This window comes from Martes martes (assembly GCF_963455335.1).
Source record: "Martes martes genome assembly, chromosome: 16".
NCBI classification, from domain to species: Eukaryota; Metazoa; Chordata; class Mammalia; order Carnivora; family Mustelidae; genus Martes; species Martes martes.
The window spans coordinates 41889883-42015017 of NC_137904.1; the positions used below are offsets into that span (position 1 = coordinate 41889883).

The 125135-nt window shown below is 40.1% G+C and overlaps 1 protein-coding gene across 2 annotated transcripts; it reads right to left on the bottom strand.

Moving 5' to 3' along the window:
• Positions 1-17664: 17664 nt before the first annotated feature.
• On the bottom strand, positions 17665-100751 carry NPEPPS (aminopeptidase puromycin sensitive). Of its 2 annotated transcripts, none has more exons than XM_080826059.1 (23): positions 100359-100751; positions 90709-90793; positions 60675-60752; positions 51547-51668; positions 47279-47386; positions 45870-46070; positions 45325-45421; positions 45182-45215; positions 44218-44332; positions 41949-42113; positions 41011-41115; positions 40516-40576; positions 38006-38115; positions 36848-36911; positions 35019-35158; positions 33338-33472; positions 31729-31948; positions 27098-27240; positions 26593-26649; positions 22713-22820; positions 22051-22206; positions 21689-21736; positions 17665-19333 (listed from the first exon to the last, which is right to left on the bottom strand). In XM_080826059.1, exons 1-23 carry the CDS (start codon positions 100617-100619, stop codon positions 19181-19183), a joined length of 2766 nt encoding a protein of 921 aa, XP_080682185.1. In that variant the 5' UTR covers positions 100620-100751; the 3' UTR covers positions 17665-19180. The 2 variants fall into 2 exon arrangements, with proteins under 2 accessions (XP_080682185.1, XP_080682186.1); XM_080826060.1 differs by lacking the exon at positions 100359-100751 and adding an exon at positions 94552-94623.
• Positions 100752-125135: the final 24384 nt, after the last annotated feature.

The following is a 125135-nucleotide window of genomic DNA, read 5'->3' on the forward strand; positions in this document are numbered from 1 at the left end:
AGAAAAGCTTATGATCTCTAAGAATTGGCTAGCCTGGGAGGGGCAGTCTTTCCAAAAATCAGCAAGATGTCAAAGCATCAGGAAATACATAAAGTTAAAAAAAAAACCACCTTGGGGCACCTGGGTGGCTCAGTGGATTAAGCCTCTGCCTTTGGCTCAGGTCATGATCTCAGGGTCCTGGGATCGAGCCCCACATCGGGCTCTCTGCTCTGCAGGGAGCCTGCTATCCCCCCCCCACCTCTCTCTGCCTACTCTCTCTGTCAAATAAATAAATAAAATCTTTAAAAAAAAAAAACACCTTCTTGAAAGGTTAATCTAGAAAAACTCTGAACTCTGGATGACAAAGCATTGTATCATACTGAAAAGAAAGCAATTTAGGTAAAGACATCATAATACCAAATGGTGAGACCTCCTGGCCCCCTGGCCCCTTGGCCCTAAGATTCTCCCAACCGAGCTAATACCCCACAACAAGTAGATTGGAGGATTTTTCTTTGGGAAAACTGACAAGCCCAGGAGAAAACACCCACGGATACTGCATTTGTTTCCTAGGGCTTCTCTAGAAAATTACCAAGAACTTGGTGGCTTAAAATGAAAGAAACTTATCCTTTCCCAGTTCTGGAGGCCAGAAGTTTGAAAGCAAGGTAGCAAGCAGAGCCGTGTTCCCTCTGGAGGCTTGAGGGCCTGTTCCGTCCTTGTCTCTTCCAGCCTCTGGCTCCAGATGTTCCTTAGTGTGTAAATGCATCCATCATCACGTGCCTTTCTCCTCTTGGGGTCTCTCATAGATATCTCTTTTTTTTTTTTAATTTTTTTTTTAAATTTATTTATTTGTTAGAGAGAGAGCGAGCGAGCACAGGCAGACAGAGTGGTAGGCAGAGGCAGAGAGAGAAGCAGGCTCCCCGCTGAGCAAGGAGCCCGATGTGGGACTCGATCCCAGGATGCTGGGATCATGACCCGAGCCGAAGGCAGTCACTTAACCAACTGAGCCACCCAGGCGTCCTGATATCTCTCTCTTTTTTTTAAGACTTTATTTATTTATTTGACAGACAGAGATCACAAGTAGGCAGAGAGGCAGGCAGAGAGAGAGGAAGGGAAGCAGGCTCCCCGCTGAGCAGAGAGCCCGATGCAGGGCTCGATCCCAGGACCCTGGGATCATGACCTGAGCCGAAGGCAGAGGCTTTAACCCACTGAGCCACCTAGGTGCCCCTCTCATAGATATTTCTTATGGGACTTAGGGCCCACCCTGATAATCCAGGATGGAAATCTTTAACTTATATTTGCAAAAATTGTTTTTCCAAACAAGGTCATATTCTCAGGTTGTAGGGATTAGGATGTAGATGTGTCTTTTGGGGGCCACCATTCAACCCGATACAGATGCTAGGAGCTTAGAGTCCCCTGTGAAAATCAGCTCACTGTGGGAATGTTCACCAACCAAGAAGCCCTGTTTCATGAACACCGAACTTCCAGACAATTTTAGTACCTCAGTCTCAATCATGAATGGACTGGCAAGAACCATTAGGTAATTGTAGAAACTCTCTGACATGAAAGAAAAAAACCAAACAAAGAAATAAGATAAGGGGAAATTGGAGAATACAGTAATGGCACAGAGAACAGAACAAAACAAAATCTAAAATAAAAAAAGAAAAGATAGGGCACCTGGGTAACTCAGTAGGTTAAGTGTCTGCCTTCGGCTCAGGTCATCATCTCTGGGTCCTAGGATCAAGTCTCAGCAGGGAGTCCTCTTCTCCTTCATCCCTCCTGATGCGGGGCTTGATCCCAGGACCCTGAGATCATGACCTGAGCTGAAGGCAAAGGCTCAACCCACTGAGCTACCCAGGTGCCCCAAATAAATAAAATCTTTTTTTTAAAGATTTTATTTATTTATTTGACAGACAGACAAAGATTATAAGGAGGCAAAGAGGCAGTCAGAGAGAGAGGGGGAAGCAGGCTCCCTGATGAGCAGAGAGCCCGATGTGGGGCTTGATCCCAGGACCCTGGGATTATGACCCGAGCTGAAGGCAGAGGCTTTAACCCACTGAGCCACTGAGGCGCCCCCCAAATAAATAAAATTTAAAAAAAAAGATAAATATTCTCAGATAAGGAGATGTTGCATCCATGAAACAAGAACAGAAGGTTATTTAAAAAGAACATAAGGGAATAAAACAGATCTAAAAATATGAAAACCAGTAACTTCAATCAAAGTGTTGGAAGATAAAATTTAGGAAATAACCTAAAAAAAAAAAGTCAGAAAATAGGCATGAGGGGTGCCTGGGTGGCTCAGTCAGTTAAGCATCCCACTCTTGATCTCAGCTCAGGTCTTGATCTCAGGGTCATGGGTTCAAGTCGCATGTTGGGCTCCATGCTGGGCACATAGCCTACTTAAGGAAAGAAAGTAAAAAGAAAATGGGCATGAAAGAATTTTTTAAAAGCTAGAGGTAGCCCAGGAGGACTAATACGCAACTCAGAACAGTTACGGAGAACAATGGAGGGAAAGCATGGAAGGAATAATTCAAGAAATGATTGCAGAACTGAATGGCCTAGATATCCAGAATGAGAGGCCCACTGAGTGCCCAACATAATGGAGGAATAGAAATCATGACAATTCAGATCAGTGAGAAAACAGAGGAAGGTTATCCAAACCTACCAGAGATAAAAACCACGTTATGTTTGAAGGAACAGCCATGGGAATGGCGCCATGCTTCTCCTCAGCCATGCTGGAAGCCAGTAGAGGAAAACTTGCATATTATTTGCTACCTGTAGTTTTACAAATTAGTCACATTCTGAATTCAGGAAAGTAAGCACATTTTCAGACATGTGAAATCTTAAAAACTTTACTTCCTACCCATGGATGCTTTCTCAAGAAACCTCTTGGAGGATGTGGTACACCAAAATGAGAGAAAAAAAAAAACAAAAACAACAAGAAACAGGAAGGCGTGTGATCCTGGAAACAGACAATTCAACATAGGTGAGTCATGAAGAGAATCCCCAAGATGATGAAGGAGGGACATCCCAGGGTGACAGATGGATAGGCAGCAGGCCTAGCGAGTAATCAGTTAAGACTGGGACAAGAAGGGGTACCTGGGTGGCTCAGTGGGTTAAAGCCTCTGCCTTTGGCTCAGGTCATGATCCCAGAGTCCTGGGATCGAACCCCATGTCAGGCTCTCTGCTCAGGGAGAGCTTGCTTCCCCCTCTTTCTCTCTACCTGCTTCTCTGCCTACTTGTGATCTCTGCTTGTCAGATAAATAAATAAAATCTTAAAAAAAAAAAAAAAAGACTGGGACAAGAAGACAGAAGGGCCCGGAAAGGATGTCTCCAAGAAATAAGATGAAACGAATAGAAGAAAAATTTATACCTTTAGTGACGGTGGAGGATGAATTCATTACAAGGACATGGAACACTGAGCAAATAAAAATGAATTTGTTTTTATTAATAATTAACTCCAAGAAAGTTAAAAAAAATGGGGGGGGCCTGAAAAAGAAACAAAGCTTAATTATAGTAGACTGGAGAGCTTGGCTGTGAATAGTATTTGTGGCAGCATAATTATGTAAACAGAGTATATTGATCTCCACCAACCCCAGCCCGCACAGGGGACTGCCTGCCCGCCAGCAGGAACTCTCTTTGTCCCAGGTAATTAGCAAATGAATACATTCACAAATTAAATTGTTGAATCAAAATGGCTATCAGAAAATTGGGTCTAAGGAAAAGGCTGTGGACAAAAGTATACACACACTTTTTTTTTTCTTTTTTAAAACTAAACACTTGGAAAAGATTGTCTGAAGCTTTAAATGTACATGCTGCTAACCCATTTAAGAACTGTTTTTCGTTTTGTTTTGTTTTTGAGTAAGCTCGATGCCCAGCATGAGGCTTGACCTCACACTCCGGAAAGTCGGGAAGAGTATCTCCAGCTCTATCCAATGAGCCAGCCAGAGACACACCTAATGTAAGACCTTTGGATTTATCCAAACAACACATCTCTGTTTATACCCAACGTTCATCCCATTATAGGGAAGGTAAATCATATATATTTGCCTTCAGCATACGTTAGACTGACCCTTAACACATTATATTGCAAATGTTTTTCTAGTTTTGTATTTCATTTTTCCACTAGACTGTGAGGGATTTGAGGACAGCCTCTTGTTCTTTCCTACGTAACGTCCTGGCCCCTAACGCAGACTTTGGCTTTCTTGCTTTATTTCCTTTTTTTTTTTTTTAAAGATTTTATTTATTCATTTGACAGAGATCACAAGTAGGCAGAGAAGCAGGCAGAGAGAGAGAAGGAAGCAGGCTCCCCACTGAGCAGAGAGCCCGATGCGGGTCTCAATCCCAGGACCTTGGGATCATGACCTGAGCTGAAGGCAGAGGCTTTAACCCACTGAGCCACCCAGGCGCCCTGCTTTATTTCTTTTAAAAAAAAATCTAAGATTTATTGAGTCTCTACAGAGAACAGTTTGAGATGGTGACCATTTATATCCAGAACGATCAATTAGTCACACAGCGCTGTCCGCTGTCCACATCAGCCTGCCCCGCGCAGGCTGGTATTTTTATTACCATCTCTTCTACCCTCTCGGTTTGCACAAAAGGGTCTGAGTTCCAGAGAGTGCCTTTTGCTCAAGGTCATAGAAGTCAGCATTGAAGCCTCTAGTGGAACCTATGTCTCCTGACACCCAGTGGTGCACTTTAAGTATTAATTAATTAATTAATTTTAATAGATTGATCTTTATTTTTTATCGTTTTATGTAATTTAAAAAAAATTGTAACTGACACACAATGTTGCAGTAGTTTCTGGTGTAACAAGTATAGTGATTCCACAGGTCTGTACGTTAGGGGCTGTGCTGACCACAAGTGCCACCATCATCTGTCCCCAACACCACGCTATTACAATACCACTGACTGTGTTCCCTGTGCTGTACCTTTCGGTCCCAGCGGTGACTTATTCTTTAACAGGAAGCCTGTATCTCTCATTCCCCTTCACCCATTTGGCTCATCCTCCCAGTGATGCATTTTTCATCCCAGATTTTATTTATTTGCGGGAGGAGGGGCCGAGGGAGAAGGAGAGAGAAAATCCCAAGCAGGCTCCATCCCCAGCACAGGGCCCCATGTGGGACTCGAGCTCACCACCCTGAGATCATGACCTGAGCTAAAATCGAGAGTCAGAGGCTTAACCAACTGAGCCTCCCAGGTGGCCCATCCAGGGATGCATTTTTAAAAATTTAATCGTGGTTAAAAAAATTATCATCTTATCCATTTTCAAGAATGTAGCTCAGTCATGTTAAAAAACATTCGCACTGGGGCGCCTGGGTGGCTCATGGGTTAAGCCTCTGCCTTCGGCTCAGGTCATGGTCTCAGGGTCCTGGGATTGAGCCCCATATCCAGCCCCGCATCGAGCCCCAGCCCCGCATCGAGCCCGAGCCCCACATTGGGCTCTGTGCTCAGCAGGGAGCCTGCTTCCCCCTCTTTCTCTGCCTGCCTCTCTGCCTACTTGTGATCTCTGTCAAATAAGTAAAAAAAATCTCAAAAAAAAAAAAAAAACATTCGCACTGTCGTGCAACAGCTCTTCAGAACTTTCCTCCTTTTTTTTCTTCAGAACTTTTTAATCTTGCAAAACTGAAATTCTGTATCTGCTGAACAACCACTCCCCATTTTCCCCTCGCCCCAGCCCCTTTCTGTCGCTAGATTCCTGATGTGAATGGAATCATACAGTATATGTTTCTTTTGTGTGATTGGCCGGTTTCACTTAGCATAATGTCCTCCAGGTTCATGTATGCTGTTGTCTGTGTCAGAATTTCCTTCTTTTTTTTTTTTTTTAAAGATTTTATTTATTTATTTGACAGAGATCACAAGTAGGCAGAGAGGCAGGCAGAGAGAGAGGGAGAAGCAGGCGTCCCACTGAGCAGAGAGCCCGATACGGGGCTCGATCCCAGGACCCTGAGATCATGACCTGAGCCGAAGGCGGAGGCTTAACCCACTGAGCCACCCAGGCACCCCAGAATTTCCTTCATTTTTAAAGCTGAATAACATTCTGTTGTTACATATATACCACATTTTATGTTTTTTTTTAAAGATTTTATTTATTTATTTGACAGAGAGATCACAAGCAGGCAGAGAGGCAGGCAGAGAGAGAAGGAGGAAGCAGGCTCCCTGCTGAGCAGAAAGCCCGTCAAGGGGCTCGATCCCAGGACCCTGAGATCATGACCCGAGCTGAAGGCAGAGGCTTAACCCACTGAGCCACCCAGGCGCCCCCGCATTTTATGTTTATCCATCTATCCTCAGTAGACACTGGACTATTGGGAATAACGCTGCCAGGAATGACCGTGGGTGTGCATGTATCTCATTCAATTCTTTTGGGTATGTACCCCAAAGTGCAATTCCAGTAATGCATAATTAATTAATTAGCTAATTAATTAATCTATCCCATGCTGAGTTATTTTTATTAAAGCAAGTGTGTATTATTTCCCTTGTGGAACTTATTTCCCTTGCCAGCGTGTCTGACTGGTGAGGTGTCTTCCTCTCCGTGGACATGGGCCGCCCCCGGGGCCTGGTCACCATGTGCCACCACAAGTGGGGTGAATCCCCTTCCTTCCGGGCGGGGGCAGGAGGTGGGGACACAGCCGCAGGGTTGGGACCACCAGGCGGCCGCTTAACCTCCCGCTGCTAGCTCTCCCTCTGTAGCTTCTTCCACTGCTCGCTCTGGGCAAAGTAGTCAGGACACCTCGCCGTCTTGGAGGGCTACCAGTCCCCTAAGCATGAGGCACCTGTCTCCTCCAGCAGCCATGGGGACTCCCAGTAATGCATTTTTTTAAAAAATTCTCCATCTAAAAATGATTTGAGAACACTACCTTACCACCTTCGTAAGTATTACCAAAAAAAAAAAAAAAAGTTCTGAGTCTTAAATGAAGGAATGAACGAATGAACGAATGAACAAAGGAACAGATGAGCCAGAATGGAAAAGGAGAGCCAATAGAGTGACCTAACCTAAGTTAGGAAGCTTTTCATCCTTACCCTCCAGAAGTAGCTGCAAATAATCACCTAAGAGCCATCAGAGATGGCCTGGAGGGGCCAAAGCTTGTTTTGTCACCTACACATTCCTTAAGTTATAATTGGAGTAGGCTCTTTACGTATGAAAGGGTCACAAAGGAGAGATAATGAAGCTCATAATACTTGGTCCAAATGGGAGTGGGTGCACAAGCTCAGAAATTCTGGGCCCGTCTCTCCACCTTCCTGAGGCATGGAGGCAGACTGGGGACTGTGGTCTAACAGGCTGGTCATAACTCAGTACTCAGCCCCCGACAGCTTGCCAGATCTGATTATCTTGATAAGATGGAAAGCTGGATTTTTATGTAAAACGTTGTGATATTTATTTATTTATTTATAAAGATTTTACTTATTTGAGAGAGAGAGAGAGAGAGCTGGGGTCGGGGGAGAGCAAAGGGAGAGGGAGAAGCAGACTCCCTGCTAGGCAGGGAGCCCCACGCAGGGCTCATCCCAGGACCCCAAGATCGTGACCTGACTTGAAGGCAAACACCCAATCAACTGAGCCACTCAGGCACCCCAAATATTGTGATTTTTAAAAACTGGCATTTACATTTTCAAAAAGATTTTAAAGGCATTATATCGGTCAAAGAGAAAATACAAGTTTGCAACCTCTGAGTGTGTAGGACTGTGGAGCACTTATGGTCATCAGTTACTCTGGGGAAGAATTGTGTCTAGTTTGTTCAACCAGAGCTGGGAAGCAGGTTGTGGTAAGGGGTCCTCAATCACCTACCGAAACTGTCCTTCCTCACTGGGGTAATAGTTAAGATGTTGCCCTTCTGTACCTGCATAATAGTTGATCAATTTCAGGCAGAGAGGAAATGGCACTACAGGAACCAGTAAGTCCTCCATGGTGGTCAGTGCTGGTCATGCTGGAGAGGCGAACCCCACGTTTTGCATCTGTCCCGAGGTTCTGTTGTACCTAGTTCACAGAAGCATGGTAGGAATAAAACGTCCCAGATTTGGAAAGGTGTTGAAATTTTCCTAAAATGTTATCCGTGTGCTAAGTGGGATCACTATTATGCCATGAACAGCTCAGAGGAGTGTAATGTTTTTGAACGAGGGTAGTTTCTACAAAAGCTGACCTAAGCAGATGCTGGGCCCAAGTCCTGACGGGAAGAAATCAAGAAGAAAGGATGTCCGAGTGGTTCTCTGGTGGGCATGAGGAGGTGGCATGCCGATCCTTTCTGGGAGTGGTGCTGGGGAGTTGGTATGGAGTTGGGGAATACACATGGCCATAAATGGTGTGATCTGCTCCAAACAACTGAGCTCATCCCTGGGCTTCTGGAACCTCATACTGGAAATTTCAACCAAAATAAACTTCTGACCTTTCCATCAGTTCCCTTTTTAATTTTTTAAAAGATTTTATTTATTTATTTGACAGAGAGAGAAAGCACAAGCATGGGGAAGAGCAGGCAGAGGGAGAGGGAGAAGCAGGCTCCTGGCTGAGCAGGGAGCCCGATGCAGGGTTCGATGCCAGGACTCCAGGATCATGACCTGAGCCGAAGGGAGACGCCTAACCTACTGAGCCACCCAGGCGCCCCGCCATCAGTTCCCTTTAGTAAGTCAGGGTTTTATGGACTATTTCCTATTCCCATTTAGAAGGGGACTTGAACTATTACTTCTATCACTCAAGAAGGCGGCACAGCATATTATTACCACTAACGATATCCTATCAGTTTTCCTACAGCACTAAAGACCATTCACTTGTATTCTCATTTTGTTCCCTGGTGACTCCAGGAGTATTTTTTTTTTTTGAAGATTTTATTTATTTATTTACATCCCAAGTAGGCAGAGAAGCAGGCAAACAGAGAGGAGGAAGCAGGCTCCCTGCTGAGCAGAGAGCCTGAGGCGGGGCTCGATCCCAGGACCCTGGGATCATGACCTGAGCTGAAGGAAGAAGCTTTAACCCACTGAGCCACCCAGGCGCCCCGACTCCAGAGTATTATCATTCTCATTGCACAGATGCAGAAACTCATGGTTTCCCATTAACCTTTACTTAAAGTATAGAATCTTCCTCCTCCTCCTCCTCCTCCTCCTCCTTCTTTTTTTAAAAAGTAATCTGTGTGCCCAATGTGGGGCTGGAACTCATGACTCAGAGATCAAGAGCCACACCTTCTACTGACGGAGCCGACCAGGCACCCTGGGGTGGGGTCTTTAATGTGGCCGGAGTCCCTCTCTAGTCTGGCCCTGGCCTGCCCCTCCAGGCTTCTCTTCCACCACTTTTCCAAGAGTTCTCTTTGTTCCAGCTATTCTGGATTTCCTTTGGTTCCTGAAATAGGTCAGGTTCTTTTTATTTTTTCTTTTTTTTAAAAAGATTTTATTTATTTATTTGACACAGAGAGAGAGATCACAAGTAGGCAGAGAGGCAGGCAGAGAGAGGGGGAAGCAGGCTCCCTGCTGAGCAGGGAGCCGGATGCGGGGCTCGATCCCAGGACCCTGAGACCATGACGCAAGCCGAAGGCAGAGGCTTAACCCACTGAGCCACCCAGGCGCCCCAAATAGGTCAGGTTCTTTCCATGCCCATCGCACATGCTATTTCTTCTGCCTAGAACATTTTTCCCTCTCCTCTTTGCCTGGCCAGCACATACTCATCTTCCAGGCATCTGTTTAACCTCATTTCTTCATGGGAGCCTTTCTTGGACATCCAGGTGACGTGGGATTCCCTAGTAACGGCCTCTTATACTGCCCTGCTCTTCCTGTTCCGAGGACTCATCACCCTTAGGAGTACGCACGCACTATTTCTTTTTCTTTTGTTTTCTTTTTTTAAGATTTTATTTTATTTGGCCGAGCGAGAGAACACAAGCAGGGGGAGCACCAGAGGCAGAGGGAGAAGCAGGTCCCCACTGAGCAGGTGGGACTCGATCCCAGGACCCTGGGCTCATGACCTGAGCTGAAGGCAGACGCTTAACTGACTGAGCCACCCAGGTGCCCCTCATTCACTGTTTCTTGCTCTTGCTAGACTGTAAGCTCTATGAGGCAGAGACCAAATTTGCCTTTTTAAGATTCTGTAGCCTCAGTGCCTAGTACCATACCCTTTCATACCCAAAAGCTTTTGTAACTGCGGCCTGATGTCTGGATTCCACAGCCAGGGAAAGAATGCATCAGAATCTTGCCTTGATTACCGCCCATCAGCCCAGTCCTCTCGGGCTTTTCTGACAGGCTTCTTCTGATATTCCCGTAACCAATTTCACTAATATTTCAGGGGATTTCATTGATCCTTTGATTAGTGATCAAAATGCACACCTCCCTTGGGATGCCTGAGTGGTTCAGTGAGTTGAGCGTCTGACTCTTGATCTCAGCACCATGGGTTCAAGCCCCACGTTGGGCTCAGTGCTGGGTGTGGAGCCTGCTTAAAAAAAAAAAAAGAAAAGAAAAAAAAAGCACACCTCCCATATCACAGAGCAGGTTGTGAGGTTAGAACACGGTGTCACTGTATTATTTGATAATTACTAGAAAAGGCTGGTGCTGGGTGCCTGGGAGGCTCAGTCCGTTGGGCATCTGCCTTCAGCTCAGGTCATGATCCCAGGGTCTTCGGATGGAGTCCCATGTCAGGTTCCTTGCTCAGCAGGGAGCCTGCTTCTCCCTCTGCCTGCCGCTCCCCCTGCTTGTGCACTATCTCTCCCTGACAAATAAAATCAACAGAAAGAAAGGAAGGAAAGGAGGAAGGAAGGAAGGGCAGGCTGGTGCTGTTCTCACCTTGTGTGTTCTTTCCCTGACGCTCACACACCGATGAGAACCTCTGTCCACCATCGTATTCAGGGTGGTCCAGTGTTGATCACAAATGGCAGGGCCATTTGAAGGTGCCCAGACTAGTCCCCTCTCAGGGGTCACCTTGGCTTCGGTGCACACGTGGGTTGTTTCTAGGTGGACGGCACATGTATTTGCTGGAAGCAGGACCGTATAGCTTGCGGGTTGCAAACTGTGAGAAAGGGCACTTTTTTCTTCTTTTCCTCCCCCGTCCCCCTTACCTCCCCAAGCCAGCGCCATCTCTCCTCACCCAAGTCCTTGTGACATCAATCACCGTAAAACATCCAAAATCCAGTTCATGGTGATCACCACCACAATTTGGAACCAAACATGCGGGTTGCAAATGTTACTCCCCAGCACAGTGCCGTTCACATCTCCGGCGAGGAAGGCACACTGAGTGAATTTATTATAAAACTAACTGAGTGAGGAGTTTAAAGCCACATTCCTTAAAGGTGTATGCTCCACCAAATGGGCATTTCCCGCCAGGCAGGTGGGCTGGAAAACATGCATGAATTGGTGAATCTAAACAAAGAAGAAATGCTTCTCAAGGTAGCGTTTGCCAACTGTGTATTTGTTCTCAAGTCATCTCCTCAGGACTGAGAGCATGACATCAGGGGTCACAGGTCAGAGCTTGGCACACTTAGCTTCCTAAGGCAAAGACTGAAAATTCATGGCATCTGTTACAAAGGGGAACAAGCAAAAGGGGCACGACCCGTCTTCATTACTAAAAATAACGAAGTGCAAAAACTAGAGTGTAAAAACATAACTGGAAGAATATTTCCCAAACTCATATGTAATCAGGACTGTCTTTGGGAGGCAGGTTTATAAGAAGAGATAGTCACTTTCTTTTCCCCTCCAAAATTTAAAAAATGATTATGTAATACATTTGTATTTTTTAAAGATTTTATTTATTTATTTGACAGAGATCACAAGTAGGCAGAGAGGCAGGCAGAGAGAGGGGGAAGCAGGCTCCCTGCTGAGCAGAGAGCCCGATGCGGGGCTCGATCCCAGGACCCTGAGACCATGACCTGAACTGAAGGCAGAGGCTTAACCCACTGAGCCACCCAGGCGCCCATAATTTTTAATTTTTTTTTTAATTTTTAAATTTTTAAAAAGATTTTTACTCATTCATTTGAGAGAGGGAGGGAGGGAGAACACGAGTGGGGAGGGCAAGGGGCAGAGGGAGAGGGAGAAGCAGACTCCCTGCTAAGCAGGGAGGCCCAACACAGAGCTCAATCCCAGGACCCTGGAATCACGACCTGAGCCAAAGGCAGACTCTTGACCAACTGAGCCATCCAAGCATCCCCAAGTGGACAGGGGTTACTGATACAATGTTCCTAGACGAAGAGCAATGTTACAATGAGGCTGGTAAAGAAGAACATATATCATGTAACTATTTTCTACCATAAACAAAAAGTACACTTGCACACCCTTGGTGTTGAACAGAGTGGTCCAACAGAACTTTCTTCAATGATGGACTAGGATGTGTACCTGGTGTTGCCCAGTATAGTGGCCACTAGCCGTATGTGGCTAATGAGCACTTGAAATGCAGAATTTAATTTTTAATAAATTTGAATTTAAACTTAAATAGCTACATATGGTTAGAGGCTACTGTACTTGGACACACAGCTCTAGAAGCTTCCATTTCCTGAGAAGAAGAGTGTCAGCAGGGGCAGGGAGAGCAGACCAGATTTGGCAGCTGTGTTGTCTTAGGTAAGTCATGTACTGTTCTGTTGGCTATACAGAAATCGCCTGTATATTCTATTACTGTTCGGGGGATGAAGTGAGAAAGCCTGAATGGCCAAAGCCATCTTGAGAAAGAACAACAAAGCTAGAGGCATCATACTCCCTGATTTCAAACTATATTACAAAGCTCTGATAATTAAAACAACATGGTATTGGCATAAAAACAGACACACAGATCAATGAAACAGAATAGAGAGCCCAGAAATAAACCTATTTATATACGGTCAATTAATTTATGACAAAGGAGTTAAGAATATATAACAGGGAATAAACTGTGTTGGGAAAATGGTAAGCCACATACAAAAGAATGAAATGTGACCACTATCTTTCACCATAAAAGTAGACTAAAGACTTGAATATAACCATAAAACTCCTAGAAGAAAACAGTTTGGCATAGGTCCTGGCAATGTTTTTTTAACCTGACACCAAAAGTAAAAGCAACAAAAGCAAAAAGAAATGAGACTACATCATATTAAAAAGCTTCTGGGGGCACCTGGGTGGCTCAGTCGCTAAATGGCTGCCTTCAGCTCACGTCATGATCCCAGGGCGCTCAATCTAGCCCCGGGTCAGGCTCGCTGCTCTGCAGGAAGCCTGCTTCTCCCTCTCCTTCTGCCTGCTGCTCCCCCTGCTTGTGTTCCCTCTCTTGCTGTCTCTCAGTTAAATAAATAAATAAAATCTTTAAAAAAAAAAGTCTTGGGGTGCCTAGGTGGCTCAGTGGGTTACAGCCTCTGCCTTCAGCTTGGGTCATGATCTCAGGATCCTGGGATCGAGCCCTGCATGGGGCTCTCTGCTCAGCTGGGAGCCTGCTTCCCTTCCTCTCTCTCTGCCTGCTTGTGATCTCTGTCTGTCAAATAAATAAAATCTTAAAAAAAAAAGTCTTAAAAAAAAAGATATGCAGATGACCAACAGGCACATGAAGTGATGTTCAACATCATCAATCACCAATGAAATACATATCAAAACCATAATTAGCTTTCATTTTACGCCTGTCAGGATGGCTAGCATCAAAAAGACAAGAAATAACAAGTGTTAGGGAGGATGTGGGGAAAATTGAACCCTTGTGTACTATTGGTGGGAATGCAGGTTCACCAAAAAATTAGAAATAAAACTACCATATGATCTAACAATTCTTCTTTTGGGTATTTATCTGAAGAAAATGAAAACACTAACTCAAAAAGATGTATGTACTCCCTTGTTCATTGCAGCATTATTTACAATAACCAAGACATGAAAACAACCTGCGTCCATCGATGGATGGATGAATAAAGAAACTATAGCATGTAGACACACACACACACACACACACGAATATGACTCAACTATAAAAAAGGATGAAATCTTGCCATTTGCAACAACATGGATGGACCTCAAGGACATTATGCTAAGTGAAACAAACCAGATTGAGAAAGACAAACAGTGATTTCTCTTAAACGTGAAATCTTAAAAAACAAAAAACAAAAAAACAAGCTCATTGAAACAGAACAGATTGGTGGTTGCCAGAAGCCCCAAAGAGTGGTGGTGAAGGGGGTAGAAAATAAGAAAAAAAGAACAAAGTGAGAGAAGGTACTTCTTTATACTCTTAAAGGCCACGGTATTTTTTTTTTTATATTTTATTTATTTATTTGACAGACAGAGATCACAAGTAGGCAGAGAGGCAGGCAGGGAAGAGAGCCAGGGAAATAGGCTCCTTGCTGAGCAGAGAGCCCGATGTGGGGCTCGATCCCAGGACCCTGGGATCATGACCTGAGCTGAAGGCAGAGGCTTTAACCCACTGAGCCACCTAGGTGCCCCAAGGCCACGGTATTAACTTTTCTGCTTGAGGAACTCTCTCCTCCCTCTGCCCCTTCCACTCATGCTTTCTCTGTCTTAAGGGGAGCCCAAGCAGCTCAGTTGGTTAAGTGTCTGCCTTCTTTGGCTCAGATCATGATCCCAGGGTCTTGGGATTGAGCCCCAGGGAGTCTGCTTCACCTTCTCCCTCTCTCTCAAAGCAATAAATAAAATCTTTAAAAAAAATCTTAAGAAAACAATAGTCATCTCATCCACGCTCATTCATGTCAACTACTCTAAATGTTTTGTACTTGTTCTTATAAACTGTTTCTCCATCTCCCCTTCATTATCTTGCCTTCTGTGTTCTTGAGATTCTATTAAGTCATTATCCATTCAATATTTAGTTTTCTTCTTCTTAACTTCCTTAGTAGAAGTCTAAATAGTAGCGATAACACTGAGAATATCCACAAGATTAGCATATATAATACAAAGTAGATGATCAGCCCCCTAATAGAGTGGGCTGAAACTGTAGTCTGATGTAATATACCTACACAATTTGTCAAATTAATGATAAAGGTTAGAGTTGGTTGGGGGTGGAGGGGAGGCAGGTATCTCAGAGGACCATACTGGTATGGTCAAACTATGGTTAAGATTAAATGATTTTTTTTCTTCCTGGTAGTCATCGTAATTGGTGTATAGCGTGTCTACTGTCAGCTGCTGGCCACTTCCTGGAGAAAGCACAGATTAACAGTAAGCTATGTTTCTCCTCTGTTGCTAATTCTAGCCCAATGTTGGAACCAGAAATTCAATGGTGAAAGCTACAGCCACCGGATGCCACCAAGAGAACTACAGGGGCAACCAGACCTTTTTCCAAGTAGCACTAACAACCCAGTCGACTCTCCTTCCCCTGACCCTGCCCTCCATCCCATTTGCCATCACATGTACCGGTGGAACCACCCATCTTCTAGTTTGGTTTCTGAGGGAAAACAGTTGCTTGGCCTCATGTGTTAGTAATACCGGGGTCTCCTATCGCTTATGCTTGTGTTTGAAAACAAACACCTTGACCAGTCTGTGTCAACTGGCGGTGGTAAGAAGGCACAGTCCATCTTGGGTTGAGTTTTTGTACCATCACAAGAGAAGATAGTGTTATAAAAAATTAACAACAACAACACTGAGAGCCTAAAACCAGTACATAGCAAGACTGAGATTCACTTCTCCCCAAGTAATCTATTATTCGGTCAGAAACGAGGTTGTCTGTAAGTACAGATTCAGTGCTATAAATAAATGATCAGAAGCTTGTTTTTATTTTCTGCCCTAAGAAGAACAATCACTCACCCTACAGAGGTGTCTCCAAGTCTTTCTGATAACATTCTAGGACCTGTTTGGCTACTAGAACTGAAAGAACTCTTTTAAAGCTACAGAACTCCTCTCATACCCTCTAAATTGCATATTACAGAGATACATTCTTTACAAATAATTTCAAAGGGTTCCTTGCATCCTAAAACCCATCCTGGAAACTGGAAATTTAAGAATTCACCCACCACCATGTAATATTCCAAAAAGCTTTACTGCTTCCCATTAAGAAAAAATAACATAAAATTCTCTATAGGAAATATCAACCCATTCATGTGCCCCCTTTTTTGAAAATACTTTTTTTTTTTTTTTTTTTTTTTTAAAGCAAGCTCTATAAGGAGCTTGAACTCATGACCCTGAGATCAAGAGTTGCATGCTCGACTGAACCAGCCAGGTGCCCCACATTTTTCTTCTTTTCCAACTTTCTGATTTCTACTAAATCTTTTTTTTTTTTTTAAGATTTTATTTATTTATTTGACACAGAGAGAGAGATCACAAGTAGGCAGAGAGGCAGGCAGAGAGAGGAGGAAGCAGGCTCCCTGCTAAGCAGAGAGCCCGATGCGGGGCTTGATCCCAGGACCCTGGGATCATGACCTGAGCTGAAGGCAGAGGCTTTAGCCCACTGAGCCACCCAGGTGCCCCTGATTTCTACTAAATCTTTAACCAAGAAGTCTTAGGGTTAAAGAAAATTCATTCAATATATTTAAAACTGTTGCCTGGATCCAGTCTGACTGCATGATCTTCTGTGGAGACATGACAATTAGCAAGAACAACACAGGTTTTTAGAGACCAGTGAGCTTGGGCTAACTACTTGTTCAAAGCTATTTGTTGTATAACTACTTTACCTAATTTTTTTGAGCCTCCCTTCTCACCTGTAAAATGAGTATATTACCTGATAGGGAGCTACTTGGAAGACAAACAATAAAGTAAAACATCTGACACCAAAAAGGCTGAATTAAGACCTTTAGAGACCCAAATCATCAGGACTCCAGAGCCAGAATCATTAAGATATTAGTGGAAAATAGAGAACACACTTGAACTGGGTAACTTGACCATTTACAAAGACATGGCAAAGTTCAGGGGAACCAACAAGGAATAATGGAGTAATCTAGAGCTAGTTAAGGGACTAGTTCTTTCTATCCCTAGATTTGAAGGGGCAAAGTGAAGGAGCTAGAAGCTCAAAAGGGCTGCCTAATCGGCATCATGGTCTTTGGTAGAGTGACAGACAACTTCTGGGACCTGGGGAATAAATACCCTGACCATCCTTGATCTTGAAGGTATTACAAACTGGATCAATACAACCCAAAGTCAGAGGGCAAGGGAGGCTGTGAATGCAGTCCATACGGGCCAGGCCCTCCTGGGGCACAGACAGAACAGGATGGAGAGCAGCTCTGAAGGGGACATGGAAGATCTCCTGCACCACTTCTGCCCCAGCAAAATTCCAACTACTAAACTATTGAACACAAAACTTGCATGTATGCTGAAACTGAAATACCTTCTTTCTAGAACTTTCAGTTACAAACTTTTGAATTTTTTGTTTTTGTTTTAAGTAGGCTCCAAACCCAACAGGGGGCTTGAACGCACAACCTAGAGACCAAGAGCCACACCATCTACTGAGCCAGCAAGGCGCCCCTTGAGTTATTATGAAAAGCAGATTTCTTTTCTCAGACTTTCTGGTGTCCCTGCTCTCCTGGTGCCTTAAGCACATGCCTAGATGGCCTCCAGTGCAGCTATGAGTGTGGCCCCTAGACAGGAAAGCCTCGATAAACGGGAACTGGTAAGTCTCCAGTTAACTCCTGAATGCTAACTCTAAGGATCTCCACAAGATTTCTGAGCATCCAGAACGAATTCAGAAGGAATCTTAGGATTTTTCTCTTTAGGTATCACTCATTAAGCAATTCAGAAATTGGATTTTCTTAGGCTCAGAAAATCCTCTGGTTGTAAAACTTCTTATAATCCTAGTGAATGACAGGAAAGTTTATAGTTTCTTATGAAAGAGAATAAAAGAAATCAGGACATCAATTTCACATTGACATTTTTATTAACGCCAACTGTTTTTTAATTATTATTTTTTTAAAACAATAGCACAAAAATGTTTCAAGGAAGCAGTCTCACAATCTGATGACCTTCTGAAATACAGTCAAGCCACACCAAATATGAAATTCCTGTTAACAACACAAAACAAATATTTTTAAAAAGGAAAAAAAAAGAGGAAAAAGAAAGAAAAGGAAAAAAGGTAAGGGCAGAGGAAAGCAATGAGATGTAGTTAAAACTCACTGGATCAGGCAGGTGAGGCTTATTAGTAGAATACACTGTTAAAGCAAAGAGTGGCACACACAGGCTTACGGTCTTTGCTGTTCTACCCAGTCACCACTAATACACGGCCCTTGGCAGCAGCGGCCACTGACTTCTTCCACATCCACGGTGAACCGGGAGAAGCCAGTGTTGATACTGTCATGAAGAGGTTTAACCGTTGGCCTGTCGGACAACTACGACCATTTTGTTTGTTTGTTTTTTAGCAGAATAACTCCTTCAGGACGGTCTGGCTGAAAACCCTTTCTTTTCTATGTGTCACCTATATGCATCTCAGGGCTCTTAAAAGTTGTCTTAAAAAAGAAAGAAAAAAAAATCATGTATATCAGTTTCTCTTATTTAATGTGGCTATAAAAGATGTTTCCTTATTATTTCTTTATCTCTAAGAAGGACACCGGGGATGGAGGTTGGGGGTGGAACTAAGAGGAAGAAAAAACCCAGACCAGGTTAGGTTTGGGTTTTTGGTTTTTTTTTTTTAACTTTTTTCTTTTTTTTTCCTTCTGGCCAGGGGTGGGGTCACACAGAAGGGAAGGCATGGAGGAAAATTATGATCCTTGGTTTAGATTGAGTTATGCAGGAAAATGTATCTTCCCGATCAGTCCCCATGCCAAAAAAAACAAAAAACAAAACAAAAACAAAAACAAAAAAACCCAAAACAAACCAAACAAAAAAAGCCTAACAAACCCCAAAAATCAAAAGAACACTTGGAATTATGCACAGATTCTATGTTATACCAGCTATCAGCCTTTCACGTTTAACCATTCCCAGCAATGGACACTACCCTCGGCTTGTAGGCTGCTTGCAGAACCCACTTCACAAAAAATCTTCTTCACCCAGAAGCCTCTAGTTTCCTTTTGGTAGGTTATAAAAACAGAACATCTGTCATTAAGAGGAGAGTGTTAAATACTTTTAACCACTGACAAGGCTTCAGGAAGTTTCACAGTTTCGTTATGCTCTATTTTATTACTATCATATTTACATTTTTATTTTTTATTTTTATTTTTTTATTTTTTTGCTGAATTGCTGATTTTCCTTTTTCAATAGAATTTAATTCTGGAGTGTGAGCAGGAACCAGTTAACTACATTCATTGTCCAACCCCCACTGGTTTGAAAGAAGACTCCAAATTCTCTGCATGTGAATCAGCTGTTCAGTAGCCCCACCACCCCCCACCCCCGCCCCCCCACAGCCAAGCAGCAGGACCGCAGCAGCGGTGGCGCGCCGGGCTCACGCTGTAGGAGGCGAGGACTTTCGCTGAAGGAGGTATTGGTGAATGCTCTCAGCATCTCGCTTTAGCCAAGCAGCATTCAGCAGGATATTCTCACAACACTGCTGGATGGTACGCTCAGCTGACGGAGCCGGGTGACTCTCGAAGAAAGCCTGGCGTAAAACAACCCAGAGTGTAGGATCAGTACCGGCAACAGTAAGAAGGTAACAGTATCACAGCTCAGGAAAAAATACCACTCTTCTGTAAAGGATTCAAAAGCTTCAATCATGAAAATTTACCACTGCCACTCCCAGGCTAAAAGAAAACAAGCAGCTCCTTAGACTTGCATACAGTAATTCTTCTCCAAATACACACTTAAAATCGAATCGAAAGTTAACGAAGAGATAGAACCTATGGCCTTTCTTTTAGTGTAGGCACTAGAATTAGGCTTGGGACTCAAATCAAGGCTGAATCATGTATTAACCTATGACTTTTAGTTAAATTAACTCTTCTGTTTTCTCATTTATGAGAAAATATTTACTCCAGAAGATTCAAGAAAACCCCATATAACTGTTAACATAATAGTTGGCAGGCAGGGTCCTTAAGGACTCAAAACACATTGTGGCTGCTTCTAATAGAGATTAAACTGCGAAGGATGATAAAACCATGGAGCTTTGATAGACTCACATTTTTCATACAAGACTATTTCCGAGTTTGTTGTAATTTATTACAAAGCTTATTGATTAAAGATGCAATAAACTATTTTCTAATCAAGTATGCCAAGATTCACAGAAAACAAAGCAACTCTTGGGGCGCCTGGGTGGCTCAGTCAGTTAAGTGTCTGACTCTTGATTACAGCTCAGGTCATCATGATCTCAGGGTCCTGGGTTCAAGCCCCGTTGTCAGGCTCCACGCTCAGTGGGGCGTCTGCTTGGGATTCTCTCTCTTCCTCTGCCCCTCCTCCACTCTCTCTCACTCTCACTCACTCTGTCTCTCTCTCTGAGATAAATAAAAACTTTTTAAGAAAATGAAAACAAAGCACCTCTTAAATACCAACCAGTGAAAGGATGGGGGTCTTTACTTTGAACTTGTCATCACAGGTGTGTAAGGGAGAATGACTAATTCATCAGATTAAGTCCAGAACTTTTAGAAATAAATAACCTTATTTTGCTTACATACATGACAATGGCTCCTGCTCCAAGGCTCTTTAGGGCCTGGGTAAGATATAAGACTTCCCTTCATTCCATCTCCACAAGCAGCACTACCATTTACATATTAGAAACCTGGGAATTATCCTCGACTCTTCCTTCTTTCTCTGCCAGGTATGTCCACAACACAGAGAAGCCACTCAGTAAATATTTGTTGAACCAAAGATTAACAAAATCAAGCCCCCATGAATTTCATTACTCCATCTCCCCCAAGCTACTTTATTATTCTTGCTTGGACAGTTAGCATCCCGACATCTTCTCTTCCCCAACACACTTTCTCCGCACTGCAGCCAGGCTGAAATTTTTATCACACAAATCACATCAACTCACTCTGTTTACAGGCAATTCAAGGGCTTCCCCGCTTTTAGGAAAATTTTCATTCAGCCTATAGGGCTCTCCACGGTCTGGCCTCTACCTATCTTACCAGCCTCAGAGCAGCCACTCACTGTCCTTCCCCTCCAAACCCAGTGTATGTACCTCTCCTTCAGAGTACTTATATCCTTTACAATAAGAGAACTATTTGCACAATATACAATGTAAACTAAACGAAGGCAGAGATCAAGTCTCTCACTGTTTTCTCAAGCTCTGAATTCTTAAAATCTTATTCCTAAAATGGTTCGCAGAATGAATGAAACAACACTACAGTTCTCAGAACTTCTAAGTTTACATCTCATAACCCCATTGCCTTCAACAAGAGGAAGGTGAAAATGACATTTCAAAAGTACTTCACAATTAAAAGCAATGGAAGGCTTAAAGTTAAGATTTTCCTCATCAGTGTAGATTTGTTCCCCAAACGCTAAACTTTACCACTTAACTGATTATTATCCTTCATAAAGGCTAAGAGGAGAGTTCCTACGTAGCCATCTTCTCTCCCTGTGCATATGACAGATTACAAAGGTTATTAGAAAAGAAAAAATTATCAAGGACCTACTACTCCATTCTAGTCTGTTACTGGTGATGTTAGTTACGCTAAATAACAATCTTATTATCACCCCATTTTATGGATGAGGAAACACAGGGAGATCATAGGGTTAAAAACATGCTTGAAATCACATAGCTAAATAGGGCAAGGGATGGTTTTCTACTCAGACTGACTGATTCCAAGTTCCATGTTTTTTCAACCATATTTCAATGCCCTCAAAGATGATTCCAACCCCAAATTCTTCAAGCATTAAAGACACAAGCCAAGCGGTCTTTTTCCAAGCAAAAACAAGGATAAATACAGCATTACCCCATTACCTGCACTATATGATTATAATGTAGCTTATTAGTTTTTACTTACTACCTTGAAAAGTAAAAAGTAAACAGCACTTTGCTTACCTTAACCTCTCCAGCCATTTTGTCAACTGCAAATCCCTCAACTGACAGCTGAAAAAACAACGGGTTAAACAGTAAATGCAACTAAAAGAGGCTAGGAACAAAATTCCATTTATCCTAAAAATGAGCCATTCTATTCTCTCCCAACTTCAGAATATTCTAGAGGATGCACGATGGGTGAAGGACAAGCCCTTTAATAAAGCTAATAACTATTTAAAAAAACTCTTTCTTTTCTTTTCTTTTTCTTTTTTTTTAAAGAAACTCTTAAACAGCAAAGACCATCATCTACAGACCTAGTGCATCATGGATGTCCTTAAATAACATCTATGATGAACAAGGTACTCAAAATAAAAATCTTCACATACCTTTATTAGTCTGGATATTAAGAATCCTCCCTGGTATCGATTATAAAGTTCTTCCCAGTTGTCTTTTATAAACTTCCAAGCAGCCTTCCTTCCATGCTTGCTGCCTCCAGCCACTCCACCAATTACTGATACCGTGTCCTGTGGACGTACCTCTTCCTAAAAATAGAAAGGGAACTAAAAATCTACTGTATTCAAAACATCTTCTGGTGCTAGAAAGGGCAGATACTTTTGAGGTACCCAAGCAATCACACTGAAGACCCTCATTCCTTGTTTTAGGGATAACTGGCACCAGAAGCTTCTAGCAAAGAGAAGAATGTTTAACCTAAAGATGAGCCAAATTGAGAATGAGGCATTGAGACAGGTACAGACAGGCTGCTCAAAAGATACTTGCTTGGGTTCCTCCAGGGTAAAGAAAGGAAGATACAGAAGGTAGGTAGTGGGATAATTATGCTTTCCAGTTTATTTCTGCCTCCAACTATTCTGATTCTCACCATTATGGGGTGATATACAGGTCAGGAGCAAAAGCCCATTCCATTTTCCCCAGACTAAGAGGAACCCTCAGTTTAGGGTTAAAGCAGATCAAGAGGATACTGAATCAAAGACACTTGCCACAGATCAGTGGGTTACAATTCCCTCTGTAGGCAGTTTTTGTTTTAACTTACTGAAAGTGCAAACGTGAGGACTTTTTGAATCAATTCAGGTGAAAGAGTAGCCCCAAGGACCCTTTCAATTCGGTTTTTCTCTTCCTGCATATCTGCTTGTTTGTGAAGCTACAATGAAAAAATAAAGATATAGTTAACTCTCCCCTAGAAGTTATGCATATGCTTGTGTGAGCTTCTCCCCCAAACTTTTGCTCTATATTCTCGCTGGCTGAGACTGCACAGTATTAAATTAACAAAAGGAAATACTTTTCAAGATGTCCAGGCACTACATTTTTCATATGCTTTCTTTTTTTTAATATGCTTTTCTTTTTTTCATATGCTTTAGTTTCTTTAAATTTTTAATACTTACTGTATTGCAAGTCACTATGTAAGTCTGTACTATGTGAATGGCTTGTCATCAGTTCTGAGCAGTTTATATGTGCTGCCGAAGCGAGCACAGTTCTGAGCAGTTTAACATCAAGGTCTGAGGGATATATGTCTGACTAATGTTCTATGTTAGATGAATAAACTAATCATTACTAATACCACTGAAGGTTATCAATTTAATTTCTAATAGGAAAAAGAAAATGTTAATTAAAAAAATATTTTATTTACTTATTTATTTGAGAGAGAGAGAATGAGAGAGAGAGCATGAGAGCGGGGAAGGTCAGAGGGAGAAGCAGACTCCCCACTGAGCAGGGAGCCCGATTCGGGACTCGATCCTGGGACTCCAGGATCATGACCCGAGCCGAAGGCAGTCACTTCACCAACTGAGCAACCCAGGCGCCCCAATAAATGTTAATATTAATTCATGAGTCTCTGATCAGTGGGATTCTGTATCATCACATTTTTAAACTGCAAAATCAGCACATGCCGAACACAGAAAATTGGGAAAACAGAGAGGCATAAAAAACAAATTAAACTATCAGGGCACCTGGGTGGCTCAGTGGGTTGAATGCCTGCCTTCAGCTCAGATCATAATATCAGGCTCCCTGCTCAGCGGGAAGTCTGCTTCTCTCTCTCCTTCTGCCCCTCACCCTCACTCATATTCTCTCTTTCTCTCTCAAATAAGTGAATAAAATCTTTAGGAAAAAAGAAAGGGGGGCGCCTGGGTGGCTCAGTAGGTTAAAGCCTCTGCCTTCGGCTCAGGTCATGGTCCCGGGGTCCTAGGATCAAGCCCTGCATTGGGCTCTCTGCTCAGCGGGGAGCCTGCTTCCTCCCCTCTCTCTCTGCCTACTTGTGATCTCTGTCAAGTAAATGAATAAAATCTTTAAAAAAAAAGAGACAAAAAAGTAAAGTATTGATATGTACATTACCAATCAGAAATAAGACCCCCTTATAGCTGCTATTTTGTGACCTTTAAAAAATATTTAAATTACAGGTAATTTTATTTTTTTTATACTTTTATAGCCTCTAAATCTTCCACAGTGAATATACCAAATCTTTTTTTAATCATCAGAAGCAAAACATTATACATGTAAATAATCAGAATTATAAAGGTATATGAGATACCTCTCCAAGACAACTTAATTTATAGATTCTGCTGATCATCTCTCCCACTGAAGATTCTATACTGACCAGTGTCTGCAGACTCCATCACAGGTCCCAGTTTCCCCTTCCTTTCCTTTGGAATCTTAAGCAGCAATGTGGTAAAATAAATAGGAAGTCGGGAGATCTGGATTCTAGTCCTAGTTTTGCCTCTAACTAGCTGTGTGATCTTGACTAAGTCCTTAACCCTTCTGGATCTCAGTTTCCCCAGCTGTAAAATGAGTGGGATGGACAGATAATTTCTAAAGGTCCTTTTCAGCTCCAATACTCAAAGTCTGAACTCTGGCTTTCAGGAAGCATTGTTTTCCCCAAGGAGAACCTGTTACACTTGACCACTAGATGGCACCATAACACCACATTCCAAATGCACTTTGAAATAAAAGTTTGGTTTTGTTTTTTTTAATCCTGCCTCATTATTCCTAAATTACCAACAGAAAACAATCCTCCTCATCTCCCATCAACTGGTTCCTTGAAGAAACTTAATTTGGTCTTCATTAGAGCTCTGCTTATAGTAAAGCAGAACTACAGTCAGCTCCCTTGTATTAACAGATGAAAACACTTACTAAAATATACATAGTAGTGTAAATTCTTTAAAGTATGCCAGGACATGAAAATGCCCAGGTTATCTGTCACGAGAATTCCAGAACCCCTATTTTTGTTCCATACTTTTATGGAAAAGACAAAACCCACAAATACCTGACTTCATCTACAAAGAAATACATGATTTATAGTGCATAGGTTCACAGAATATTAAGAATGAGAAACGACCAACCCAAAGTATAATTTTTCTATTATTAGAAGGGAAACTCTTGCACAAGATCAGTAAAGTGGCACATTTTGAGTTTCTTAAAGTTTCTATTTTTCAAAATATTTTAGTCATTTAAATAGGATTTGTTTAAAACTAAATACTAGAAATTAGATTTGCAATTCTGATCCACTTGAGATCAGAAATGTTCTTAATCCATTAAGGATGGAAGTAATAAAGCACATTTCATTCCTGTTCTGGTTGTTCCCCTCCTTAAGTGCGGGTCTTTAAATGAATGGGCTTTACAGGTCTGACAGGTAATTTGGGTATTTACACACACTTTGCACATTTTATTTGATGGTAATAGATTCAGCTCCCTCCACCCCTGATGCAATCAGAATAGTCCAGTTATTTCTTAGATTGATTACTACATGGACAGGGACTTAGGCAGCACTTGTTCCACAGTATTAGTATTTGAGTTTAATTATATGCCAACCACCCTGGGAAAACTACAGAGGCAATGCAGGCAGGTCAGAATTTCCTGTCCATTCATAAATGGAGCACTGGAATAGCTCAAATCCTTGAGATATGTGATCATCTATCCACTTTCTTTTTTTAAAGGATTTTATTATTTACTTTTTATTTACTTGACAGGAGAGAGAGAGAGCACAAGCAGGGGGAGCAGCAGGGAGAAGGAGAAGCAGACTCCCCGCTGAGCAGGGAGCTTGATGCAGCACTTGATCTCAGGACCCTGGGATCATGACCTGAGCCGAAGGCAGACACTTAGCTGACTGAGCCACCCAGGCGCCCCCATCTATCCCCTTTCCAAGCACAGACACAAACCTCGGGAAGTACCCTAGTAACTTTACACTGAAGGGAAAATTTTTTTTTTTTTTTAAAGATTTTATTTATTTATTTGTCAGAGAGAGAGAGAGAGCGAGAGCGAGCACTGGCAGACGGAGGCAGAGGGAGAAGCAGGCTTCCTGCCGAGCAAGGAGCCCGATGTGGGACTCGATCCCAGGACACTGGGATCATGACCTGAGCCGAAGGCAGCTGCTTAACCAACTGAGCCACCCAGGCGTCCCTGAAGGGAAAATTTTTAAGAACCTGACATGTTAATCAAAATGAACATTTCAATTTTTATATTTAAGGTGCATAAACTTATGAATAAAAAAAGAGAAGTGAAATTAGATGACTTTTGGCATTGTATTGGTAGTATACATGAACAGACATTATGTATTTCTCCCAAGGTTTCTTTTCTTTTTGAGAGAGAGAGAGAGAGAGAGAGCGTATGTGCACATGCATGTGGGGGGTGGTGCTGAAGGAGAGAGAGAATCCTAAGCAGACTCCCTGCCAAATGCACAGCCCAACATGGAGCTCCATCTAATGACCCTGAGATCATGACCTGAGCTGCAATCAAGAGTTGACTAACCACCCAGGTGCTCCTCCCGTAGTTTCTTAGTATCTTAGTATGCATATGCATATGCAATATGCATATCTGCGCGTATGTCTTTTGCCCAGACTTTTAACCACCTGACAGCGCGCATAGTCTCTGTGTCAATCCGTATTCAAGAGCAGAAAATGGGAGCCCTTCCCAAATTTACTCACCTTTAGCATAATGTCTAAGGTAGTGCCATCACCATGCTTCAGAACAGTCAGATAGACCTACAGAGAACACAGGAACAAAAAAGAAGGCATCTGATTAAATGTATCTTCTTCCAAATAGTCCAATGTTAAGAAAAGACATAAGGCGAATCAAACAATTTATAAATAGCTGTGTGTGGATGTTACATACAAATTGTGGCAAAGAGCTTAGAGCCCACACTGAAAAGCGGCAAGGCAGACAGTGCGTGGTGAGTAACAGCGGCACACACCGGCTCTCTCAGGGAAATGTGCGCTGATCATCACCTTTCAGCACCAGAGTCTGGCCTGAGAAACGTTAGACAAAGGACACGCAGGCTACAGAACACTGAATGCACCTATTAAATCAGAATCAGACATGATTTGTGGGTCAGTACTTAGGTCATTTTTGGTTCCCATTAAACACATTCCACAGTATACACAGAATGATGCAGTCACTTAGAGATCAAGGTTATTCATCATGAAAACATACAGGACTCCTCAGATCAGCGGAGAGAATCTGTTTCCCTTCTACGTGGTCCTTAAACCGACGACGGGCTTCTTCTAACGTTGCCTTATGTCCTGCTTTTCCTAGTTTGCCCAGAACCAAGCCCCTCAGGAGTGCATCTAGATGACCTGGTTAAGAAGTAAAAGAGACACGGAACTGCTTAAAAATCCTGTTTTCACAAATATGCTACCTGGCTATCCTGTAATTGTGTTATAGTATGTCTACCATCTTGAACAAACACAATCAATTACTTTAGCACTTGAGAAAACACCTGATTTACATTATTCAAATCATAAGAGTGAAATGAAGTGCTAAATAGATTAGCTAAACAAATAAATTTGCTGACTTTGTCCACAAATGTCAACGATCTGAATTTATTAAATGTTTACTCCATCTAGGAAATTACATTGCTAAGGACCATATGTGAAAGGAAGAGGCAGAACAGGCTTAGATCATGCAGTTTTGACCCAAGATTCAGAGAAAGGTCACATATGGAACTAGTGTGCTGTGTATAATAAATTGAAATCTTAGATTTAAAAATCAACTTCTGACGGATCTATTGACTCCAAAGATGTGTAAATGCGCAATAAGCACGTTAAGGAGAGGCTCAACATTGGTGATTAGGGAAACACAAATGGAAACCACAGTGAGATGCCACTTTACACCCACTAGGATGACCGACCGAAGACAGACAGACAATAACAAGCACTGTTAAGGACGTGGAGAAATTAGAACCCTCATACATTGCTGGTGGGGTGTAAAATGTGTGGCCACTTTGAAAAACAAGCTGGCAATTCCTAAAGAGGTTAAACAGAGAGTTACCATACGATCTAGCCATTCCACTTTTAGGCATATACCCAAAAGAAATGGAAGCATTATGTCCACAAGAAAACTTGTATACACACATGTTCACAGCAGTATTCACAGCTGTCAAGTAGGAACCAGCCAAACATCCATCAAGTGATGAATATACAGAATGTGGTACGCCCATACAACAGCATATTGCTCAGCTCTAAAAGGAATGCAGTACTGATAGACAATGCAAAATGGACGTACCTTTGAAACATTCTGCTAAGTGAAAAACACGAGACACAGAAGGCTACGTGGGGTAGGAGTCCACACATATGAAATGCCCAGAGCAGGCAAATCCATAGAGACAGAAAGCAGATTAGTGGTTGCCAGGGAACGGGAAGTGACTGCCAATGGGTAGGGAGTTTCTTTTAAGGCTAAAGAAATTGTTCTGGAATTAGATATGGGGATAGTTGTGTAACCTTGTGAACAAACTGAAAAAAGACTAAGTTGTATACTTTTAAAAGGTCCATTTTATGACATAATGATTATATCTCAAAAAAAAAATAAAGTCAACACCAGCAATGACGGATTGCAATACCAAAACGGACGGGTAAGTTGTGGCATATTCACACAGTGAATACCACTAAGCAATAAAAAGGAATGAACACACTGGATGTATCTTAAGTATGATACTGAGCAAGAGAAGCCAGACAGAAGAACAGAATATATATTAGCATTCCATTTATATAAAGTTCTAGAAGAGGTAATATTAACCTGGGGTGAAAGACGGCAGAACAGTGTTTGCCTGCAGGGGATGGGCAGGGGACACCTGAGTGGCAGGGACTGACCGGGAAGAGGCTCTGAGGCAACCTCCTTTGGTGTCTGCATTTGTCAAAAGTCATGGAACAGTAACATTTACACCGTGCACCTTGCTACACCTAAATCGTATCTCGGTAAAAAGTAAGTTTAAGAAAACCACAGGAGATTAATAGATAACACAAGAGGACATCAGTGAAGAACCAATTTGTAATTCTGGCTCCGGTACTGACTTGCAAGGCAATGTTTTGTTATTTTGCTGTTTGGCCCTTCCATCTATAAACCTAGAAAGCTAAAGACATTCTCCTTAATTCATAAAGCTCTGTTTGAGCCCAAAAAGTTTTACACATTATCGCCATGACAAAGACAGACAACATCTGCTAATTTGCCTGTAACTGTCTCCACATACCCTCTCCTGTCTTGTTTCTGGGATCTCTGTTCCTGCCTAAAGCCAGTCCTCCACTGGATCTGACTTCTCTCCAACACTTGGCCATCGCTCCGGCCATTACTCCCCTCTCTTCACACCACGAATTTTTCTGTTACTATTCCATCACTGTCATCCGCACAAAAACATGTTATAAAATCTCCCACTTTGTTAAAAAAAAGTATCTCCACTTACCTAGCTCTCTCCAGACTACCCCATTTCAGCAAAAACTCCTTTAAAAAGCTGTCTAAGTGTGTTGTCTCCTCTTCCCCTACTCCCAGTCTGGAGAACCCAAAACTGGTCACCACCACTCCACAAAATTTGCCAAGGTAATCACCAATTCTTTACCTTGCCTGACTCAGAGGAGCATTTGTCATGGTGGATAACTCTCCAACAGTACTGCCCTTTTTTTTTTTTTTTTAAGATTTTATTTATTTGACAGAGAAACAGAGAGAGGGTGTGCACAAGACAGGGTAAGGTCAGAGAGAAGCAGATTCCCCACTGAGCAAGGGAGCCTGATGTGGGACTCGATCCTCGGACTCCAGGATCATGACCTGAGCCAAAGGCAGTCACGTAACCAACTGAGCCACCCAGGCGCCCCTCCATCTGCACTGCTTCTTTTTTTTTTTTTTTTTTTTTAAAGATTTCATTTATTCACTTGACACAGAGAGAGAGAGAGAGAGAGAGAGAGAGATCACAAGTAGGCAGGCGGAGGGGGGGAGGGGGAAGCAGGCTCCCTGCTGAGCAGAGAGCCCCATGCGGGGCTCGATCCTAGGACCCTGGAATCATGACCTGAGCCGAAGGCAGAGGCCCTAACCCACTGAGCCACCCAGGCGCCCCTGCACTGCTTCTTAAGCTCCCTGGGACATCTCCTTGCTCCTGACTCTCTCACCTCACTGGTCAGTGAGTCTCCCCAGCTGATGCCTCCTCTTCCACCCAATCTCCAAATCCTAGCCTAGCCTAAGACCCAGTCCTCAGACCATTCTCTCCACCTACATTCAGGCCCTGCATGATCTCTAGTTTCGTGGCTATATACACCATCTACGAACTAAGTGGATTTATTTGGCCTAGACCACTAGGTATGTTACTCTCTAGGATGTTTAAAAGGACCTCACATTTCTCGTATCTAAAACCCAACTCCTGATTGCCTCCGCCCCCAGCCTGCTGCTGTAGCAGACTTCCCCATTCCTGCAGATGGCAACTTCGCTCCTTCAGTCTCCAGGCCAGAATGTGGTGGCTCGTCTCACTCCACCGCAGCCAGTCCACCACCAAACAGATTCAGTTCTGCCTTCAGAACAACCACAGAATTTACCACCTACAAGTGCAAGCTGCAACCAGTGCCTCAACTGCACTTTGTAACCTGTCTCCCTGCTCCTTTCTCTGGGCTCCCAACTCCAGTCTGGTTTCCACAAAGCAGAGTATATCCAGTCGTGTTCTGCTTCAGCTCTCAAGTTCACTTCTCATACCACTAACCGTGAAAATCCAAAATAGTGTATGAGCTCCAGCAGGTCTTACAGGAGCTGAACCGCTTCCCACTCCCTGTCTCCCTCACTACTCTGTCCTGACTATTATCACAACGACCCAAGCATGCTCCTGCTGCAGGCCTTCTGCACTGGCTGTTCCCTGTTGGACCCTTTCCCTCTGAATGGCCTCCCAGCTCTCTCAGAGGTCTCTGCTTATGCACACACATCACCTCATCACGAGGGACAGCTGCTCTGACCACTCGATGAGCTACTGGCCTCCTCCTCTTTGTCTACCTCACCTGTCTGTATTTTTCTTCATGATGCCGCTGCCACCTAAAATATCATGTATTTAATGATTTGCTGTGCCTCCCACTAGAAGTAAGCCACACAGGGCAATGCTTTCTTCACTGCTGTACCACCAGCTCCCAGAATAGAACCTGGTTATTTACTAGGTGCATAAATATTTGCTGAATCAATGAAGGGAAAACACAGAGCTCTAGGTAATTGTTACTGTTGCTCTTACTGCAAAAGACCCCCTCCGGGACAAGACTGCTCGGGAGGGAAATACCATCTTTAGTTATTTGCAGATGGTAGAAAATAATTATATATAAAGCCTTCAGATCACCCACCATTCCCAACATGTACAGGACAGCAAAAGAGTAAATATGTGATTACAGAAATAATCAGAGAAGAGAACACATGGAGAAAGTAAATAACTTCCTTAGTTCAGGTACTGTCTCTCAGTGTCTTTACAAGTTGTACATATAAGGTGCCTGGAATTTAGGGTAATAATAAATAATAAATAAAATAATCCAAAATTCCCTTTAGCTTTCCTTGATTATAGACCGGCCTTTGGAACTCTGTAAAAGATTTCTATTTCCACCATTTGCTTTGTTTACAAATCATATTTAGCCGGGAACACACATAACTACCACTGTTTTTACTTTACGACCCACCTAATTTCACCAATAAACTTAAAAGGCCTAAGAGTTAATTTCTGGTGAGCTGAATACATAGTAACATCCAGCAGATACAAAAATGTTACTGATACTGTTAACAACAGCTGAGTAAAAAAGGATCAATTTCCCCTCCATTACTTCCCCATTCAGCACACCCATTACCTTCTCCAGGTTTGGGGTCCCAGCCCAGTCTCTCCCCTATAGGTGAAAAGACATCTTTCACAAACTCCTGGATTTCCTCATAGAAGTCTGTGTGGGACAAGAGAGTTGAGAGAATCCCCAGGTTACAGCTCAGGTCGCTCCACACAGTATAATTGGGCTCATTCACAAAAGCCTCCATGACTTTTAGAACCTCTACAGTGCTAATGATTCCAGCTCGAGCCTGGGATAGGAAAAAACATAAATTAATCTAGTCTTCAAACAAAAACTAAAACAAAAAAACACAAGCATGCATTTTCAGCATTATCTACTGCTAGTCAGTCATGTCTCTGGTTTAAAGGAAATGAGGCTATATAAATTCAGGGGATTATTTAAATAAAAATGCTATCACGACAACATTCCTTATTTACTTTTTTTTTTGCTATTTATAAAAGAGCCAAGTAAGGAAGCACACTTGGTCTGGTGACAGATGGTGGCTACACGTGCAGTGAGCGCGGCACGAGGCACAGACTTGTGGAATCAGTACGCTGCACACCTGAAACTCATGTAACATTGTGTATCAACTACACTTCAAAGCGAAAGAAAGCAAGCAAGAAAAAAAAATCAAGAAAGAAAACAATTAACTTCTATTTCTATTCAGTGTCTGGGCCTTGGTTTTCTTTTTATTTTAAAAATTCTCAGACTTTCAGAAAAGATGCAAAAATAGTCAGGGCTTTGGCTTTTGACAGAGGCTCTTTCAAAACTGGACCTGCAGACTGTGTCAACGTCAGCCTGTCCTTCACTCATTTCTAAAAGAAGGCAAACTGGAAGGCACTACAAATTCAGAGTCCTTTCAGAATTAACTAACAGAGCTAGGAAAAAAGAACTTCTGTTACAGCAGCCAACTGCACAAACACACCACTCTCCTGGGACAGGTCTCTCTCAGCAATGAGATCAGCAGATGTGAGGTTTTGTGCATCAATGCTAATCTGTGTTTATGCAAAGGAGGAATCCAAAACCAGTTACTGCAGAGGGGAGGGAAAATTTCAAGTCCAATTTAAAGGAACACTAGGAGGAATCTGACAATTTTATCACAGACATCTGGCAATTATCTAACCTATGTTGGAGTCATAAAGATAATACTACTAATTGCTGATTTAAATCCTTTCTGGAACAAAGCCAAATATAACATAATTCTAAAGCTAATGGGCTATTATTATATTTGAGTAGCAATGGAATGTTAAAAAATACTAGATGTTTCCAGAGAAGTACAATCACTATTTTAGAACACATAAATCACTCTGAATTAATTATTTAAAAAAACCCAACACATCAGTAGGGAAATTTCTTCAAGGCTCCTACCTATTTCTACCAAGAAGAATTTCTGCCTTACAAAGGATAGTTTTAGTTGCAAAACCAGCCTTAGGAGTAGTGAGATGGGATTTGTTTCTGGTAAACTAGATGTGTTTAATCTTGTCTTGTTAATTAATAATTAGTCATTTGTTCTAGTCCCAAAAGGTGTTCAACCTTCAGGAAGAACCATATTCTTCTAATTATGTTTCAGTCAGACACTCCAGGAAAAACAAAATCCTTTAATCAACAAAATCCATCATACTACTTGAGGGAGGCTCACCAAGGAGAAGAGGTCATTCTGTAATCCAAGTCGATCCACAGGGGGCAGAGAAAGGTCACGAATGCCTGGTAATAAACTTTCCAGCATGGCTGAGCTATACTGGGTCCGATAAAATCCAACTGTTCCCAGGTTTAACTGAAAAGACACCCAATGGGTATTATTAATTAAACAGTTGCTTTTTTTTTTTTAAGCAATCTTTAGCAGGTGTGAAAAGTGTTCTGGTTTTTTGTTTATCTGAGCAAAAACAACAAAGCTCACATATGCAGGCAGGGATGAACATGAAACAACACGTAAAGATAGAAATCGGTTGTTGGGGCGCCTGGGTGGCTCAGTTGGTTAAGTTGTCTGACTCTTGATCTCAGCTCAGGTCATGATCTCAGGGTCAGGAGACTGAGCCCCACGTCAGGCTCCAAACTGAGCTGGATGGTAGGGAGGGTGGGAGTCACACAGGCCAGTTTCTATCCACTCGCACTGGACAGTTTTAAGTTTACAGAAAATATTTACTATATGTAAGAGTGCATGGACTGTGGAATATCTGAGGAAGACTAAGCCTTTAACACTCATCTACTCAGCCAGACTCTCAACAGAATAACAATGCTCAGGTCCTAGATTTTAAAGAATTAAGGAGACTTAAAAGATAATTTCACATCATTTGTGGAGTGAGGTAATCACAGACTGTCATTATTCTCTATAAGCTACTTACCAACAGGCAAAAATATTTTTTTAAAAGATTTTTTTATTAACATATAATGTATTATTAGCCCTAGGGAAAATATTTCTGTTAATACTTATATACAAAACACTTTGAAGGTAAAATAATAGCATAAGATATAAATATTTTTCAATTTATATATAAGTATTTTTTAAAAAAATCACCTCACAATACAACAACTGCTGTTTTATTGATTCCCTTTACCTTTCATTACAGGAATAATACCTTTATTTACTCAATTACAATCACTGCATACATATGTTTTTCTCATTTGTAAGAAAAATTTCATATAGCTACATCATCTTCCAGATATAATTTCAAATGGTGGTAATACACTATTCCAGTAAGTAAAATATGTATTAGAACAAAAGGAAAAATGGTTCTTTTCTGAAAAGCAAAGAAGTCTGAGACAACATATAATTCCTATTAGGAACCTATAACTGGGTGAAAAGTCTAGTAGATACTTTCATTATGAATGGTGCAGAGTACAGGATAATGAAAAATCATCTTTACCAACTGTTATTTTTTGTGAAATGGTTTCCCAACATCAGTTACAGGATTTCACATTTCAGTGACACAAACTTATTATTATATGTCTGAGCTCACTTGATTATAGCTGTACATTTCCAATGACAATGTATCATCGAAGTTAACATCTCATCACAATGACAGTGCAGTCTGAAGTTGCAAGACTACAAATCTTTTGGTTGATGTGACTTTACACATAATCTACTATTTTTTCCCCTTTGATCCCATCTTTTAATATCTACTTATCTATCACTTCCTTAACTGACATAAGGGAAGATATCTAGACCATATTATTTGAAAATTGGCCCTAAATTTCTGTCTTTGCAAGTCCTAGTTTAAGCTAACGCAGAATTTAGAGCCAGCCATAAAATGCATAAGGGGAGTGAGAGAAATCAATCAATTTAGGTCAGATAAAAACAGTCAGGCCATTTCTAGACTCACCTTTACCCACTGGTCCGGTTTGACATTTTTCAAAACCACGTTCATCTCTGGCTTGTCCATCAGAATTTTCAGTTTGGCATGGTTGGGATCTTCGCTAGTAGAGATTGTGATAGGAACCATCCACTGGGGACAGTCTTCTCCTTAAGCAAGAGAAGAACAAATAGGAAACTTGAGAAATAGTTTGTCACTGGAAGAAAAAGAGGGTAAGGCGGAGAGAGAGGACAGGTGTCCTACACATGAACTTAAGTCTAACTGTTAAGCCAACAGCTCATGTTCAATGGTACATAAACTCTTCCACAACCTGAATAATACTAGTATAAAGGAAGAGAGGATTTATTAACAAAATCACAATAGCCTAAAAAAAAGAGAACAGTTTATTCAGTTATAGTATCACAAATATAGTGATTTTAATTTGTCACTTTCCCTTTATGGAGCAATAGAGACAGTAATGATTTTACTGTTAAGAGAAATTTTGAGTAGGTAAAAGCTCTCACATAGCATTTAAAAACATTCTAAGGTGCAGGTATATATACTGCTGAAACACTGAAGGGTTGATTTTATTTCTGTGATAGACACGACAATCCCTGGAGCTGATGGATTCCACCACTAAAAAGTGATAGCTAAAAGTCAAAAATTTTTTAAGGCAGATAACATACTGCCTTTGAGGTATCAGATAGCAAAACAGACTCTGAATTAAGATACTGAACAGAATAAGTTATATACTTTATGCTATTAGGCTAAATGACAAATCAGAATTTTCTTCTAATGTTGGGATAGTTCAGGTTTTATTACTACCTATACTGGTCACAGAGTGTTTGAAAAAACTGCAAATCCTGTCAGTCCTACCATGCAGACTGTTATGAGGCAGCAAACAGAAAATGTAACACTTCAGGATTTATTTTGGATAATAAACCTGTCATCTAACTTGTCAGACACAGTTATTTAAAGAGTAATTCTAAATGCTAAGCAAGGTAAGGATGGAAGGCTGTACCTCTTAACCCTAGTAGAGTGTACCATATTTCGAAGGGTGGAGCATAAAAAAGTATTGGTGATTCTGATATATATCTCCCCTTATTAAGAATTGTTATTTTAAAGGAGGTGAGAAAGGTGCAGAGAAACACTTCTAATTTTCTGAGCAAAATAATCAACGACCTGTAGAAATATTTGAAAAACCACAGTCGAGTGGTGGTTAAAGGTATAAACTCATGTAATCCAACTATTTTGTTTGAATTCCTACTCTTTAACTCATTAGATAGGTGACCTTGCGCCACTTAACTAACCCAGCTTTGCCTTAGCTCCCTCATTTATAAAAAGGAAACAATACTATCTACCTAATGGGGTTGCTGAGAAGTACTGAGAAGGATCAGTACTTCTAAATACTACTAAGCTATACTGCTTAGCACGGTAACTGTACATAATAATGCTAAATAATGACTGGGCTTCATTTATTTACTTACTCACTTACTTAGTATGCTCAAGAATTTAAAAAAAAAAAAAATGAGCTACCCATACAAGTGTGCACCAAGGCTTCTTTTAGGAATGAAGGCTAGAAACATTACTTCTTGGGTGTTCCTAATTTATTCCTCATAGCTTCCAATAATACACAGAGACAGGGAATTTCAAAAATCAAAGAATATCAAAACACTACAAATATCTCATGAATCTTTTTTGATTTCCTAGATTTCATTTTTATTACCATTTCCTTATTTTTTTCCTTATTTTTAATTCTATTAAAATATTGAAAAATGGATTATTTCCTATTAATTGGAACACTGCTCATATGGTATTCAAATTCATTTATCAGCTCCCACTTATAGCCACTTGCTTACCAACATATGGTCCACTGGCACAGAACTTCCTTTGGGACAACCTCAATAACCTGTCATCTTCTACCTAAAGAAGGAAAACAAAAGTTAAAATAGTAGTATTGGCTTTTTTTTTTTTTGGTGGGGGCAACACTTCTGTGACAAAACGGAAGGTGAAACCGGGAGAGCCAAGTGTCCCAAACTGCAATAGTGATGAAGATGATGACACTACATAATGGGAGAAGACATCACTTCTCATTTAGGCCTCAAAATAACAATACTTTTGGGACGCCTGGGTGGCTCAGTTGGTTGAGCAGCTGCCTTCGGCTCGGGTCATGATCCCAGCGTCCTGGGATCGAGTCCCACATCGGGCTCCTTGCTCGGCAGGGAGCCTGTTTCTCCCTCTGTCTCCGTCTGCCAGTGCTCTCTCTCTCTCTCTCTTTCTCTCTGACAAATAAATAAAATCTTTAAAAAAAATAACAATACTTTAAATAAAAGGCCATGTTTTATGTAATGAAGGGATTTATATGCAGACATGAACTTAAAACTATTACTACTTCCACAAGGATACATAACAAATAACAGTACAGCAAGCTGTTGTAATCTTTATAGAGGGAGGTTATGTCTTCAGACTCTTCCACTTCTAAAAAGTGGCAACCTTAGATTAGCATGTCAGGAATTCAAATTTTCAGAGTGACCAATAAACATGAAGAGGCACACAGCTTGGTTCAAAGGCTGAGCTTAAACCAACTCTGCAGTTCTGGAATAAACCCCACTTGTTCATTTTAGATTTATACCAAGGGGTGCCTGGCTGGCTCAGTCAGAAGAGCAAGCAACTCTTGATCTCAAGGTCGTGAGCTCAAGCCCCACATGGGAATAGAGATTAAATAAATAAATAAATAAACTGAAGAAAAAAAAAAAAAAGAACACATCAACAAGTTTACAGAGTTTTCCTTGGGGACAGTGAAAGCAGACAACAGTTTGTTTTCTCCTGTAAGTATGTATGATTTTAATGATGTGGGGGACAAATGGTCAGAGATAATATATCGCCAAGGAAACAATGCAAGGGCTGGGTTCAATGTTACCTAGAATACTAACGTACAGAAAAGCAAACCTGATGACACTGACTGAATTTCATTCCACGCAGCGGCGGGGGAACTGGAGGGCCTGTTGTAAGGTTACCTGTTCTGCTTCCACATAAATGAGGGGGAATCCCATCTGTTTGGTCCAGGTGTTCATCACCGCTGCTATAGGTTTACCACTGGCATTCTCTAAACTTTCCCAGAGATCCTCTAGAAGATAAACACAAACAATGAAAATCTAAAATGTTTACATTTTTGTTTTCCTAAACAAACCAAAAATTTTTTGTAACTCCTGACATCACATTGCTAACCAATTCTTTTTTTTTTTTTAAAGATTTTATTTATTTATTTGACAGACAGAGACTACAAGTAGACAGAGAGGCAGGCAGAGAGAGAGGAAGGGAAGCAGGCTCCCTGCTGATCAGAGAGCCCGATGTGGGGCTCGATCCCAGGACCCTGAGATCATGACCTGAGCCGAAGACAGACTGAGCCACCCAGGCGCGCCTTTGCTAACCAATTCTTTGGTTCTTTCAGGTTCAGGAGACAAACAGGAGGTCAAATTAATGTCCCCTCACCTCCACATTAAATAAACTCTACTACAAAAACTGGTCTTAAAGTCTAAGATGTCCTTAATTGTTCCAATGTACTAAAAAAAAAATCACAAAAAACTGGCTGGCTCAGTTGGTGGGGCATGCAACTCTTGACCTCAGGGTCATGAGTTCGAACCCCATTAAGAATTTACTTAAAAAAAATCACAAATTATAATAAATAAAAGATAAACAGGTGAATTCAAACAAGAAGAAATGGAAATGGAAAACAAATAGAAACATATTCAAGATCCCCCCTAAATAATCCATATAAAACCATTATACCCATTCAATTAACAGAGGTTAAAAAATACTCAGTGCTCTGAGGCTGCAGTAAAACTCACACAGTCAAACAGCACTGGTGGTCAAGTAAACAAAAAAGCAATACACTGTAATACACACTAGAAGGAGGACATGAACAGAGGAAAAGCCCTTCAAGAAAAATCCAAAAAAATAAAGGCTTCATGAGAGTTGGGCTTTTGGTCTGCATTTTGAAGAGGAGTTGTTCATTAGACTGACAAAGGGAAAAGGGCAATCCAGGTAGACAGAAAAAATGGTCTATGTACAAAGAAGAAAGTATTAGGAAAAGACAGAAAATATCAGTAACAGCAAACGTTCAGTAAGCAGAAGACAGAGGTCCAGGTGTGGGAGCAGCAGGCAGTGAGGCTGAGACAGCAGGTGGGGCTAGCGACCAGGACCCCGTGGGGCTCTACTGTGCAGGGGAGTAAAGTATCGCAAGTGTTTTTAATCAGCAGGTGAGGCAGTCAGAGACTCGCTTTAGAAAGATGACCCTGGGCAGCCTCAGAGTGAGAGAGAAAACTGAAGAGAGTGAGGCAGGCAAGAAGTACTAAGCTGGTAGGCAACTATGGCGTTCAGGAGAGAGATCGTGAAGGCATGGATTAAGGAAAGGGGAGTGAGGAGAGACAATCAAAATCATGGATGGGGGTTGCACTGTGTCTGAAATACCAACTGTCCTTCATAACACCAGCAAACCAAGAAACGGTACAAGGTAGGCCTCGCTGTGCAAAGGGTGGTGTCTAAACCAGAGGCACTGGCTTTGCCCGGAAGCTTGTTAGGCAGATCCTCCGGTCTCTCCCCAGACCGACTGAACTACAAACACTTCCGCAGACCCTGGGTCATGGCGTGTATGTTACAGCTTAAGCACTATAAGGTTCTGTCCTCAGGTATTACATGTATGCATGCTAAAGACCCAGAAAACTTACAGGAGCACATTTCCCTGTAACTCTGCTTTAAGGAATGGAATACCTCTCTCTTTTATAAGCTGAGGTGGAAATTTACGGTGGGAGGTCGGGGAGGTGGGAGAGGAGAGTGTCAGGCCTACATCATGTCCTGAACAGAGAGGCAGATATACTGTATTTTTTAATTCATGGGTCACAAACCTCAGAAACAGCCCATGGCCAGCCCTCTCTGAACTCCTGTCATTCTATTAGGTATCAGTGACATTACACAAATCTTGCTTTTAAACTATTTTTGCTCACCGAAGAACTCGAAACTCCAACTCTGGCTCTTTTTTATCTTCAATCAACTCATACCTTTATTCTTTCTTTTGGCTCCCATACACAGTAAATCACAGACCACTATACACTCTTAAACCACTTAAAAATCTTAAACCTTCACTCAAACTCACTGAACTAGTTTCATAAGTTCACTAAAAAATGGTTAATTTGCAGCAATTTTAATGGCCAATGGTCAATTTAGGCCAAAAAAACCCCCAACGAGCCACCAAAAAGAACAAGTTCTGGTAAGGTAAACCGAACTCTTCAGACTCTCTAAGGTATCAGGACATTGAGCTATGGAGAGCAGAGTCCTGGAGGGGGACCGGTAGGATAACAGGTTCTGATTCATGCTGATCCATCACTTAACACATGGCACCAAACAGGTCAACTTTGTTTCCTATCTATCACATGGAAGGTTAAGCATTTGGAAAAAAAAGTAAATGTCCCACTCTGGATAGAGTGCCAACACCTCCTCTTCACTGCTATCTCAAGCTCTTAAAGATTACCTGTGGCAGCATTCTTTTGTTGGAACTTGGTTAAATACATGTTCATTCCTTTCTTAAAGTCCTGAGAAAACACAATTTTTAAAATCCAGGAGATTAAGACCTTGGAATTTATAGTGTATTTGCATATTAGTACTCAAAAGCTAATTTACTCAAATTAGCTGAGTGTCAGGCTTACTGAAAAACAACTATCCGTCATAATGTCTACTGTCTTTTACTTAAGAATGCATCCTCTTTGCCTGGCATGTCTGTTTTTAAGTTTTATACCAGCCTCCCACACATCCCCCAAACACATTTATACATCATTCATCTAAGAGACCGTAAGAGTCAATATTAAAAAGAAAAGAAGATAAGCCAGATCAGGGTAATATCCTTCCAGAGTCTAGAAAAATTACTTAGGAACTTAATCTAAATAAATGTAGACACTTATTTTTTCCATGCAAAACACTGTGATTTCACCATAAAAGGATGGAAGACTTTTTAAAATGGCTTTTTTACCTTATCCCCAATGTAGTCATGGAGCATTCGGATGACAGATGCACCTTTGCTATATGATATAGCATCAAATATCTCATCAACTTCAGCAGGATGGCCCACACTGACCTGGCAGACAGTGTGATTCAGGTTATGACAGGAAACGAACAGCCTCTAATACCGAATGACATAAAAAGCTTTCTAGGAAAACCCTCCTAACTCATAAGACACTCTTCTGCCTTTAGCTCACTCATGAATACATAATGATGACCCCTAAAAAGAGTGTAGTAACTAACAGTAATAAAGTGGAGCATAGAACATGATCCCCATCATCTCTGCAGGTCTTGGCTTGGCTTTGCCGGGAGGCAAATCACCATGGATCTTTTTATTGGGGAACTGGGAGAGGGACGAAGGGAGAAATGAGAAACATTTGATTTCTTGCAACTGTAATGGCTTACCATTACAAAGGAGCCTGGTTAAATATGCCAAAGTAGACTGTAAGTCTACTTCTTTGGAGGCAAAATTTGTCCATCTAAACTAGCCAAAATAAGGACAGGCTAAGTCAAAAGAAATAAAATATATATAAAAACAGACAATGACAACAATAAAAGAATATGTTCAGAGTTTTCTTTGAAACAAACAATAGAATCATAATGTTCTCTTGTGCAAACTGCCCAACAGGCATGGTTCTCCCATACTAGTCAATAAAAATGTATTTAATTAATGCTTATGGGTATATAGCACTTGCCTCCACAAAGATAAAATTTTTATGCTGCCTACCTTAAAAAGAAACATAATTATTAAGTCTTGTGAGATTTCAAGACTGAAAACATGAACTAAAAAAACAAGTGAATTGCCCATGCAATTTTCTTTTCTTTTCAGGCTCCTAAGTATCTCTATAAAAGATTACTTATTTCCTTAGAAATTAAAGCAAAGGACAATGGTTGAAAAGTATGGCTCACTTCAATAGGATGGCTGTTATCTAAAGCATCAAGTTCCTGGGCACGGGTGTAATCGGCAGATACAAACTGAGTCCAGATATCATACTCTGGGAAGCAGTGGTCTACACACAAATATTCAATCCATGATGCAAAGCCTTCATTTAACCAAAGATGAGTCCACCATTCCTAAAAATAAGAGAAATAAATGTGTAAAGAAAACAAAATTTTTATCATTCCACTAATTTAAAAAACTCACATGTCCCTCCACTATACTCTACAACTTTTAATAGGCCGAAATTCAGGGAAAAAATTCAGTAAATAACTCACATCTCTAAACAGAAAAGATGCTTAAAAGAGATGCTAAGGTAGGCCAACTGGTGATTTTGGCATTAGGCCTAAGGGACATTTCAAAACATAGCTAAGTAACTATTACCAAAGCTAGGAAAAAATGGAAGGAAAAGGGAGGGAGTGAAGGGGGAAAGCCCTTATATGGAAAAGAGGAAGAGAACAGATAAATGTAGGCAAGAGACTATATATATGGTCAGGTAAAATTTAGCTGAATAAACCAGAAAGCTACCAGAAGCAAACAAGGAAAACTGGAAAAGATTTCCATAATGACTGACTGGCAAGTTAAAACTTTCTAGATAAACAGAAAAGCAGTACTGCTTATACAAATATTAGGTAAAATTAACAGAAGTTTCATGGCAGTAAGTAGTTCAGTAATGAACAGTGTTTAAGTACTTATAGATAATAAAATTCTCACCTGCTAATAAAATTTAACAGTAAAATGGACAAAGAACATAAATGAGTCAAAGATAAAACCAATTTTTTAAAAAAATCAACTTTTTAGAAAGAGATTTTATTCTAAGTTTCATTAAAGTTGATTAAATCTCTTACAAAAAGAAAGCAACATAAGAATCCAAGATATATGCTGAAGGACTAATGTAATGGTGAACAGAAAAAAGGCATTTAAAATTCTGAAAAGATCAAATATTTTCAATATTAAGTGATGAAAGCCTATCTGTCTAAATGGTTTGTACACTTACTTAACTAGTAGCTTCCAAGAAGATAAGTTGGTACAGAGCTAGTTATTCACCAACTTATCATGAGCCCTTAAATTTCAGTTAAAGAAACAACTGACATCTAATAACTATAAGGTCACTCAAATTCAGTAAAAAGTTGTTTAAAAGCTATATGAGAATGTGCACATTTTCCCTACTAAAATTTATTGCTGGCAGTTTAAAAATAAAATCATAAAAAATAAAGACTGCTCAAAGCTAACAAAAAACTGGTAGCAACGAACTTGCTACATTTGGAGAAGAGAATATTTCTGTACATGTTGGAATACACGTACCAGCATACTTAATTCCACATGAAATTATATTTCAAAACTTTTTTTCACCCCTAAGTAAAAATTTAAACATCTAAAGCAAAAGGAAATGGTTTCATTTCAAGGGCTGGCGTTCTTTAAAAACTGTCTCAGACATGTAACGGTTGCTAAATGTCTTACTGTCTTGCTTATTCCTGTGACATATGGACTCAACTAACATCCAAGTCAGGTTCTGCTCTCTGGCAGCCTAAAATGCTATCAGGGAATCTGGCTGGCTCCAGAACCTCCAGTTCTTTCCTTGCAGAGGTACTTCTAGTTCACTCATTAAACTCTGCTCCCAAGTTCGAACACAACTAGCCGACATAGAGAGTACTTATTTGGAGTGAGAGGGAAAGGTCAAGACTTGAGAACAGAGATCATTCACTGCAAACACTGTAAAATTCACTGCAAACAAAATAAACAATAATTTCAATGGGACAGCTGGAAATTTTATTATACTTAACAGTTATTCCCTAGTTTCATTTCTATCAAATTTCAACTTAACATTTTAGGCAATGAGAAAACTGACTCCTAAAAACATTGCAACCTAATGGATTATGTTCAGGTTTCTTTCCAGCTACTTAACTACATAATAAGTATGCTCAAGAAACTACAGTTAGCCTGGAATCTCTGAACCTAAGAGGAGTCTCTTTCTCCCACCACAGTATTATGACTTCACCATTTGCAGGCAAATTCTACAACAGTTTAGGAAATATTTTATGTTGCATAAAGACTGTCCACATTCTTTTGATTGACGAAGATATTCTGATAAACACTGCTGAGCAGACTTTCTAAAATAAAGATTTTCTCTCATTCATTTTTTAGTACTATGTTCCAGTCAAACCTGAAATACTATGTAGCCAAAATAATGTGCAGCAGGATGAAGATAAATATATTTGAGCACTTAAAAATATTAAATACCATAGTAACAAGATTTCCAAACCATTGATGGGCGAGTTCATGTCCCACAACCAGAGCAACCCACTGGCGTGATGAGGAACAGGAGTTTTTTGGATCAATAAGCAATGCAGTCTCCCTGTGTTTAAAAAAAACCTTTTTTTAAACAATGTTAAGTATTGCAATAAAAGGAGGCATACACAAATGGGGGAGGGAGAGTCAAACAGTAAATAAGATGGTCAAGTTAGGCTTTAGAGATATCAAAAAAACATTTCCTCTGAGTGCACAGAATAGAAAAAGTTCTGGGAAGATTAAGGACTATTCCAACAGAATTCATACAACAGAAGATCAAAGATGAGACACAAGTTTAATCATCAGTTTGTAAACAGGACAGCTGTGTGAAAGTTTTAAAAAACTTTGTCTAAAGGATTAGGGATTATTGTGCTAGACAGAGAGAGTAGACAGTCCTCCCATTAAAAGAAGGGGAGTGGCAAATGGGGGGAAGATGCATTCCACAGTCCCAACAAGAACACTGAGCAGGCTGTCCAAAACTTAACTCATCAAAGAAGGCGGGGCAAAAACTTGTTTACAGATCCTGCTTTAAAAATTATACAACCCACATGTTTGTATTGTGGTGACAGATAAGTAAAAACTTGGCTAGAAAACATTAAAGCAGAGATGGTTCTTCAAGCTGGAAAAATAACTATGAAACTCCTGGGAGGAAGAGGAGGCACCAAAATGAGAAACTCAGCCAAAAATAGATCTAAAAATGTTACTAATGCCAGATGCTCACTTTAAAATCTCACAATCTCAGATAGTAGCACCAGAGGGTGTTCATCTGCGTTCCTGAAATGTGTGCAGAAGTGGGGGAGGTAGGAAAATTTACAGCAGATCATAAAGCAGAAGCTACTCAACTGTGATTAGGAGTGAAGCTCTTACGAAATCAGTGACTGAAAAGATAAGGCAGGATAATGAATCATTAACATACCTATAAGTAACAAGGCCCCAGTTCTCCATGGCACCTTCATAAAATAAATATAAGACATTTATTGATATACGTACATACTTCTTCAAAATCACAAAATTCAAAAAAGTTATTACAATTCAGCAATAAAATGAAATTTACTTTACCAGCTGCAAAGTCTGCAATAGCAATGAGATCAATTTTAGGTAGAGGATAAGGAACATTGAAGTAGTCCTTATAAAAAGGCAGGGTTTTAGCAGCAACCTACAAAAGTATAAACAAAAGAACCATCTGATAAATATTTTATTGTAATTCATATAGAAATCCACAAAGGAATCCTGTTGCAAGCCAAAGCATCTCAAGTTACTAGAAACCAACCCTGGGGAACCCTACCTCCAAGTCTTTGGCTTTTGTTATGTTGGCCAAACTTTAATCCATTTATAATATATTGGTATGAAAAATACATTACATCTTTTCCCACCCACTATGTGGATAAATAAATTCCACTCTAATATTCTCTTAATCATTATCTTGTAAAATGCTAATGTGACACCAAGGTTGGTAGCTTCAAAATTCTATTAAAAATAAAACCAAAGTACACAACAAATTTCAGACTAAATTATAAATAATTGTACTAGTAATTGATCAGAAATGTAAATTCCCCAACCTGGAGTTATGGACTGTTGGAACAATCCTCTTCAAGTACATTTACCTCTAACGCAAATTTTCCTTGCTCTGCTTTGCCAACAGGGGTGTAAACACGGACACACACACCATCTTTTGACCTTGTTTCTACAAAGTCATATTCACCCACAACAAATGCCACCAAATATGTAGACATGACAGGTGTGCGGGCAAACTTCACTTCCACTACATTTTCATCATCAGGGTATGGTTTCCGATCAATTACATTCTTTAAAAAAGAAAAGAAAAGAAAATTTAAACAGATTTACATTAAATACCTTCAAGCAAATACTAGCCAAAAATATGTGCGGCTTCTCCCTCCCCCTTTCCAGCACTGCTTACTTATCTATCCCAATTCATCCACTGCTTTTATGCTGTCAAAATCTCTCCTATTAAGAAGGAAACACTAAGAAGTTGGGGGCAGAAGTGTTAAAACTACCAGGGATCTATGAGAGAAAAGAAGCAATTTTTCTTGAATACCTACTATATGCCAGGTACTGGGATGTTTTAAGTAAGACCTCAACACTTTCCAAGTGAAATAAGGATAGAAGGCAATAATTATTAATAAACGGTAATTATGAAATCTACATTTCAAAGGGTACAGATATCTAAATTTAGAGCATTCTCTATACCAAGGCTGGCTCTAAGCAAATTTGTGGAGGAATCTCCACTTTACCAATAGAGTTCCTAATTTCTCTTTGTTGTTACCAACCTCCACTCCCTCTGTTTTTTTTTTTTTTTTCATATTCAGGCTCTCTACTTTCTTAAGACCTCTCTATTCTTTCTTCCAAGAAAGTCTTATTCAAGAACAGATGTGATAAATTCATTCACACTAAACTGTAAAATAATATTTCAGTTTAATATATTAGCCTCCTTTTTAGAAATATTTGAGAAGAGAATGGCATTCTCTCTGTGGAATTCTCTCCACCATAAAGTAGGCAGAAACCAGTTATTTTCAGGTAAAGTAGGCTTTCCCAAGTTCCCAGAGTCTTATGACCGGCTGTTGGGTACTCTCTGTGTTAAACAATACATTTCAAGAGGTAAATGCTTACTCTGTTTATGAAAGAGATAATGACATCAGTGAAGAGAGCACATTCTAAGAATACAATCAACCAGAAACCTAAACATACTTCACACATGGCTGTATCTTTCGGCATTTAATAAGAAAGTCAGATTTTTTTTCAGGCAATATTTATTAAACTCATCATGTTTTTAGTTTTCCAAATTATAAGAAATTTCTTCCATGAGGAAGGAAACTCCAAATAAGGGAATTTAAAAAAAGAGGGCTTACTGGACATAAAGACGACGAACATCTGTGCTCCTGTTATGTATCAAGCACTGTGCTACGTGGTTTCATGCTATTACATCTAACCAGCAAACTAAATATTCTAAACACTTGTTCAAATTTTCAATATACTTACATACATACATACATACCATGTTTGATAAAGCTACTCTGTCTTTAGGAACGACCAATGAGATATCAAAAGTTGCTTTGATGGCAGGCTCATCCCAGCAAGGAAAAGCCCTCCGGGCATCAGTAGCCTTAAAAAAGGAAAATGAATTATGAATATTACTGAATTAACCTAACCGACTGTTTTATGAAGTAACTGTCATCATCTTCTTTCTATCATCCATTCCTTGTTTAAATATTTACTTTTTACTTGTTTAAATATTTACTTTTTACTCCATGCCAGCAAAACACCAGGCAGTGACTACAGAGAAAACCTGGGGCGTATTATCCCTGCCACAACAACGATGCAAAAACAAACAAAAACAAGCAATAACCCAGGAATTAGGTCTGCTACAGATCTTAATAATCTATAGTATTAGAATAATTTAGAATAATATATATATTTTTAAAGATTGTTTATTTATTAGAGAGAGTGAGAGAGAGAGAGAGAAAGCACGAGCAGGAGGAGGAGAGGGAGATGTGGGGCTCGATCCCAGGACCCTGGGATCATGACCTGCGCCAAAGGCAGATGCTTAACTAACTGAGCCACCCAGAGGCCCCTATATTTTTATTTTTAACAGAACATTCCAACATTTCAAAAATCCAATGTTAATGGTTTCAGCAGTAATGTTCAAAACACAGAGCATAGGAACAAGTATACTGTTAAGAATTTAGACCTGGGAAAATAGGATAGATTGCCTCTCTGGCTTTTATTTCAAAAACAAAAATATTTCCAGAATCTCTAATGTGCTTTATTCTTCATCTGAAATGATAAAACCAGGAATAAAGACAGATGCTCTTACCAATTCTAAACAGGTCATTCTTTGTCTTTGTTTTTTGTTTTTTAAGGAGAGAAGGGAAAGAGGGCGAGGGAGAGAATCTTTTCTTTTTTAAAGTTTTTATTTATTTATTTGAGAGAGAACACAAAGGGAGAGTGTGAGAGAGAAGCAGACTCCCCGCTGAGCAGAGAGCCCGATGTGGGACTCGATCCCAGGACCCTAAGATCATGACCTGAGCTGAAGACAGACACTTTAACTGACTGAGCCACCCAGGGGCCCAAGACAGATAATCTTAAGCAGGCTCCCCGCCCAGCACAGAGCCCAACTTGGGGCTCAATCTCATGAACCTGAGATCATGACTTGAGCTAAAATCAGGAGCTGTCCACTTAACCAACTGAGCCACCGAGGCGCCCCATCATTTTTCTATTATTTATTTATTTTTAAAGATTTTATTTGTCAGAGAGTGAGTGTGAGTGCACACAAGCATAAGCAGGGAGAATGGCAGGCAGAGGGAGAAGCAGGCTCCCTGCTGAACAAGAAGCCTGATGTGGGACTTGATCCCAGGATCCTGGGATTATGACCTGAGCTGAAGGCAGATGCTAAACTGACTGAGCCACTCATGTGTCCCAGAACTCATTTTTTTCTTTAAAAATAAAGAGGAAACTTGTTTGCTTTTTAAGAAAGAGCAACCTTGTTAAAGCAAAATAAAGTTTAGTCTTTGTAGAATACCAGTTATGAGAGAAAGAAACTTAAATAAAACAGAATAAAGTAAAAAAAAAAAAAGAACCAATTACAAGATTCTGTATCATGAAAAGAAGGAATAAATTATACAGAGGTATAGGAAGCACATACTTCTGGAAAAAAAGTTTCTCTAAGGAAAATGCTAGATGGCTAACTGCACTCTCAAAGAAGTTAAGTAAATGATGAATTCATTCAAAGAATAACTAAGACATCTGAAAAGTATGTAGAGTGTAAGGAAAGAAAAGAGCACAGAAAAACTGAACTTAGGAGCAGCAGCAGTAGAGAAATGAATTTATACTAGAGGAAATTAAATGAGTAACACAGATAACAAGATCTAAAAGTTTCTAATACAGAAAGGACAGTGACGAAAGCCATCAAAACTTCATCTGAGGGACAGATATCAGATATAAACCTATTATGAAAGAGCACACACCACAGTGAATGTAATACATAAGAGGAGAAAACTCGGCTACACTGAAGCCTGAACATCAATAGGGTTCACCAATTACTATGTAAAAGTTCATGAAAAGTGAACTGGTGAACCTGGTAAAAAACTTTTGATTTTTAAGTATAAGGAAATAATTTAACAAGCAATCAGGAAGAAAGCAAAGCAAAGCAAAACAAAACAATGTTATTCTACAAGGGAAAAAAAGATATTCTAGTCTGATTCTTCCCCTTGACACGATGAGATATGAAAGACTGTGGAACAACATTTATATACTTTTGAAAGAAAAACTATAACCCAATTGTATATACTGCTCTTACAGTTGAGAAGTTGGGTTCGTTACTCATTACAGCAAGGGGAAACGCACAGTAAGGGGAACCCTGGGGTGTGTGAGAAACAAGCTATCATATGTGTATTCCGGATTTGGCCCAGTGAATTGGGGGAGGATTTAGATTCACTGTAAACTGGGTGCTGTCAGAAAGTAGAGGAATTCTGTGGGTGGGCATCTCAACAGATCTCATCTACAGAGAGGGCAGACTAGAGCAAGACTAAAACTGACACTGAGAAAGAAGTAGTAGTCGCTCATTTTAACTAAGAGAGGGAGCTGGTCGCTATTTCATGGGTAGCACAGTGGCCCTGTTTTTGTCTGTCCTCAGATGAAATTATGAAGCACCCTTGTTTTGTTTCCTTTTATCATAGTCTCAGAGTAACCTTGCCCGAGGGTGGTGCTCTATGATACTGTTATGTCGAGAAGGAGACCAACATGGACTACCTGGAGTGCTGGCACAACTTCTGAATGTCAGGGGCTGCTGCTCCTCCTTCCCCACCCCCAACAAATCTATTATACACCCATTAAAACTGGTCATGTATTAAGCAAATGAAAGGTTTTCAGCTGTGCAGAGACTCTGGAAGTATACTATCCACATACCCTCCCTTAAAAATATTTTATTGGAGAAATACTCCAGGCAACCATTCCAGGATGCAGAAGTGCTTAAAGGGCTAAAGATAAGCATTGAAATAACTGAAACACAGAATTAAGCCTAAATAGTTAGGGCAATTTTTAAAAAAATATTTTATTTATGGGGGAGGGTGGGGAGGAGCAGAGGGAGAGGAACAAGCAGACTCCACACTCAGCACAGAGGGTGACTCGGCTCAATCCTACAACCCTGAGATTATGACCTAAGCTGAGTCGGTTTCACCCAAGCGCCCCTGCAAATGCCGTTTTAAAACAGAAGGCAAAATAAAATTCTTGAAAGAGAAGATACACCAGGTTAGACAAATTAGTAGTAAACTAGATCTGAAACTTTATTTTTTAAAAAGGACTGTATTTATTTATTTGAGAGAGAGAGCTAGAAATAGAGAGAGAGCACAAACAGGGGGAGCTGCTGGCAGAGGGAGAAGTGGGCTCCCTGACCCCAGGATCATGACCCGAGTCAAAGGCAGACGCTTAACCAACTGAGCCAACCAGGCACCCCAATCCAAAACTTTAGGTGTGCAAAACAAACAACACAGAGATATAGGCAGAAACATAAAAACAGGTATGATCTGCTATTTCATCATCCATATTGAAATGCACAGGACTAAAATTAATTAGATTTACTACTTAAAAGTACCACTAGCAAATTCAAAACAAGTTATGTAATTTTAATATACATGATAAACAAAAATCAAAGAAAGTGCAGATAATATAGTAAGATAAACAAACAGCAGGACATTTCAAAGAAGCAAAGGAATGCTATACAACATTGCCGTTAATTTGGTAGGCTAAGCTACAGGTGTCAAATACTAAGAGCATAATTTTAATTAGGAAAGGTACACAGTATAAAAGCAATTCAGGCACTGAAATTCTGCTACATATATGCATGTATGCAGATGTATACATACATGTAAATACACATACATGCATATATAATTTTGTCACATACATATTTTGTTACATATATACATATTTATACAAACATATGTAACAGAATTTCAATATCTGAATTGCTTTTATACGATGTACCTTTTTTAATTAAAATTATCTTCTTAGTATTTGATTCCTGTGGCTTCTCCTATGAAATAGTAATGCCGTTGTGTGTGTATGTGCGTGTCCATTCTCCATCCTACATCTCTAATTCTGTCCCTCTATAATGGAGATAACTGGATGAGTATAAAATAAAAATTCCAAAATCATGAATATAATCATGGCCAAAGGCACCTACCCTGAAATAATCATGCAAATAATGGAACAGAACTTTGTCAGAATATCCACTTTAAGATCACAGCATTTTAGAGAATACCATACCTCAAACTGTGTGACAGCAGCATAGCGCACCTCTCCAGAAGGGGTAGTATATTTACTTCTATAAAAACCTTTCATTTTGTCATTCAGCTCGCCAACAAAATCTATCTTTAAGGTTCCTGTACCTGTGATTGAAGATGAATGAAACCACTTAAATACAGATATTAAGTACAAGTTATCAAAAATATGTCCTTAAGACTCTAACTTATGTTCAAATCATTTTTTTTCCTTTCTCAAATGCTTCTGGCAATGGACAGAATCTAGTATCTACTGAAAAATGGTAAACTAATCCTAAAGTGAACCTTAATATCATGTTTAAGGTGACTGTTTAGAAAGTTCTTTAACTCTATTAACTTAATCTTTAATCACCAATCCATAAAGATAAAAACAGGAAAGGAAATGAACATTTATTATTAAATTTATGACATGCTACTGTGCATGGAGCCTTAAAAATATTCAGAAACTTGGAAGTAGTATAGTCTCCATTTTTTCAGATGAGGAAACTGAGGCTGAAAATTAAGTAACTTGCTTGTTGTCACATGATTATTAAGTAGCAAGAATGAGATAAAAAATTTAGGCCTGTTTAATCCAAAATTCATGTTCTCTGCCAATGATGCCATATAAATTGGTCCATTTAGAGGACTTCATGCCAATTTAAGACAAAAACCCTATCTGTTCAATCCAAATAGAACATTGATTCCATACTTTTGAAAGGAACTATATAGGGAAGATCAATGATTTGGCTGGCAAAAAGGCATTAAAAACTCTTACAGTCACCTCAATCATTTGAAATGATAATATTAAAGAAATACATTTATTCAATAATTACTAAATGCAAATAAAATGCAACATGAATGTATATTCTATTGTTGTATAAGGGCAAAGCCAAATTAGACAAAATGGGAGTTTTGTGAGTATATATACCTTCTTTTATAACAGGAAGAGATGATAATTAATATCTATCAGTCATCTACTAAATTCAGATGCATGACAAAACAATAATCCCCTTCTACATTTCACAAATAAAATCTCCCCAAAAAGCCAACCAGAAAAATGTTGACTTTTAATTGATTCTTTTAAAAGTGCCTATTTATAACAGGATCTACAGCATGGGAATCTAATAAATCAAAGACACAGTATGACTATAAAGTAATTAGGTAATCATTCCAAAACTTTTATATCCTAATGTTTCAAACTGTCATTTTGGAATGCCATAGAGCAATGACACTGACATTGTTCAAAATGTTCTTGAGTCCCTCTCTTTCTGATATATCCTTTTGAATGTTCTCAGTCAGATTGCCACCTTCCAAAACCGAACTGACTTTTTTGAAAAGGTCCAAAAGTCATGAAGCGTCCAAGTCTACAGAAAAAGTGAATGACAAACTGCAAACTGTTTCTAGACAAAATGCTGTTGTTGATCAAGCATGTCAATTAAGTAATTAAAACGATTTTCACATGTGCTTCAAACTCGTTCTGAAAGTAACTTCAAGAGAAAAATTTCAGGCCTCTGCTGTGAAGTCATCATTACTAAACAAAGCACCGTATTCTTTTTTTTATTGTGCTCAACCTACGGCCTGAACTCACAACCCCAAGATCGAGAGTTGCATACTCTGCTGACTGAGCCAACCAGACACCCCACAGTGCCATATTCTTAATGTGATCGTGCTGGGGGAAAAAAACTAAACTCATTTGAATAAATGTGCGTGAATCTTATTTTTTAAAAATCAGACCTTCTGTCTAGAGGGGACAATGAATACTCTCTTAAAGAGAATGACAGATTACTGGAACAGTAAGTAAGAATACAGTAAAAGGATGTGAAAGAATTCTAAATGATTGATACTAAAGAATTTAACCATAATATAAAATTTCTCCCTATTTTCTTTAGGAATTCAGTAATCTTTAGGAAAGCAGATATATATGCATTAATAAAGTTTACAAGGAATATCTAGTACATTGTAAAAACCCACTGCATTTAAAGAGAAGTATTTGCTGGAATCTTATGTTGCAATTCCATAAATGGAACTGGCCAGTCTGTTTTCACTAGTCAACTAACATGTTAAGATTTCTTTTCTATAACTCATACTCCACGGGAAATCTACTTTTGCCTCTTCCTACTTGGAATAATATGATTTAAAACTCATAACTAAATAAGAAAGGCTGCTTACACTTTTACTTGGTTTTAAATCTCCAAGGCCATCAAACCATAACAAGATACTGATAGTGGCCACTTCCAAAAAAGTGGCATACTAAACAAAATACAAAGTATTGGAAAAGGTTATTACCTGAAATTCAAACAAAACACAAGTTAAAGTTTTAAAAAATCATAATAAATGGAACTAGTGTTATATCATACAATTATATGAATTATAAAATATTTACTATTAATATAGTAGAATTATAGGGCAAAAACAGGAGAAAAAAGGCTTAATAAATGTCAACTTATCAAATTTACACCATACTGAAGAACTGATTGCCAGACTGTCCAATCTTGTACCTGTTTGCCCACATAATTTACATTGCTTCCTCACATTAGACACCTTATTTCAATATCCATTATACACAATATTTATTTGCTTGGGATAATAAACCTCTTAAAACATACAATAACCTCATTTATAAATTAAACAACTGGAAAATTGCAACTTCTACCAAAAGCCTTATTTCTTTAACGCTTAGGAGAGTATAATTGTTGTAAAACCTGAAGTAGATCTTTAAAAACTTCAATAAAAATTTAATGAGCCTATTAAATACCAAAAAAATTAAAGACAGATTAATTTGTATAGAAAGAGAGTAAATAAAGGTCTCTGCCTTTGTGTCACTGTTTCCTGTGATCCTGTTTTTCACTCTTAGAAATGTCAGTATCACCTATGTTTCTCCAAATAAACACCACTCTGTAGGATCCTTAACAGAAGATTATGAAGTTGTTGTCAGCTTACAATGATCATGGTAATTTAACCACTATTCTAGAACATGACAATTCAGAAAAGAAAATGTTTTGCTTTAGCTATGAAATAGCTGGCATGACTGTTAAGTCTGGTGAGGCTAAACACAAAGGTTACTAAGGTCCTTTCAATACATGCTCCAGATTTATTCCCTTACCAGAAGACAGAATGCTTGTACAGCTTACCAAAACTTGAAAAAACATGGGTAACTGTGCTCCAGAGAATAGTGGGAAAACGTGACAGCGAAGATTTTCAAACAGATATTTACAGATGTTCAATAATCGGTATTAGTCTCAATCTCAAACAGGATAATTTCTTTTTTTTTTAATTAAAGATTTTATTTATTTCTTTGACAGAGAGAGTCAGTGAGAGAAGGAACACAAGCAGAGGGAGTGGGAGAGGGAGAAGCAGGCTTCCCGCTGAGCAGGGAGCCCAATGCAGGGCTCAATCCCAGGACTCTGGGATCATGACCTGAGCCGAAGGCAGACGCTTAACAACTGAGCCACAGGCACCTCAGATAATTTCATTTTTTAAAAAAGATTCTATTTATTTATTTATTTATTTGAGAGAGCAAATGAACGAGCGAGCATGAGAAAGGAGAGGAGCAGAGGCACAGGGACAAGCAAACTCCATGCTCAGCATGAAACCCAACTCAGGGCTCCATTTCACGGCCCAATATCACGATCTGAGTGGAAACCAAGAGCCCAACCAATTGAGCCACCCAGGTGCCCCTCAAATAAGATAATTTCTAATTCTAATACTTACATCAGTTACTTTTTTATACTGTTGTATTAACTAAAAATCTCCCAAACTCTGTCAAATTCCAGTATACAAAAGGTCATATAACCTTCTCTGACCTTAGAAATGACTTCACGATTTACCATGTCTGCTGTAAATAGTCCTCATCAAGAATGACAAAGCTCTTATATACTGATAGCTGACCCTTTATAAAAAAAGATTGATTTGGGGCGCCTGGGTGGCTCAGTGGGTTAAGCCGCTGCCTTCAGCTCAGGTCATGATCTCAGGGTCCTGGGATAGAGCCCCGCATCGGGCTCCCTGCTCAGTGGGGAGCCTGCTTCCTCCTCTCTCTCACCTGCCTCTCTGTCTACTTGTGCTCTCTTTCTCTCTGTCAAATAAATAAATAAATAAATAAAATCTTAAAAAAAAAAAAAAGATTATTTATTTATTATTTTAGAAAGATTGAGAGAGAGTTGGGGGGGAAGGATACAGGGAGAGAATCCCAAGCAGACCCCCCCACTGAGCATGGAGCCCAAGGTGGGGGTCGATTCCATAACACTGAGATCACAATGTAAACTGAAACCAAGAGTCAGACGCTCAACCAACTGTGCCACTCAGGTGCCCCCGACCTCTTTTATTTACACCCCCACACACACACGTGTAAGGGGAAAAGAAGGGTGCAGAATATGATACACGGCATGCTAGTTTCTGTGTTCTTAAACAGTATATGCAGAAATGCTTACAAAACCATCGAATAGTTTTAAAAGGATACATAGGAAACTGGTTGCTTCTGAGAAGAGCCGAGAGAGGAAGAAAGGGCTAGGATGGCAAACACATTTCCACTGTATATCATTTGATTTTTAAACCATGTATTATTATATTTTTATAATATTTAATTTAAAAATAAAAAGCATAATATGATGGTTTGAAGTACAGACTTTGGGATTAAACTGCTTTGGTTTGAAATCCAGATTCTGGCACCTAATACCTATTGACCTTGGGCAAGTTATTTAATTAAACCATCTTTGTACCTTGGTTTATCTATAAAATGCAGGTAACAGAAACTATCTCAAAAAGGATGAATAAATCAGTATTTATGATACACATAAAACAGTACAGATGAATCTGGCACAGATTAAGCATTCATAGAAACATGCATGTATTATACCTACACACATTTATACATATGCATGTATAGAGATATGTATACATATATCACACATGCACCTTCTAGGAGTTTCTGTCTGTTCTTACCTGCTCAAGCATTCTAGCAAATACATTCCAGCTTCTTTTGATAAATCTAGTATCTTGAAATTTTGACTTAATAAATAATGTTGTCATATTGCCTAATGCTAAACAGCTGAATTTACTCTCTACACACACACACACACACACACACACACACACACACACACACAACACACACGGTTTATGTATACTCTGGGATGATTTTAAAAACCTGCTTTAAAATTTTTTTGCTCCTAGGATGCCTGGGTGCCTCAGTCATTAAGCATCTGCCTTTGGCTCAGGTCATGATCCTAGGGTCCTGGGATTGAGCCCCCGCATCAGGCTCCCTGCACTCCTATTCTACCTCTTTTAAATTCAAAATCTGGCTAAAAGCACAGAATTAATTCTAGGCTGAAAATCAGATACACAGAATTTTGAAGGAATGGCTTCATCAGAGTCTAGTTTCCATTGTTCCCTTTGGTTAATCTGCTATTCCTTTTTAAAAAATCCATTCAAATATTGTTGATAGACAGTGTTACATTAGTTTCAGGTATTCAACATAGTGATTTGACAACTCTATACCCTTTGCTATGCTCACCGTAAGTGTAGCTACCACCTGTTACCATACAACACTATTATGATACCACTATGTTCCTTATGCTGTACCTCTAATCCCTGATTTACTCATTCCATAACTGAAAGCCTGTATCTCCCACTCCCTTTCACCCATTTTATCCACCCCCCACCTCTCAGTCTACTACTACTGCTATTCTGCTCCCTGAACTTTGAAGGTAATCTGCTAGCCTTCCCTCCTTCCTCCCAACCCCCTGCCCTTGGGAAGAAACACTTATTAGAGAGCCTCACTTTATTCATTCATTCAAGATCAAGTACGAGCAGGGGTAGGGGTAGAGGGAGAAGCAGCTAGAGAACCCCAAGCAGACTCTGCACTGAGTGTGGAGCCTGACTCCACCAGGCTCAATCCCCACGACCCTGAGATCATGACCTGAGATAAAATTAAGAGTCAGATGCTTAACTGAACTGAGCTACCCAGGTACCTTTCGAGACCCTCACTTTTATCCCCGGAAGTTCTAAAATTTGTATGGGAGTTTTTACATTTATTGAGTTAGCCCTTCTCAGTGGTATACCTTTTGTTTTTTTCTTTCTTTCTTCTTCTTCTTTTTTTTTTAGTGGTGTACCTTTTCAAACTGAAGTTCCCAATCACCTCAGTTCAAGAAAATGTTCTTCTTTTGGATCTTTAATAACTTTCTCTTCTCATTTTCTCTGTCCTCTCTTTTACTAGATCGATGTTGGCTCTGCTAGACTGGTCCTCAAATTTTCCTGCCATGTGTAAGATTCCTCTATTTCATCTTCAAAAACTCCTATCGGGTTTTTCATTACTGTTGTATTATAATTTCTGGAAGTTTTCTTGCTCTAATTCTTTCTGTTTGATAATGATCTGTCCTGTTCTTTTTGTTTGTTTGTTTTTTTTAAGAGAGAGAGAGTGCACAAATGGTAGGGGGAGGAGCAGAGGGCAAGGGAGACAATCTTTTTTTTTTTTTTTTTTAAAGATTTTATTTATTTATTTGACAGACAGAGATCACAAGTAGGCAGAGAGGCAGAGAGAGAGAGGGGGAAGCGGGCCCCCTGCTGAGCAGAGAGCCCGATGTGGGACTCGATCCCAGGACCCTGAGATCATGACCTGAGCCGAAGGCAGAGGCTTTAACCCACTGAGCCACCCAGGCGCCCAAGGGAGACAATCTTAAGGATGGAGCCCATGTTCCCTCTCATGACCTTGTTATCATGACCTGAGCAGAAATCAAGAGTTGGATGCTTAACCAACTGAGCCACCTAGGCTCCCCTGTCTTGTTATTGTTTAATGAATGTGATATTAACAATATTTCTAAGGGTATTAATTTGTTTTGTGTAGTTTTTTTTTTTTTTGAGACTTTCTTTTGTCTTTGCTTTTAACAAGTTCCTACATTTCTATTATTGTTGGGCTTTTTACTCTAGTTTTCATAGTAGAAGTTTAATCAAATCTCTGGTAATTGTTCCCACAGTGACTTTGGGCTTGGCCATGCTATCTGCTTTGGCCAATGAAATGTGTACGGACATCAAGTATACCACCATTCATGCAGAAGCCTGAAATGTATCTGTGTGGTTTGTCTCTGTTCCCATCCCTGAGCTTCTGCCCTCTGCCATGGGAGAGAACAGCATGCTGCAGATATTAGCTGCTCACTACTGGTCCTGGAATGAGAAGAGCTGTGAGCTGAGCAGAGCTCTTAAGCAAAGGTAGAGATAGGCTGCAGGAGTCCTCAGGGCCAGGTGTGAGCAGGAAATATTTGTTGTAAGCCACTGAGATTTGCGATCCCACTCGTGGATTAAAATTTTGCATATACTTACATATACACACAAGATATTTCTGGAAATATTCACAAGACAATGGAAGTGGAAGGTGTCAAAAAACCCAGAAATCTTAATTTTTCTGGTATATTCTTTGGTATCTTTTAATACATGTTCATGGCAAAACATTTATTTTTATACTAATTTCATCCAAGAAATCCTAGTTAGAAAAAGGCAAAATGAAAGAGCACTGAGCCAAAAAAGAAAACTCCAATTTAAAATTTTTCTAAAGATCCTATTAAGGCAATATATTATCAGTATAGAAATTATGGAAACTAAAAAATGTATAAATAAGAATAAAAACCATCAATTATGTCAAAAACCAGACATATCATTTTATTTGTATCATTTTAGAGATATGATTCATCACCCTGTATATGTAATTTTGTATTCTGTTTTTCAATTTTACATTATAATAAGCACTTCACAATGTTAAGAATTCATTAAGCTCACTTTTAGTTGCTATATAAATGCCACCATACTGATGTCATAATTACTCCCTTAGTGCTGAATAAATACATTCATTCTAATTTTTTACTACCTTAAGTAATGTCTCAATAGACATTTCTAGGCATAAAGCATTTCTTGCATTTATGATTTTTCCTTAGGATATATTCCTATTATCAGAATTGCTGGGTCAAAACCATGAACATGTTTAGGCTTTTTTTTTTTTTTTTTAAGATTTTATTTATTCATCTGACAGAGAGAGAGAGATCACAAGTAGGCAGAGAGGCAGGCAGAAGCAGACTCCCTGCTGAGCAGGGAGCCCGATGCGGGGCTCGATCCCAGGACCCTGAGATCATGACCGGAGCCGAATGCAGAGGCCTAACCCACTGAGCCACCCAGGTGCCCTTGTTTAGGCTTTTGATACATACTGCCAGACTGCCTTCCAAGTACACCGCATGGATTTACACTCCCACCAGTAATATACAGGCAAAAACTGGTATATCAGTAACTGCTGTTTTCATATTTCTCATTATGAGAAAGCCAAATATCTTGTCACATGTTTTAGTCATTTGCATTTTTTTCATACAAATTCCCTCTTACTTTTTAACTTTTTATTTTAATTCCAATTAGTTAACACACGGTTTTGTATTAGTTTCCGGTGTACTGTAGAGTGATTCAACACTTTCATACATCATCTGGCGCTCATCATGACAAATGCACTCCACTTGTTGCTTTCCAATTGATCATTAATCAAAGTCTTAGTGCTTTAGCAACCGATTTGTATATAATTTCTTACACTACATTAAGCTCAGAAAGTCTTCCTTTTTCCTTTGTGCTTTTATACCTAATAACAGAATCTGGATGATGATGATGATTATTTTTTAAGGAGGTGCCACACCCAGCATGGAGCCCAGGGCCAGGCTTAAAAACTCACGATCCTGAGATCAAGACCCGAGCAGAGATGAAGAGTGAACACAACCAACTGAGGCAACCCAGGCGCCCCTACCTAATAATAGTGTTTTATTAACAAATCTTTCCTTCCATGCCCTCACTATACTTTTCTACATCAAAATCAACTGTGGGACATTCATCTCAGAGATGTGGCCTCAATTACTGGAAGATGGAGCTGTGTAACTGTATTTTTAGAAAGGTGAGACTGAAAAGGTGAAAAACAATGCATTATGTTCTAGGGTAGAATGATCATTAGTTTTGGTCTTTATTCCTGGTGGCCCAAAAGCTGCAATGAACCTCTTTCAAAAGCTCTGTCTTAATATTTAATCTTCTTAAAATGAGGAAAAAAAGGCATACAACAAATTTCTTTGGAAAAATAAGATGTCACTATTCATCATGGGATTTTACAAAAGCCACAACTCTTACCTGTTTGGAGAGTACTAGGAAAAGACAAGGTGACTTTTTCATCTTCATTCTGATAGTTAAATCCTGTAGCATGTATTTCTGGAATGGAAATTAAAAAAAAAATTAGTTCAAAAATCTGACTGGACTAAAACAAAATCCAGACTGTAGCAATTAATATTTTTCAGGGCAAAATCTCTACTAAAACTAAATATTTTTTTTCTTAAGATTTTATTTATTTATTTGACAAAGGGAGAGAGCACAAGCAGGGGGAATAGCAGAGGGAGAGAGAGAGAAGAGGCTCTCCACTGAGCAGGGAGTCCAATGCAGGGCTCTATCCCAGGACCCTGGGATCACGACCTGAGCCAAAGGCAGACACTTCACTGACTGAGACACCCAAGCACCCCCCACACTTCTTTCAAGTAAGCTCCAAGCCCAACATGGGGCTTCAACTCAAGACCCTGAGATCAAGAGTCTCATGCTCTACCAACTAAGCCAGCTAGGTGCCCCTAAAACTAAATATTCTTAATTGAATAAATTAAGTTTCTATTAACAAAAGTGTCATTTCAAACTAACCTATTTTAGTCCACATCCTAAATTAAATGTGCTCCTGAAACATATTTACACATGCTGTATTAATTCACAAAACTTTTCTTCCTGTAAAACTTCTATGATACAAGGGAAATAGGGCTACTATAAATTTTCTACCAGATTCCCAGACATGCTTCATTCCCATCTTTTTGCTTTCTAAATTGCAGTTTTACTCATGAACATTTGAAAGACCGAGCAAATTGCCGAGATTTCAGTGTTAAAGCTGTATCAATTAAAGTTCTGTCCCCCAACCAAAGACAGGTAACAATTTCAAATAAAATACAGGTCATCCTTATTTCCAATAAAATTCATTGTTACATTTTACAGAAATAAAGGTGAAAACAGATGTGTGGGTTAAATTAGGCTTTGATTTACTCTCTAGTAGGAGTGAGAAGACATTGCTTATTTGATACTTCAGAATGCTCAGCATATACTTCAGGGAAAGAGCTAGCCTTAATACGCAAATGAATAGATGCTCAACATCCTTAACCATCAGGGAAATGCAAATCAAACCACAAGGAGACACCACTTCACACCCACTTAGATGACTATAATCAAAAAGACAGATAATACTAAGTGTAAGGGAGGATGTAAAGACATTGGAACCCTCATACATGGCTGGTAGGAATGTAGAGGCTGGTAGGAATGCTGAACGGTGCAGCCACTTAGGAAAACAGCCCAGGAAGTTCCTCAAATGATTATTAAATGGACTTATCAGAGGGCCCAGAAATCCCACTCTTAGTGGGGATATATAAATCCACAAGAAATAAAAATGTATGTCAAAAACATACACAAATATTCATAGGAGCATTATTCGTAATAGCCAAAAAGTGGAAACAACCCAAATGTCCATCAAACGATGAATAGATAAAATGTGGTATACAATGGAATACTGCTTGACAAAGAAAAGGAATACCAAGTGTTGATATATACTACAATATCGATAAACCTTGAAAATACTGTATTAAGTAAAAGAAACCAGACAAAAAAGGCCACATATTTATCAGAAATGTTCAGAATAGGCAAATCTATAAGACAAAAAGTATATTAGTGGTTGCCTAGGGCTGGAAGTTTGAGGTGAAAGGTATTTTCTTTATGGGGTAATGAAAATGATAAAAACTGATCCTGGTGATGGCTACACAATTCTGTGAATACATTAGAAACCACTGAATTGTACACTTCATTTATTTTTTTTTTTAAGATTTGAGAGAGAGAGAGAGACAAATAGCGCATGAACACATGCACGCGTGCAGTGAGAGAGGGAGAAAATCTCAAGCAGACTCCAGGCTAAGCACAGAGCCCAACTTGGGGCTCTGTCTCACAACCCTGACATCATGACCTGAGCCAAAACCAAGAGTCAGACGTTAACCAACAGAGACATCCAGATGCCCTGATTTGTACATTTTTAAAAAAAAGATTTTATTTATTTGAGAAAGAGAGTATAAGCATGACTGGGGGGAGGGGCAGAGGGGAAGTAGACTCCCTGTTGAGTAGGGAACCCAACAGGAGGCTCAATCCCAGGACCCTGAGATCATGACCTGAGCCAAAGGCAGACATTTAACCAACTGAGCCACCCAGGTGACCCCTGAACTGTATACTTCAAATGAGTGAATTTTATGGTATGTGAACTGTATCTCAATGAAACTGTTATTAAGAGAGAAAGGTAGGGGCGCCTGGGTGGCTCAGTGGGTTAAAGCCTCTGCCTTTGGCTCAGGTCATGATCCCAGGCTCCTGGGATCGAGCCCCGCATCGGGCTCTCTGCTGGGCAGGGAGCCTGCTTCCTCCTCTCTCTCTCTCTCTGCCTACTTGTGATCTCTGTCTGTCAAATAAATAAATAAAATCTTAAAAAAAAAAAAAGAGACAGAGAGAAAGGTAGCTTTATTAGTCATGGACTTAAATTTGATATGGGTAACAGTGATTCAGATTTAATAACGTTCTATGAGCCAGGCAAGATGCCCACAATTCATTTCTTTTTATGAACCACCCTAAGATTGAATTTTCAATGTTTCTAATACAATTATGGTTCAAGTATCTTTATAAACCTAAATCTTTACAAAACCAATAAGAAACTATAATTTCAGATTTTAAAAGAACTTTAATCAATTATTCCTCATTTTACAGATGAAGAAAATGAGATATCCAAAGTTAATGATTTGCCTAAATTCACATAGCTGGACTAGAATTCAGTTCCCTTCCTATTCCAAAATTCTTTCTACTATCATAAACTAGCTCCTATAAATTTGAAAAGAAACTCATAACTTGGCATATATACACTGATGAAATCACAACTGAAACAATGACTTTTACCGGCAAAAACTCAAGATTTGCTTTAACTTGATTCCCACATATAGAATCATACTTAAGCCTACAGGGAAGCTAAGAATCACCTTAATGCGTAAGAATGTACTTTTCTGACAAAGATATAAAATAGCATTATGGTCTATGATCAAAGACTATCTCCATAAAGGATTATTAAAACTAACTTGTTTTTATAAATGCACAAAAAGTCCTCAAGTTGGTAATGAAGATAAAAAGCCAAAAGAATAGCAGTTTTTACTTTTTTATTTTTAAAAAAGATTTTATTTATTTGAAAGAGTGAGAGAGAGCACACAGAGGGAGAGTGAGAGAGAGAGAAGCAGACTCCCCACTGAGAGAAAGCCCAATGCAGGACTCAAACCCAGATCATGACCTGAGCAGAAGGCAGATGCTTAACCGACTGAGCCACCCAGGAGCCCCTATTTTTATTTTATTTTATTTTTTAAGTAGGTTCCACGCCCAATGTGGAGCTTGAACTCATGACCCTGAGATCAAGAGTCATATGTGGGGTGCCTGGGTGGCTCAGTCTGTTAAGCGTCTGACTCCTGATTTTGGCTCAGGTCATGATCTCGGGGTTCTGAGATCAAGCCCTGACTCGAGTTTCATATTCAGCACAGACTACCCAGGATTCTCTCTCTCCCTCTCCTCCCGCTCATGCCCACACGTGTGCTCTCTCTAAATAAATAAATAAAATCTTAAAAAAAAAACAAAAAACAAAAAATACCTCAAATGCTCCACCAACTGAGTGAGCCAGGTGCCTCAAGAATAGCAGTTTATTTAAATATATTTTTATTTTATTATTATTTTTTTTTTTATTTGAGAGAGACAGAGAGAATGAGAGAGAGAGAGAGAGCGCATGAGAGGGGAAAGGTCAGAGGGAGAAGCAGACTCCCCCCTGAGCAGGAAGCCTGATGCGGGACTCGATCCTGGGACTCCAGGATCAGGACCTGAGCTGAAGGCAGTCATGTAACCAACTGAGCCACCCAGGAGCCCCATGAGAATAGCAGTTTTTAAATTTAAACAATCAAGTATTGCTATTGCTAGATTCCATTCTAGTACATGATTCCAAATATGCACATCAACTCTATTACATGTATATAAAAAAAGAGTAAAATTTCCTCTAAGATTCTCTCTTAGAAAAGAGGGTATTAATCATATATTTCTTTTCTTTTCTTTTCTTTTTTTATTTGAGATGGAAAGACAGCATGTGTGCACACCTGAGCATGGAGAGGGACAGAGGGGGAGAAAGAGGATCAAGCTAATTCTGGACTAAGCACAGAGCCTGTCTTAGGGCTTGATCCCATGACCAGGAGATCACAACCTGAGCCAAAACCAAAAGTCAGATACTTAATCAACTGAGCCACTCAGATGCCCCCTAATCATATATTTGAATTTCTTACGTTTCTTGTATTATGGGACACTCTTCCAATTATTTTATTTAAAAAAATTTTTTTTTCCAATTACTTTATGTTGAACAACATACTACTTGACAAACATACATTAGACTTTAAAATAACCTTGGTCAGGGGCGCCTGGGTGGCTCAGTGGGTTAAGGCCTCTGCCTTTGGCTCGGGTCATAGTCCCAGGGTCCCGGGATCGAGCCCCGCATCAGGCTCTCTGCTCAGCAGGGAGTCTGCTTCCCCCTCTCTCTCTGCCTGCCTCTCTGCCTACTTGTGATCTCTGTCTGTCAAATAAATAAAGTCTTTAAAAAATAATAATAAAATAAAATAAAATAACCTTGGTCAATTGTAGCTTCGGATATTCTGTAAATGGCACAAACCAGAAATACAGAAATACAGAATTTCTCAAATGAGAAATACAGAATCATCCTAACCGCTTCCCTCCATGACTGTCTCTTATAACACATTCCAAATCAGCAAATTCAGTAGCCTGTATCTTTAACTCCAGATTTTTCAATGCCCCCATCACTACAACCCCAGTCGAATGTACCACTGTTTCTTTCTAGATCACTATAGTAGCCTCTTAACTAGTCTGTTTCTGCTCTTGCTGCTTTATAACCTATTCTTCACACAGCAGCCAGGGTAATCTGTTAGATCAAAGACTTTAATGAAGTCCCAAAATATTCAGAATGAAAAGCCAGGTCTCCTTGAGGTTGGTAAATATTTTAGAGAGAACCAAAAGATTTCATTAATATTTACAACTTGTGATTAGGGGCACCTGGCTGACTCAGTTGTTAAGCGGCTGCCTTTGGCTCAAATCATGAGCCTGGGGTCCAGGGATTGAGCTCTGCACCGGGCTCCCTGCTCAGCGGTAAGACTGCTTCTCCCTCTCTCACTCCCCCTGCCTGTGTTCTGTCTTTTGCTGTGTGTCTCTCTCTGTCAAATAAATAAATAAAAAGTCTTAAAAAATTAAAATAAAACTTGTGATTATTGAAAAACACTGTGAAGAAAATGAATAGGCAAATCAAAGCTCAAGAGAAAATATTTACAGAGAATACACCTAAAAACTTCTAAAACTCTATGATAAAAGGACAATTTTATTAAAATATGGGCAGAATACTCAAACAACCTCACAAATGGCCTGCAGAGTTTGAGGAACAACAAAGATACTGGCAGCAAAATATGAGTTGTAGTTATTCTATACCCTTGATGACATTTTGTTTTTAATCCCTTTAGATTTATCCATTCTTGTTGGTATGTGGTAGTATATATCATTGTGATTTTAATTTACTTTACCCTGATGACAAACGATGTTGGGCATTTTTTGTTGGTTTTTGGCCAAATGCAGGCATTCTCCAACTTCAGGGTTTCTACAGCTGCGAAGAAGGTTCTTTCCTCAAATGCCTACATATTTTATGTCAGTCACTTCTTCAGAGATCTGTTTCATCACCTTGAAGAACAAGCCTCACTCCACATCCTTTTACTGTGGTTTTGAGCACTTATCACAACTTTACATATTTGTTACTGTCTTCCCAAATCAAATATATGTATCTGGAATGTTGATATTTGATTTTGTCCTCTACCTCCAATGCTAGAATGGTTTCTGACATATCATGTTCAGTCAAATATTAGCAGAATGAATGAATCACTTCAAAAAGCACTACATTAAGTGATAGTGTCATGAAGATCAACAATACTGGCCATATTAGATATACTAATGAAACACCAACTTTACTAATGTTATAAAAATGGGGACTTATGGCTAGGGATAAAATTCCCAGCTACAATACAGTACACAGATTCAAAAAGGGATCTATCTCAAATACTTTAGAAGATACTGTTCGCTGTGGAACTATTAGACTGTTCAAAGAGGGGCGCCTGGGTAGCTCAGTTGGTTAGGTGTCTGCCTTCAACTCAGTTCATGATCCCAGGGTTCTGAGATCGAGCCCTGCATCAGGCTCCCTGTTCAGCGGGAAGTCTGTTTCTCCCTCTGCCCTCAAGCCTAACACATGCGCAAGCACATGCCCACTCTCTCTCTCTCTCTCTCAAATAAATAAATATAATCTTCAAAATATATATATGCATATATATTTTTTAGGGAATACCTGGGTAGCTCCATTGGTTAAGCATCTGCCTTGGGCTCAGGTCATGATCCCAGGGTCTCAGGATCCAGTCTCACAATCCCCTCCTTGCTCAATGAGGAGCCTGCTTCTCCCTCTGACTCCCACTCCCCCTGCTTGTGTGCTCCCTCCTTCACCCTCTGACAAGTAAATAAATAAAATCTTTTAAAAATATATTTTTTAAATGAGAGAATATATGATTATTTTAGCAGTCTGAGTCTCTGTTTTTACAGCTATAAAATTAAAATCATTACCTACTTCTTAGTCATTTGAAGATTATACAACGTTCTCATGGGGTACCTGGGTGACTCAGTGGGTTAAGCATCTGCCTTCGGCTAAGGTATGATCTCAGGGTCCTGAAATCGAGCCCCACATTAGGCTTTCTGCTCAGCGGGGAGCCTGCCCCCCCCACCTGCCTCTCTGCCTGCTTGTGATCTCTCTCTCTCTGTCAAATAAATGAATAAAATCTTTTTAAAAATTATTTTAAATATAATTGGTATTTTTAACTTTATGGTTATAAATACACACATTACGGTATATGCATGTGTACGTATGTTAGTAGTATACCCAACAAAAGCAAAATTTGAATATAACCAAAGTATGTATAAATTTGTGACAAGAAAAATCTTATACCCAAAACTACTGCAAACAGATAAACTTTGATAATAAAAGTTTACTCATGATAATACAGACCTACAAATTTCATAACAAGATAGACCCATAAATTGAGTCTTAAATGTCATTTTTAAAAATTAAGATATAATTTTGATTGTAAGTAAAAAAAAAAAAGTTATGTCCTATGTATACACTATGCTATCATTTGTAAGCACACACACAAACACTATATATGTACATATATAAAAATATACAAGTCTGTGAATGCATAGAACATCTGAGGAAGGATACATATGAAACTGGTAACTTTACCTCCTTTATTGAGGGAAGAAAGGAGCCTCAATGTCACTGATACCCTTTGAATTTTTTTTTTAAGAGTTTATGTATTGATTTGACAGAGAGAGACACAGCGAGAGAGGGAACACAAGCAGGGGGAGTCGGAGAGGGAGATGTAGGCCTCCCACGGAGCAAGGAGCCCGATGTGGGGCTTGATCCCAGGACCCTGGGATCAGGACCTGAATTGAAGGCAGACGCTTAACAACTGAGCCACCCAGGCGCCCCACCCTTTGAATTTGACATTATGTATATATTAACTATGAAAACTTTTTAAATGTTAAAAAATCTTTTTAAAAGATACTTCTTTTGAGATCTTGGTCAAATTGTTATAGCAAGCCTATTTATCAAATAAATCAAATGAATATGTATTCCAGCTCTGGGTTTTCCGAGTGTGGTTTATTGGCAAGGTTTATTGACACTCTTGGTTAGGTCTCTAGTGTGGGGCTCGATCCCAGGACCCCAGGATCATGACCTGAGCTGAAGGCAGATGCTTAACCGATTGAGCCACCCAGGTGCCCATGCTTTTTATGTCTTAAAAGACCTTTATCTAGGGACGCCTGGGTTGCTCAGTTGGTTAAGTGTCTGCCTTCAGTTCAGACATAATCCCAGGGTTCTGGTATTGAGTCCTTGAAACAAAAACAGAGACTCTGCTGTCAAAAGATTCATACTAAACAGTACAAAATGTATTCTTCAAACATAAAAGAGAATGATTCTAGAAGGACTGCTGGAATGAAGAACAACAAAAACAGCAAATATTTGGGTAAAGCTAAATAAACATTATACTATATAACACAACAATAACATCTTGTGACTTAAAAAATAATAATAAAAATAGGGGTCCCTGGGTGGCTCAGTCCGTTAAGCATCTGCCTTCAGCTCAGATCATGATCCTGGGGTCCTGGGATCGAGACCCACATTGGGCTCTTCGCTCAGTGGGAAGTCTACTTCTCCTTTTCCCTTTCCCTCTGCTCCTCACCCCATTCATGCCCCGCTCAAATAAATGAAATCTTGAAAAAATAAAAATAAATAAAATAAAATATGAAAATAACAAAATATATAGAAGAAAATTAAACTATAACACAATGACAGCATGTAAATCCAATGGAGATACATGGAGATTACATGCTCCTAAGATTTTTGTAGTATCCAGGAGAGGTGTAAAATGATCAATTGACACTGGATTTTCTGAAGTCAGAGATGGCTGTTGTAATTCTTAGGATACTGACATATACCCAAAACAACAACAACAACAAAAATAGTTTAAAGCACTCCTAATTAAGGGGTGCCTGGGTGGCTCTGTCAGATAAGCATCAGACTCATGATCTTAGGGTTGTGAGACTAAGCCCCACATCGGGCTCTGTGCTGGGTGTTGAGCCTGCTTAAGATTCTCTCTCTCTGGGCATCTGGGTGGCTCAGTGGGGTGGGCCTCTGCCTTCGGCTCAGGTCATGATCTCAGGTCCTGGGATCGAGGCCCACATCGGGCTCTCTGCTCAGCGGGGAGCCTGCTTCCCCCTTTCTCTCTGCCTACCTCTCTGCCCACTTGTGATCTCTCTCTCTGTCAGGTGGATAAATAAAATCTTTAAGAAAAAAAAAAAAGATCCTCTCTCTCTCTCCCTCTGCCCCACCCTTCCCCTCCCTCTTTAAAAAAAAAAACAAAAAACCATAAACATAAAACAAAAAACCTTTATAATTAAAAGACTGAGAAAGCATATAAAATACAGTAGATTTAAAGACAGGTAACTGCAATTATATTAAATGTAAATGGATCAGATGCTTTATTTAGAAGACAAAGATTTCCAGATTAGAACTAAAAGTAAAGAGTACAATGAGCTGTTTACATGAGCTATACCTACAACATAATAATTCAGAGAGGTTAAAGGTAAAGAATTTGAAAAAACGTGACATGCAAACGCTAACCAATAACTCATAAAACAAGCAGGAAAAGAATCAGTAAAAATAAAGATTTAAACAGAATTAACAAACTTGATATAGTAAGACATATGTGTTACATATGTAAACATTACATCCAACAATTATAAAATCACACTCTTTTCAAGCACACACAAGCATTTAAAAAATGACCATATCTTAGGCCATAAAGCAAAAGCAAGTCTTAAATCCCAAATGACTGAAATCATATACAGATATATCTCATTTTATTATGCTTCACAGATAATGTGTTTTCTTTACAAATTGAAGGTTTGTGGCAACCCTGTGTCAAACAAGTCTACCGGTGCCATTTTTCCCCAAAGGCATTTGCTCATTTCATGTTTCTGCAACACATTTTGATAATTCCCAAAGTATTTCTGAACTTATCATTTTATTTGTTACAGTGATCTCTGATGTTACCATGGTAATTGTTTTGGGGTACCATGAACTGTGCCCATATAAGAGTACAAACTTTATAAATGTTGTATATGTTCTGAATGCAGATGTGATGTAAATAGCAAAAGAACTAGAAGAGGGTCCTGAAGATATGACTGCACTACTATAATCTCATGATGAAATGTGAACAACTGAAGAGTTACTTTTTATGGATAAGCAAAGAAAGTGGTTTCTTGAGATAGAATCTATTCCTGGTGAAGACACCTTGAAGACTGTTGAAATAACAACAAAGATTTAGAATATTACATAGACTTCACTGATAAAGCAACAACAGGATTTGTGAGGACTGACTCCAATTTTGAAAGAAGTTCTATTCTGGGTAAAATGCTATCAAACAGTATCACAAGCTACAAAGAAAGTATTCATAAAAGGAAGAGTCAACTAACGCAGCAAACTTAATTGTTCTCTTATTTTAAGATAATACAACAGCTGGGATGCCTGGGTGGCTCAGTCTGGTTAAGGGTCCAACTCTTGATTTCAGCTCAGGTCATGATCTCAGGGTCATAAGATTAGGCCCCACATCAGACTTCACACTCAGTGTGGCATCTGCTTGAGATTCTCTCTCCCTTTCTCCCTCTGCCCCTCCCCCTGCTCACATTCTCTCTCTCTCTCTAAATAAAATCAATAAAATCTTTAAACTAGAAAAGCTCCAGGTACATCTAAATATTCCCTGGATCAGAAATCAGAAAATATTCTTAACCGAATGATAAAGATATTGTATGTCAAAAAGTGTGGAAGCAGAACAGCAGTTGCCTGGAAATGGGGGAGAACGAGAAGAATGGATCCCAACGGGGCATGAGGAAACATTGTGGGGGTGATGTATAGGTTCATTACACTCATATACTGTGTATTTGTGCATAACCTTATGGAAACTTAACTATTTATCAGAATCTTTCATTATCATTCAAATCCAACTAAAGTGAAAGTGAAAGAATACAAGTATGTACAATTACAAACTTCATGTTTTTTTTTTTAATCTCTGACTTGTACTAAAAAGGAATAAAAGGGTTGACTAACAAGTACCATTTGTTCCTTCTAATGCAAGGATATATTCAATCTGATGTCAGTTTGAACTAACTGTATTTACAAATTACTTATTTTAAAATGCATGCATTTTGCATAAAAAGCAGTTTCATAGATAAACTCAGAAATCCCAGTAAGATCAGGAATTAGAAATTTAAGATTTTAATCTTTAAAACTGCATCAAAAATAAGAGTACTGTTAAATTTTTAACACATGATATTATCTGTTATAGATATGATTATCAAATATCCTTCCTAAAAATTTGCATCATTTTACATGTCCAATCAAGAATATCAGACTGTGGGGCGCCTGGGTGGCTCAGTGGGTTAAGACCTCTGCCTTCGGCTCCGGTCATGATCCCGGGATCCTGGGATTGAGTCCTGCATCGGGCTCTCTGCTCAGCAGGGAGCCTGCTTCCTCCTCTCTCTCTCTCTCTGCCTGCCTCTCTGCCTATTTGTGATCTCTGTCTGTCAAATAAATAAATAATAAAAATCTCAAAAAAAAAAAAAAAGAATATCAGACTGTGTTCTGCTTTCCATGAACCTTTTATTAATAGGGCTGAATATCTTTTCATAAACTTATTGGCCTTTTGCTTTTTTTGTTAACAATTGTGTATTTGCAGTATTTTTGTCCAATTTATGTTGCTTTGAACATACATTTTATATATTGTAGATATACAATAAAATGCTCAAATAAAACCAGTATTTTTCATTTCTTAGATTAGAATAGAAAGATCGATAATAACGTTCAGTGTAATGGTAGTACAGACTGATAAAAACACCCAGTATAAATAGGAATATACAGATATAAATAGTCTCATACTTTCTCCCCCCCCCCCTTTTTTTGAGAGGGAAAGAGAGCATGCAGCACATGTGGGGGAAGGGGCAAAAGGAGAGGTTCTTTTTTGTTTTTTTTAAGATTTTATTTATTTATTTGACAGACAGAGATCACAAGGAGGCAGAGAAGCAGGCAGAGAGAGAGGAGGAAGCAGGCTCCCCACCGAGCAGAGAGCCCGATGCAGGGCTCGATCTCAGGACCCCGAGATCATGACCTGAGCCGAAGGCAGAGGCTTTAACCCACTGAGCCACCCAAGCGCCCCAAGGGAGAGATTCTTAAGCAGGCTTCATGCCCAGGGCAGAGCCCAACACATGGTTCAATCTGGCGACCCTGATCATGGCCTGACCCAAAAATCAAGGATTGAATGCTCAATAGACTGAACCACCCAGGCATCCCATGAATAGTCTTGATGGGCATGTAAAATGATGCAACCTTTTAGAAAGGATATTTGATAATACTATGTATAGCAGAAAATTTAATCTCCATTAAAATTTTAAAACAGTACTCACTTTTGATGCAATTTATAACTCTACTTTCATTGGTGCACAAAAGATGTCCTTTGCACTACTGTTCACAACAGTCAAATAAGGGAAGGATGATGTGTGTTAAGAAATGGCTTTAGAAGGGGTGCCTGGGTGGCTCAGTCTTTAAGTGTCTGCCTTCAGTTCAGATCACGATTTCAGGGTTCTGGGATCGAGCCCTGCACCAGGTTCCCTGCTCAGCAGACAGCCTGCTTCTCCCTCTCCTTCTGCTGCTCCCCCTGCTTGTGCCTTCTCTGTATTTGTCTCCTTCTCTCTCTCTCTCAAATCAAATAAATAAATAAAATCTTTTTAAAAAATGGCTTTAGGTGAGTGCCTGGCTAACTCAATGGGAGAGTATGTAACCCTCTCCCACTCAGGGTCATGAGTTCGAGCCCCAGGTTTGGGGTAGAGATTACTAAAAAAATAAATAAACTTAAATGTCTGAAGGAAAGGAAGAAGGGAAGGAGGGAGGGCTTTAGGCATGCCTGGCTGGCCCAGTCAGGACAGCACGTGACTCCTGATCTTGGGGTCATGAGTTTAAGACCAACCCTGACCACAGAGCCTACAAGAAAGAAAGAAAGAAAGAAAAGAAAGAAAGGGAGGGAGGGAAGGAGGGGAAGAAAGAAAGAAAGAGAAAGAAAAAAGAAAGGGAAAGGAAAGGAAAGAAAGAAATGGCTTTGTAAAATGACAGATATATACTAGGTCTTTATGAGAAAGATTGGAGTATACAGTCTAAAAAAGTGAATACCACATTAGGTTAAAGGAGCAAGTTGCAAAACATTTTATATCACAATCTCACTTCTGTGATTAAAGGCAAAAAATTGCACGTATGAGAGAATTCATATCAGATTATTAACAGTGGCTACTTCTGGGACTGGAGGGGTAGGTGGTACAATGAAGGCAGGGGAAAAGAGGACTTCTTATCTTATATTCTATACTGCTTGATTTTATGACAACAAACATGTGTTTCTTTTGTAATTAAAAAAATAAGCAAAACAGGGGCGCCTGGGTGGCTCAGTGGGTTAAAGCCGCTGCCTTCGGCTCGGGTCATGATCCCAGCGTCCTGGGATCGAGCCCCGCATCCGGCTCTCTGCTCAGCAGGGAGCCTGCTTCCTCCCTTCTCTCTCTGCCTGCCTCTCCGCCTACTTGTGATCTGTCTGTCAAATAAATAAATAAAATCTTTAAAAAAAAAATAAAATAAGCAAAACAATATATTAAATACCATGCAATGAAGATAACCTGTAACTGTTTTATAATTCTTCACATTTAAAAATTTTAAGCTTTAATAACACCCTTCAGATCATTAAACCATCATCTTAACACCTGCTAATGATAATGTGTATCTGGTTTAAGGCCAGTAACTGTCATACCTACAAATAGTTGAATGAAATAACATTTTCTACTACAGGTCTCATAATGAATTATGTTTCACCTTTTTTTTTTTTTTAAAGTAAGCTCTACGTCCAACGTGGTACTTTAACTCACAACCCCAAGATCAAGAGTTGCATACTCAATGGACTGAGCTAGCCAGGCCCCAATAATGTTTCACACGTTTTTGTTTTGTTTTTTTTAAGATTTTGCTTATTTATTTGACTGAGAGAGATATCACAAATAGGCAGAGAGGCAGGCAGAGAGAGAGAGGGAAGCAGGCTCCCTGTTGAGCAGAGAGCCCGATGAGGGACTCGATCCCAGGTCCCTGAGATCACGACCTGAGCCGAAGGCAGAGGCTTAACCCACTGTGCCACCCAGGCGCCCCATATGTTTCACATTTTTAAATGATGCATCTAGACTTCTGCTTCTGGCTATGACAGCTTAGGTGGTATCAGAACAATTATAAAAACCAGATAAAAAAAAATTTTAAGTGTTTGAATGGGAATCACAAAAAGATCAGCTCTATGTTCATAGGTTCCTTATTGCCTTGCTGCATTTTCTGACTTCAAAGCAGAACACAGAGGGCAATGAAGAAAGAAGAATCATAAAGCTTACAGTTGTCTTGCGGGGCTGATGACACAAAAATTGGAATTCAGGCTACCAAAGCTGCCAGGATTCAAATGGCCAACATCCTAGAGAAATGGAATGACAGATAAAGTCTAACATTCTTCATTTAAGACATTTTCTGACTTTTCCTTCAAGACATTTTCCTTCAAGACATTTGCTGACTCCTAGATTTCAGCAGTTTTATGATGGGAGTGAACTAAATACTGGATTTCAGGGCCCAGAAGGGAAGGGAAAACCTTAGTAAACACCCTTGACCAAACTACAAACCAGGAATAAGAACAGCTTGGAAAAAACAAACAGATTCAACCGGATCAAGACGATCTCAATGAAAGAATGAAAGAAAGCTTTCTCTTTCAGATCAGGAATAAAACAGGATGCCTGCTTTTGCCACTTCTAATCACATAGTACTAGAGGTTCTAGTCAGAGTAATTAGGCAAGAAAGAGAAATAAAAAGCATTCAAACTGCAAAGGAAAAGTAAGTTATCTCTGTTCACAGACAAAATACAAAAATCTTGTATGTAGGAAAATCTCAAGGTTCCCCCTCCCGCCAAACTGTTAGAATAAATGAATTCAGCAAAGTTGTAGGATACAAAATCAACGTACAGAAATCAGTTGCATTTCTATACACTAACAATTAACAAGGAAAGGAAATTAACAAAACCATTTCATTTGCAATAACATCAAAAATAATATAACATACTCAGGAACAAATTTAACCACGGAAGTGAAAGACTTGTACACTGAAAACTAAAAAATGTTGTTGAAAGAAGTTAAAGAAGATAGAAACAAACGACAAATAGAAAGACATCCTTTGTCTATGGATTAGAAGTCAGTATTAAGAGGTTCACAATATCCATGGGGCAGGGCAGCCCACCTGGCTCATTCGGTAGAACATGCAAATCTTGATCTCAGAGTTCTGGGTTTGAGCCCCATGTTGGGTGCAGAGATTACTTAAAAAATGTTTTAAAACTTAGGGCTCCTGGGTGGATCCGTCAGTCTGCATCCAAATCTTGGTTTCAGCTCAGGTCATGATCTCATGGGTTATGAGACTGAGCCCTGAGTCAGGCTCCATGCCCTGCAAGGAGTCTGCTTGACAGTCTCTCCCTCTGCCCCTCACCCCACTCATGCTCGCTTCTCACTCTCTCTCTCTCAAATAAAATCTTTTAAAATTTTTAAAAACTTTTAAAAAAGTTCATAATATCCAAAGCAATCTATAGATTCAGTACAATCCCACTCAAAAGCCCAACAATGTTTTTTGCAGAAATTTAAAAGTCCACCAAAAGTTCATATAGAATCTCAGAAGTCCCTTTAGAGCCAAAACAATCTTTTTTTTTTTTTTAAAGATTGTTTTCATTTATTTGACAGAGAGAGAGCACAAGCAGGGGGAGCAGCAGCAGCAGGAGGACCCCACCAAGCAGGGACCCGATGAGGAGCTCAATCCCAGGTCCCCAGAATTACGACCTGAGCCAAAGGCAGACACTTATCAATTGAGCCACCCAGGTGCCCCCAGAGCCAAAATAATCTTGAGAAAAGAACAAAGCTTCACATTTCCTGATTACAAAGGTAAAATAATAAAAAAAAAAGTGTGGTACTGGTAATATATCCAGAATATATTAAGAACTCCTATACTCAACAATAAAAAAGCAAAAAACCCAATTAAAATATGGGTAATAGGGTGCCTCGGTAGCTTAGTCAGTTAAGCATCTGACTCGATTTCAGCCAGGTCATGATTTCAGGGTCCTGGGATCAAGCCCCCTATTGAGCTCCATGCTCAGCAGGAAGTCTGTTTCTCTCCCTCTCTCTCTCTCCTTCCTTCCCACTGCATATATGCACATACTTCCTCTCTCTAAAATAAATAAATAAATAAAATCTTTTTTTTTTTTAACTTTATTTATTTATTTGACAGATAGAGATCACAAGTAGGCAGAGAGGCAGGCAGAGAGAGAGAAAGGAGGAAGCAGGCTCCCTGCTGAGCAAAGAACCCGACGTGGGGCTTGATCCCAGGACCCCAGGATCATGACCCGAGCCGAAGGCAGAGGCTTTAACCCACTGAGCCACCCAGGCACCCCAATAAATAAATCTTTTTAAAAAATGGACAAAGGACTTAGACATTTTTCCTAAGATATATAAATGGCCAATAAGCTCATGGAAAAATCACTAATCATTAAGGAAATACAAATCCAAGCCACGATAAGACACCACTTCATCCCTATTAGGATGGTTACTAACAATAAAAGAAATAACAAGATATAACAGATGTGGAGAAACTGGTACCCTTCTGTACAACTGATGGGAATATAAAAAGGTGCAGCTGCCACAGATAAAAAGTATGGTGATTTTTCAAAAAATTAAAAATAAAATTAACCATATGATCCAGCCATTCCATTTTGGGTATATATTCAAACGAAGTGAAATAGTCTCAAGGAGATATTAGGACACCCATGTTGACAGCAGCATTACTCACAACACTTAAAAGGTGGAAACAACCGGGAAAGCCTGGGTAGTGCAGCCGGTTAAGTGTCCAACTCTTGGTTTCGGTTCAGTTGTGATCTCAGGGTCATGGGACTGAGCCCTGTGTTGGGCTCCATGCTCAGCAGGGTCTGCTTGAGATTCTCTCTCTCTCTCCCTCGGCCTCTGCCCCTGCCTATTCATAGTGCATGCTCTCTCTCTAAAATAAATAACTATATCTTAAAAAAAAAAAAAAAGTTTTCACTGACCTACAAATGGATAAACAAAATGTGGTATATACATACAATGGAATATTATCCAGCCTTAAAAGAGAAATTCTGAAACAAGCTACAACATGGATGATCTTGAACATTATGCTAAATGAAACAAGTCAATTATAAAACGGCAAATACTGTATGATTCCACTTAATACTGTATGATTCCACAAATACTGTATGATTCCACTTAAATGAGATATCTAGAATAGTCAAATTCATAGAAACAAAAAGAAGTATAATGGTGTAGAATGATGGTTGCCAGGGGCAGAGGGATGGGAAGAATTAGTTATTTTAATGGATACAGAATTCTGTTTTCTAAGATGAAGAGTTCTACAGATGGGTGGTAGTGATAGTAGCTCAATAATGTGAATATGTACCAATGAACCATACAATTATAAATGGTTATGATGGTAAATTACATGTTACCATCTTACATTATATGCATTTTACCACAATTAAAAGAAAAATTGATCTGGCTGTATTCTGTCTGTCCTCTCCCCCTAAGGAAACAGAGAATTAATTTTTCTCTAGAATGAGCTAAAGTTAAGTAGAAACTCCTACAATCTGAGACAAATTAAGAAAGATCTGAGTAAGTAGAAAAATATGTATTCTTCATGAATGAAAAGGTTCAATTTGCTCTCCCCAATGGAGTCAGTGCAATACCTATAACAATACCAACAGGTTTTATTGTAGGACTTGACAAGCTGATCCTAAAATTCATATGAAAATTAAAGGGACCCAGAATAGGCAAAATCATTTTTTAAAAAGAACAAAGATAGGGACGCCTGGGTGGCTCAGTTGATTAAGCAGCTGCCTTCGGCTCAGGTCATGATCCCGGCGTCCTGGGATCGAGTCCCACATCGGGCTCCTTGCTGGGCAGGGAGCCTGCTTCTCCCTCTGCCTCTGCCTCTGCTCACTCACTCTCTCTCCCTCTCTCTCTCTCTGACAAATAAAAATAAATAAATAAATAAAAAATTTAAAAAAAAAAAAAAGAACAAAGATAGAGGACTTATATTACCTAATTTCAAGACTTAAACAGAACAGAACAGAGAGTGCAGAAGTTCAATAGGGAAAGAGTTATCTTTTTATTTTTTATTTCTTTAAAAGATCTTATTTATTTATTTATTTGACAGAGAGAGACACAGCAAGAGAGGGAACACAAGCAGGGGGAGTGGAAGAGGGAGAAGCAGGCTTCCCGCTGAACAAGGAGCCCTGGAATCATGACCTGAGCTGAAGGTAGACACTTAATGACTGAGCCACCCAGGTGCCCCAAGAGTAATCTTTTTAACACATGGCGCTAGAAAAAGTGAACAGCTATACAGCAGTAAATACATTATTAAGAAACACACAGAACCTCTACCCTTATATCTCATACCATATACAAAATTTAACTCAAAACAGATCAAAGGCCTAACTGTAAAAATTTAAATTATAAGACTTCTAGAAGAAAACACAGAAAATATTCTCAATGTTCTTAAATTTTGTAACATCTTAAATGGGTCACAAAAAAATATGACTAGGAAACGCATGGGTGGCTCAGTCAGTTAAGTGTCTACCTTTGGCTCAGGTCATGATCCCAAGGCCCTAGGATGGAGCCCCACATCTAGCTCCTTGCTCAGCAGGGAGCCTGCTTCTCTCTCTGCCTGCCACTCCCCCTGCTTGTACTCTCTCCTCTCTCTCTGACAAATAAATAAATAAAATCTTTGAAAAAATATATGACAATAAAAGAAAAATCCAATCAACAGAATTCATCAAGGTGCTTGGCTGGCTCAGTCAATAGAACATGTAACGTCTGATCTCAGGATTGTGACCCACATTCAGAGTAGAGTTTGCATACATACATACAGACATGCATAAATTGGAATTCACTGAAATTAAAAACTTATATTCATCAAAAAAACCCCACTAACAAAAATGAAAAGGCAAGCCACAAGACTGGGAGAGGGTATTTGCAAAACATATGACCAAGAAACACTTGTATCTGGAACATATATAGAACTCTTAAAATGCACTAAGAAGATAAACAAACCTCCCAGACAAATGGCAAAGGTTCTGAATAGACAGTTGACAAAGAAGATATAAGGATGGTAAGTAAATAAGGGCATGAAAAGATGTTTGACATCATTAGCTATTAGGGAAATGTAAATTAAAACCATAACAAGGAAAAAAAAAAACCATAACAAGATACCACTAGATAATCACTTGAATAGTTAAAATTAAAAAGTGTTAGCATTTAAAAATCACAAGGATATGGAGCAATTGGAACTCTCAAACACAGTTAAAGAGAAAATAAAATGGTACAACCACTTTAGAAAACTGGCAGTTTCTTTAAAAATTCTCCATTTACCATATGAAGCAGCCATTGTATTCCCAATTATCTACCCAAAGAAATGAAAGCATATGCCCACAAAAAGGGCACAGATTGCTTGTATATTTTTAAAACACAACCTTTTATATTGGAAATAAAAATAAAATTGCCAGAATTTCTGGTCTTGCATATAATAAGCTCAGAAGTTGCCACTCCATCCTACCAACAAGTAAAAAGCTAAACAAACTGAAAAATCAACAACTCTCCTTAGATCTGTCAGAGACGGGAGGTCACGAGATAAACCACTGTTAGCAGATACAAAGAATCACAACTTACTTGAGCCAAAACCCACAAGCAAAAACTACCTCTAGCAACCACTGCTGGGGTAGGAAGTCCTTGGCAGTAACTGGTGAAGTGCAGGAGGCTCAGTGTGGACAAGTCTGAAAGTTAAAAATTCCAGGAGATGGGGCCCCTGGGTGGCTCAGTCAGTTAAGCATCTGCCTGCAGCTCAGGTCATGATCTCAGGGTCCTGGGATGGAGTCCCCATATCAGGCTCCCTGCTCAGGGGGGAGCCTCCTCCTCCCTCTGCCTGCCACTCCCCCTGCTTCTGTGCATGTGCATGTACTCTCTTTCTGTCAAATAAATAAAATCTCTTAAAAAATAAATAAAAATTCCAGGAGAACCCGGTCATGGGAGGACTCCCCCGACAGTCTTGTGAGTTTTACCTCTGAGAGTTACCAGGTCCTAACAGTGAATATCAGAGAAAAATCCCCTCATGTTTCTGGCAGGAGGAGAGAAAAAGGAGTATTCTGAAATATGATAGGGTGTTCTGCTCTCAACAAAACCTGGCTTCAAGAAAAACTATTTTACCAGAGCTTAACCTGCTGGGTTTTGTCAGAGCCTAACCTACTTGGGGAAAGGGAAAGAACAAACTCCAGCGCCACCAGCCATCCCGTCCCACCAGTGGGGGAGAAAACCTGAAAGTACTGGTGAAGTTCACAGACCAGAGACACCAAAAGATTGAGACCTAGTAAGAGATTTATACATACTCCCCGTACCCCTTCACCTCACCATAGCATTATTAAAGGCCTATTTTACTGTAGTTCCTTTTATCCAGTACATCATGTCTGCCTCTCAAAAAATACCGGAAAGCATACTAAAAGGCAGAAAATGCAATCTGGAGACACTAAACAAGCATCAAAACCAGAGTCAGTTATGGCGGGAATGTTGTAACTCTCAAACTAGATTTCTAAAACTATGATTAACATGCTAAGATCTTTAATGAGAAAAGTAGACACATCAAGAAGGGATTGTTAATGCAAGTAGAGAGAGATTCTAAAAAAAGAATTTAAAAAAATGACAGAAATTAAAAGCATAGTAACAGAAATATAGAATGCCTTTCATGCACTGAATGTTAAACCACTCAAGGCTATAGAAACCACCTCTGAGCTTGCAGACATGACAGAAGAAACCTCCAAAACTGAGAAGAAGGGGAAAAAAAAAAAAAAGATTGGGGGGTGGGAGGGACCAGAACAAAATATCCAAGAACTGTGGGAAAACTACAAGAAGTATAACATATACACAATGGGACGACCAGAAGGACAAGAAAAAGAAAGGAACAGAAGCAATATTTGCAGCAATGATGGCTAAGAATGCCCCCAAATTAACTTCAGACACCAAACCACAGATCCAGGAAGCTGAGAGAAAACCAAGTAGGATAAATGCCAAAAACCCCAAACGTAAGCATACCATATTCAAACTTTGGAAAAATCAAACATAAAGAAAAAGTCTTGAAAGAAGCCAGAGGGAAAAAACACTTTATCAAAGAGCAAGATAAGAATTAAATTCAACTTCTCAGAAACCACACAAGCAAGAAGACAATGGAATGAAATATTTAAAGGGCTGAGAAAGAAAAACGAACTAGAATTCTGTATCCTTCAAACTGATCCTTCAAAAGTGAAAGAGAATGTTCCTCTTAATCTTGCTGTGAACTTAAACTGCTCTGAAAAAATTAAGTCTTCAAAAAAAAAAAATGGGGAGAGGAACACGTAGGTGGCTCAGTTGTTAAGCGTCCAACTCTCCGCTCGGCTCAGGTCATGATCTCAGGGTCGTAAGACATAGCCCCACATGGGGCTCCATGCTCAATGTGTAATCTGTTTAAGATTTTTTCCCCTCCCTCCCACTCTGCTCCCCCACTTGCTCATGTTCTCTCCCTCAGATAGATAGATAAATAAATAAATAAATAAAATATATTTTTTTATAAAGTGGGGAGAAATGACTTTTGTCAGACAAACAAAAATTGAGGGAATTTGTTGTAAGTAGATATGCTTTTGCAAGATATGTTAAAAGAAGTTCTTTAGAGAAAAGGAAAATGACACAGGTTAGAAACTTGGATCTACATAAAGAGAGAGCATCAGAGAATGAATAAAAGAAGGTAAAATAAAAATGTTTATGTTTGTTATTTTTAATTGATCTAAAAGATAACTGTTCAAAGTATTAATAGTAACAGTGTATTTGATTATGTTGGCTTCTGTGTATGTTTATGCATAAGTGAAATGAAGACAGCAATGAAACAAGGGATGGCAGGAAGAAACTGGTCATATTTTGTTATTATAAGGTACTTGGTACTACTTGCGAAGCATTATGGTATTATCCAAAAGTGACTGGATTAATTATAAACATATATTGCAAACTCTAGGGCAACCACTAAAAAAACCTTTTCAGATTAAAAGTAAAGGGACAGAAAAAGATATACTAACACTAATCAAAAGAAAGTAGGAGTAGCTGCATTAATTTCAGACAGAGCAGACTTTAAAGCAAGAGAAGTTAAAAGGAACGTTACATCATGAGAAGGGGGCAATACTCCAACAAGATGTAACAATTCTTAAAGTGGATGCATCTAACAATAAAGCATCAAAATGCATGAGGCAAAAACTGATAGAATGGCAAGGAGGAACAGATGAATCTACTATTAGAGCTGGAGACTTTAACAGCCTCTATCAGAAATAAACAGATTCAGCAGCAGAAATCTGTAAGGATATATTTGAACTCAATAGCACCACCAACCAATTGGGTATCTGTTGACGATTTCATCAAACAACAGCTTGTGTTACACATTTTACTCAAGCTCACTTGGACCATTCACCAAGACAGACCATATTCTTGGTCACAGACACACTTGAACTAATTAAAAAAAAAAAAAAAAGAAATCATAAAATGTCTGCTCTCTGACCACAAAGGAATTAAACTAGAAATCAGTAACAGAACTATAGCTGGGAAAATCCTCAAATAATTAGAAATTAAATAATTATAATACTTCTATTTTTTTAAAAGATTTTATTTCTTTATTTGACAGAGATCACAAGTAGAGAGAGAGGCAGGCAGAGAGGAAGGGAAGCAGGCTCCCTGCTGAGCGGAGAGCCCAATGTGGGGCTCGATCCCAGGACCCTGAGACCATAACCCGAGCAGAAGGCAGAGGCTTTAACCCACTGAGCCACCCAGGCGCCCCTATAATACTTCTAAATAACACACAGGTCAAAGAAGAACCCTCAAGAGAAATCTTTAAATATTTTTAACTAAACGAAAATGAAAATACAACTTATCAAAGTTTGTGAGATTCAGGGAGAGTGGTGTTTACAGGGAAATTTACAGTACTGCAACCCTATATCACAAAATCAATCATCTAGGGGTACCTGGCTGGCTCAATCAGTAGAGCTTGAGATCTTGCCCCAGAGGGCATAGAGCTTACTTCAAAATTAAAAATAAATCAAATAAATTATCTAAGCTTCCATCTTAGGAAACTAGAAAAAGAACAAATGAAATCCAAAATAAGGCACAGGAAAAAAAAAAAATTAAAATTAGAGCAGGGGTGCTTGGTTGGCTCAGTTGGTTAAGGGGCTGCTTTTGGCTCAGGTCATGATCCCAGGGTCCTGGAATTGAGCCCCTCGTCAGGCTCCCTGCTCAGTAGGAAGCCTGCTTTTACCTCTCCCACTCTCCCTGCCTGTGTTCCCTTTCTTGCTGTCTTTCTCTGTCAAATAAATCAATAAATAAAATCTTAAAAAAAAACAACAACAACAAAACAAAAGCTGATTCTTTGGGGGAAAAAAAAAATCAACAAAATCAATAAGCCTCAAGCCAGGTTAAGAGAAAAGGGAGAAAACACAATTACTAAAATCAGGAGCCTAGGTGGCTCAGTCAGTTAAACCTCTTGACTCTTGGTTTTGGCTCAGGTCATGATCTCAAAGTCATGGGATCCAGCCCCGCATCAGGCTCCATGCTCAGCATGTCTGTTTGGGAGTCTCTCTCTCTCTCTCTCCCCCTCTGCCCCTCCCGTCCCCTTTCTCTCTCTAAAGTAAATAAATCTTTTTTTTTTTTTTTTTTAAAGAAAAGAACTGAAAGAGAGAACATCACTACAGATCCCATGGACATTAAAAAAATGATACAGGAGGGGCACCTGCGTGGCTCAGTCAGTTAAGCCACCAATTCTTGATTTTTGGTTCAGGTCATGATCTCAGGGTCATGATAATAGCCCTGTATTGGGCTTTGTGCTGGGCATGGAGCCTGCTTAAGAGTCTCTCTTTCCCTCTCATTCTGCCTCTCCCCCCACTCAAAAAAATGAGTAAGTTAAATTAAATTTTAAAATAATACAGGAATATTATAAACAAATCTCTGCCCCAAATCTAAAAACCTCAATCAAATGGACCAATTCCTTGAAACAGACAATCTACTAAAACACATACAAGAAGAAAACAGATAACCTAAATAGCTATGTATCTTTTAAGGAAGTTGAATCAGGGCGCCTGGGTGCTTCAGTTGGTTGAGTGTCTGACTCCTGGTTTCAGCTCAGGTCATGATCTCCGGGTGGTGAGTTCAAGCCCTATATTGGGCTCCACATTCAGTGGGGAGTCTGCTTTAGATTCTCTCTCCACCCCTCCCCCACCCACTCATAAGCACATGCTCTCTAAAATAAATAAATAAGTCTTAAAAATTTAAAAAAAAAGGAAGAAGAAGAAACTGAATCAATAATGATCTTCCAAAACAGAAAGCATAGGCTCGGACAGGTTCACTTGTGAATTCTACCAAACATTTAAGTAAGAAATGGTATGTATTCTCTACAATCTGTTCCAGAGCATTGAAGCAGAAAGAATACTTCCTAACTCATTTTATGAAGCCTGCATTACCCTACTATCAAAACAAAAGACACATAAGAAAACTATAGACCAGTGTCTCTTATGAACATAAATACAAAAATCCTCAACAAAATATTAGCAAATCGAATCCAACAATATATAAAAAGAATTATATGCCGTGACCAAGTGGGATTTATCCTATTACGCAAGGCTGTTTAAACACACAAAAATCAATCAACGTACTTCATCACGTCAACAGTCTAAAGAAGAAATCACAACTATCAGAAGATGCAGAAAAAGCATCTAACAAAATCCAATACCCATTCATGATAAAATCTCTCAGCAAAGTAGGAATAAAGATGAATTTCTTCAACTTGAGACAGAACATCTATAAAAACCCTACAGCTATCATCGTATTTCATGGTGAGAAAGTCCAAGCTTTCCAGCTAAGATGAGGAACAAAGCAAAGATGTCTCACCACTGCTTTTCAACACTGTACTGAAAAGTCCTAGCTAACGTAGTAAGACAAGAAAAGGAAATAAAAGGTATACATATTGGGATAGTAGAAATAAAACTGTCCTTGTTCACAGATGACGTGGTCATGTAGAAAATTCAAAGGAATCAGCAAAAAAACTCCTGGAACTAATGACAATTAAATAAGGTTGCAGGATAGAAGATTAATATATATAAGTCAATCACTTTTCTATATACCAGCAATGAATAAGTGGTATTTGAAATTGAAAACGCTCTATCATTTACATTATCATATTCAAAAACAAAATACTTAGGTATAAATCTAACAAAATATATGTAAGATCCAGGAGAAAAACTACTAAATTCTCATAATAGATATTAAAGAACTAAATAAATGGAGAGATAATCCATGTTCATGGGTAAGATTCCATATTGTCAAGACATCAGTTCCTCCCAACTTGATCTATAGATTCAATCCCAATCCCAGTAAAAATCCCAGAAAGTTATTTCGTGGATACTGAAAAACTGATTCTAAACTTTTTATGTAGGGGTGTCTGGGTGGCTCAGTCATTAAGCGTCTGCCTTCAACTCAGGTCCTGATCGCAGGATCCTGGCATCCAGCCCCGCATCAGGCTCACTGCTCAGCGGGGAGCCTGCTTCTCTCTCTCCCACTCTCCCTGCTTGTGTTCCCTCTCTCACTGAATCTCTCTGTCAAATAAATAAATAAAATCTTTTAAAAAACAAACAAAACAAAACAAAACCCACAGCATGTATAACACCAAGAGTGAACGCTCATGTAAACTACAGACTTTGTTAATGAGGTGCCAAGGTAAGTTTCACTGACTGTAACAATTGTACCACTTTGGTTCAGGATGTTGATAATGAGGGAAGAAAAGGGTGGGTGGGACAAGGAATAGGGAGGAAATCTCTGTACTTTTCACTCCAAACTGCTCTGAAAAGTAAAGTTTATTAGTAGGAAAAATAGAATCAGCATTTTTTTTAAAGAGTTTTATTTATTTGACAGAGAGAGGGAGAGAGAGTGTGTGCACACAAGCAGGGGGAGCAGGCAGAGGGGGAAGTAGGCTCCCGCTGAGCAAGGAACCTGACATGGGGCTCGATCCCAATATCCTGGGATTATAACCTGAGCCGAAGGCAGACACTTAACAGACTGAGCCACCCAGGTGCCCCTAAAATCACCATTTAATTCAGAAAACAGGATGCCCTGAAAGTTACCAAAGACCTGGGAAAATATCTGGTTCCTCAATATAGTCCAGAGTAGTGGTTAGCTTACGCATTAATACGAAGAACAATAGCACATAATAGACTTTATGTTCGAAATCCCCAAAACTCAATATGCTCAGGACTTGTAAATAAAGTAGAGGCAAAATAAAAACAAGAGCTCAGAAATAAGGCTTCTGTAGTGCCCAAAAAACTTTAAAAGCTTCCTGAAAAGAGGTATTCTGAATTTTTAAAAGGATATACCACTGGAACATGTACAGCAAACTAAAATAATCTGCTAAATATAGTTAATAGTAATATAGCATATTATACACCAGTTTCAATTAAGAATCTAGAAGACTCTCAAAAGGCTTTTTGCTCTTTTTAACGAGACAGCTATGCTCAAGTCTTATCTTCATGTCCAAGTGATAAAGAATATGCATAACACACAGTGCCCTGGTAGGTTGCAAATTCAACAGATGTCATGAAAGCCCAAAAAAATGTTGTTGGCCTGAAAAGTTCTTTAAAATTTGAATACATTTAAGTATTCTTTAATACTTTGGTCTGGCCTCTGTCCCAACATTCTTGCTTTCCTACATCCAGTCCAATTCTCTCATGTTTGTTATTTCCTTAATCCCAACCATAACTTTGGTTTGAGGCCCCCTACACTATATTGTTATTTGTATTACTAAAGTTATACTTTGATTCCTTTCATTTAAAATTTCCTTATGAAATTCTGTATCATATTCCAATACATTTGTACTAGAAATGGGTATTTCCTCTTCTCTTTCAATTTTCCACATTTCAGAGCTAGCACTTAATTAGTCATGCATGTATTTTCAGAATGATGACAAAAACAACTCTTGCAAAGAGATGGTGGTTTATTGTTATTCCTAATCTACACTTAACTGCATGAGGGAATATATATCATTGATGGGCTTATAAAGGCCTATTGAAGCTCATGATAAAGGCCTCGGATCGAGTGTGAGGAACCATTCCTTTTTCTCAAGTTAGTAGTTTTGCTCAAAATTGTTACTATTTGGCAGTATTTCTGACTAGCTGCTTTATCCTCTCATTAAACACATACATGCGCTCATCTGCACACTGAAAAATGTACCTCTACTTCAAGAAGAAATGTGTTAAGATTTACCTGCCTTGCATGGATAAGGCAGGGTGATGCTGGTGGATCTGAGGCTAGAATCAGAACTTTGAATGGGACAGGGAAAATTTCTTCCTTACACAGCTAATGCTACAAACATACCTGAGAGAGTATACTAAGGGAAAAGTTAATACAAAACTTGCAAGTGATCAATGTCCGTGTGGTTATGCCCAAGCCATCTATTAACGATAAATAAAAGTCTTGTTACCTGTCAGGACCTGAGTTCAGGCACTCCTGCGGAAGCGGGTGACAATACTAACCCCTGCACTGTGTAGGGAGGTACACTCCTTGCACTGGGGCTTAAATGCTAGTGATTTCACCAACCCTTGAAGTGCAGAACAGTAAAAAAACAGTTTTCAGCCGTTTTTCTTACTGAGTTCTCATTTTTTAAATATTACAAAGATCTCAATTAGGTTTTAAAATGAGTTATTTTTGTTGAAAAGGCAGTGCCTTAGTTTAAAGAGACACACGCCAATAGGTCTTCCTGGGTCACTGCACAAACCACAAGACAGCTTCTTTTTCATCAATTAAAAATTTACACAAAGAAGCAACAATTTCATGCCTTCGAACGACTTTCTGATTTTACCGTAAATTACCAAGATTTAGTGGCTACACATATGTAACTCAGTCTTACAGAAGGCAATCATAAGTATTAATAGGTACTGTACTAAAGGAGATTAGCTGAGTTAAAAAATGGTACCTTTCCTATTGACTCAATTCCCCTGTCAAACCATACCACCCTGGAAGGAGCTGGCAATCAAATTTGCAACTACTGATTTCTAAAGAAACAACATGTTGTACTCTTCCATATGGTAAAAATCAAGAAATGCTACTATGCCCAAGGATAAAATTACACTGTGTATGTATCTGGAAGGCCAAATCTTTTTCTGACTGAAACCTTAAAATGCCACATTAATACAATTTCCCATTCTCTTATATTCTCAAATCAGATGAACTTACACATGACTCTAGGTTTTTCCCATTGCTGTAGGAGAAATGAGTTGAAAAATACCCCTTAGCTAGTTTTGAAGAAAATACTTTATGTACCTAAAAAAGAGTAATGTTTTATCTGAATCTCTCTCCAAATCCCCTTCACTTCTATAAGCTTTCATTCCTCTTCTGACCCCCTTAGTCAGAACACAAACCCCCAAACACTACTATTCTGACTATTAGGAGCTTGGCACCATTCAGTTATGCATACTCAAAGCATTGAGTTCTCTGAATTCTTTCCTGGCATTTTAGTAGAGGAAGATAAAAACAAACCTGAGCTGAAATCATGCCAACTGGAGGGTGTGTGTGTATTTTACAATCTCTTCCTATCTATAGTGGCACCATTTTAAAACTACATCAAATTTAAATGTTCTCTACCTACAACAAAGCAAGCTTGCCTTGATATGCTTGGCTAAAATGCTTACATTTTTCTTCACAGATAAAGAAATTAAATAACCCCTCTCTCACTTACCCAAACCCATTTTAATGTTGGCACTCATCCAAAGCCCATTTGAAGGATCTGTTCCTCTAGCTTAAAATCACAGCAATTTGATCTCATTTACAAACAACTGAACAATAAGTACTTCTTGACAATACTCCGCTCAACTGCTACTTTTTTTTGGGGGGGGGGGGGTCATTCTATGGACAAGATAATTTAAGAAAAATTCATGAAACAAATACAGCTCAGCCTTAAAATATTACTTGTATGCTTGTTTTCAGTGTAAAGGAGAGGGGTAAGAGCAATACAAAATGTGAACTAAAAGGCCAAATTTCTAACTTATTTGATATCAAGTGAAAAGATTTTCTTTTCTTTCCTTTTTTTTTTTTTTTTTTAAAGTAAGCTCTACGTGCCAAGTGGGGCTTGAACTCACAACCCTGAGATCAAGAACTGCATGCTCTACTAGCTGAGCCAGACAGGCACCCTGATAGCAAACAAAAAATTTTCTAACAGGAAGTCTCATAGTAGTGACCAAAAGATCATTCTGTCAAAAGTAAAAAGCACTTCAGTTCCAGTATTAATACACTTGGGACTTCATGCCAAACATGACAACTTTTTAAAATGGAGCTTATGTGGGAATAAGATTTCAGGCCAAAACAGACTACTCAATTTAATCCCTTGTTACAATTACAAGGTCTAAAATAGTTCTCATTTTAAAGATGCTAATTGAGTTCCTAGGCATTCTATATATTTCCTTTTAACACATTCTTACTCTGTAACTAATGTGGTCATCTAGCTTCTAACCTCCACATCCCATCCCACAGGACAAATATTTTTCTCTCAATTGTAAGATTCATTATTCCAATTTTAATCTACTGTTCAAAAGGGAAAAAAAAAAAACTTTAAGAAAACCACATATGAACTAAGCCACCTTGATAAACCAATCTTTCATGTTCAAAGCACTTATTTTAAAAATAACTCTTCAGTTTTGGGTGCCTCGGTGGTATGGTCAACTGGGCAACTGACTCTTGGTTTCAGCTCAGGTTGTGGCCTAGGGATCGTGGGATCAAGCCCTGCGTCGGGCTCCACGGTCAGTGCAGAGTCTACTTGGAATTCTCTCTGCCCCCTCCCACTCAAGCTCTCTCTCTCTCTCTCTCTAAAATTAATTAATTAATTAAAAAAAATAACTCTTTAGCTTTATATGCATGGTATTATATTCATTTTACATTTATGGAAATATAATCTGCCTAGGGTTACAAAATATGTTAATGTTTTGTAGAATTTGTAGAATTAGAATGTGGCATCTCCTTTATCTCATAGTACAGATTACTAAAATATTTCCCACGAACATCTAAAAATGTTTCCTGTTTCTGAAGTAACAAACACTGCTACCTTAATCTGAAAATGTATATGCCACCACACATACATGATACACACAGAGAGACAGCAAATTAAATGGAAAACAGCTCTTACCTTCATCTCCCTCTGGTGCATATGAAGCTGTAATAATGTCAATATCAGCACAATTCATCACAATCTGATTGGTTGCCTGCCTCACCTAAGGGGAAAAGAAAAACCAGCAGTGTCAGAAATAGCCAAGATTAATAACATGTACATCTTCATCTTGGCCTAATGTATGTCACAGGGCACTTTTTTAAGCCCAGACATCACTAAAACCTAGACTGAGTATTTATACCTCAATGGTAAAAATAAATGAGTAGTTTTAAGTAATCTAAGGCAATTCACATTTTCTGAATTATATTAAAAGCAACCATAAACACTTAAGTATTTTATATTTTAGACTTTAAACATCTGACCAATGAGCTAAATAAAAGCATTTTTTCCTACTTAAGCTTTTATTTAAAACAACTAAAACTTTCCAAATTAAAAATTAATTAGGAAACATTTCTTGTATGTTGCAATTAATTATGTATTACAACCTACACATCAAACCCATCATAAGACCTTCTTTAAGGATAGAGGAAGAAAAGTGGTATCATAAATCATGTCAAAACTTCATAAGACACTCTTTAAATTTTTTTTTCTCTTATCAAAGTAACATTTTGGATATAACAGACACTAATGACTCACCACCAAGATTAAATAAACTTTTTAAGACTTTGTCTTACTTGCTTCAGATCCCCGCCAATAAAATATAGATATAATGAAAGCTCCATCCTCACTTCCTCATTACATGGAGATAACCACTCTCCTAAGGCTAATGTAGCTCTTTATCATGTATATATAGTACTTCTGCTACATATATAAAGATCAGTAAGCAATGTTTTTAGTTTTATACTAATAGTATCACCTTTGCACCTGCTTTTTTCATTTAACATTGTTTCTAAGATGGGTAAATGTAGACAGATATAGATCTAATTCATTAATTTTAACTCCTATATAGTATTCCATTATAAAAATAAACCAGTTATTTATCCATTTCCTTCCTAAAGGAAGTTAGATTGTTTCCACTTTTTTTGTTATTTAAAATAGTACTATAATAAATATCTTGGTCCATGTTTTCTTTTTCTTTTTTTTTTTTTTTGGTCCATGTTTTCTTATGCATATTTTTCTTTACCAAGAATATCCCAATTATGCTCTAGAGTAGTTTCAATTAACACTCCCATGAACAAAGAGTGAAGAAATACCATGTTCGGGGTGCCTGGGTGGCTCAGTGGGTTTAGCACCTGCCTTCGACTCAGGTCATGATCTCAGGGTCCTGGGATCGAGCCCTGCATTGGGCTCTCTGCCCAGCGGGGAGCCTGCTTCTCTCTTTCTCTCTCTCTCTCTCTCTCTCTCTCTCTCTCTCGCCTGCCTCTCTGCCTATTTGTGATCTCTGTCAAATAAATAAATCTTAAAAAAAAAAAAAAGGAAATACCATGTTCGTCATCCTCTAAAAAACTTTAAAATCTTTGACAATCTGATGGGTATTAAATGATATTCCACCATTGCTTTAACTAGAATTTTCCTGATTAATAGTAGCACTGGTTAAGTAAGCATCTTCTCTACTTAGTTTCTTTCTCCCTTTTTGTTTTTTTTTTGGCCATTGCTTTTTTTCTGCAAATTGTTCATTTATAACCCTTGCCCACTTTTCAATTTGGTTGTAGACTTGATTTTATGTACTTGCTGCATTTAAAAAGAACCTCAGATTCATTTTCAGACCATTCATTTGAATGGTCTGAATTTAAAATAACAAAAATCTGGGGCTCCTGGGTGGCTCATTCGGTTATTGGTTTCATTGGTTTCAGCTCAGGTCATGCTCTCATGGTTGTGAGATGGAGCCCTACATGGGGCTCCCCTGCTCAAGGGGAGTGGGCTTCAGACCTCTCTAGATCTGAATGTGGCAATTTTGAAGAAAATAGTTTTTCTATCCCCTTCAGCCTCTCCCTCCACCTCAGTCCCTCCCTGCTCACAGGCAGACACACTCTCTTTCCCTCTCAAATAAATAAATAAAATCTAAAAATAAAATAACAAAAGTACAGATGCCCTAAATCACAAACAAATGTCTACAGAGGCCAGCCAAGCAGGTGAGTAGAGTAGGCCAGGTGAAGGCTATGCATAAAGGAAGGGGAAGTAGTCATTTCTTGGAGCTAACCAATTACTGCTATATTGAAAAGCAGACTCCGTATTGACAGATCTTCCAACTACAAAAAAACAAAAAACAAACAAACCCCACAGGGGCTCCTACTTGGCTCTTTTGGTAGGGCATGTGCAACTCTTGATCTCTGGGTCTGAGTCGAGCCCCACACTGGACAGAAAGATTATTAAAAAAAAAAAAAAGCCACAAATTTCAGATTTCATGTACAATCTCCCAAATTGTAACTGATGGCAACTAACACAAAATTTGCAAGAACACTGTGCAGTCCAAACAAAACCCACAGTAGGTCAATAGTGCCTCGAGATCACTAACAGAACACAGAACCAGGTAAGGACACAAGAGTAATATAATGTCTATATGAAAAAGTTATACCAAAGAGTAATCATTTTATTAATAACCAATAAATAAACACGATTAATCTCAAACTAAAATTACCTGACCTAAGTTACACATATATATTAGTAAGCCTGTAAAAATTGCTAACACATAATGTGAAACTATTTTGGCTCATTAAAAAAAAAATCCTTTTCAGGGACTTCCTAGGTCAGTTAGTAGAGCATGAGACTCTTGATCTTGGGGATATGAGTTCAAGCCCCACACTGGGTGTAGAGCTTATTTTTAAAAAAAAATCTTTTTTCATAAATCTTTCTGTTTCTAAACAAAAGTGTCATTCAATGAACTTTAAAAAAAATTTTTAAGTGGCAGGAGCACCTGGCTGGCTCAGTCCGTAGAGCATGTAACTCTTGATCTTGGGGTTGTGAGTTCCAGCCCCATGTTACATACAGACATTACTTAAAAATAAAATCTTTAATTAAAAAATAAATTAAATTAATCTTTAAATAAATAAACAAATAATTTTTGTAAGTGGTAATATTCCTTCACACCGTTTATTTCATCAGGAACATTCCTAAACAGTAACAAAAACTTTCTGTCCCAACTGGCCATTTATAGCACTACATTTGAACAAACAAACAAGCAAAAAAGATCCCTGTGCCTATTTATAAATTCACTTTTAAAAAATTCAGCAACAAAAAAAATAAAAAATTCAGCAACACAGAGAAATGAAGCACTTAATGAGGATGGGGTGGGCTGCAGGGAGGTGTCTCCAAAAAGTAAAATGAATAAAAACCTTCCAGAGTTTGAAGTTTATGCCAACAGGATAATAACAGCAGTTTAGTTATACATCTTCATCTTTATTGAGGCAAGCTATTTTCATCCAACAACATCTACAGTGAATTTAATGGTAACCAAGCAGTTAATCTGCCAATGTCAAGATAGCTGTACAATGCTACATATGCCAATTGACATTCACCTCTCTGCTACTTAACATTCTGAGGGAAAGAGTTTGCATACTTTGGAAAGGCACAGTCTACAACATCCATTTACAAGTACATTCTAATTCCTCCTCTATTTAGGGGAAACCCACCTGTTTATACTACTGAATTAAGCTGCTTGTTGAATAGCTACTAATTTTTTTTTTTCCAAGATGCTGCCATTTCCGGAAGGGTGGGAGGGAAGAATCAAAGGAACAAAAATACTTCTCTTAGTAATAGAACGCTACTCAAATTTTAAAAATCTCACAGTACACTCTGCCTCATCTTAGCCATGTCCTTTAAACAGGATAGAAAGTGTTTGTTTTAGTACTTAGTACCTGATTCACGGTAATCAGTTAATAGATATTGTTATTAAGACACACACACAGAGGGGCATGTGGCTACCTCAGGTGGTAAAACATGCAACTCTTGATCTCAGGGTTGTGAGTTCAAGCCCCATACCGGGCACAGAGTTTACTAAAAAAAAAAAAAAAGGCATACACAGAGACCAAGATTAAATGTGCTATAATCATAAAGATGTTCCTCCAAATATCATCTAACAGTATTCACCTAACAGTTTATAAAGTGTCTATCAGAATGACAGAAAATTTAAAAGCTTTGTGCTACATTATATGGTACTTTGGATGTCAGCATATGTGTACAGATTTTAAATACCTACATAGATTTAAGTGCTTCAGTACCACATTGTAACACTGCTCTTTTTTATGTTTTCCTCACAATAGCACTGACCTGATGATTCAGTACATGAATTCTCACATCCTAACATCACCATTAGTGATATTTTCCACTACCAAAAATACAGGTAATAATTCAAAGGAATTTCAGCATTAAGATCTTCACAGTTTGCAAGCTTAAAATAGAAGCAAAATGTTAAAGTAGGCATATATATCCTGTAGATAACAAGCTCACTTTCAACATCTCCATTTGATGCTACTAAAGAATGGAACACAGTGTTTCCTTTCCTTGTTTCAAACCCAGGGTTAAGTCCTCCCGGAGCCCCATACAGACTGCACTGCAACTCAACCAAACACCAAGTAATGGCTCTATTGAAGAAGCAGCTTGACCACTGGTAACAATTTTACAATGGAAGTTTCCTATGAGTTAGGAAGGCAGCAATGTGAGATTTTTTTTTTCCTGAATGAGTCTTTATTATGATCATTCAGAAATACATCTTACAGGTACTATAAGACCCAAGAAGCTTTTCTGTGATTACCAAAGGCCTCAGATTTTAGTAAAACGAAATCTCCAGTGTGACAACTCCAAATACCAGTCTGAACCCTGAGTCACTTTGCCTTACAAGCAATTTCATCGTTAAAATTTTGAAGTAATCATTGCCTTTGTGGAATAGGGCTGTAATTTCTAGAGACTATAAGGAGCAATTAATTAGTAAACACAAACTGAGCCAAGTTTTCTAACAAAAGAGACACTGAAAAGAGCAAGATACAGAAAGTCAAATGTAGCACCCCAAATGTAAAAATGTTAAACATACAGAACATTGCTATTTATTGTTTATGGCTACTTACATATGCAATAAAACTACATATATAGGCATAATACTCACCTACCTAGAGAGAAGTTACCTCTGGGAGTGGGGGTAGGAAGAGACGGAAATGGACTTTAGTGGTATCTGTGACATTTTATTTCCCAAAAAACATCAGGCGCAGTCTGAAGCAAATGGGGGAAAACGTTAATATATGCTAAATCTGTGTGGTGGGTTACTTTTCTGTATTTCCAAAGTATTTCCTAATTTAAAGTAAAATTTTAAAGTGATTACAAGTGGCCAAATAAACTAAGAGCTACATATTTAAATGATGTTCAAAACTGTATCTCCAAGATCTGGAGAATTAATATCAGTTAACAAGAGAGCTATCAGAAGACTCAGTCCTTTGCTACTGACTCACATACAGATTAGAATAAGATCTACTTTACAATAAGAACAGGCTCATTTATGTAGCAAAGTTCAGAGAAGTTTCATAATTTACTACTCAAGATCACATTTGTCCAGGCTGTATTGTTGGACAATATCAATTATCCAGAACCAGGAAGTTTAAAAAAAAAAAAAAAAAAGAGCCTGTTTAAAAGCCAGAATAGATGATACAAAGTCCATACAATAAAGCTCATTCCCTTCATTCAGAAGGGAGTCCATCAAACCCACACTTAGAAATTTCTTTTTAAGGTCACACAAGCTTTTTTCTGGTTACTGAGACCTCTTCAGATCAAGCTCAGTAAGATAGAAGAGGGAATAAATTGCACAATAGGCAGCAACAAAGCACAATAAGCAGCAAGAAGTAATCACCCAACAGTAAGAAAAACAAACAAATATGAAACTAACAAATTATAGTGCCCAGTCTGGGGTAATCTGTGGTTATAGGTATCAATGACAGATATCCAGAATGATGTCCAGTATTTTTATTTTTTTTTTATTTTTTTTTAAAGATTTTATTTATTTATTTGACAGACAGAGATTACAAGCAGACAGAGAGAGAGAGAGGGAGGGGGAAGCAGGCTCACCGCTAAGCAGAGAGCCTGATGCGGGGCTCGATCCCAGGACCCTGAGATCATGACCTGAGCCGAAGGCAGAGGCTTTAACCCACTGAGCCACCCAGGCGCCCCGATGTCCAGTATTTTTAAAAAGAAGAAAAGAAACAAGCCTCGATTATAAGGAACTAGAGTTTAAAAAAATAATACATTTTTGGAATATTTCCATCCAAATCAGTAAATATTTTTTAAAGTCTAAGTGCCTCAAAGGGTAAGATTCATTTATCTGGAAAATTCACTGTGTAATTCATTGCCAGATGATAGTAGATAAAGCTTAACATATAAAAGCTTCTTATATTGAGGTGTTTCATCATACATACATTTCAAGAAACAATAGAAGATCTAAACAAGTTCAATTTCTTATCACCAATCTTTCAAATTTAATTTCTTAAGACCATGTAGTGATCTAGCAAAATGTGGCACAAATTATTAATTTTACCACTTCTTTAAGTAATAAAAAAACCAAAATGACTGCATAGAAAATATTCAAGGGGTGCCTAGGTGGCTCAGTCAGTTAAGCATGGGCTCTTGATTTCCGCTCAAGTCGTGATCTTGGGGTCAGGAGATGAACCCCACGTGGGGCTCCACGCTCAGTGCAGAATCTGCTCAAGTTTCTCTCTCCCACTCCCTCTAACCCTGCACACTTACACTACCCACTCTCCAATAAACAAATAAATCTTAAAAAAAGAAGAAGAAGAAGAAAATATGCAAAATTTGGGCAGAAAATTCCATAACACAGGACTGACAATAACATCCATTTAGGTGCCAAGTTTTAGCCTGCCAAACAAACTACTATATCTGTAACTCTCCTCTAAGTGCCAATTTAGTCATCACCAACATGAATATTTTGTTGGCAAAGGCCAGGGATTGTCTACTATATCCTGACTTCTGGCCTTGAAGGATGAAGTTAATTTCTTTGGCACAGGTTAAATATTTCCATAAGAGAAAGTCCAATTACTGTATAATCCACAATGCGCTCATAACAAGGCATTGTAGCCACTCACATAAACATCTTATCTATTTTTTAATTAATTATCCACAAATCAAGAGAGTCAGAATTCAAAATAGCTACAAAAATCCACTGCTCTCAAATATCCTGATGTAAAGGGGGGAGTGCAAGGGAGGGGTGACAATGTCCCATTTCTCTAGGCCCATGGTAGCACTTTTGCAAAACCTGCTGACCTAGACCACACACACTTATGTAAAAGACAACTACTTATAAAGTCAGTGCACACTGACTAATTTCTTCACCTTCCCCAGGAGTCCACACCCCAGACCAGGTTAAAAATCCACTAAGTTTCTAATATGTAACCTGTACAAATACTCTGGGCTTATCATAAAATTTTGCAACTCAAGCAACCAAGCAACTTGTATACTTTGTGTAATATGATTCCAACTGTTAGGAAACTGACCCAATACCAGTTATAAATCTAGATTTCTAGAGATACAATCCTGTCCACATTTTTAGATTTCCACAATAAGATACCTTATAATGCCACAGTTTAGACTTACTGCTCCAATCCATGGATCTCAAAAATATGAACATATGCTTTTTTTACTAATGTTAACTTTTCACCAACATGAATTCCTTTATCTTCCAAAGGTGGCAATGTGTACAATTAAAAAGTCCAATCATTCTTTAATAAAACCTGTTAGAATTCACTCTACTACCATCTTTCATTTGTGTTGCCCTCTAGCCTGAAAAGAATTTCTGAAAACAACTGCTTTGAAAAGCTCCTGTTACTAAAAAAGATTTATTTCTTTACACCAAATTAACAATTCCCTGTTCATGTCTAGTACATTACCATGTGCTCCCTCAATGGCCCAAAGCAGCCTTCCACATATTTCTCATCACTTTGGAAAAACAAGGAGAAAAGGGGGAAGGAGAAGCATGTCATTGCCTCTTGCTCTGTCCTAACACTTAAATAAAACCGTCACTTCCTAATATCACTTAAAAATCTTTATTGACAATTTTTTTTCCTGAAAATTTTCCCTAAATAGGTATCTCTCAAAATTGTGAACTGGTACACCAGCTAATGAGGTAAAGAAATAAATGATTTTTTTTTTCACATCTTAGTCTTTTCACATAATGCGAACTCATTCATCACAGGTCCTTCTTCCCCAAGGTTTGCCAAGTCACAAGACACACTACTGTTTACAATTCCTCCCATTTGCCCCCTGCCAATATATATCAAACACTCTAGTCACTTGGCTTAAACAAACAGTCTCCCAAATAACCCTCTCAAATCCTAATTTAGACTGAAGATACACTCATTCTGATTCATATTCTTAATGGAAAATTTTTAAATCACTTGACTTTCCAAGGGATAAGTTTTGCCTTTTGATGCAGCCGGACCCTAGGGCCCTCCTGTTTTCACACAAGCACTCCATATATGACAGTATACTTTTTAATTCTACACTTTCAGACATAATTTCAATCTGAGTACTCAGCTTTCAAAGACAACTTCAAACTTTCAATTCATTCCAACACTATACATTTCTTTCATTTTGCTGCTATATCCACCCTCTCTTTAAGGTTGAGGCCTACTGGTTTTTCCTCTTTGACTACAGTAGAAAAAGACACAATATATTTACCACTCTTCTCTTTAAAAATAACTACTAAATAGTTCCCATTTTTCATCAGACTTCACATAATACATCATATAACAAGGTATGTCACAAATGTCTATTGTTTGGGACCTTTGTAGGGCATCAGTACTAACAGTCTCCAAAATCAAACAGTACTTCAGATAATGTTGGGGGGGGGAGCATGATTCACCAAAAACTGCAATGAAGAGTAATGGAATATTTTCAACAGTGGTATGCTAAAACTAGCAGCTTCTTCCAGGGAAGAGTACTGCTAAGCAACCATCGCTGTAACAATAAATCCACCTGCTTCACAGGCGGCAAAGCTAGGAAGAGGGGAGGAAAAGCGGAGATGGGGTCTTCCTTCAGCTTCTCTAGAGGTTAGGAGAGAACAAAGTCACTGCTGCACTGTCACTTGAGGGGAAGGGGGAGGGGGCGGATCATCTTGGAAACCCAGCCCCTGGGCCGGAGCAGGCGGGGAGAACTCAGCAAGGCTGCCTGGGATTAGCATTCTCCTTCTCACCCTCTCCCCCCTTCTAGAATCTCCCCTCCTCGCTAACGCGCGGCGGCCGGAGTCCCAGATGACCGCCCCCTTCCAATGTGTCCTCCGTGGGGCGTAGGGAGAACCAGAGAAAAGAACTGAGTCAGGAGGCTGAGACAAGAGCGTGGACTCCGATGACCCCTCTGGCCTCCTCCTACAGCCTCCAGCCTCGCCCAGAACACTACCAAGCCCGGAAGGGCCGGGGGTCGGGGAGGGGAAGCCCCTAACAGGTGTGCTCGCCGGGGCTGGGGGGATTGGGGGGGCCCCTCGGGCAGGGCCCACCAGCTCCCTCACTGCTCCCCGCAGCGCGGCCCGGGCCCCAGTCCAGCAGGGCAGAGCACATCGGCCCAGGCGCCCCGCGGCAGCCCCAGAGGGGCGCGCCGGTCCCCGAGCCGGCCTCGCCAATCCCAGGCCCGCAGCGTCCAGGCCGGCCGGCCCGCCCGCCCTCCGGGCCGGGCTCCCAGCCCAGCCCGCGGCCTAACTGCTTGCCCCGCAGCTCGCCCCCGGCGCCCTAGGGTCGCCGTACCTGGGCGGCGGCCTCCAGCTTGCCCTCGAAGGTGAAGTCCAGCAAGTCGGGCTTGAGGCAAAGGCTGTAGTTGATGGGGGAGACATCGGCAGGCAGCCGCTCGAAGGGCCTCTTCTCCGGCATCGCGGCGAGGCCCAGGCTGTGGAGGCGGCGGCGGCGGCGAGAAGAGCGGCTGAGGAGGAGAAGGAGGAGGGGAGGAGGCGGAGGGCCGAGGAAGAGCAGGCGGCGAGCGAGGGAGGGGGCGGCGGCTGCCAGCCACATCCACCGAGCGCGGGCGACCGCCTGAGGAGAGCTACCGGGGAGCCTGGGGGGGTAGGGGGGCGGGGGCGGGGGAGAGACCCAGCCGGAGCGCTCGGGGCCGGGAGGGAGGCAGTGCGGGCGGGCTGGCTGCCTACGGGGAAGGGGGCGGAGGGGAGGGCAGGGGAGGAGGGCCTGCAGGGAGGGAAGGAGGCGGTGGCGGCGGCAGCTGCGTGCGCGGCCCCGCCGGCCGGGCGCGCCCCCGCCGGTGTGCGCGCGCGCGCCGGGATTGGGGGCGGAGCGGTGAGGGCGCGGCCGGTTTGGGGAGAGGGTGCGGGGTCGCGGGCGCGTGCTGGGGGCGGGAGGCGGGAGGCGGCTCGCAGTGCTGCACCTGTCCGCGCCACTGGGGAGTGCCGACTCGTGGCGGGCGGGAAGGAGCCCAGGAGGGTTTGAGAAGCAGAGGGAAGGCGTGTGAGGACCCCCTCCAACCCCCAGCAGTATTTGGAAGTTGAAGCCTGTGCAACTGGCCGGTACGAGTCAGGATAAAATGTTAAGATATCAATTCAGAGCGAAACCCCACATTGGATTTTTACCTCCAGATCAGCAGAAAGCCCTGACTGGACGCTCTTTGGCAGTAATTTTTCCTACTTTAAGTAGCAACTTCAAGAGATGGTTATGAGAATATTTGTCAGAAAACCTGTAATAATCCAGGTTACTTAAACCAATGCGATCTGGACCTTTGAGGTAGTGATTTCAGAAGTTAGGAAAATTTTTGTTTCCATAATTTAATGTTCAAAATAAGGTATGCTTCACCTTTTTCCCGTTACATCTTTATTTCTGCTTTTTTGAACTAAAAGACCTTTACCAATTATGGCCTCTTTAAACTAGCTGGGGTTCCTTCTGTCAGTGCTATAGATAACTCACAAGTTGGGGTTATATACATTTTAACATAAATGTATTCTAATTATATATAAATATGTGTTGCGTATTTATATTTTTTAAAGTGTCAAGGGCAAGAGATTTATCCATAATCCCCATATTCCTTTATAGACCTTCTAATGTGGTACCTTTGAATTTCCAAAACTCAATGCTGAATGATACACTGGACCAGCACTCTACAATAGAAATATAATCAAGCCAACCAAGTAACTTTAAATTTTCTAGTACAACATAAAAAAAAGGAAACAAGTGAAATTGATACATCATATTTAATGTAACATATCCAAAGTATCATTTCAACATGCAATCAAATGAAAAATAATGAGATTTTTTTTTTCCGTACGGAGGCTCTGAAATCCAGTGTGTATTTTTTTTATTTATTCCAGTGTGTATTTTACATTCATAGCACATCTCAATTCTGACTAGCCACATTTCTGGTGCTCAGTTGCCATGTGAGACCAGTGGCTGTTGTCTTGGACACTGGGCCTCCATTCTAGTCCTCTGAATCCTGCATACCTCTTTAGGACACACTGAACAACTGCAATCCTTTCAAACTAAGATGTGAGATGGGGCCTTTTGTTACATGCAGACCACTTCTAGGTCATAGAAATAAGAATTTTAATAATATGTTAATCAATATATGAATAACAATGTATTGAGTGCTTACTAGACACTTTTCATATTTTAATTCATTTAATCCTTTCAACAGCTCTTTTAGGCAGACACCATTATTCCCATTTTACAGATGAGAAAACAAGCATGCATAGATTCAGTGACTTGCTCAGGATCATACAGCTAATAAATGGCAGAGCTGGCATCAGGACCCAGCCTCTTTTTTTCCCTCTCCCGAAAAATTTTGCAGCAGCTTCCCTATTTTTCTCTCAGTTTTGTTTTATTCCAGTCCTTCTGTATCTCGGCTTCTTACAGAGTTATTCTCATTATACAAGCACCCATAAGGCTCCCTCTTGTCTGTTAAAGCGTATTTGATTTGTAACCATTTAAGGCACTCCGTAAACAGTCCTTAGACTTTTTTTTTTTTTTTTTTTTTTTTACCTTTTAACATAGATTGTTCTGTCTTAGAAAGCTAACCTGTTTGCCATTTGGCCCTTACAGTTTGCTCATTTTCTCTTCTCTACCGTTGTCATGCATTATTGCTGGAAAGACCTCCTTATCCTCTTGGATATTCTCCTTATCCCCTTCCTTCAAAACTCACCTTTTCCAGAAAGTCCTCATTGACTAACTCTACTCAGCTCCAATCTGTTCCTGTCGGCTCTCAAGTACTGGTTTTGGCTGATTTATTTGTACTTGTTCTGTAATTATACTTTTTTTAAAAAGATTTTATTTATTTATTTGACAGAGAGAGAGAGAAAGCACAAGCTGGGGAAGTAGAAGACAGAAGGAGAAGGAAAAGCTGGCTCCCTGCTGAGCAGGGAGCCCCATGTGGGGCTTGATCCCAGGACCCTGGGGTCATGACCTGAGCTGGAGGGAGACACTTAACCGACTGAGCCACCCAGGTGCCCCACTGTGATTATACTTTTAATTTGTTTTATATGGATATCTTTTTAAGACGTACTTCTAATTCCTTTGTAACTGTCGGAACAGAGCCCTGATCAAAGTACATCTCAGTTATTGACCCAGCTAACCCACTGACCAAGAGAATATTTTACCCAGTCTGCAGCCTTTCCTTTATGTACAAGGTGTGTGTCCCACAGAGAAATTATGTGAACCTAAGACTAGGGGTAACCTTTTTTTTTTTTTTTTAAATAAAATCCCAGAAATGACTTAAAAAACAAAAGGAAAACCTAGGGGCACCTGCCTGCTTCAGTCAGTAGAGCATGCAACTCTCAATCTCAGGGCTGTGAGTTCAAGCCCTGCATTGGTCAAGGAGCCTACTTAAAAAAAAACAAAAACAAAAACAATCACAAAGGCCATAGACTTCATAACAGCAGTGGATGTCCCCCTGCTGAGGAAAAAAGGAAATTACTTGGCCCTATCCCTAGTCCCATGACCAGGACTTTCCAATGCAGCAAGTCAGGAATGGACCCAGACCTACTACCTATAGATTTGGATTGGGGAACAGAAGGTTATAGGTACGGTTCTCATAAAGAAGACTGGCTAGTGATCAGATATGCTCCAGGCAGTCTTTTCTGGAATAACTGAAATGAAGAACACAGGTCTCTTGGAAATTCATTTCCCTCCATGATGCTTCAAAAGGAGGTGGGGGTTGGGGGTGCAGTGTGCACCCCCACCGGGTGGCACAGTCATTTAAGGACTGGCTGAGATCAAGATCCCAGGGTCATGAGATCGACCCCCAAGTCAGCTTAAGAGTCCACTTGAGAGACTCTCCCTCCACCCCTCTCCTATGTGTGCATGCATGTGAGCTCTCTCTCTCTCTCTCAAATAAGTAAATCTTTAAAATAAAAAAGGAGGGCGCCTGGGTGGCTCAGCGGGTTAAAGCCTCTGCCTTCGGCTCAGGTCATGATCCCAGGGTCCTGGAATCAAGCCCAACATCGGGCTCGCTGCTCAGCAGGGAGCCTGCTTCCCCCCACCCCTGCCTGCCTCTCTGCCTACTTGTGATCTCTGTCTGGCAAATAAATAAATAAAATCTTTTAAAAATAAAATAAAAAAGGAATGGGGGGGATTGAGTAATGTCTCAAGGTCATTAGTCTTACTTCTAACAGATTTCTAGGTTTCTCTGTTTCACGAAGCCCTTGAAAATCTAAATTCAAAATCCTATGAAAATTGCATACTTCAATAAAAAGTTAAGAAAGTAAAAACTAATTAAAGTCATTCTAGGATCACCTGGCTGGTTCAATCAGTAGAGCATGTGACTCTTGATCTCAGGGTTGTGAGTTGGAGCCCCACGTTGGGTATAGAGATTACTTAAATAAAGAAATCTTAAAAAAATAAAGTCTTTCTAATCTTAGGTACTTTCGTTTTTAGGTTTTAGGCACTAACTAGTCTCAGAGTCTGAGGACACAGTCCCAATCTTACCACTAACTTTATCTATGGCCTAGAACAAATCTTATAATTTCCTTTCTGTGCTTTCGCCATTTGTAAATCAGTTAAGTGCATAATGCACACTTTCTTCAAAAAAATTATGTGACCTGTGGTTCAGGAATTTCTAAAAGAAGGCTTTCATGTTCTTAGTGTCAGAATGGGCTTCATAGCGGGAGTGCTAGATAAAGAGTTGGAGTAAAGGATATGTAGAACAAATGTAAATCGTTGAAAGAGATGTTTTGAAGCAAAGAGAATATAAAGGAATTGGGACAGGAAGCCAAAATATTCAGGGAGGAGGGAAACACATCCTGGCTGTGGAACATTGAAAAAGGAAGAGAAAGATGTGGACGAATTTGGGAGACCATTACAAAACCCGCCATATTAGATCAAAACTAAGCATAGCTGTTAATATATAGCCTCCCTGACTCAGAATTTATGGCCTTCAATGTCAATTTCAAGCATGAAAATTATAACTGTAATTTTACTAACGTGAGTCTTACCTGCAGATGATAGTGAGGGGGTTCCAAAAACCAGGGACACAGAAGGCTAGAAAGCAATCCATAGGAGGCTGATGCCATGAGATCCCAGCTTTGACTCTTTGTAACTTAAAATGGCTGTTGGAATGACTGTTGGAAAAGTGGGAAGTAGATGGAATGTTGCCTACCCCTCCTGTGTTTTCCATGAAGGGAAAGCAGATTAATTCCATATGTTTTAAAATGTATACTATATTTAAAAAAGCGAATATGATACTGATGGATACTATATATAACAGGTGATGTGTGTGTGTGTGTGTCTGCATATGGATCTAAATACAGCTGACTCTTTTTTTTAAGGTTTTTTAAATTTATTTGAGAGAGAGAGAGAGAATATGAGAGAGGAGAGGTCAGCAGGAGAAGCAGATTCCCCACCGAGCAGGGAGCACGATGTGGGACTTGATCCTGAAACTCCAGGATCATGAACCGAGCTGAAGGCAGTTGCTCAACCAACTGAGCCACCCAGGCACCCCTAAATACAGCTGACTCTTGAACAATGCGGGGACTGAGCCACAGACTCCTGTGAGTTACAAATCTGCATGTAACTTTCAACTCCCCCCAAACTTAACTACTAATAGCTTACCATTGACTGGAAGCCTTACTGATACCAAAGTCGATCAACATGTATTTTGCCTGTTGTGTATATTACATACTACAGTTTTACACTAAAGCTAGAGAAAAGGAAATGTTAAGAAAATCATAAGGAAGAGAAAATACACTTACAGTACTGTATTTATCGGGAAAAAAAAATCCACGTATAAGTGTACCCACACAGTTCAAACCTGTGTTTTTCAAGGGTCAACTATACACACATAAATGTCGGTGGCAGTAGGACATTATGTCCATCCAAATGTGGCCAAAAAAAAGAAAAAGGTTCTCAGAGTCAGAAAGAGTTCTATTTCTCTTGGTATCTTTCCATCAGGAAGTTGAAAAAGTCATACATTTCCACCTACCTTACTTCTTTCCTAGCTCCGCCCAGCCCCCCCCCCCCCCCCCCCGCCGTACTTCTACTTCCTTTTCCCCAAGCACTACTCCAGGATTAGTTACCAATTCCAAATGACTGACAGCTACATGACTAAACCCAAGCCCTCTGTTGGCGGTCTTCGAAGTGCGATGAGCCTCTCTGGCTGTGTACTCTTAGGAAGGGTTAGCCACCAGTCCGGCAGGAATATGAGTTTGTGAAACCGACACCCTCTGCCCCAGGCAAGAATGCATATGTCTGGGACTGATGATGCGTGGGTCTCTGGAATGCTGCAACAACATTTCTCATGGAATCCCAAGTCTTTAAAGATTGGAGTGTTCTGGAGCTGGCACACCAGAATTGACTTAGCAATGTTGTTGCCTTGACTGCACATCTAGAAAAGTAAGTGAGGGCTCACGTTGAACGAGACCGGTGGAGTAGCCAAGAGGATTAGAAGTCTCAGCAGCCTGACATCATTCAGCCTCAGTTTCTCCACCCTTGGCTCTAGTTCTGTTTGCTTTTCAAATCCCTGACAAAAAGAATGGACATCAGGCTTCATCCTCTCTCAATACCTGATGCCATGCCCACCAAAGAGATTAATAATCTCAACCTCTGTCCTTCCCTAGATCAAGGGTGGGGTGAAGGAAAGAGACCCAAGACATTAAGACCTGCCAATCTGGGGGAATCACTTCTTGTAGAGCAAGATTTTATGAGAGCGATTTGCCTTGGAGTTTTAGCCACATATCTTAAATGAGTGAGGATGAAAAAAAATCTGCTGCTGCCAACCTTCCTACAGAATTTGCATAGGAACCAAGATTAATAAACTCTTAAGAAGTATAGGGAGAGCTAGAAATTGGCTTGTGGCCTGCTTATGCACAGAACTGAACTGAAAGTCATCTTGTCCCCAATAAACGAGGAACAGCAGAGCGACTGTAAGGCATGTATCTAAGCCTCTTCCATTTTCAGATATTCTGTATTTTCTGGGAAAATAGTCTCAGCGTGGAGACTAGCCTTTGGAGATATGGTGGCTTTTTTTTTTTTCTCCCCAAATAAAATCTATATGGTGACATCTCTGTATTGTGGATTGACTCAGGAAAAAGCCAAAGAGACACAAAGCAATTCAAACTGCTCATATTCTTTCATCCTGGGAAGCCATACCAGCGGATTTCTAGATATGATCTATTTTAGCTCAAAGTGCGATCACACTGTATAAAATATACATTCACTGAGAATGAGACATAGCAGATACCCTAGGGACCTGACATCAGGAATTAGGGCAGGCCAAAAAAAAAAAAAAAAAAAAGACAAAACTCTTTAGGCAACAAGGCACAATTCAAACATTCAAGAAAGATTTCTATTTGTCCTGCCCTGAATGTGCATTAACTATGACATAGAGACCACAATTTTAGGACCTCTGCGTCAGGAAGCCCTGAACTCTTGCTGTGCCCTCTCCTGATGTGTCTTAGTGACAAGAGATGCCAAAACAAGACATCTTTGTTTAGCCCTGTGTACTTTTGCTAAAGTGATTGATGACTGCCTTACGTCAATTTAAGAGGACATCACTATATGGAGGGGCGGTAACAGGATCAAAGGAAATGAGAACGTGCAGGGCAGAAAAACAAGTCCCTACCTCACAGAAAGACTGTTCTTACTGTCTGAGGGGGTAAATCACTTTCTTTAATTTATAAGCTCCTTTTGGGGCGCCTGGGTGGCTCAGTGGGTTAAGCCTCTGCCTTCAGCTCAGGTCATGATCTCAGGGTCCTGGGATTGAGCCCCGCATCAGGCTCTCTGCTCAGCAGGGAGCCTGCTTCCCCCCCCTCTCTCTGCCTGCCTCTCTGCCTACTTGTGATCTCTGTCTCTGTCAAATAAGTAAATAAAATCTTTTTTAAAAGTTTATAAGCCCCTTTTGATTTTTTCCAGGATTTAGAATACTGTGGGTTCTAGCCAGTCCAGATTCAGGTTTGAAGTTTACAAATTAGTTGTCCCGAAAGCAGGCACAAGTTTCATTCTCCTAAACAAGAAATAAAATGGTAAAATCTTTAAGACTTTTGTTCTCCATAGCTTTTCCCCATTCATGGTAAAGGGACAGAGAAACCCAGTAAACCAGGTTGCGAACACTAGTATTCGACCTTAAATTTTAAGGATAGGCAAAGTAAGTTGGAGATGAGTTCCTTTCTGCTCTGTTCGTTTTTTTTTTTTTAATTATTGGTAGAGGGGGCCTTCAAATAAAAGAGGTTCAGAAACCAGCATAGGACAGAGAGAGGTGCAGTAATATTTGCCCAAGGTTACCTGCAAAGCCGTGATTTTAAAGCGACAATGAGAAGCATTTCTGACTGTCGGTCCTGTCTCCTTGCCAAATATCCTCGCCATAACTGGGTAACTGTCAGAGGACAAGTGTTGAAATATTAGGGAGATCACAGGTCTTAGATTTTACAGGACCATCCTGATTTCGCATATTCTCTACGGTTGTTATAGCCATGTAACTGTCCTAGAAATTCCAATATTCTGTCATTGGAGTTTAAAGAAAAAGAAAGAATTGTGTGTCTGGGAGTCAAGGAGAGGAGGGCACCTGATAGCTGGTGTCAAGGCCGGGTGACAGGAAGGAGACAGAAAGATCTGATTGCTAGAATAACAAGGTAGCTCAAATGACGGTAACAGAATCCTGTGCTGCCAAGCATCAGCTGAGGCTGAAAAGAATGCTTTCTCCGTGAATGTTTATTTTAATTAATTAATTAATTAATTAAGATGAGGATTTTCAATGTTTTTTTCAAGATTTTATTTATTTATTTGAAAGACACACAGCAAGAGAGGGAACACAAGCAGGGGGAGTGGGAGAGGGAGAAGAAGCCACCCTGAGGAGCAGGGAGCCTAATGCAGCGGAACATCCCAGGACCTTGGGATCATGACTTAAGCTGGAGGCAGCCGCTTAACCGACTGAGCCACCCAGGCGCCCCTCCATAAAGTGTTTAAAACGGACTCAGCAATGTTGCTGTTTTCAAGCCACCTCTGGAGTACTAGTACTCCAGCCTCCATCAGAAGCAGGCTTCCACCTTGGAAGCATAATATATGAGACCTCTCAGACACAGAACAAGTCTTATAAACCAAAACAGTGTGGGCAATCCTTGCATGAAAGGGATGGGGAAATAACTTCCTTAGAAAAAGATATTTTCATGCAGCAATTTTGAAGTCTTCAAATCTCTTTACAAAGTCAGGTCTGTTCATTCCTTACTCGGAAAAGCGAACCTAGCGAGGAAAATGAGTTCTCTGGGTTTGCACATCCATAGGGTTAACCCTAGGCTCTCAGCCCCTACGCAAACAAACGTACAGCCCCAATAGCAAATACAGGCTGTATTTAGTACAACTAGTTCATTACCGCTTTAAATAATTGGAAAGACATTTAAATGCTTATCGCAGTATTTTTCAGTGTGACAGAGAGTAGAGATCCAGGAGCACAAGAAAGATTCAGTTCTCCTTTTCCCACAACTACTAACCTTGGAATTCCATGTAGGAACCCTGAAGACACATTAGCCTCAGCCAGGTTGGGTATCTTGTTCTGCAGAGCAGTAGCGTTCCCCGGGGCTAAGGTTGCCAGAGAAAATATAGGATGCCTAGTTAAATTTGATTTTCAGATAATACATAGTTTTTTTAGTATAAATCTCTCTCAGATATTTCGTGAGACATGCTTATACTAAAAATATGCAATATTTGGAGGGAATGCTTATACTGAACACTATTCATTGTTTTATCTGAAAGTCACATTTAATTGAACATCCTGTATTTTTATTTGCTAAATCTGGCAACCCCACCAAGCAGTCTACTTTCAGATTTTAAAGATGGCCACCAAAGGCTTTTGAACTGTTTGATTTTATAAAAGGGAATTTTAAAATAGCTCTGTGTGTTTGCAAAAATCTTTTTTCTTGAGAGTTGAGTGGCATTCTGTCATGTTTAGTGTTTTGGTTTTTTGGGTTTTTTTTAGGCTCTGAAACCCCCAAATGTATTCTCTCTCTGCCTTCTAATTTCCGTGTACCCTGAGGTATTAACCTTCGTGGAAAACAGGATAGGTTCATACCAACGAACTCCATAAAAAATCAGCTTGCCTCTTCAAACATTTCAAATACTTTAAATACTTTTTCTGAGATTAAATACCCATGTTCAAAATAGGGTGGGGATTGTGCCATATTTTGTAAGAGAAATTGCTTTGAGAGTGGTGTTGGCAGGACTGTGTGGAATGGCAGCCAAATGCTGATCTACCAGCCTGGGAAACCGGTGATGGTTTCTGACTTCTTTCTCTCACCACTGTTACTATCTTGATAACACTTTTAGTGTTTCCACTCACCTGCAAATGATGCAGGCAGACATTATAGACCCAATTCTGCCACTCCTGTAGTTATCAAAGCTTAACCATTTTAATGGTGGAGGGAAAAAAACCCGCTGTGAAGAATAAATATTCACAAGATTTTAATCAAGGAGTATCCCAAGAGACTCTCACATTTTACCATAACCTAGCAGAAGGAAATCTTTTCTATAATTAATAATAATTTGGGTCTTTAGAAAAATCATCTCCACTTGCTTATTAAACATTTATTGATTTTGTGTGTGTGTGTGTGTGTGTGCGTGTGTGTGTGTGCTCCTCTCCGTGTATATAAGCTTTTACTGAAGTAAAATTTACATACAATAAAATGGGTAAATAATTCTAAACTTGCAGGTCAGTGCCTAATGACAATTGTAACCTCTGTGTAACCACCACTCAAAATAAGACACAGAATCTTTTCATCACCCTAGAAAGTTTCCTCATGGCCCTTTTCGGTCAATCCCCACCTCTGTCCCCAGTTCACCCAAGCAACTACTTCCTGGTTTCTGTCACCACAGATTTGTTTTGCCTATTGTTGTACTTCATATCAATGGAACCAGTCAGTATGTGTTCAGGGTGCGTGTGTGTGTGTGTGTGTGTGTGCACGCACACACACACACTTCTGGCTTCTTTATACAACCTAATGTTTTTGATCTACATGTGTCGTATCAATGGCTCATTTCTTTATATTTCTGAGGAACATTATAGGACTATAATATATTTATCCCTTCTCTTATTGATAGACATTGGGTTATTTCCAATTTGGGGCTATTATAACTAGGTCTAGCTATGAACATTCCTATACAATTTTTTGGTTATATGTCTTCATTTCTCTTGGGTACATAGTTAAGGATGGAATTGCTGGGTCATAGATTAGATGTGTATTTGACCTTCTTAGAAGCTGCCAAACGATTCTCCAATATGAGGGTACAATTTTGTACCCTCACCACCAGTGTATGAGAGCTCCAGTTTTTCCACATCTTCACCAGCATTTGGTGTCTTCAGTCTTTCTTCAAAGCCCTTTGGGCTGATGTGAAATGGCATCTCCTTATGGTTTTCATTTGCATTTTCCTGATGATTACTGTGTTGAGCATTGTCAGAGGTTGGGTTCCCTTGGAAGCAGACTCTGAGAGGGAGATTAGTGAGCAGGAGGTTTTTTTCTGGAGTGTACTTGGGCTCAACCCCTGTGACATGGAAGGCGAAAGCATGATTGGACAGAGGAAGAGCTGAGCTCTGATGTAGTCTCAGAGGCTTCAGCTAACTCTATAGAAGCACTGAAACTGGGATGACCCTTTAAAAATATTTTGAGTTTGGGCAAGGGCCGGGATGATTAGTCACTGTATACACGCCACCATGTAAAGGAGTGACCTTAGGCAGATCAGGACTCTTCAACTAAGGCAATCAAGCATTGACATGGACCGATAGTCAATGGCTGTCTGTTGGCAGCCTTTTTAACAGCTGAGGAATAAATTCTTCATTCCCCAAGGAAAATCTGGGTGATATATCATAGTGTTTACCACAAACACCCCTTCATGGTTAATTGGCCATTTATGTTTCTTTTTTTTTTTTTAAGATTTTATTTATTTATTTGACAGACAGAGATCACAAGTAGGCGGAGAGGCAGGCAGAGGGCAAGGGGCGAAGCAGCCTCCCTGCTGAGCAAGGAGCCAACATGGAGGCTCCATCCCAGGACCTAGAGATCATGACCTGAGCCGAACGCAGAGGCTTTAACCCACTGAGCCACCCAGGCGCCCCTATGTTTCTTTTTTTGAGAGGTGTCTACTTACGTGTTTTGCCCATTTTTTAATTAGGTAGTTCATATTTTGTTGTTGATTTATAAGCATTCCTTATATTATCTGGGTATGAATCCTTGGTCAAGTATATATACTATGAATATTTTTTCCCAGTCTCTCATTTGTCTACTCATTTCTTCTTTTTCTTAAGACATTATTTATTTATTTGAGAGAGAGAATGAGAGAGAGAGAGAGCAGGAGCGGGGTGGGGAGGGACAGAGGGAGAAGTAGACTCCCCACTGAGCAGGGAGGCAACATGGGGCTCCATCCCAGGACCTGGAGATCAAGACCTGAGCCAAATGCAGACACTCAACCAACTGAGCCACCCAGGCATCCCGTCTACTCATTTTCTTAATGGCATCTTTTGATGAAGAGACATTTTAATTTTTATGAAGTTTTAATTTTTTTAATTTTTATGAATTTTTCAGTTTTTTTCTTTTATGGTTACTGCTTTCAGTATTCTGCCAAGAAATCTTTGCCTCTCTCAAGATTGCAAAGATATTTTTCTGTATTTTTTTCTAGAAGCAGGGTGGTTCTTGTGCTACTCACTTTCAAAAGCAAAGTTTATGGTGAGGGAGTTTCTGCATATAAAATTACTTGATCAACATAGTGAATTCAGAAATTTTAGATGAGCAATAAGAAAACAAAAAGGAGGGGCACCTGGTTAGCTCAATTGGTAAAACTCATGACTCTTGATCTTGGGCTTTTAGAGTTTGAGCCCCATATTGGATGTAGAGATTACTTAAAAATAAAATCTTTTTTCTTAAGGATTTTATTTATTTATTGGGGGGGGCACAAGTTGGAGGGAGGGAGAGGAAGAGGGAAAGAATCCCAAGCAGACTCCATGCGGAACACGGTGCCTACATGTGTTGTATGTATCAATGGTTCATTCCTTTATATTTCTGAGTAGCATTATAGGACTATAATATTTATCCCTTCTCTTATTGATGGACATTGGGTTACTTCCAATTTGGGGCTATTATAACTAGGGCTAGAGATTGAAAGGCTCAATCTCACAACCCTGACACCATGACCTGAGCTGAAACCAGGAATTGATGCTTAACCAACTGAGCCACCCAGCCGTCCCCCAAAATAAGTAAATCTTAAAAAAAAAAAAGAAAAGACAAAATGAAACCAGATTGCGTTAATAAGACACAGCACTTGTCAAAATCCTCCTTTCCCTTAATACCTTAGGCAGAGGTTGATGGTTTGAAACTTCTCTCAACCAGCCCCTTTTCTCTTGCTTCCCCCTTCCCTTCCTTCCTTTTCCCATCATCACTTCCTCCCCACCCCCAAAATGTTCTGAGAGGATTCCTGTTATGTTTCTGTGAATATCTACCTTCTCAAATGTCAATTAAATTAAAGCTGTATCTAATTTTCCCCAGTACCCTCATTTTACTCATCTAGTAGCAAAACATTCTTCTTGCCATGTGGGAGAGAGGAAAGTTGTGAAAACTCATCCTTACTGTATTTTTTCCCTTACATATAAAGCACCCATATGAGCAAACTTATAGATAGCTATAACTCCCCCAACACATGATTGTTTGCTTAGACTAAATGCCTAGAGTAAAACCCTGAATCAAAGAGCACGACCATTTTTTAAAGGATTTCATCTATTTTTATTTTATTTTAGGTTCATCTATTTGTTGTAGTAATCTCTACACTCGAAGTGGGGCTTGACTCATGACCCCGAGATCAAGAGTCACATGCTGTTTCAAACGAGTCAGCCAGGTGCCCCCCCAGAGTGTGAATATTTTTAAAAATATTTTATTTATTTATTTGTTTGAGAGATTGAGAGAGTGGGGGGAGGGGCAGAAGGAGAGGGAGAGAACCGCAAGCAGACTCCATGCTGAGTGTAGAGCCCAACTCAGGGCTTGATCCCCACCAGGAGATCAAGACCCGAGCTGAAACCAAGAATTGGACACTTAACCAACGGAGGCAGCCCAGCTGGACATTTTTAAGGCTCTTAATACACATTGCCCAACCGACCTCCAGAAATGTACTGATTTATACCCCTTCCAGGTATAAATCAGATTAGATGAGAGTATTAGATTAGATTAGATGAGAGTATCTGCTTTCACACCCCAGAGTGTTATTAGCTCTGTTTTCTTTTCATCTGTGCCAATTTGGTAGATGAAAATGGTACCTCCTTGCTCTTTATTTTGCATTTCTTTGAAGTGCACTTGAGGAAGAATTTTTTTTTTCCTATTGGCCATTTTTATTGCTTTGGTGAATTGTTGTGCACTTGATACTCTATTCTTTCACTTCCGCCCCCAAGTATCACATGAAGCAGATGTTACTATTCTCATTTTTGAAAACTGAGAAGTGCATGGATTAACTTGCCTGGGATCTCAGCGGCTGGTGACTGGCAGAACCAGGGCAAGAACCCAAGTTTGCTTGACTTTGAAGCGGCACTCTTTTCTCCTCCGCTTCTCGTGATCTTTTTCTGTAAATTCCAGGGCTGATAGAATTCAACCCAAAGAATGGCTGGCACAAGAAAAAACTAGAGCTCGGGTTCCCATCTTGCTCTTCTCTAACACATGGTGCATAACTTGGCCCCGGAAGAAGAGCAGACGAGTTTTTTTTAATCACCTGTTCCATTTAAATATTAAAAACTTGGGGTGCCTGGGTGGCTCAGTGGGTTAAGTATTAAAAAGTTATGAACAGAACTTATTTTCTCTTGATGGCCATCAGAATCTTCTGGTTTTCCAGCAGTGCCACCCAAATTCTTTATCTGTCTGTAGAACCTCTCGATGCCTTAGTTTCTTCAATCATAAAATTAAGTGTTGGACTGGATCATCTTTAAAGTTCTTTCTAGGGGCCCCTGGGTGGCTTAGTTGGTTGGGCATCTGTCTTCGGCTCTGGTCATGATCCCAGAGTCCTGGGATCAAGCTCCGCGTTGGGCTCCCTGTTCAGCTGGGAGTCTACTTGTCCCTCTCTGTCTGCCCTGTTTGTGGTCTCTCTCAGTCTCTCTCTCTCCCTCAAATAAACAAATAAAACAAAATCTTAAAGTTCTTTCTTTTTTCAAGTTTTTAAAAAAATATTTTATTTATTTATTTGACAGACAGAGATCACAAGTAGGCAGAGGGGCAGGCAGAGAGAGAGTGGGGAAGCAGGCTCCCTGCTGAGCAGAGAGCCCAATGCAGGGCTCGATCTCCGGACCCTGGGATCATGACCTGAGCCAAAGGCAGAGGCTTTAACCCACTGAGCCACCCAGGTGCCCCTTTCAAGATTTTATTTTTAAGTCATCCCCAACGTGGGGCTCAAACTCACAACCCCGAGATCAAGAGCTGCACGCTCCAGCAACTAAGCCAGTCAGGTACCCAAAGTTCTTTCTGGTCTTAAATTACATTTTTCTATTAATTTTCTGTAGAAAAAGTTAGTATGCTCCTATCTATCAGCTTTGGCTAATGAGGGCTGCATCTAACAGTTTGTGAGGTCTAGGAAATTCCCCTTAATAGTAATACATATTGCAAGCATTGAGAAAATTTTCAGTTTCTTTCTGCAAAATATCATATACTCAATACCTAAATCCAAGTCAGGCATGGGGGATCAGTGTTTAACACTGGATGTTTTGTGTTTTATATTTATATTATGATGTTTAAAAGGCAGGTATAACATTTTAATATCTGTCAACTTGCTTTTATAAAAGTAAATCTTAAGTTACTACCAAAAAAGGAAAAGAAAGAATGCTTTTTCCTTTCTGACCTGCCTTTCTGTCCTTCTCACTGTCCTTTCCTTTCCCCTTGATATGTTGCCTTTTCCAGAGGATGTTTCTCTCTCTTTGTCTCTCTGTTCCCTGGGTTGGGATATCCGCCCCTCCCCACCCCAGTTTTGTTTCCATGGTCACATTCTGTGTTTCTACTTTTACCCTCTATCATTCTCTAGACTCTTTACCATTTTCCTTGCTTTACTGTTCTTTACTATTCTCTGTGGCAGCTGCAAGATAGCCATAAAGCCTGGCTTACTTTTAACAGATTGAATCCCCTTGATTGCTTCTCCTGGGGTTTGTAGGTTATTCCGTGAAAATGAAAGTCAAAGGTCAGTTACACAAGACAAGGCATCACAGACTCATTTCAAGCACTGATAGAACCTCAATTGGTCCTGCATGCCCTGTGGACCGGCCCATCACATTGAACTAACCGTTCCTAATGAGGGACATTGACCGTATGATGTAATGTTATTGAACATAGCATGGACTGCAATATCTGTAAGCCTTTTATTATGTATATTTGCCTGTTTCCAGGTTTTATGACCACTTGTAGTTCATCAATGGATTTTTTCCTTGCCTTTTCTCTCTATGTTATCCATATTTCTTCATAAGCATCCTCTTCCTTAGAACTGGCCCTTGTTATAACGATTTAACTTTGCAGACAGAACCAAACGCTTAAGTGGAGTCTATTGAGAACCAGAAGTTGTAGAACCGCTCAGTTCTATTTTGGCCCTTCTATGTATCTGTCAAGGGCCAGAATTTCTGTTCCAATTAAGAGGAGGAAGTTACTCAAGAGAGGCCCCTTAGCAACACTCAGCATCCATTTAAAAAATAGCCTATAAGCCACGGATGTTTTACTTTTCTGAAACAGTCTGAGAAATTATTAAAAACAATAAAATATGTCTCTGCAGAGTACTACTTCCTGAGGCCTTTAAATGTTTATCTGTCGTTCCTTTCTTTCCTTTGTTCATAATATCATTGAGAGACAAGAATTTATTATTCCCACAGCGCCAAAGAGAAACTGGATGTGCAGATAGGTTTTGAATTTCCAAAGCGTTCAGTCGTTTGGGCCAGATCTGAAACCAGAAACTGGGTCTCTCTGCTGGCCGAGTCTCTCATCCCGAGCTTTTCATCCTCCTTCCAGAAGCCGCCTGAATCGTGTAGAGGATGTGACTTGGCTTATTCATCGCTCTTGGAAAATGAGCCTCTCTCTTCCTTCCCACCTTTTACCTCTTCCAAAAACAAAAAACAAAACAAAAAAAAAAGGTCAATAATACCCTCACTTTGCTAAATAAGCGGGAGAAAATTTACAAAGAATCTGTAGCGGCCTGCCATTGGGAATGGCTCAGGTGACAGCCAGCCACCTGGAGGCAGAGAACTGGCTCTAGTCACTGGCAATTTTGGTAATTGTTCTACTAGCTGTCATCACAATTTCCAGAAAAACTGCCAAGAAAAAGCAGGAATTCGCATTTCATAGAACCCCCTCCCCCACGTTATTATGGACCTTGGAACTTTCCCCCCCATTGCCCCTTGCCCTCATGCCTTCATTCCCCCACACTCCCCCCCACCGCCACCCCCCACCCCACCATTCCAGATAAACTGGCAAGGTATTTGACCTCACCTTCGTTTGAAGAACTCAGTACTCATGGAGGTGCTTCCCTCCTGCCAGAAATCCTTATTGAGAACGACTTCGTATTTCTTTTCCTCATCTAGGATTGTTTTCTTAAAATCAAAACTCCCAGGGACAAGCGCCTTGTCCACACTTTCCCTTTCACTTCTTGTCCTCTGTCCCTCTAGACAAAACACTCAGGTCCTTAGTACTGAGGTACTTCTCACACGGAAGTAACTGGCAATGGAAGCTTATCTTCACCTCCAAAGCATGTGACTCATTTATGTTGTACCCAAACACAGCACGGTGCCTGGCCCATTGTTGGGACTCAATGAATGATTGTTGGATGGAACTTGCCTAAATTGGCCTTAGGCATCTCCTGAATTTCCCAGTGTGCCGAGTTCCAGGGAAAATGAGACTCACTGAGCCAACTGCTCCCTTCCTGTCTGGGGAGACCCACCCAGAGACCAGAACGGGGTCAGCCACACCTCTGCAAAGGGAAAGGGCTTGACTGATGTCCCCTTCTGCCTGCGATCCCACCCCATACTTTTTCCTCTGCTGCAGGCGAAGTCAAGCAGTCCCGAAACTTGTTTTTTCCAGGGCAGAGCTGCTAATAGAACAGGCTGTGGGCTAGATAGGGATCAGGGTAAATACCAGAGCCTGAATTGTATCAGGGGCATTGCTAAGAAAGGTTAGAATTTGATGAGGACCTAAATAGGACTAATCTCCCAAGAGAGGTATCTATCTGTATGCAGGGGTTAAGAGCATGATCTCTAGAGGTCTACTGTCTAGGTTCAAACAGTTTTTGCACTTTTTAAACGGTGTGAGTTAGAAAAGCTACTTAACTTCTCTATACCTCAATTTTCTCACCCATGAAGTAGGGATCATAATAGCACCTGCATCAAACGGTTGTTGAAAGGATTAAATAGTTTGCTACATGTTAGTGCCCAATGTTGTTATGCCTAGGGAGGATGGCTTTGGATGGTAACAAGTTTACCCTGTTGAGGTTTGTGTGTGCAAATGCAGGGCTGGGGCAGAGTTAAGTAGTGGAGTCTGGAGATAGCAGAATTATTTTGCACAAATGATTGAGAAGAATTTGGATTTCAGGGTAGGGGAGCAATCACAGGAGAGCGTAAGGAGGAGAAATGAGGGAGAAGGGAAAAATTAAAAGCAACTTCAAATTTTCACTAATACCAAGACATCTTTTAAGAACGGGCATATTTAATTTGAAATTCCTGATGTTGCTTGGATCTAAACCATCACTAAAGTAAAATGGTACAACTCCTTGGAGAGCAATTTGGTACTATCTAAATTAAAATGTACATGTCTTTTGATCCTTCGATTCGATTTCCAGGAATCTATCCTACCTTAGCACTTGAAAACAGATTCATGGCCTCTTTGTTTGTGATACCAAAAGTTTGAGAACCACCTAACGGCCTATGAACATAGTATATCTACAAAATGGAATATTATGTAGCCATTACAAAGATCAAGGCAAGGTTATAATACTATTCACAGAATAATACCTAAGCTAAAAAGACAGTTCTATTGTAGGCAGAGGCCACAGGAGCCAGGAGCCAATGAGAGAAGCCAAAGTCCAAACTAGAGTCTATATTCTTGAGAAATATACATTCGCTAGAGTCTATATTCTAGAGGAATATACATTTCTAGAGGGATATACAGAAATCAGTACATTTCTGGAGGTCGGTTGGGCAATATGTATTAAGAGCCTTAAAAATGTTCAGCTGGGATAGCTCAGTCGGTTAAGTGTCCAACTCTTGGTTTCAGCTCAGGTCTTGATCTCCTGGTGGGGATCAAGCCCCGAGTTGGGCTCGATCATATTTGGAGGGGCTGATGGGGGTGATGAAGATTAGGAATCACAAAGCCTCCACAAGAGTTGCATGGAGGAACGATCCCCATGATAGCAGTTGGGGAATTAGCAAGAGGGAAGGTCTTTGAGGACTCCTTTTAAAAAATAGCTGGTGCTTGTGGCTATCCATATAGAAATTCGTAGTTGTGTGGTGCCTCGGTGGGTTTGGTTGGCTTAATGGGCCAGGGGAAGATCAGAGAAAGGTAGTGAAGGAGCAGGAAGATGGGGCTAAGAAAATGAGACAAGGGAGTTGTGGGTAGATAATCAGTTATGTAGATTTTTAACTAGCCTTTCAAAGGATACTGAACTCAAAGGATATTGATTAAAAGATTGATATCAACAAAAAGAGGCCTCTCTGTCCTATTAAACATTTTAAAAAATCAATAACTTGCATGATGATCTAGCTGGGAAAGATAATTAATAGGATGGATGATAGCAGTGAGATTTAAAATCATCTTGACAGATTGGAGCAAAGAGCCAACACTGAAAAGATGAAATTTGACAGGGATCAAGTGAAGACCTACATTTAGGTTTAAAAAAAAAACAAAATCAATAGTACAGGAAGTTGTGGTACTGGCTTGACAGCATTCTATGTGAAAAAGATTTAGGACTCACCAAACCCAAGATGGTCACAGTTTCATGAAAAAACACAGTGTCATATCAAGACAGGTAACCATCTCATCATGTATTAAACTGCACGGTTCTGGGTGACCGCTATGGAAAAAGACATCGATGAACTAGAGTATGCCCACTTAGAGAACAGATTGGAGAAGAATCCAGTAACTTTACCAGGGGAGGAAGAATTAGTGGAGTTCAGAGATATTAGATATGTGGAAAAATAATACCTGTCCCTGGGGTGCCTGTGTGGCTCAGTCGTTGTCTGCCTTTGGCTCTGGTCATGATCCCAGGGTTCTGGATCAAGCCCTGCATCAGGCTCCCTGCTCCGAGGAAAGCCTACTTCTCCCTCTCCCACTCCCCTTGCTTGTGTTCCCTCTCTCACTGTGTCTCTCTCTGTCAAATAAATAAATAAAATCTTAAAAAAAAAAGCTGTCCCCAAAAAGCTTACTTTGTCAGATATAAGGCTAACAATAGGAAATTGACAATGTTCAACCATTTTAATCTATAAAAATGGAAATTTCATGTGAATCAACCTAAGTAGAAGAGGATGTAGCCTCATTTTATAATGTAGCAGAGAGCCAATGAGAGTCTGGGTGAAAAGGGAGAGCAAATATAACATCAATATAGAAAGGCATTTGTCACAATCTGATGCTCGGGAGGAAAATGAACTGCCTTGCCCAATTCTGGGTTCCCTGTCACTGAGAGAGCCCAGGTGGAGCCGGGCAACAGTCTATTGGGGATATGCAGAATTTTCTGTATTTTGTGGGAGACGCTCATGATCCAGCCTGAGTCTCCAACTTCTCCAGCTAGACACCACAGTACAGGGACAATGCACCAGATTCCTGAGCACCCTGGCCACACTGCATTCTGAGTCATCCATAGGGAAGAGCACAAAATTGGAGGGGGGAGGTGCATCAAGAACAAAGAATAAAGGGAAAATTCTGAGATGGGACAGCCAGGACAGATAACCACACATAAAAGATACAAGAATGAGAAGGAAAATAAACCGTGGCTAAGGGTTAGGAGGAGGGGGTAGGTGTGGTTCTGCTGGGCCAGGATTTTAGTCTTGAAGATCTGATATTGAGACTATGGAGCTTGGGGTTATAACCCTGTAGCTTTCTTCTTCCCTCCCTATGGCGCACTCTCCCTTCCTCCTCTGTAGGCAGCCCTTATGGAAACTCTGAAACTCTTTTTCTCTTTTCTTCCAGATGGGGAGCTCTGGCAGAATGTTCTGGCCTGTGTGCAATGACTCCATTCTCTCTGCCAAGGGATAGAGCTAAAATCTGCTTTCTTGGAAACCAGCTAATGTCTTTAGGAAGCATGACCCTAGTTAGGGAGAGATTGGGATCTTTGACTAAAGGGGAGGGTAAGAAAATAATGTCCAGCATCCACTGGCACAGTGATTCACAAGGATATTAGGATCTGAATACCAAAAAAAAAAAAAAAAAAAAAAAAGATTTAAAAATGGAATCTTCGGTCTTGAGATGTAACCTCACACAGACGACTGCATGGGTCTTCTTCGAATCTTAGATAACTAAAAGCGTTTCCAACAATCTGTGGAGGAGGCAACAAATCTAGCTCACATTTCCATGGGACAGATATTGAAAGGGACACGTATGAAGCCCAGAAGCACATTATAATCAATTTCCTATTGAGCCCTCGTGAATTTGGGGGTCATAAGAACTCCCGTAAAGTCCAGAAAGCCCAGAACATTGCTATAGGCCATCGGTAACTAGGCCGAGGGAAAGAGAATGGAATTTGGGGTGAGGTAGGCAACCTGACTTCAGTCCCTAGATGGGCCCCTGACTCACTATGTAGATAATGACCAGTCACTTCCTGCCTCAGCGTTCCAGGCCCCTTCTCCCCAGCCCCTGTCGCTGTCCGAATAAAATCAAAGAACACTTTTCTTCTTTCTTGAGAAAGCGATGCATGATTGTTTCTAGAAAAACAATCTGGAAAATAGCCAACCTCTTCGTGTAGCAATATGTGATGATTTGATTCATTTTGTAACCAGTGTAGCCTCCTGGGTGCTACAACATAAAGCCATGAGGACCCTAAACCTCCTCTTTGTTTGGCGGGTCCCCAGACGGGGATGAAGTAGGTAGGTGGTCTGCTTTCCTCTTCTGTCTCTTCTGCCTTCTGGGATGACACGGTGCTGTTGCTAAGGAAGGCTTCTGGTGAGAGATTTGGAGATAACTGGGTAACACCCAGCTAGGTCAGGGAATGAGTCAGGGCTCAAGGACTCGATACCAACCTCTCCCACTCCTGCCAGGAAAGCTCTGGGTGAAACAGATGAGAGAGTCGCTGAGGGGCGGGCCTCCGGCCGCCTGCCCTGAAGCCTCCAGCTTGTGGTTTCACCCTGGTTTGCCCTGCAGCTGTAACGTGTCTCCTGACACGCAAGCCCTGACAGGCCTTCCCTCCCCCTTTCCCAGACTTCGGCTCTGACCCAGAAACAGATGGCACGTTCCACCCTAGAAGGGACTATGGGAGAAAAGAGAGGACAAGGGAAGAAGGGAACCAGGTGGAGAAGGGATGCTTCAGAAAACACAGGGCATGGGGCGCCTGGGTGGCTCAGTGGGTTAAAGCCCCTGCCTTTGGCTCAGGTCATGATCCCAGGGTCCTGGGATCGAGCCCTTCATCGGGCTCTCTGCTCAGCAGGGAGCCTGCTTCCTCCTCTCTCTGCCTGCTTCTTTGCCTACTTGTGATCTTTGTCTGTCAAATAAATAAATAAAATCTTTAAAAACAAAACAAAACAAAAACACAGGGCAGAGTGCAAGAGACTTTTGTCTTGGGGGTGAAGCCAAAAGGGTACCGTGGCCGGGTGACATAGGGGGGGTGGGGGGATGTAGTTTAGAACAGGACTGAGGGCTAAGCCTGAGGAGGACCCAGCAGCACCCGCCTGGAAACCTGCTAAGCCTCCAAACAAAATGGCAAGCAGTGATATTTCTCGTTTGGAGGTACTCAGCTCTGACAAATCTATCTCTCTTTCCTCAGCGCCTTTTCCAGTTTATGGCAATTCTTAGAACTCTCCTCCAGGATGAGAGCAGTGTTAGTCACCTACTGTCTACTGGTCACGCTTCCCTATATGAGTTCACTCAGGGCTCACAGCAGCCCGACGAGGTCAGTTCTATGATCCCCATTTCACAGATGGGTACACCGAGTTTGAAAGTAGTGGGTCCAGGTCTGTATCCATTGCCAGAGCCCTCATGGATTCCACTACCTCAAGCTGCCTTTGATTTGACATCAAATCAAATCAAAATGATATCAAAGGTAGAGACTTCTTAAGCCTTCCAAGGAGCAGGCAGGTGCAGACCAGGTAAGGAACAATGAGCAGAGATCTCTAAATCTCTGAGCAGAGGTATTTGAAAATCCTGGAATGGTTAGGATCGCTAGGCCTTCCTGCAGCCTGAGGTCCCAGTGCAGTCTTGGTACCCTCTAGTGGAAGTTTTCTGCATTCACACAACTTCCCCAGTTTCAGCCCGGAACTGCTGGGAGGGAAGCCCTCATTCAGTCCCTGGAGAGCGTCCCAGAAGAATGGAAGATACATGTTTCTATTGTCAGGGTCTGTGAGGCACAGAAAAAAGAATACAGGCTGGAAGGGAGAAGTTCTGAGCCCTTGGTTCACAAGGGGCTCTAAAGGGAGTCCTCGCTGATATATACATGAACTCAGTCCTTTATATGATTAACAGGAGCTCAGTACACATCACACGGGACTTCGGCTTTTACAGCTCTAGAAAGAGCCTACTTGTTAGTGGGCAAAACTAGTGATCAGAGACACAAAGTGACTTGCCTGAGGCCACAGGGGAAGTCAGTGTCAGCAAGGAAGGGACTACATCCTTGTCTCCTGCCTCTCAACCCAGAGCTCTTTGTGCTTTATCACGCTCCCCTATTTGTGGGTTGATTGATTTTAGCCATAAGTCGGCATGCATATAAGAATATGAGGTCGTATGTATAATCAAAGAATTGCTTTTGCCCACAATTTACTTCCTGCCTGCAATCTGTACACTTTGTGTTCTTTTGTTCGACACGTTTATAGATCCCAGTTATTGCCAAACGTTACTCAAGGCACTGCTTTTCAAATTTGTGGACCCTTTCCCAGGGTGCCCCAGCATAAGAGGATAGGCTTCCAAGCCCCGAACCCCATGGTTACAGCCCTCCAGGCGGCCCCCCTGGGGCGTCTTCCCCGGTTTCCGATGCTAAGGTGTTAGATTTATTTCTGTCTCCTTCCTCCTGCAGAGGTAATCCCTGAGCATGGAAGTGGGTTAGAAACAGATTACTCTGATCCAGGGGCTTTGCCCTCTCCTCCCTGAACGTGGCACGTGGCGGGGGCAGAGGGGCGGGGGACGGGAGCAGGGCATGTCACAAATAGCCTGAAATTCCCTTTTAGGATTATTGCTTGATTTAGCCAGCTGGAGTGAAAGGGAAGCAAGAGGCAAGGGATTAATTCTAGACCGAGCTTGAACAGCAGGCGACATGGGCTTCTTTTCTGGCTGCACCCAATGAGCAATATCTCTTCTTACATATACCTTTAGAAATAAGGAGTCTGAGGAAGGCAGAAAAAGGTAAAGGAAATGGCCTTTGTCCTCAGCAGCAGGAATGAGTGGAAGAATGGATGAGAAAGAACAGCTAGCAGAAAGAAAAAAAAAAAGAAATGGGAGCAGCACAGAAATAAAGGGTCAGTTGTAGACTTAGAAATTACATGCATTTCAGTGGTCTTAGCTTCAACAGATGTGAAAACTGCTGCAGTGGGTAGAAGCAGAAGCAGGTTCCCCTCTGAGCAGGAAACGCGAGGTGGGGTTTGATCCCAGGACCCTGGGATCATGACCTGAGCCAAAGCCAGATGCTTAACCAACTGAGCCACCCAAGGACCCCTGTGATTTAGACATTTAATTATCCCCTTTCTATAGGTAAGAAAAAAGGGTGGAGCTAAGATGTAAATTCAGACACTACAGTATTCTTTTTTTTTTTTAGGATTTTATTTATTCATTTGACAGACAGAGATCATAAGCAGGCAGAGAGAGAGAGAAGCAGGCTCCCTGCTGAGCAGAGAGCCTGATGTGGGGCTGGATCCCAGGACCTTGAGACCATGACCTGAGCCAAAGGCAGAAGGTTAACCCACTGAGCCACCCAGGCGTCCCTCACTATAGTGTTCTT

Excerpts from the sequence above, each read along its gene's own strand:
- NPEPPS (XM_080826059.1), bottom strand. The coding sequence starts at position 100,619 with ATGTGGCTGGCAGCCGCCGCCCCCTCCCTCGCTCGCCGCCTGCTCTTC. Across the intron at positions 45,422-45,869 it reads AAGGAAAATTTGCGTTAGAG|GTTGCTGCTAAAACCCTGCC; the intron begins GTAAATGTACTT and ends ATACTTTTGTAG. Across the intron at positions 33,473-35,018 it reads AACCGGACCAGTGGGTAAAG|TTAAACCTGGGAACAGTTGG; the intron begins GTGAGTCTAGAA and ends GTGTCTTTTCAG.